Source organism: Leptosomus discolor, chromosome 12 (genome assembly GCF_034619465.1).
Source record: "Leptosomus discolor isolate bLepDis1 chromosome 12, bLepDis1.hap2, whole genome shotgun sequence".
Lineage (NCBI taxonomy): Eukaryota > Metazoa > Chordata > Aves > Leptosomiformes > Leptosomidae > Leptosomus > Leptosomus discolor.
Window position 1 is genome coordinate 16,662,671 of NC_141402.1, and position 144,179 is coordinate 16,806,849.

General features: G+C 39.8%; 3 protein-coding genes across 3 annotated transcripts; 1 reads left to right on the top strand and 2 right to left on the bottom strand.

Annotated features, from left to right (window-relative positions):
- Positions 1–1,612: 1,612 nt before the first annotated feature.
- On the bottom strand, positions 1,613–2,722 carry FANCF (FA complementation group F). Its single transcript, XM_086472011.1, has one exon. The coding sequence runs from the start codon at positions 2,720–2,722 to the stop codon at positions 1,613–1,615; it is 1,110 nt and encodes a 369-aa protein (XP_086328137.1).
- A 26,728-nt stretch (positions 2,723–29,450) lies between these two features.
- GAS2 (growth arrest specific 2) lies at positions 29,451–112,305 on the top strand. Its single transcript, XM_086472323.1, has 7 exons — positions 29,451–29,592; positions 37,760–37,884; positions 57,053–57,194; positions 67,168–67,231; positions 71,888–72,032; positions 74,915–75,022; positions 112,087–112,305. The coding sequence occupies exons 1-7, from the start codon at positions 29,451–29,453 to the stop codon at positions 112,303–112,305; spliced, it is 945 nt and encodes a 314-aa protein (XP_086328449.1).
- Positions 112,306–119,444: 7,139 nt separating this feature from the next.
- Positions 119,445–123,984, bottom strand: SVIP (small VCP interacting protein). The gene is made up of 4 exons (XM_009961462.2): positions 123,922–123,984; positions 122,809–122,859; positions 120,282–120,395; positions 119,445–119,465 (listed from the first exon to the last, which is right to left on the bottom strand). Exons 1-4 carry the CDS (start codon positions 123,982–123,984, stop codon positions 119,451–119,453), a joined length of 243 nt encoding a protein of 80 aa, XP_009959764.2. The 3' UTR covers positions 119,445–119,450.
- Positions 123,985–144,179: the final 20,195 nt, after the last annotated feature.

Consider the following 144,179-nt stretch of genomic DNA (forward strand, 5'->3'; position numbering starts at 1 on the left):
CACTGACATGCTGTTGCCTTTTAACAATGACCACTGCCACAAGCTCCAGAAGGGGGGACAACCCCGTCTAAGACAGAGCAAGACAACTGCCACAGCTGTAGCTTCTAGAGTATGTTCATCTGCAGATCTCCGTAACTTCATCGCCTCACTGACATGATATAGCAAGAAATCCAAACAAAACAATCCTATTTTTGATAGATCAGCAGCAGGTCCTTGTAACTATTTAAAGTGTGCTACCCCTGCATATCTCTTCTGTTTTGGCAGAGGGGGAAGAATAAGAACTTATGTATGTCTTTATTTCCATACAAGTTAGAACAGGCATTATTTCTTTTCCCAGGTAAACAATATTCATCCCTAGTACTAATTGTCTCCCTTTCAAAACCACGAGATCCTCCCCACTCTAGTTTTGTGGTACAGAAATATCTGCCGTACTTGAAAACACTTATTTTATGTTGTAGTGAAGACTATCACTCTAATTAGCTTCAAACCAATTTATACTTTTTAATATTTGTTTGCTTTTTTAAGCAGAAGCAAAGCACCTTTCTAAAGGGACTTCAGAAACAGAGGAAAGAAAGAGGTTTCTCAACTGATCCTGAGACTGCAAGAATATGGGCTACGGGAACTCTCTGACAGGTACTCCACACAAAAGATTAATGAAGACCTCTTTTTGTGGTATTCACAAAATGGGTATTTCCCCCATCTTCCTCCACCATTCTCTTACCACACTGCTCACTTTTTGTAATACTAGCTTACAGAGCTGAATATATGTGAACACATTACCTCTTCATTACAATACTCATTTAAATGACAGTGATAAGATAAAAACTTCCTGATCAAGTTTTGCTCACAAAGTGATTAAACATAAAAGAAGGAAAAAAAAATTGTCATTTAATAAAAAAGGTTGTTGTCCACTCACTTTTCTGTTTCAGAAAAGAAAAATAAAAGTCATGTAACAGGCTATGGAAAGGGGAAGAAAACCACACAGAACACCCCATTTTTACTGCAGCTTTCTTAGGAAATACTTGCATATTATCATATAATATAGCAACTAATAAAGCTTCTAATTTTAGAACTTTTCAATAAGCTTTCCAGTTGGCTTTCTCTCAGCTTCACTTAGACCCAGGGGCTAAGTCATGTGCATGAACTACAGAAGCATTAAAGGGGCCACCAGAGCAGACAGCCCAATGAAGACAACTACTAAATTAACCCTGAATTTGGGGTTTTCATGTTTGAAACTCCACCTTCCCTTTGAGATTTTGGTCAGCCTCCAACAGTTAGAGACACAGCTACCAATGATCACATCTGAACTGTAATATTTTCTGAACAGAAATCTATTGTATGTTTGAAACAAAAAGCATTTTCTTCATTTTATTAGGTGAGCAGCCAGTACTGAAAAGGAAGACATTTCCTGCGGTGACCAGAACTGACAGCACGATTACAAGAAAACACGCCTCCCTGAAAGGCTTTACATGCGTCAGCAAGAGCGATCAGCAGTCACAATGCTTGGTTTTCAACCCAAAGTGAGGTCCAGTTTTCTTGCCTTTCATATCAAATGGAGTTAAGCAGATTTGCTGGATTTCAGTCATTTTTGCATTGCTTTTGCGTTCACACATTAGCGCTCGGCTTCTTTCCTCAGATACACCTCTAATTCCAGCAGTAAGTCAGTCCACACACTTAGGCCGCAGACTTTAAAGTCTCCATCGCGCGCCTTTAGGAGTTTCAGAGCAGCTTGGGTCTGTCCCCTGAGTAGTGCAGATCGCTGACAGAGGCAGGTGAAGCGCTCCCTCAGCTCCTCCCAGGACAATTCAGCTTTGTCAAGACAACTTTCAACCCACCGTCCCTGCAAGGGGTCATAGAGCAAGCGGCTTCCCCAGCCGGTTAAGAGGTCCAAGTAAGGTCTGCTTAACTGGGAATAGTGACCAGCTAGGGAGGCAAGACGGGCGCCTGGGAGGAAAAGGCAGAAGGCAGAAAATCGCTCCAGGTTCTCCAGCAGCCAGGAAAGCAGGGGCCCAGCAACGTATTCGTCTCCTGTTGCACTCGCCTGGTTTCCGTCTAGGCCGTTCCCATCCCGACCTCTGCCTCCGGCCTGCTCAGCGCCACTCCCCTGCCTCAGCAGCAGCAGCGCCGCCGCCACCACCTCGAAGGCCCGGGGCTGGGGGAGCTGCTCCAGCACAGCGGAGAGCCAGCGCCGCCGCCCCGCCGCCTCCCCAGCCGCCTCGGCCTCCTGCCCCTCCTCCCGCAGCCGGCTCAGCAGCAGCTGCGCCTCCGCTTGCAGCTGCGGCTCCGTTCCCTCCGGGGGCCGCGGCGGGCCGCGGGGCAGCGCCAGCAGGCGGGAGGCGGCCTTCCGGCGGGCGAGGAGCGCCAGGCTGCGGGGCTCCGAGCCGGTCTCCGCACCGGCGGGCTGCAGCAGGCTGTGGAGCAGGCGGCGGCAGGCGGCGGGCGGCAGAGCGCGGTTCTCTAGCAGCGCCAGGCCCAGCAGCTGCGGGCAGCGTCCCAGGTGGGGGAAGCCGAGCAGAGGACTCGGCTGACCCCGCCGCAGCCGCCGCTCAAGGGCCTCCCGGAGCTGAGGCCGGGCGCGGAAGCGGTCGTGTAGATGCTGGAAATACCGGGCCCACTCTAGAGCCCTGTCCAGGGTCTGGGAGTCCCAGTCCCGCACCAGCGGGGAGCGAGAGACGGCCAAAAGCGCGGGCAGCTGCCCCACCTGCTCCAGCACGGCCTCCATGGCGGGCGGCCCCGGCCTTGGCGCCACCGGTTTGAGCAGAAGTCCCGCCTCCCGCCGGAAACCGAAGCCAATCCGAACCGGGGAGGGGGGGGATTTGTAACTCTATTGGCTGAATCTGACGTCAATCCGATGCGGATTGATCTCCCCCTTAAAGGAGACTTTAGCCGCACTCCTGGGTCGGTCATTGGTGACCAGTTCCCTCAGCGAAGGGCGGGAAATTGAGGCGAATTAAAGCGTTAAAAACCGAGCAGGATCAAGAAATAATAAATAAATAAATCGATACAAAACAACAAACGTTAAGAGGCTTTGACTAAGACTTAGAATAATATTCTTAAATGCACCTTAAAAGAATCACACTCCCCAGAAGCAGACATCCCCTGCCTTGCATTTAGGGGTATTTCTCAGGGTCTGCGGTATGCCCCGTCCCTCGGCCACCATGGCTGACCTCAGTGTGGAGCTGGGCTGGCTCCCCAGTGCTGCCCACAGCTCGGTGCCCTGCCAGGGCCGAACTCTGCCCAGGCTGGTCTTGCCCTTCTGACCGACCGACTAACGGCTTTGTAGCTCATTAGCAGCTCCCCACAGTACCCGGCCTTCCCTGGGCACCCGCGCTAGGCCTCTGGCTGGCTGCGGAGGTCATGGCTAACACCCACCCTGGCCTTCTGGGTGCCAGGGCAGCCAGGGGTTCCCGCACAGATGCCCCCCAGACAGCATGGCGGAGGCGCGTGCTGTAACCGCTCCTCCCTGTAGTGAGGAGAGGTGATGCCTTCCCGCTTCCCCGCCTCCGCCAGCTGAAGGACAGTTTTACATGGCAGGCTAGGGGTGCCAGGTGTAGCTTGCAGCCTACCTGTTGAAGCGACCGTTCCCGGATTCTTCCCTCACGTCTGCTGTCTCAAGGGCTTCCCCTCAGCTGTGGGAAGGGTCCTTTCCCTCCATCCTCACCCTTGCCGCGCCCAGCCTTCCCTCATAGCGTTGAGGGGAGGACGCTGCCCTGGCTTCTGGCAGCTTCCACAGGTGTCCCCTGTGCCCCTCCTCCTGAGGGGGTGAAGCAGTGGCGGGAAGGGGCGCTGGAGCTGGTCGTTTTGGGAGCTGCTGGGTGCTCCTCAGGGCGTTCACAAGCCCCCTAGCACAGTCCTGGTCCCCGAGCAGTTATGGAGGCAGCGGAGAGGCCTGCTGAACTCCCAGTGCTTTTAAGCTTTCTGTAGTAATAAACATAAAATTGGCTACAGATGGATAGAGATTTGTCGCATTAACAATGGAATTGCTTTTGTTATTAATAAATTCATACTTACCAACCATCTGCCTTGCCTATATATTCCCAAGCATATTATAAACTAATACACATTAAAAAGAAGATGGAACGTGCAAACTTTTTTTTTTTCAGTTACATGCAGTTCAGTGCAACACTTTCAGACATGTTACTTAATGCTTTACATAAATGGTAAAGTGGCAGAAACCTGAAGTGGCTTGAATATGATTACATATTATGTACTTTGGTCTCTCAGTTAGGTTTAATGCAGCATTTTGTGAATAAATGCTGTGGCATAGAGGAAGAAACCAGTTCCAGTGAATTCCAGACCCACATTCTAGTTTAGTCTGGTTTAGGGATATTTTTGGAGGTGCATGTACTCCATGTCATAAAGAAGAGATATTTCCCTTTACATTAGAAAACTTTTCACAAGAAATCTTTCACATTACTGTTCTTTTTCTTTATTGGATAAAGTATATGGGTTTATATCCTGTGAATGTCTCTGCATATTTCAGCTGAAAGAAATCAAATAATCACATTTGCAGTACCAGGAAACTAACAAAAACAGGTCGTGAAAAATCTAACCAGACTGGAAAAAACAGAGTAATATGGTATCTAGAATACTCTTGCCTGTGAAGCGAGATGGCCTGGGTGTTCTAATGGGTCTCTGTAGAGCTGACTGAAAAATGGAATTTCCATTTTATGAAAAACTCTGAATATTTCAGCACTTAGTTTTGTCTCAAGTTAGGTTGAAAAGTATAAATATCAGCATTTTTCATCAAGGGGGTACAGTTTGACATCTCTGTAATAAAATGGCTCATGCAAAAAGACATTTATGTATTTCTAGGTATTGCAGCTGCATTTGGAGGTCTCAGTCATGAAAGGGATGAATATAATGAAAAATAGAGCCTAATCTGAAGAATCAGCAGAGATCTGCGTAACAAAGCGTTAGAAGATGAATTCAAGGAAGAAACAAAAGAAACAAGGTAACACTGAGACAGTTACAATTCATGTAATAAATTGTTACACTGCAATAGCCCTTAAAAATGGTAATTCTTTTTCCACATTCACCACGGAAGGAACTCCCTTTCTACACAGAGTTTTGTGTGATTATTTGAGAGCCTAACCACTCCCAGAATGTATTTTAGGATCTTCTACTGTAAGACTGGGATCTATTTACCTGTCGATTGATCTGCTGGCGGTGGTGCCAGGTAGTAACCAAATTAAAATGAATAAATATGGTTTCTTTCTCACAGCTGAATTATTTTGAGTTAACTTGAAGTGCTAGTACTCTCTCATCTGTGATCAGTCTTAGTTCTAGCCAATGAACACTTTGAGTAGCCCTAGGGTTTTCCCTACCAACAGCAAGATTACTGGGCATCAAAGTTTGCATTTTGTAGTTACTGTCTATCAATTTATGCTAACTCTGTTGCTACCTGATAGCGTTGCAGAGTTGTGTAGGTGTTGTTTAAAAGCATCTGCACAGCAGCGAGTTGGTTTTCTACCTGAGGAACTTTATAGGACAGCAGGGAGATGTTTAGGAGGGAAGCCCTGCAAGACTGAAGAGGTGAGGTAGAGCATTAGTGCTGGGGAAGGCGATGGGAAAGGTTGGGTCAGGATGTCAGGAGATAGGGTAAGAGCGTAGACATGTGGGGGATAGAAAGGTGAGTGGATTTTCAGATAGCTGTATGTGTGTGGGGGGTGCTTTTCTGCTTAACTTGGTTACTTTTTAAGAAAGAAGGTAAAAGGCCTTTGGGCCTCACATAGGTCTTTTGTTGTTTAATATCAGTCTGCTTCCCCTATTAATGACCCTTGTAGTCTCTCATGCTGTTTCAGGCTGTATTTCGGTGTGTGTTTCATGTCATGAAAACTGTTTGCTCTCTTTATTTTTTCCTACCGAGAAACGGAACCCACAAAGGTATCTTAAAGAAAGGCATACAGACTACATGTATGAGTGCATGAGGCTTCCTTCTATGGAGGGTGAGGAAATATGTTAAAGTAGCATTTTTCAGCCATTTTGAGGAATTATCACTTCATGACACAGTCTGAAAACTAACTTCTCTGTTTTGTCTCATTTAAAAGCAAAGAAGAAAACAGACAGAAGACAGAACAGGGTGTACTTTGTAGGGTAGGTTAGAGTACAGATTTACAATTCTAACACATCGGTTTGTTTAAGGTCTCTGCTACGTGCTCCTTGCAAAGAAGCTATGATAGTGTGAATGGGGGTAGCCAGTGTTTCTCATATTGTGGGTTTTGTTCTGGGTTTTTTTTGTTGTGTGGGTTTTTTTTCCCCCCAATAAAGTCTGTCTTTTATTTTAATCTCTCAAATGAGCATTAAAATAAGGAAACAGTTTTTGAGAGTAAAGATTTCTCCATTACAGCTATTGATTGATAAGATACAGCGCAAAGAAAGTCATTGAGCAAGTAAGGAAAGTGTCTGTTAGCTACAGAATCTGGGAAGTCGTTTCCAGAGCTCCCTGAAAACGAGCCCACTTTTCAGTAAAGCGCTGCAAAATAGTTTCACAAGCCCTGCATTTTGTATGAATTACTGTACTGTTTTATCTAAGCTGAGAAGCCCAGTGAAAGATTCATATGAAGTTTTATGGAACTAGGGAGTTTCTTTGCTCTGGTTATGGAGCCAGTAAAATTCACCCTGGCAGGAAACATCAGTTTTGAAGTAAAACTGGCCAAAGTAGCCAGAAGTCTGGATTCCATTGTTGTATTTTCCTTCCTCTGAGAAGTCATATTGGCTGTAACGTGGTTATACTATTTCTCCAGAAAGAAATTTAGGACACTGTTTACTCCAAAATGTTCTTAGGTAGGAGGTGTTACTTCAAATTACAAAAAGGAGTACAGTGAGAGAGATGTGTGATCCTCTTCCATGTTTGTGAAACTAATATTCACTTTTTAACTGTAAGGAGGTTTGTTTAGCTGCCTCAAATAGCATGCTAGGCACAAGGTTGTCACAGTCATTATATAGTGACTTATGTATATTGAAGACTCTGAACTTATGGACCATTCTTGTAGCATTTCCTCCTATTTCTGCAACAAACTGTAGAAATCTGAGGTTATTAGGCAAGCCAGCACCTGGCAGACTACGGCACCCCTTCTGTAACTTCTGGTGAAGTCCTTAGAATTTTTTTGTCAATGTGATCACTCATATCTCAAAAACTAGGAAGGCTGTGGTAGGCTTTTGGAATAAGAACAGAACAAAATGCATGATCAAATTACATTATAAAGGTATTGAACCTGCTAATTTGTACATCAGTGTGAGCCTTAGACTGTACTAAAGGCATATCTGTCAGCGGGGGGATTTCCCCTGAAACCTGTTTGTCCTACACTCCAGTTAGGGTAGCGCAGCAAGACCTGTGTGTGCTGATTGTGGTTTATCAATGTGCTCTTAGAAACGCCCGTTTGTGAGGAGTTAGACCCGTGATTTGAGTAATTGATATCAATGACCAAGCAGCAGTTGTGTAATGCACTAGAGGGAGAATTGATTGAAAATCCATGTGTTGAGAGACTGCTCTATGTAGCATATGTCATTACTGAGATAACCTAAACCCCACTCTCATTAGGAATTTTGCTTATGTCTGGCTATACCAAAAGTGAATTTTTAGGAAGCTAAACACATAAATAGACTTTGCTGCCTAGCCTCATTTCTAATTTTGATACTATGAGTCAGGACTATAGCAGCAAAGCTACTCAGCTAGGGTATAGCTCGTCAGTATTGTACAAGTAAGTAAATTTGAGTGGCAAATCATGCCACCTTTTTCTGACTGGGAATAGTTGATTAGAAGTGGTGAAGTTACTACACACGTACAAAGCTCCCTCTCACCAGATGAGCCACATTACATGATCGTGTGTGTACTCCAAAACCAGTTGCAGTTGTTAAGTGTGTATCAGCTACAACATGTTTTGCTTTCAGGTTGTTTGAGCTAATGCATTTTAGCTTAGACTGGCTGTGGGATAAGAGCACGCGTGCAGCTGGGCAACGTTGCTCAGCTGATGCATGGTAAGGCATTAAGCTGTGTGCTTTGATCACTCGCCATGGTTAGTGACACCTTTTAGAGAGGTTTCCTTTGCTGCCTGTTGTGGCCCTAGGTTTGATAGATCACAGTATGTGCTGATTAGAGTATTTGTCTACAAGCCTTTTTCTGGGCTGCTTTTCCTTCAAGCCAGGCAAAATCTTGGTTACTTTTGTTACTTTTATTGTAGGATCAGGTGTACAAATTCAGCCTTCTGATGCAGTTTGAACTCATCTCCCCCTTTTTAGGATACCTGTTAAGCAGTATCTTAAAGAGCTGTCTGTTTCAGAGACCATCTTGTCAGAATCTTCTGAAAATAATATTCCATGAAGTTTGAGTCATAAAACACTGGCTATGGCTAAAGATTTGTAATTTTGATATATAATGCTGTGGTACTTGTATGAAGTCAAGCATACTCAGACTAAGCTTAGTCTAGCATCAAGGGTTTAGCATTTAACAATGAAGTGTCTTTAAGAGTATCAGGGGGAAAAAGATCCATACATTTAAGAACAGTATCTAAAAATTCTTTCCTACTTATAGGTTCTGCGTGTTTCCATGACGGTTAAATTACTGTCATTCACAAGAGTACAGGGAGATTTTACAAACACACTTTCTTGTTGGAATTGGTTATATTTTTCACTTGCATAAAAAGATATATAAAACTCCATGCAAGACAACTATGTATAGAGCTATTTATGTGCATGTCTGGGTTATAATAATGTAAGTCACTTGGATTTTTCACTTTCATTGCCCTAATATCCTGAGAACATCTTAAATTATCAGGTACCCTAATACCGCTTCTTCATAGCCCTGGACAAGTGTCTTTTGAATAATACATGTCCGTGTATACAGGGATGGCTACATTAAAACACACATGTGCACGTGCTGGATAGACGTTTATTTTTTTGACCAATAAGGCTTTTAAGTATCTGTTGTTTCCATTTTCATGTCTCTGAAGCTTTTATGTGAATTCTTCCAGCACATTTCTCATTATTCTCTCAACCTTTCCTCTGCTGGATGGCTGGGGCTTCCAGACATATAACCTGAAATGTCCTGGGAGAATTTACATAAAAACAATAAAGCCAAGGAAATGGAAACCACAGAATATATACATAAATTTTTTTCAGTCTTTGCTAAGAAGCTCATTGGTTAATATTTACAAAGGAATTCAATTTTCCATATTAAGATCCTTTTCACTGTGAAGCAAATGCGGGAGAGTGGGATGGTAAGAATCATTACTTAAGTGAATGGGGGGTTATACGTTAATCTCATTAACGATTAAAAGATTTTGCTTTTCTCCATCCTAGTATATCATGAAGAACATCCCGTGAAAAAATTCATATAAGTGGCTGAATGAAGCAAATGCAAAACTTTGAAGGTATTTTTATTCATATCTAAGAAAAGTTTAAGGCTTTTATTTTTTGTTTATTTAACTAAACACATACAAAGGAATACTGGTTTCTGTTATCTATATTCATAAGATCCTCTGAAAGCAAATCATTAAATCTGATACAGCTGCTCCTAGGATCACCAGTACAGTAAAATCATTTAGGTTTCTATTGAGGGCTGCTTGTTAATAATGAGTTGTGTGTTTGTGCCAGGGAAATGCCTCTAGCAGGTTTTGTCAGGACCTTCCTGATGGTAGGCTTCTCCTGTCACAGAAACCACTACCATAACTGTCACATTGTCCTGATATTGATATTTTCTGCAGAAGGGGCAGGCCAAATAAACATAAACGCCAGAGTTTTTAACTTAGTTGTGTTCTTTAAAAAGAAGTTTTCCTCACATTTTACAGAAAATAAAGGTATTTAATTAGTAAAAAGGCCCAGAAACCAAAATATTTTGATCTGGTGTTACAGTTGTCCACAGCAGGTAGGATTTGTGTATTTCTTATTAATTCCATATTATTTTGGTTCTCTGACTTGGTTCCTGGTACAGTGCTGAACCGCACTGAAGGATTCGTATAATGGCAAATGCTGGAGCTTTTGTGTATGTCCGAAGAGCATCACAGTACAGGTAAGGTGTGTATTAGAATATGCTGGTTCATAGCTGAACCTGAGGTGTTGCCATTAGCTTTCTCAATAAGACAGGAAATCAGCACTGCTGAAACAATGAATGGTACTTGCGGAAAAAAATAACAATGAGTTTAAAAAAAACCCCAAACAGCAGAGATGAGATTTCTAGCACATAGGATTTTTGCATAAACCTAAAAGCCAGCAGAAAAAAATGTGTAGTTCATACCTGTGGGTGGGATGAGGTGACAGGTGAAGATAAATTCCTAGAATTAAGGAAAAAGTCTAAAAGAGAGCTCTGCTTTATTTAAGGTCCCGTAACTTTGGTAAGAAAAAGGTAATAATTACCCAGTATTAAACCTGGAAATAATCAAATTCATATTAACTCCATTTGTTCTAAAGAAAACAGCAAAAACACTGTTCTTAGTTGAAACCACTGCTGCCAGCATCCTCATATTTCTTGATACTACAATAGCTTCCCTCAGTTTGAGAAAAATACATTCGTAACTGCTTCAAGGAATAATTACTCTCTAATGACCGTATTGGAGTTTTATGCTCTGCATGGAGAAAATAACACTCATGAAACAATGAAAAATTACTGTTTGTGTCTCTGTTTCTGTGAAATGCTGATGGTCATCAGCATTAGAAAGAGTGTGAAGTTCTGTTAAACTGATGATTTATGACCCTTGACAGCTGGAATTGGTTCCCTTGCTTTTTGTAGGAAGAGTTGGATTTAATAGTTCTCAGAAAAAGGACAATATGGATCAAGTTTTCCAGACAAAACTTGCCTACGACGGACTGTTCGAAAGCACCTAGGGGACTTAGGCGCCTTGCCGCAATAGCGACTCAATGGGAACCAGATGCCTAAGGGTCTTAAGAGCTCTTGAAAATTTGTGTATTAATAGAGATGCTTGTGTCCCAGTTAGGGATCCTCATTCCTCTGGTGAAAGCATCCTGTGCATCTGGCAATAGTTCTGATTGAAGCTTTACACGGGAAATTTAACAGCTTATAATCTGGGTGTAAGTCCCCTAAATACTGCGGTCCTAGTGGATAGATGCTACGAACTGTAGTGTAGAAATGATTTATCCAAGAAAACAGTCCTGAGCATTTCCATGGGAGTGATCTCAGTGATTTTTTTAATGCCAAAATTCAATTTGCTTCTATTTTCTTTGGTGGTCTTTGCTATCAAACAGTGATTTCACTATGAATGAGGGGTTAGAATTTTCTACTGAGTGAAGTTATCATATAAAATGACTTGGGATAAATCAAAAGGCTACTTTAGATAAAATCAGTATGTTTTGTTTAATATTTTTGACTTAACTTTTAAATTAATATTTTTTAAATTAAATTATTTTGAAGATATAAAAAATAAATATTTGTTCAAAAACATTTTCAAAAAGCATTCTAATTCCGTAGGAATTTTGAGGAAGGAGGGTTACTTTTACCTCAACAGATTTTTACTTTAGGCAGAGAATTTGTTTGGGAGGTTTGACCTCAAGTAAGGCACTTTCCAGGCTTCCATTGAAATATTTCGAATCTTCTCTTGTCAGTTTGAATGGACGTTCATCGGTTGAACGGCTCTTTCCTGACTTGATTTATTCGAAGGACTTGGAAAAGATGAAAGGGGCTTGACAGTCCCTGTCTTGTTGACAAGATGGAGATACATGGCCTGGTTTGAAACTACCCTTTCTCTTGCAGGCGAGGGAAGAACTGCAGAAGTCGAAGAACTGGACATATAGAGACTGCTTGGTAGGATGCAGTGCTTCCTCAGACAGTTGGCTTAGCATGGGTCAGTAGTCAAATGGAAAATGTTTGTTTCTCCTTTTGCTTACGTTATGTTGTTTGTTTCCCTGAATGTATAACTGTATCTACAGCATTTTGGTCTTCCTGGTTTCCAAGTCCTTTTCTTTTACAGTATTTGCAAAGTTTTCACATAAGAATGATTTCAACATGTATTTAGACTTCAGCCTAAACATGTAAGGTTCAAGTTACACACAGCACGTTGGTTCTAGGTAATTTGTCCTGCAAATAAACACCTTCTGCCGAATTTGCTACTATGGCTAGTGCATCACTGCCTCAGGTAATTTGAACTAACTAGTTTGGTGGGAAGTACTGATAAAGGTATTGGTCAAAAATAACAATACGGAAGTTATTTCCTTATTTTTTTTTAATTTTTACATCTTGTTTTAATTAGTAAATTGCAAACAGTGACTTCAGTGCTGTTCCTGCTATTCTTCCTGTTATAATGTTGATGGACATAAGCAGAAGTTTAATCCATCAGATTTGGTCATGAATTTCCCATTAAATTTGTCCCCAAAGTAATTCAGTGTCCCAGTTCTTAACAGCTCAGTGAACATACCCAGTCAGTTGTGACTGTTCTGTATACAAATTACTGCCATGTTCAGCAAAATCCGTGGAACTGTTCTGAGTCCCTGGGGAGAGTTTTGACGAACCTTGCAAAACTGGGAATCTGTTGGATTTTATTTTATTTCTCAGTGTCTTTTCAAGGAGAGATTCTCTGGGCTCTTCTTTTTTTTTTTTTCTTTTTTTTTTTTTTTAAATTAAAATTCACACATCGTGTGCCTGGCATTCTTTGTACTTGCTCCACTTTCACAGTAGTGTAAATCTCTTGGCTTTATCAGCATTCCTCCTGACTTCTGTCTTTTGTAGTCTTTCATGAAGAAGCAGCCAGTGAACTCAGTTTATTTGTAGGATATGAAATATGATTATCTCTTCTATATATTGTCAGGTTGATAATCTAGTTCTTATTATTAGAATAATAAAAGACAAAGTTACCCTAAGAAAGTTAAAATTTTTATCTGTGTCCGGTAAGACTTAGTGTATGTTACAGCAGAAGACGTGGATCACCAGTTACGCCTTGGTAGATCCCTGCATTTTTTTGTTTACCTTTTTTTTTTTATTTTCCCCCTGCAGATCACAGTTTCACAGGCATGACTCCTGGGATGGAAATAAAGAGGTCCCTATGATAGAGTTAGACCCTAGCACTTGCATGTGTTAAGACTGAAGTATCTCAAATAACTGTCTGTCCCATCTTGTTTTTTTGTTGAGTGAAGCCTGAGGACCACAGATACACAGTGCAGTATTTGGCAGCAAATTCCATATAGAAGTACTAGCATCCGAGTATCTCATGCTATCATATAATTCAGGTAACTGGTCTGAATATTCCATCTTAGTGTTTTGTCTACTTTATTCCTGATTCTTCTCACTTATCAGGCCTATGATATTTTGCGTAAGTGTTTTTTACATTTGTTGAATTATTTCTTGATCTAATTATTTTGTGGGCTCTTTGCATGGGCTTGTGACAGATTAAGAAAAAGGAACATACTAAATTTAAAGATCACGTGGAATGATTATGAATACTGGTCTTATTTGCAAGCACAGCCATAATAGTCACAAGGTAAAAAATGAAACTTTCTCTCTGTGGCTTTCTCTCCTCATTATTGGTTTTGGGCATCTGGTTTCAAGGTTGGTCTGAAATTTGATCTTACTCAAACTCTCTCAATGCATTTCAGCAACATATGTCATTAATGAAGGGAGCTGGGTAACCGGTCTCACCATTGTTTGTAATTCAGCCTGTGACAGGCAGCAGGAAAGCAGAACAGTTTCAGCCAGCTCCAATTAGGAAAACATGCCCAAGGCATAGGCCACAGCATACACAGAGGTATGTCAGGCTCCTCCCTCGGAGAAAACCAAAAGCGTACACTGGGCACTGGTGCTTTGCTTTTATTCTGAACAAGATATCTGTTGAACAAACCCAAATCCTTATCTTAATATTGGTAGAGTTAATGGCAAGGATAAAGAATCATTCCCAATGAGGAGAAAGATAAAGTGGAAAACAATGGTCTGTGGGTTGCAGGTGCTGAAGTAACATTTATGCAAAATAATAACCTCCTAAATTAAAAACGTACAGAATTGCAAAAGCATATTTTTGTCTGAAAGAAACATAATAAAAAGACACTAGTCTTTTGTCAGCAATTAGATATTCCCTTATTGTGTTTCAGATTGTAATGCTGTGAACTGGGAAGCTTCTTCTGAAGGAAACTGCCATTCCACAACATGCCCTTACGTGAAGGATAATGTCACAGAGATGATTATGGAATTGGGCAACTTCTTCACAGCAAGAAGAATGCTTGCAAAAGAAGGAATACATTAAAAAGGTAACATTTAAAATTTCTGTTGAATCCTCAGTCTGTGACATCAAAATGTTTAATAGGTGTCTCTTACCTCACAACCCTCATGAGATACACTTAATAATCATCTTACAGATTGGAAGTCTGAAGCATCTGGAAGATTAAGTAACTTCCAAGAGATCACACACAGATTTCTTGTTTTGTTATGACAGTAACTTGTAACCTGAGCCAAGATTATTCCCAAACCACCTTACTTCCCTTCTCTTATAACATATTACCACATACGTGGTTTGCAGGATAAGGAAGAAGGAAAGACAAAGAAGGGAAATACGTGCAGGACTCTTCTATAAATTGAATTAATAAATTGAGCCCATCTTTATATAATTCTCGCTATCCACTAACATCAGATTACTTTACAAGAGAAAGCATTTATAAATATGCCTATTTTACAGATGGGAAAGCTGAAATATAAAGTGATTTGACGAAACTTGTATAACAGATAAATTTGTGGGGCTGGGAAAAGGAACCAAGTCTCCCAACCCCCATGAGACAGGAATAACTTTACTCATTAAATGAGCTGGCATTCACCCTGTTTCATTTGGCAGTGTAGTACAGTGCAGAGGGAATGGTGTTCTTTCCATTAGGAATGCTTCGATGATGCCATTTTAATAGAAGAAAGAAAAGGAATGCTGGACTCGAAGCATTCCCTAAGGTATAAGATTGACTGTTTGAACCGAGCAGTTGGAGAAAAAAACCTGGAAAAGAATAGCAACAGAAGTAGTACCTCAACAATAGCTTCTGAGGAAAATTAATTTGAAATGTTGATGGAGAAAGTATAGGTTTGAGGGATAAATGCTGAAAAGCTGTGTCAGAAACACCAGGACAAAGGCTGGGAGAACTATGAAGGTAGCGTGAAAAGAAAATCAAACTCAGAGAAATGTGAGCGAGCACCTAATTTTCACCTATAAGGCCCAGCTTATCTCTTTTCCTTTACAGTGCTGGCCAGGCAATGAAGCTCTTGAATTTTATCATTATAAAGGCAGGTTTATTACAAATTACACGTTTTGTGAGCACGTGTCACTTCAAATGGGGTAGAATTAACTATCTGACACTTTTTACTTTACGGACAGAGCAATGTGAGAATAGTAGAACTGAACTTGTGAGTTAGCCAAAGAATCTGCTGCTTTATGGGGTTTTCATATGGAAACAGGATCCTAAACTGGACGGCAGAAGTTGTTCCAGTGGCTAGGCTAGAGTAGCTCTACGAAATTGCTGTGTGTTCACTGGGTAGCCAGCGGGGAAGGCAGGTGTATTTGGCTCACATAGGCCTGTAAGCAGATACCTCTGTATGCCATGTATTTGCTTCTGGGTTGAGCTTAGTGTTTTCATTTAGAGGTATGGGATCACGAGCTAGCCTATTGAACTACTTTTTTTCCCCATTCAGTAAAATATTACGATAATGTGTCTGAGAAGCATGGACTGGAATGGTGTGGGAAAGTACCAGTGCAGATACGATGAAGTTATGAACAGTTTGAGATGAATCCTTAGGACTGCAAGAAGAGATTTAAAGCTATATCTAGTTATCTACAGATCGGGAACAACTGCTGATAATTTAGTTCTTATAAACGAGGTACCAAAAAAGCCTCATCTGAGTTCATTAACATTAAAGGGAGTTTCACTGTGGGTGACATTAAGGTCAGAACTGGGCCCTGGTTTACTATAAATAGAAACTCAACAAAATATTTTCATACAGAGTCCAATAACAAAGGGAATAAATTAATGGGAAGGGAAATTGAAGCAAAGAATATTAGTGATTTTAAGAGGAACCTAGGTATTTGTCAGGAGAAGGAAGTCATTGAAAGAGAAAGAGGGGAGGCAGGATTTTGACCAACCGAGGTGGGAGTCAAAATATATATTTCAGTGAGTTCTGCAAGGATGTATTTATTGACCACAGGCCCACAAGGCTACTGGCTGTTCTGCTTGTTTTAAAAGTCAAGGAAGACAGGGAAATTTTTTTTGCAAGCTAAGTACTATAATTTTGGGACAATGCTAGGTCATTTATGAAACATGTTCTGCACTCGCTGGGGCTGCTCATATTCTAGCAGGGTGACTCAACTATCAATAGCTTTTATTCACCTCTGACTCGACATCTTTTGAACTTTAACTTCTGTGGCATATACTGAAAGAAAGAAGAGAACAGACTAAATGTATTTCTGCATTCCAAACTTGCTTAATTTTCAGTTAAACAGTTTAATCGTGTAGTCCCCTTAGTAGCAAAAAGCAAGAAAGTCAACAGGTGTGACATTCTCTACTCAATATACACTTTATTCCTCATTTCTGCTACTCACCGCAGTCGCGCTGCCCCACCTCTGATCTCTTTGCTGACCAAGGCATGTCCTGTTTAATGGCTGAATGTGTTTTCAGAGTTGATATAGAATTGGGATGCCAGTCATAAATTACATTCTATCCGTTATATCTGACTGATATTATACTGGTCGCTTGTGACACTACACACTGAGGGAGTATTTGGGAAATTTGGAAAACCACCAGGAAAGTGCGATCTAGAGCTATGTCAAACCAGATGCCTGTGTCTCTTCTCTGCTTACTGAGAACTGCAACAACCTCTCTCTGATCTCCCTCTCCTGCTCCCTTTTCTTCCTCCCATTTAGTGACTGCTGATTCAGCTCCCGGTGCGTTGGTAACCCTTTGATCTAGGTAATTTTCTCTCTGCATTTGTAAGTGACCTGCAAGGTACCTTCTTCAGATAACGCCACAGAATGATACAGCATCTGCAGGTCACCAGAGACGGTGATTAAGACAGTTTTAGCAAAGGGCTGAGGAATTTCACAGGTTAAAATGGGACATTGTGATCATCTTTGCTGACCTCCAGAGTCTCACCTCTAATTATCCATGCATCAAGATTTATAATGTGCAACCAAGTTGAGTAAATCTTTTGGAATCTTTAATCCTAAATTTTTATCCCAAATCACAGAAAGTTTATGACATCTTTAGACAGAATTTGCTGCATCTTAGTCCACTACAGATATCTTTTATCTCTTTTGAGAGTTAATATTCCCTTCCTACTGTTAAAATTGTTGAAATGATTATGTGTAGAACCATTTTGACCTAGTCGTGGTAATAATTTTGCCCAGGCTTCCCGCATGTGCATATGACTTCCAAAGAAGTTTTACCTTCCTCAGTCACTGTAAGTCCTCCCTCTCTCTCTTCTCTTTCCTATGTCTGTCTTCAAATCATCATTTATTCATATGCCCACTCATCCTCTTATCTGTTTGGAAGCAGACTGTGTCAAAAGTATTATCTGAACATGTGGACACTGGAAGTTGAAAGTGTGGGGAGCTAAGATTTTTTTATGTAGATGAATAGTGAAGAAAAGGATAACATTTCACAAGGAAACTTTTGTGTATTTCCTCTACAAAGGTTAGCAAGGATGTTATTTCAATAACCTTACGTAGAAAACGTATTTGTGCAGTGATTCTGAAGTTAACTGTGTCAAATTTGAAAGTCAAATTCTGATGCTTAAGTGTGAAACAGAAAAGTTGTAGTCCTGCTTGAAGTGTGAATCTCAGTACGTTCATAACTGGTGTCACGTACTGAAACTCCCATAGCATTTATATAATGCACATTTCAGATGCATACTTGGCACTGTGCTCCCCTCAGTCCTGCTTTTAGAAGATTTGATCTAACCTTCAGGGTTTTGTTTTTCTTAACTGTTGCACTGGGTGTTGCATATCACTTGTCTTCTACCAGTTCTTTATGAAGTGATGGTAAGAAACTAATGACTGAAATAATAAAAGCTAGAAAAATGTCCATCGATAGTGTGTCTATGACTGCATGCTGTTGTACTGTCACCTGATGTGAGATTATTCTTTGGTACAAACTGACCACATCAAGGAGCGCACAACCAACTTCGGCTTCAAAATCTTACAACTGCTTTTTCAGCCCTTCCCACTGGTACGTATGCAAACACACATGCAAGATTTATTGCACGACGTCTGGAAAAGTCTCAGCTTAACTCCCTGGGCAGAACTGCTCCTAAACTTAGTAGCAGTCTTGTAACTTCAAGAGTGCTTGTGAACCTTAAGAAGCTTTTACTGGAGATGTAACTGCTGCTTAGGAGAATGTTTTCCAACTTCTCTATAAAGTGGCAGGACTTACAGGTATAGAGGACACCTTACCAGAATTGATCTTCTCATCTCAAGCTGGTTTTTACATTGAGGTGACACATAAGCTGGATTTAAATTGCTGCTCATTATTAAAAAAAAAAAAAAAATCTTTCTCAGGGTCAGATAAAACCTCTGAAAGATAATTAAGTGCATACAGGAATCTGCTCATCTGCTCCACCCCCGTGCATTTTTAGGATACCTGAGCAGTTTATTTTCTCACTTATATTTCTGACCAAGAAACCGGACGAGCTGTAGAAAACCATCATGCCCAAATATTGCTAACCAGAACAAAACCAGGAGTTCATCTAATTCTCTACTGTACTCGCATAGTACAGGGCTAGAGCTCGCCAGCATGCTGATGAACTGCTCTCATGTCATAACACTCCTCACAGTAGTTAATAGTCCATCAGAACTATCAGCATAATATGAAGCCAGGAATATAATAAATAACGAAAGATGTGTGCGTTCCGATTGGCCAGCACGAACATCTGCTCAGAGAACAGGAATTTGCTTACAGTGCAATTATTGAGAAATAGCCCAGCATTAATTGTGCAAATCAAGTTTTCCCAGCAGATCAGAGTACAAAGAAGTGAATGTAAATAAAAAATAAGGGTCATCTTGACATGCTTTTCAGCAATCCGGTTAAAACAATTCCTCCGGTGTAATTATACATAATGTGCTTTGGCTAGAACAACTTAAGTGAGTGCATATACCCTGTGGAAGAAAAAAAAAAAAAGTGTGCTGTGTGACTGGAGCACTCTTGTGGAAAGTGATAACATGATACTGTTAGGAAACTCAACAAGACAATCTACATCCATGCACTGAGAGAAGCTGAAGGCTGAACATCTGTTTCCCGCTATTGAATTCACGAAAGGGGTTTCTCTGTGCAGGGACTAAATGAATAAACAACAGTGGGAGAAGGTTATCTCTGTACTTAAAATGTTGAAATGTCATGAAAATGAAAGAAGGTGAGAATGAAATGGCTGAAATAAAGGTGTGCTGGGAGTTAGCTTGGCCAACGAAGCACAGACGTACAAGAACAAGCAAAACCTCTACCCATCTCTTCTAAAAGTGTAATATAAGAACCATTAATTTATGAGCAGCATAGCTGGTGGTTTTTGTTCAGAACAGACTACAAGGTGGCATTAAATTGTTTTGGAGAAATACGCAATGAAGCAGAGTTCCCTAAGATGTTGCTTTAGCCAGGAAGAAAAAGGTGACAACTGAAAGAGCTGCTGTTAAATGTTAAAAAAAAAAAAAAATCCAGAGGCGATTAGTCAAATTAAAGAAAAAGAGAATTTTATCTTGGATGTGAAATCTTCCTTTCCCCCCCCCCCCCCCCCCCCCCCCTTCTTTTTCCACAATCAAGAGTCTTGGAAAGGGAGAGAATAATAATAAAAGAGAAATGGACCCAAGCACCAACTTGCTGCCAAGGGCTGTAATACAATATCTCAGCATTTCAAGGGTAAATCAGTGTGAACTGCGTTTGCCGTCCCTCTGAAAAAAAGTAAGCGTTTAACTTCCGTTCAGGCTGTGCGGACTGCTGAAATATAGGAAATCGGTTTCGGAGAAGGGAAAAAAAAAAAAAAAAAAAAGGGAAAAGAAAAAAAAAAAAAAAAAAAAAAAAAGGGTTTCCCAAAGCGAGCCCGGAGCGGAGCGGACAGAAGTATGAAGAGCGGCAGCGCGGCTGCTGCCCCTCTGCTCTGCTCAGCTCGGCGCGGCTCAGCGCAGCTCGGGGGGTCGGCGGCTGCTGCCGGGGGCGGGGGGCTCAGCGCCGCGGCGGGCGGCCAGGGAGAGGAGCCGAGCCGAGCCTGCCTGCCCCGGCGGCGGGGGGAGCCCTGCCTGCCCCAGCGGGGCTCGCTGCCGGCCCCACGGCGGAGCCGCAGCCCGGGCCGCTTTAGCCTGAGGGCGGTTCGTGTGTCTCGCCGGCTGCCTCCGAGTTTAAGGGGCCGGGGAGCGAAGCGGGAAGGGGAGCTTCGCCCGGCGGCTGCGGAGTAGGTGCTTTTGTTTCCTTCCCCCCGTGTCCCGGGGGGTGCCCGCCGGGGGAGCGGCGGTGCGGGACGGGGGCGGCTGCGGCTGCCTGCGCGCTGGGCAGCGGGGGGCTTCCTGCTGGGCGGGGGGTGTTTGTGTGTGTGTGTGTGTTTGGTTGTTTTCTTTCTCCCTCTTTCTGGCTGTTGGGAATTTGAAAGCATCGCGGAGGCGGAACGAGAGCGCCCGTGGGTGTGCGGTGGGATGCAGGAGCCGTTCAGCCGGGGCTCTCTGGCGGGCCGCCCCGGGCATCCCGCGGAGGGCCAGGGGCCGCGGCGGGTTTGCTTGGTCCTGCCCCCGAGGGGCAGAGCTGGGAGCCGCGCTTCCAGCTCTCATGGCAAAGCCATTAGCTCAGCCTGACTGTAGAGGGGCCCCGAGGAGGACAAACGCATCCCGGCGCAGCGCAGAGCCGCGCTCCGCGGCGGGTGAGAGCGGGGCGGGGGGCGGCCGCCGGGCGCTCGGAGCGGGGCAGGGGGGGACTGCCCTTGCGTTTCCAGCCCGTCTTTCTGGTAGTTCCTACTCGCTGTGTGCTCTGCCCCCCCCCCCCCCCCCCCCCCCGCCTCCGTCTAAACCTCTGGTTTATTTTGCGGGCTGCTCCGCTTAGCCCGGGGTTGCGGGTGGCGCAAGGCGAGGGGGAGGAGGACGGGTTGGTGCCGTTGCGGCGCGCTCGTGGGAAAAGTGAGCGGCGGCACCGGAGGCTGCGGCAAGTGTTGGGTGGGAGGCGGCCAAGCCCTGCCGCGGTGCGGGTGGCTGCGCTGGGGCGCTCCCGGCCTGCCCCCTGCGCTCCCCCAAACGGCAGGCGGGCTGAGACCCCTCTCATGCCAGAATCCGCTCTTCCAGGTTGTTGCTTTCCTTTTCAGGCTCTAGATTCAAATCTCAGGAAGGCAGTTTGACTTTGAGGGCTCTGTTTCTTCACGTGTGAGAAATGAAGGTTGCTGGCTTCCTTATCCAGGATTGCTGTCAGCATCCTGCTGCAGTGGTGTGTGTCAGCTGAGCCCGGGGGTCTGCTGGCTTTGGGTGCTCCAAGGGGAGAAGAGCTCTTGGGGCACCAGGAAGGATGTCTTGCAGGCTCCCCAGTGCAGTTCCAGCACACTTATGATGTTGTTCTGAAATTAAAAATGAACAAAAAAAGTATTCTTCAGTTTCCACATACATTAAATTATGAATGGTTTCTTCAATGTGGAGTAGATTCTGTGCCAAGCATAATGGTTTTATGATGATTTTGTGATGCGGGTTGTGATTTAATAGGAAATTAGCTGACATTCCTAAATTCGTATCATATGGTATCATAGGCCATCTGATCAGCATTATGCCATGGTACCCTGGTTGGAACCACAGCCAAACCTAAATGGAGGTGGTGAGGAGGGGAAGAGTCAGTGCTATCCTCAAGTTTCTAGCTCTTACTGACATTAGGCTACTAACTTACTTGGTCACTTTATTTTACCCACAGTCTTATTTAAATTCTTGTTCGAAGTACCTCTCAATTTCAGTTTACACCTCTCAGTTAAGCTTCATACTAATTTCAGGACAGAATTTAGAAATGGACCTTTATAATTAAATGCAAGGCTGATCACTGGGAGTCAGCTTGTAATGCTGTCTGCATAGTGTGCTTGCAGCAAGTGACACAGCAAGTGGGATATGTGGGTTTAAGTATGTGATTCTTTTTCTAGTTGGTGGAGATTAAAACCGCTATTGTACTAATTTTATTGGTTATTTTGCTTAGACAAGCAGAAAAAAGTACAGTAAGGGCCAGGCAAAGGGAAGTCAACTTGAAAGTTTTTGGACTGTGTTAGGAATCAGGCTCAGTTTCCAGAAGTTATGATTTTATGAGCAAGTAGATATTGAACATTCCTAAAGTTTTGTTTGGGTCTATGCGAGAAGGCCTTTTTGCTTTCCTTTTGGTAGAGGAGACATTATCAAGGCAACTAAATTGTTTCTACTAGGCATAATTCTGAAAATGTCAAGGCTTCCAATGATTAGCTCAGATTTTTAAGTGCTGTTAACTTTATTTTGGTCTGGCCTCAGACCAAGGGCCTTACAGGTCTAAAGTATCCATGAGCTGTTGTGCCAGGTTCTCTAACCTCTGCTCGAAATACTGCATACATTTGTAACTTGTGTATTCATAACGTCAAGGACAAAGGCTTCTTGTGATTAAAGTTTACTTTATCAGTGTAGATCACATTTTGATGTAAGCCCTTAAAAATTCTAATTGATTAATGAGTTTCAGATGGTGGTTCCCCTCCAGTGCCCCTCCCCCCACTTCTAACATGTACAGTATGCTCCAAGTTAATCTGGGAAAGCTCCAGAAACCTTGGGCTAAATTGGTTGTGGTATAGTTTATAAGGATAATAAAATAACTAGAAAAATTGAATTTCCTTACAAAAATATGCTTTCTGCATTTGTGAGCTTATGTTTTATCTGCTTGTTTATGGTAGTGAGAACTAAGATTACAGATATATGTATTTAGGATGATGCACACAAGAATGACCTGTTATTTCTTGCAGAAGAGAAAGCTCTGCAATAGCTCTTGAAGAGCATCTATGTGATGTAGTAGCAGAATCACTGTAAAAGTGATTGTGTTTGATTTTACATGTATAAAAGGGCAACATGAGAGTGATTACTGTTGTGTGGTAAACTGGAAATTGCAGGTAGTAAAGACTGACTAAGTAACATCTACCAGTGAGTGACAGGTCTCTGTGTTTTTTCCTACTGCCTCTTTTAGTTCATTTTAAGGATTTCAAGTAGGGGAGCTTTCATGGTTTCACTTGGTGAAATTATTCCACTGTCTAGGAGATCTCACCATAGGGAACAGTTTCCTGACATTAAAAATATCAATTACAGAAGTCGTTAGTTACCTCTGTGGCTCTCAAAGGAAGACATTCATATATCTTTTTTTTCCCCCTCCTTTCTGCATATATGCATGTGTATACACATATGTGTGTGTATGGGTGAGGAAGTGGAAAAACACTAGTTTGGTCTTTGGACTAATCGTATACTTTCCAAATCTGAAATATACGCCAACACCGAGGCAGGAAAACTGAAATCAGTTTTCAAATGTGAATGTATTTATGCTTGGATGTGCTATGTGTGTAAAACTGGCGCTTGCTCATGTGAAAGTGGTAATTGCAAGTATGTGTCCCAAATTGCACGAATGCGCGTTTTGTTGCTGCAACTTAATCTGTTTATGAACGTTGAACCTTTTATTTAAGCCTCCTTTGCACCCAACTTGCAGTTATAGTAAGTGAATGCTTCACACAGTCCACTTACACTCCAGTAGAGTTTCAAAAGTTCTGTTCTTTTCCATCTGCTTGAGGTGATTAGAACTAGCAGGGAGATCCAGCAGAGACCCTTGCCAGATACTCATGAGCTCTGTTCTGGCTTTTGATGCTCTGTCTCCTCTCTTTCCAGGATGGCTGCTTTCCAATAGCATTACCTTCTCTCTAAGACAGCAGGAGATTGTCTGCAGTTATAGCCGATACCCCTCTGTCAAAGCCAATGTGCAGTCTAGTGCTCAAGTTCCAGTTCCTTCAGAGAAAATCATTGCTGCTCTTGTCTAAGTTGCTGTCTGCTCCCTACCGCTGACAGTAAAGCTATTGCACAGTTGTGTGCATGATGTTTTGTTTCTTCTACAGCTGATAGCTAATGTCCTTCCTCAGTCATATTACAAGAGACCTCATTTCACAAGCCTAAAGCCTGCCTATGTAATTCTGTGAAGATTTGATGAAATAGTCTTTGAACCCAGTGTCCGAGGCAGAGTTGTGCCATCTTCTGTTCCAGTTGGTCCAGCTTTGTAGAGCAACTAGGCCACTGAACTGGCCTATGTGCAGATCTGCAGTCCTGGATCACTCTGGGTTAGCTGCCAGCTGAACAGAGCCAGTCAATTAGTTTGCCTGCTAGGCGGTAGTACCTGGGCGGGCTGAAATGGATGGGATGGTGCAAAGGGGACATCATGTAGGATCTTTGCATCAGAGATGGTTTGACTGGTCTCTGAACAGAGTTCTGCATTTGCTTTATGTTTTTTTTTTTTTCTCCCTCCAGAGACACTTTTAACATCTTTTTCTTCTTTTCTAACTGAGTACAAAGAAAAATGCTTGTTTCACTGGATACTTAATTTCTATGCTAGTTCTTAAACCAAGTCATAAAGAGCAAGTGACTCGGCAAGACCTCCTCACCCCTGACCTGGAAGGATTGCATCCAGGAGCAAGTTAAAAGGAGTGGTTCAAGCCTCTTTTTGTTTGAGAACTAATGCACATACTGTATTTAGGAATAAGGCTGAAGCAACAGTGAAACTCCTGTAACACAGAGAGCATTGCATAGCCAGCAGCTAGTCAGAATAGGCCATTGTGTATATATGCTGGAACTGGGTGGGTAATTTGGAGTAAAAACTTACTGGTTTGTATAATTAATTCAGAGTGGGGCACCTGTATTTTCTGTGTATGTACATCTATGCATACATGGACACTTTTATATATACATTTCTACTACGTAGAATATTTTTTTCCTCCTAATTGTACTTGATTTTGGTTGAAAAGTACTATTATCACAGTTTTATAGGTGGTTGGAATAGGAAATGGAATTGAATCCAGGGATCTACAACTGTGAATGCCTAATTGTGCAGCCAGTTTTACTTTCTGGATTAAACAGTTTTTCCCTCCTGTGTGTTTTGAGTACAGAATGTATCATTCTTAAATCCTTTTCTTCTACCAGTTAACCCCAACAAAAGCCAGTGGAATTACAGAAGATTACTTGTTTGATTCTCATTGCTTTCACCTGATGATCACTGACAACAATCAGCAGATAGTGTAAGTTACACTGCTGGCCAAATACAAGCAATGAGCTACAATACACAGAAAACTAAATGTGCTACTGTAAAGCAAAATAAGAACTTCACTGTTTGGTAGAACCAAGCAGAGAGAAATATAACCTTTTAGTGTGTTGAGTCTGTTACATGTCACTGGGTCTGCTGTAAACTATCCCACACTGAATTCTTCAGCTAGACAATAAGGCTAAGAATTTGAGATGTCATCCTCTTATTGAGAGGTGGAAAAAAATGCTATGCTGCGTAAATATGACCTGTAACAAAAGACAGTGAAAACCAGTTGAAGACCTTTCCTTGTCTGCATTCAGAATAGTAGGGGGAAGAAGTTGCTTTTTGAGGAACAAAGCATTTTAGAGGTAAGTTTTGAAAATGCTTCTGCATATCATGTCAGCCTCAACAGCTTATAGAGATGTGTAGCATTCTATAAAATATTTGACATGTTTGTGTTGGCTAGTTTTAAAGAGCTGTATATATGATGATTTGATGTTGCTGTTAGAAAGTAGTGAGATTAGGAAAACCAAGATTTTTGGCTACTTTTATTCATACCTTACGTCTGCCAAAAGAAAGGATGAAATAGTTGTTGGAGCCAGAGGCTTGCCTCAGCTGTGGGTGATGTATCCTTGAATGCTACTGTCTACCTTTGTGGCAAGTTAGTCCATTTCTCTGACCAAATTCCTCACTGCTAAATTGCCAAGAAACTTTTCTCCAGCTCACCAGAAAATAAATGTGTTAAGACATTTTAAGGAGGTGAGTTGGTGGGATCTGAGCAAAGAATCAAGAGCTTGGCCTTGACTACAGGTAGAATTTTCACAGGGGTCTTGGAGGACCTCAGGACCCATCGGCTGTCACTTTCACCTAACTAACTCAGTTCGGCTTCTTCACAGATCCCAGCTAGTGTATGATGAAGTTTTAATAGTTACTCTATGGGCTGTTACAACTGATGCAGTAGATGAACATTTTAATGAAGCTTAAGTACTTCTGCACTGAACTATTGTGGAGGCTTAAGTTGAACTTAGGAGTCCAGTAGTGGTCAGTATTTGCATAAAGAATAATTAAGAGTTTGATAGCTTCTGATGCTTGCGGTTTGATAACTGACGCACAGTATCACTTGTAGAACTTGTGACGGGAGCTACAGCTCAACAAATTGTGCTCTGCTCCTGGAAGGCTGATTCATTTATTTTTTTAATTTTAAAAATCCAAGGTAGGAATTTTGTTGTTTTGATTCTAACAAGGAAGTATTTTACTGAAGCTTAGGGCAGGTTTTCAGAGAAGTAGCAGGGAAGGGGAAAATCAGTTTCTTTCAGAAATGAAATTAAAGAAAACTTACACAGAGGTAAGGTTGGATTGTATGTGATTCATCTGTGATTCTTCAGGGTTCTTCTCAGTTCAGAGTCTTCATCCATGTTAAGTTTCTCATTCTACAGTCCTCACTGCATTTCTGCTTCACAAATTAACCCATACATTATTGTTAATTCAGGGCTACTATTTCAAGCAAACCTAGTCCCAGTATAGAGATGCCTGAACCATTTTCATCTTCTAGAGATTTGTCACCTGTCTATCTGCCCTCCTTCATCTTTCCTAGTTTCCTGTTCTGAGTTTTCCTCTTAACCCCACGCAGCGTGTGTGCCATGTGTTACACTCCTAGCAGAGCAGACCCTGCTTAGGGTCCCATGATGAATGTTGCTGTTTACATCCTTGAAATACAAAATTACAGAGTAATTTAAGTTGGAAGGAACCTCCAGGGGTCATGTAGCCTAAAACCCTCCTCAGAGCATGCGTGAATTGTGAAATTGTTTCCGATGAAGAGGTGCAGTGACTAACTGGTTCCTTTAGTAGAATGGTGCTTCTTTTTTCAGTTATGTTTTTCCAATATGTATGTCAAAAGAAACGAATTGCAGGATTTTGCTTCCTAAATATTTATATACATAGGTGTTAATAAACTGGAAAAGTGATGCCAAAAAGAATGTATTTTTACTTTGCTTTATTTGTGTATTGAATATGAAGTCAGCATTCAGGAATGAAAAACTCTTTTTGTTACTTTTTACCAGTGTCATTTCAGAGGTGATTCAAGAGAATAAACTAGCTTGAGTTCTGGTGCTGACTGTATCAATGGAGTTTATAGACTCCAGAAATCAGTCAAAAAGTTTTTAAGGCTTTTTTTTTGTGGAGAGAAAGTGTATGACAGAGGTATTTATACTTGATTTTTCCCATATAATTTTTGAAGATAAGGTGGTGTCAATTATCCATCTTGCCTCTGTTTCCATCCAAAATGAAGCAGTGATTTGAAGCACTGAATTGCAGGGTTCTGAGTGACTCAGACCAACTTTAAATACACTGCCACTGCAATTCCTTAGCTGTTAGTATCATCTAGTATGAAGGAATCTCTTTTGAGAGTGACATTCCAGATTGATTTTTGCAGAGCTAACAGCCTAATTCTCCTTCCACTCCCTTGTACCCTGCCCTAAATGAAGAGGTATGATTTGGATTTAATCAACCAGGAAACCATAAATCCAAGCTGACATTTTTACAAAGTCAGTTTTCGGAACAGAGCTGTGCTTAAATTACATACTTTAGTCTGCCTTAAACTCCTCTGCTTTCAAAGGAACTTCAGGGTTTTGGGGTTTTTTTTGTTAGAAAAATGTAAAATCTATAGATAATTCAGAAATGTGTATTTATAGAAGGGAATAAAGCCTTTTTTATGTCTATTTTCCCCCCTTAAAAAAATTGTCTAATTTCAGTAAGAAGTATATTCATAGTGAAAGCTGTGCTACCTCAAGGGCAAGACAAACTTCAGGATTTGGAGTGAGGTACTCTCAGAAAGAGATTAAGCAGATGTTTCTGTGAACAAGGAGTTTAGTTACCCAAAGTTTAAAAAATGCTGGAGTATTTTAATGTAAGCATTAAAATATCCCAAATAGCATTTCATAGATTTGGAAATACTGGTTACAGCACAGATCTATGGAAAGGCAATTGCTTTCTAAGTTCTGTAAACATTTTATTTTTTTTTGGCAAAGGAAGTATTCTTGTTATTCCAGGCCCCAATGGAATACTATAACAAATTGTTCTTTTTTCTTGTTGTTTTTAAAATCACAAATACCTCTTACCTGACTTGAAAGGTACACAAAGGACAGAAAGAAAGTGTTTGCAGAATATCATGAGCTGAAGCCAGCTGACACGTGTAACCACAGTTGGTGTGGCTCAGCCAGGTGACGACAGGCAAAGGACTATTCCTTACGGACCTCCCACCCTTGGTTAATGTCTGCCTGGTGCCACTTACATGAGCCCTTGTGACTGCTGGTTGTGACGGGGCTTTCAGCAGGCTACAGCCTACCAGGCAAGAGGGCATCTCAGCTCATTGCTGCAAGCATTAGGGTCCAGGTCTGAGCTTCTTTTCAGAGGGAAAAATATCCTTCTTTCCTTAGCACGCTTCTGCCACAGGTGGGGGAACTGGTCCTTCAGGAGCGGAGATACAGGTCCAGTGGGCCTAACGTCTCTGGCTGCTGCAAGACTCACAACACTTAATATTTAACACATGACGTCTTACCTGAAACTAAAGTTTCAGTAAGTCATCACTGAAGCAGAGGCATGTGTAGAAAAGGTAGAAGTGGGAAGTGTGGGTGACCAGCACTAGCTGTTGTGCTGCTTTTCTAAGAAATAATGCTATTCAGTAAATGTATTTGGTGTGATTTTTTTTTTTTTTTTTTCTTTTTCTTTAATTATTCTGAACTGGTAGAATGGACTGATTCCATTTGGTAATGGCATTTGTTAATTGTTAGTAAGTTTGCTGTAGTAGCTTAACTCAGTTGTTCCTGTGTTTTTCTTGGGCCTGATCCAAAAATCTCTGAAGCCTTCCATTTATTTTGAATGGATATTGGATCAGGCACCGTAGTGAGTTGTTAGCTTTGTGAAATGCTTATTTTGATTTGATTTTAATCATTCCTTGCAGAATATTTGGTTATGTGTTGGCAACATGTGTAGCTTGGTGAGTACAAATGAAGTTGACGTTTATCTGTATGATTTAATCGCTTGCAATGTGATCCATTAACAAAACAAAGCTTCAGTCATCGATGTTGTACTCGTGTGTTAGATCCACATCTGTTTGTCTGACATCTGATTTCTTAGAATCGTATTTACTGTTACTATCTTCTACAATTCTAAAAAGAGAATCTGTGAAACTTGTTTTGGTATAATGAAGTAATTATTTCTTTTTTTTTCTTTTTTTATATATATGTAATAAAACAGGTACAACAAGTGGATAAGCAATGTGCACTGCTCTGAGCCCGAAGGCACGTGGGCCTGGCCTCTCTGATATGCATCAATACAGTCAGTGGCTTGCAAGTAGACATGAGGCCAACTTGTTGCCGATGAAAGAGGATTTAGCCCTGTGGCTCACAAACCTACTGGGTAAGATACAATAAGATGGAATGCAGATACTGGACAGCAAGAGAACTCTATATACTGTTAGCATTTCAAAAATAAAGGTAGTTATGATTAGGTAGCCTCCTCCCCATAGTGCAACTGTTCACAAGGTCGGAAAAGCTACTAAGTAATTTGCCTCCGCAGTGTTTCTGTGAGTAGAGTAATTGAACTTTATTAATTTCGTGTTTATTTTTCCTCAGATTTCCTTTCAAATGTTCTTTTGCACGTGTTTTCTGTATTAATACCATTAAGCTGAATGGTGCTAATTACTGCCATCACTTGCATCTTCCATTTTTATTGGCCTCCGAAAGAGTATGGGTGTACTGCCTGTCTTGAATGGAAGGAGCCATTAAACAGTTCTTTGCTGACCAAGCAGTCTAGTTATTGATAATTGCCACCCAAGGCAATGCATGCGAAGACTTGTGGAAGCTTATGTGTAGAGGAGTCTGACCTGGTGGCTGCTGCTGGGACCTGGGGATTTACTGGTTGCAGCTGTACATTGTGGTGTGTGAAGCCAAAACTTGTTGTTGATGAAAGAGCATGCAAACCAAAAGCCAAGAAAAAAAATGAGGTGCACGTGAAGAGGAGCAAATGAGAGTATGTCCCCAGCAGAAAGGAGAGAGACAGTTCTTTGGGATATACAATTCTTTCAAGAAGGTGGAATTTAGAAACTGTGAGCCAGGAAATAGTATGTTGTTTGTTGAGAACATTCAGGGGAAAATGGCTTTTGTGTGATCTCTGTAAGTCCAAAGGATTCTACAAAAGAAATAGATGACTTACACAACACCTCATCCTAAGGGAAACATGCCAGCAGTTCCTCTCATTAAACAAAGAGGAGAAAATATTTTGGGGGAGGTGAGGTCTACGTGAAACTTTCATTGATGTTATTTTGGAGGAAAATTTGGATGAACATTTTTAAATCTGGTGTGTGTGGTTTTCAGGGTTTGGGATTTCTTTTCTGGAAGTCTGTTCTGGTGAGACATAGGCAATGTCTTTTCTTGGCCAATGCTGAAGCTGAAGCATCTTGGTGATGTTGTATGATAATAGAGTATGTCTAGTGCCTTTCATCTGCACGTTCTACATTGCTGTGTGGGAAGGGAAGTACCACTGTGTTGTGAGAGGTGTAGTCAGTAAGTACAGTGCCAGTAGAATGCAACACTATTTTGCAGGTAGCCGATACCCATTTTAGAGTAGGAATAGTTATGAATCCACACATGCAAAAGTGGCACTTGTTTTAAATTACACGTTTGTGTGGTACTTCCATTTAAATTAATGAGTTTTGAATATGGAATTGTCTAGGCAATGCCAGAACAAAATCCAGAAAACCTGACTTTTCATTCCAATTACCACAAGACAGCAATCCAAAGATGTTTTTTGAATCAGAAGCATATTCCATTAAGGATTTAATATATTGTTTAAATATTTTAAACAATGAAGTTTTAGTGAGCCACTCTAAAACAAATAGAAGCTTGTTTGCAGTTCATAACAGAGTTCTCACAGTGACATGTTTAGGAATGAGGTCACTTTTTTAGCAAGAAAGTAGCAACCAGCAGGAGGTTCTGAAATGCCAACTATAATTAAAAATCAGAGTTTTCATATGGACACCGAACTCTGTACTGTAGAACTAAATGGGCACAACCTTCTTTTAATTAAGCAGCATACACAGTTCATTTGCTTGATGTGTTCCCCCACACCTTCTCACACCAAGCTGTTCTTTTCTCAGAGTTTGTCCTGAAGAACTGAAATTGTAGTGATTTGTTAAACTGCTTTGAATTCCTGTGTAGACATTGTTATTCAAATTAATAATTCAATTAAGTTAAAATTCACATTCAAAATAAATTAAGTGTAACTGAATTAAAGTAATTAATATTCATATAAATATATTAACTCGGAATTCAAATTTGGTTTAATTACTGTATAATTTACATTAATGAGAGGAGGGACACATGAGCATGTTGCTGTAAGATAAAATAGGTATGAATTTATAGCTTGCCGTTACCTTGTTGTAAAAACCTGTTTGTACTCTCTCACTTTTCAGTGTCCCGAAAGATAAGGATGTGCAAGACTTTGTTTGTTTGGTTTGTGGCTGGGTTTTTTCTTTTCTTTCCTCCATGGGAGAAATAATGTACCTTGCATTAATGGTCAGTAGGTTTTCACGTGTGTGGATGTGCAATAATATGGAGCAGATAATATTCTATATATCCACACCGTAATTTGCTCGGTGCTGTAACTTGTGTGGTCTCATTATTAAGTGTCTTTGTGCCAGTTTTAATGCAATCTGATTTCTCATTTTATATAGAAAATTAATATGCATTTCAATTAATTTTTGCCATGTTGGTTCATGTTTTGTGTTATCTATATTTTGGTCATTCATTTGTACTATGACTCAACAAGGACACATAATCTTTTCAAAAAAATGTCATTTTTTTAAAAGAAATGATAGGAAGTATTTTAGGCAAGAATAGGGCTGAACCTCTCTGAGGTAGTTTAACTGATGGGATTTTTTTTGGAAATTTTTGTGGAGAGGCAAATATGTCCAACACTCTTACTGGAAATTAAAATGGTGGCAGTTTTGTGTCAGCAAAGCCTGGTGTGGGTTAGAAATTACGAACTGGAATACATTAGAAGGATATTGCACTTTATAATACGAATGAAGGATTTTGATATTAGATGGAAATTAGGCATAGCTAGAATTTAATCTTACTCAAGTGATAAATTGGAAGACTGAGATACATGATGCAGCTGGAAAATAACACTGTAAGAATTTTTAACCCTGAGAATTTGGACATTTTATTCTAGTTTAGCATGGACGACATTATGGGGTTTTTTTAGTAATCACTAGTACTTTTGTATACACTTTGCTAATTATTTTTGGAACCATGTCAGAGAAACTGAGCTTCTGATAGGACGGGTTGTCATTACAGCTCCATTGGTGAATAGATTTTAGCTGCCTGTATTCTGGGGGCTGGAAAAAGGACATGAAATCGATGTGTCAGATGGGATTAACTCATACAATATTGTACATTATGGCATTCTCAAAGTGGGACAGGTCAGCGTGGTGGGGGTTGGGGTTTGCATGCTGGAGAGGAAGATTTGAGCTATGGATGTTGTGTCTCTTACCCTCGTTTCCCTCTGCTGAGCTCTGGTGGCTCAGTAGAGAGATTCTTGCAATGGCAAAGTTAAGGACATGTGTTGACCAAACTGTCCTGCAAATAACGATCATATCTCAGACTTGTTTTTATCGTGTATTCTGCCAATGAAATGCTCAGCAATGCTTTCACTGCTGACACACTCCAAATTTGGTAGATTCTGTAGATACTTATTTTAGTAGAATGATCTTGTGGGTACTGAAAACTTCAGTTCCACCTTGAGCAAGCTTCACATGAGAATTAGCACAGTTGGGCCATAGTAACCTTCTAGCAGAGGCAAAATAGCAATTTGAAAGCAAATAGGGTTTGTTTGTCTGCTGTACTCTCCAGTACCGTCTTGTTTTCTTTTGTGTGCCTGCAGCAGTGAAAGGACTGACTTCAGGAGGAGTGGGTCTCATCGCCAGTCTGTAGTTTAGGACAGGTACAGAGGAATGGTTTCTCTGTTTCCCCTTTGGCTCTTGTGTAGAGCTCCAATCTTTTTCTTTCTTTTTTTTTTTTTTTTTTTTTTTTCCCATTCCTGGAGCCCATCCACCAGCTGCAGAGGGTTATATTGTTGTTTGTTCCATCCAGCTTTGTTTAGCGCATGGGACCACAGAACAGACCTGTAAGGTGTGCCCTGGGCACATGTCTGGGTTCCAAGGTTTCAGTGCTGAGGCCTCTTCTTAACAGAGCTTATGGACTTCAGAAACTTGTAGGTAAGGAGCTGGAGAATGCAAGATGCTGAGGAACAGGACATGTAAATGCTGAATGTCGTATGAGGCATGTAAAAAGTTACTTGGGTGCAAAAGTGAAGTAGGCTTGGAGAAAAGGAACAGAGAGGTGAGGATGATGAACAGAGGCATTGAGTTGAAGACTTGGAATTTAAAGGTGTGCTGAAGGAGGTTTGGGGGATGAAGAGTGGGAAGTCTTCTGCAATAAAACTGTCTTTCTTAGATTCTGAACATACGCAAAACCTGCTTCAGCTCGGTATTCTTGCTGATCTTGCTGTCCAAGAGGACTGTGTAGCAGTACCTTTATTTTCAACATCGGTGTGTTCAGCTCAAGCCAATGGGAAATGGAGGTCTTAAATATCTGAATATCAAAACATTAATGATACCGATAAGTTCTAGTGATTCTACTGGCACTGATGCAGTTTCTTATTTAGTTGAGTGGCTTTACAAATTTCTTTAGTATTAACACACCTTTGGGATTGGTTATATGTCCCATTTCAATGCTATCAAAACTATTTCTCTTGCTGTCAGCTATTTTAGGAAACAGAGTAGCCTTGTCAGAAAAGAACCATTTTTTTCATGTGCATAAAATCATTGGCCTCTGTTGTCTTTATTTTTATTGTGGTTTGTTATCTTGGGTTTAAATGCCACGCAATTTGAGAGCTGTTGTCCCATTGGTGCCTTAGTACTGTAGAAGCTCATCCTTCTACCAGTGCGTTTGAGATTCAGCTGAGTGAAATGTTTCTGTTTGTAAACTGGCCGTTTTGTGTTACCACTGAAGCGTACAATTAAAATAGTCAATGGGCTGGTTGTGAGGCTGGAGTCAGTGTCTTGCATTGTAGTTATTAAACTAAGTGTGGAAGAACTCAGTGCAATAATAGAGGAAGCAACCAGATTTTGGTACTTTCTTTGTCTTTGAGTCCCTCTGCTGTCTTCTGAAGGCTCTGGTTGTCTGAGATGGCCTGTAGGGAATGCTTTATCTTTGGCCTCTTGGGCAGACACCCTGGGCATGGGCTCTCTTCAGTTGTTCTTTCATAGACCTCCCAGTCTGGCTGCATTAGGACCCCCAGGGCTGGGTGGCCTTACAGATAGCTGCCCGCAGTTTCCAAGTGGTAGGTGTTCGGGTATAACAGTTTATCTTTTTTAAGGGGGGATCTGGTGATTGCGGTAAAAGAAAGGGTAAGCAAGGCTTGTGAGGTTTGAGAAAGCCTTCATATTCCTAGGTTGTTTTTTTTTTTTCCATAGTTTTAGTGTTGTTTTTTTTATTATACTTAATGTTATTACCATTCTATAAAAACATTGCAATTGCTTTCTTGTAATTATAGGGGGAGTTATACATTTTTAATGGAGTTTAATGTTTTTTCCATACAAATATACAGAGCTATTTTTTCCTCAGGCTATGAACATTACTCTCATTTGAATCAATACATTTCAACTGTTAAATATGTCAAGAGTGTCTGTTTTAGCAAAGAAATGCCACCTTTTGGAGCCATAAAATACAGTGAATTGAAAGCTGACACCTAATATATTTTTCATTGGATACAGATGTTCAATGCAAAACTCATTCTTTCAGCTTTCATAAAAGGGAGCAGAACTAAAATACTCCATTGTAGCGTTCAATATGCAGTGACCAAACTGCTAATGCAATTCAGCATTTAAAATAATATAAATGCATTGTTAAATAGCAGAAGAAGATAGAAGAATTTTTCCATGTCTGTGTAAAGAGAAAATACTTCTCTGTAGGTTTTAGGTTTTTTTAATGCTTGGCCAGTGAAATAATAAATCTAGAAATCATAGGACAGAGTAGATACTAGAATGTGATTTTTTTTTTCTTTTATACGTGTGAAAAAAATCATCTTTCCAAAATAAAATTAAAATCTTGGTTAAAAATATTTGAAATAGTTTTTTTTTTTTTTAGGAGGAAATGAGTCTATTATAAAATGCAATACTCTATTAAAAATAAAGCAGTTGCTATAACATATTAATTTTTCAAATTTAGCTTTCTAGTGGCTTTATACCTCTTGCCAAAAATGCTGATGAGGCAAATGGGGAAATAAGTAGGCTAGAATAGTGATGAAGGCTTTTCAGGTGCTGAGATGTTCAGTTTTTTCTATCTGTGGGCTATTATAGTTTCAGTCCTGGCTTAGCTGAGCTGGAGGCACTGCTAAAATATTGTCAGTTATGCACAAGCTACCAATGAACGTCTGCAGTGCTGCTACTGCTCTTTTGCCTGGAGAAATCATTTTGGTATACAGGAGCTAGAAAGTGGGCTATATGGCAGAGAGAATTAAGGGAGAATAAAAAGGGAAAAAAACCTTCACGTTAAACAGATATTTCTGAAGTAGAAACCCCAAGTTTAACTTCAGCCAAAAATACAAGTTTACTGTTGTATCTGAAGATGATTTTCTGGAAAGATCTTTATCTTAGTCTTTGATTTTTTTTTTTTTACTTTTTTTTTTTTTTTTTTTTTTAAACTGAGCAAACTGAAAAGACTCATGATTTTTTGCCCAAAGGATGCTGAAGTATCTGACAGGTTTCTGGCAAGGACCTAGAGAAATCAACTTTCCTTTAGCATTTTTGTGATCATATTGCTTTATAATACTGCTATCTTCAATGTTATAAGCAACATTGACTGTCAGGTAACAGTGTACCAAGGATACATTACAGAAGTTCAATATTAATTTTTGATTATCTACTTATTTTTGTTAGTTTTGAATGTTAATTTCCCCCTCTTTTCTGAGTGAAAATGTATAGAAGAGTTTACTTCTTTTTTCTAAGTCTACTTTTCCTAGGACTTTTTTTAACCAAAAAAATGATGTGAACCTCTTTTAAACAGATTAATGTTTTTAGCTTCGAGACATCTCATGAAAAATAAATTTCCCCAAACTGACTAGAAAAACAAAAAACCTTAGTTTAGTCAGGCAGCTGCAGGTTGGTCAAAAAAATGTGGCAACTAAATCCCCACCAGCAGTGGGCAGACTTCTACCGGTTGTCCTGCTTGCGAACAAGCTGGTTTTGAGTAGCTGGCGTGGATCTGGATGGGGTGAGGAACTACTCTCACTTCAGGTTATTTTTTTTTTTATTTTTTATTTTTTTTTGGCAGGGAAGACTATTGTTAGTGATGATTGCTGTGCAACAGCCTATGAAAAATGAATTGACGGTGTTATTCCTTTTCGCAAATGTCATACGTAAATACCACCAAAAATAAATCAATCCTGTCTTAATAGGAAGATGAAGAATGAATTCTTGATGCTCTCTTGATGTGTCTACTTGATATAGTAGAAAAGGGCTGAAAAGTACAGCTGCTGGTCAAAAAGGTGTCCAAAGATAAGGCAAATTTTCCAGTAGAAATGTGAAAAGGGAAAACCTTCAATAAGAAATAGGAATATTTTTACCTGGAAATCATGTTGAGATCCTGAAAGTTTAGTCTAGGGTGGTAAATGATTCCCTTCTAATCTGGCCTGTCCATCCTGGTCAGAATGCACATGTCATCGTGGGACTCTTGTGGTCTCCTCTGCCAGGAGGAGGTAATGACAGTGTAATGGAAGATTGTCTGGTCTGCTGTAGCCAGGGAGGATGATCTGTGGCAGCTGAAGTATAGTGTCATCTAGCATGATAACAATTGATAAGTTTTTGAAATCAGAGTATTTTGGCTTTGGTCTTTGGGTGAAAATTTTGATCTGTGTGACAAGTAGATTCGTAACGTGAAATGTCACTCTCTCCCTTTATTTTCTGCATGCCTAACTGTAGTTTTGAAAAACTCTTTCAAAGGGAGCGTTGCGGTCACTGTAACGTCTTGTTAACTTCTTGCAGGATCAAGTCTTAAAGTCTTTTTAAAAAAATACAGTCCTTTCCTTCTTGACATTATTTTCTACTTCTGTTACAAAATAAGCTGCAGAGTTGTTAGCAACTCTCAGACTATAGCTCCCGTGCACACTGGTGTAAACTGTGTGCCTGCTGTACTCTGTTGTTTAAAACACTATGTTAAAAGCACTGATATTTCGTAAGTAAAATGAGATATGTGGAGTCCAATTTGCTAGAATTCTTTTTCAAATAACACATGCCTTCCCAAAGAGAGCTTATTGGTTTTGAATAATTTGCTGTATGTCTACCAATAAAGTAGCAGTGAGGTTATTCACTAAATAGTCAAAGTTTTAAATATTCGAATGCAGGTTTTTCAGTTAAGGCATATTTCAAATGATCATCAAGATTTTATTGATTTCTTGTTTTACACAAATGCAGTCGACACTGTTGCACGCTTTCTGCCATGTTAACTTTCTGTTTGCTGTTCAGGTAGAGAAATAACAGCAGAAACCTTTATGGAGAAATTGGATAATGGTGCCTTGCTTTGTCGGTTAGCTGAGACCCTGCAGGAGAAATTTAAAGAAAACAGCTTTGATGCAAACAAGCCTGGCAAAGTAAGTGTCGGTAAATGTTCTAGCATTTGTTATTAGTATCTGAGGTATCTGACTGTTTTGGTACTGAACTTCTTTGCACAGTTAAGAGATTTCGTTTGTGGAGGCTCTGCAAATGGTCAGGGATGTAATTGCTCTGTGTAGAAAAATTACAATATAAAATTGGGGGAATTAATACTTGGGTAGTTATTAAGGTAACTATGAGAGGTAGTTACTGAAAAAATGACTTGTAACGTGTGGAGGATAAGACATAGAACAAGATATAGCAGTGTGATGCGGTAGCTAATAGAGAAAATGTGACCCTTGTATTTATTTGCAAGGGGAATATGAAGTAGCTGTGGGAGGTGCCTTTTCCTCCATAAACAGCTCTAGGCAGGCCAACAATAAAATTCTGTGGTTAGTTTTGGTGCCTTGAGTATAAAGGTACTGCTGGTGTAGTGGGAGGTGTTCAGTAAAGAGTTGCAGGGATGATGTGGATAATGTGAACCTTCAGAAGATACTGAAGAGCTTTGCAAAGATCAGGTTAAGATCTTTCTTGAACACAATCTCTCTTTAACTTAATTGGTTTTCATAGGACAATCTTACTGGGAGAAACTCAAGAGTGCAGCAAGCTTCTTTCTGGGAGAAGTTAAATTACATGGTTGACACATTAATGCATTTACTGTGAGAATTTTTGTTTTTCTTGTTGTATTCAGGAATATCTTCCTTGAAAGCTAAAACAGGCAAATAGACAGCAGGTAAAAAAAAGCCCAAGAGCAGAAATCACATAATGCATCTTCTTTTCTCGATGTTTTCATAACTAGCCTGTAGCAGAAATTAGGGCTCAGCATAAATTTCAGCAGCAGTTCTGAGAACTGACAGCCTTGTGTCAGCTGCAGCTGCAGAAGTTGTTTTTCTTGGTTCAAAGTTCGTAATTGTTGTTGCAGAAGAAATTTTCTGGACTGAGGTAGGCTTTATTTAGTTAGTTATTTTTAACCTTCTGTGGGTTGGGGGTGCAGGGGAGTGTTGTTTGCTTGCTTTGTGTTTTTTTCCTAAAGAAAAACGAAGAGATAGCTGGGAAGATAAGAAGTAACATAGAAGGAAGGAAGCCTTCCTCCATAAAGGAGGAAAAGACAGCTGGAACTCATGTTTTTGTATTTCATATTTCAAATTATAGTCACGGTTTGGTTAGTAAAAGCACTGGATGACTTCTGAGTTCTTCTCTATAATATGGTCCAGCTCGTCTTCACCTAAGTGGTGGCCTGTTAGTGTCATGGTAGCTCCCAAGTTGAGAAAACACTTACAGATGTCTTTATTTATTTATTTTTTTTTTAATTAAGCCTAGGAACTAGCTATGAAGAAAGAAGGGTTAGTTGTTGTTTTGTTTTTTTTCCCTCAAACAAACAAACAAATAAAAGGTACCGTTATTGACAAAAACTACTAAAACCTTAAGTGAATACCTGAAAGGTAAACGTGGCTACATAGTTCTAAAACATTCCCTTTTCGTATCTTGCCCAGCTGGTGTACTAGAAAATCAATCACAATGTGTAAAGCATTTTTTACAGACTGACATTTAGATAGCCATGTCTATTTAATATAAAATTCTCAGGAAAAATAATAGCAATAAATTCTACTACAAAGTTCTAGTGAATATTCAGAAATTCAAACAATGTGTCTTTGTTAGGTATTTACTGCTTTTTGTGGTTTTGGTTGTTTTGTTGGTCTGTTTTTTTGTATCATCAGACTTTTGCCTGATGGTGGCTGATTTGGAGAGAGTTACCATTTGGAAAGATAACCTAGAAATGTACCAATGTTTGGTACTTCTATGTTTTACCGCTGAAAAGAGGTAGACCTGCTTTCTTGTACTAACTTCCTCAGCTGAGAATACAGCCCTCCTTACTTCAGTTAGCTGATCCCATTTTTTTTTGCAGAGTGGTTGGACTAGCTGATCTCCAGAGGTCACTTCCACTCCTGCCATTCTGTGAACCAAAGTTATATTAGAAGCCAACTAGACGTTTGTAATCCCATATGCTGTAATTACTTAGATTTGTTGGTCTTTTATTTGTCAAACTGGTGTAACAGGCAATGTAATTAAAGGGAAAAAATTCTGCTCCGCTGCTATTTTCTCAATGTATATTATTTCATACTTAGTATAGTAAGAATTCAAAGAAATGGCAGAGTAATAGATTTGTGTCATTGTAGACTATTAAGGAGCTATTAATCCTTTCAGATTTTAATTCCCTGTGTAGCAGTCCTAGGCAATAGGACTAGTCTACACATTGGAAAATCTGACTTGTGGTGCCAAGGAAATTTATAAGACGATTATAATGTATGAAATTTAGCGTAGTAAGAATTCCACAATCCTCCCCTGAATCATTATTATGCATTCTGTTGATAATACATGTGGAATTCTGAAGCCATTTGGCCATTTCTTTGTGCACAGGAAAACGGAAGCCTTATGGTCTTTCATCCAGGTGCCCTGGTGGCTTCACTGGCAGCTGGAAGAAGCTGCGGACTTCTATAGAGTTCAGCCTCTCTCCAAACAGATAACATGGTTTTCTGTCCATATATGTAACTTCTAATTTTTTTAGATAGAAGCAGACTGATATAAAATGAGTGGCTGCCAGAAGGCTCAGCCTGCAGTCAAGCACCAGGTTGCAGCTGAGTGAGGGAGACAGGCTAAGGCTATAGATAATGGGGGGGTGTGTGTGTAATCTTATGAAGTCCCTCCACAAGCTTCAAGATTTGGTCTGTTTTCATAAGTGAAGTTTTTCCTTGTATGTGAACTACTTCCTAGATAGCAAAGCTCCATAAAATATTTTGGTTTTAGCTTCGTCTTAGAGGAAGATGATATGTCCTGTTCACTTGGTATGTACGACTGATCATGAATTCACTTGTGCAGCTCTTTCAGGCTGTCTGGCCAGTTTACCAGCTACAGCAACACATGTAAGAAGACGTCAAAAACTAATATTGCATGCGCTGACTCGTCAGTTGTTTGCCATAGTTCCTTAACTTCATATTGCAATACTCTACAGAATGGCAGAAATTAAATCCTGTTGCTTCTGGGTTAACTGCTTGTGCAGTATGTTGCTAGTCACTGTTAATTTTGCAGCCTGTTTCTTAACAGAACTGTATCATTTCCTTTCTTATTAGGGAGGACTGAATTTTTGTCAGTTTTCAGGAACCCCCTAGGTCAGCATCAGCCTTTTTGAGTGTGGAATAAATCAGGAAAACATAAGCCAAAAAAGTTGTGCCTCCTAAAATACCACATTTTCCAAATCTGGAAGAAAGACGGTGTAATTGATATAAACACTTCTTTTTTGTGTCACATGGAGACACTTGTGGATACTGGGGACATTTTCAAAAGAGTTAGGAAACTACTGGTAACATGACTTGGGAATATAGCTTCAAGAAACTGAAAAGGAGATTAAAAAGTGTGCAATGCCAAAATAAAATCTTCTTTCCTTAAAAGTCAGAGGAAGGCAATGGAGGAGTAACTTTTTGTAAGCAAAGGAGATGAATGGAGTAGCTTTTTATGAGTGACTGTGAGGTTAGGATACTTCAGTGTGGAAAAAAGTAGCATGGGATCATATGATGGAACCTGCAAAACCAGGAATGGCAAAATCAGGAATGAAGCTAGTAGGAGGCAAACAAACAAAAGGGGGTCCTTGTTTATGAGCCGGTTGGAAATGTTTTGCCAGCGAGTGTTAAAGATTACCTGGCTTCAAAAAAACACTGAATAAAGTTGGAAGGCTGAATGCACAAGAACCCCATCTATACAAGGAAGTCCCCATAGCTGAAAATGGTTGGAGCTTGAGTAACTACTGAGAGGTGCAACATGTTTGCTATGGTCTTAGTCTTCCCTACATGCTTATGGCCACTCTGCATCGGGGTTAGATGAACCTTTAGCTGACCCAGTAGGGTCACTCTTATGTTCCGTGCGTTATGGCTTCTTGAGGCTGAATACGTTGCTGGTTGTGCAGGTGGACATGGGTAAATGTATCCTTTCACAAGGGTCAAACTTCAATGAAGTTATTTTAAATTAAATTCATACTTTTTGTTTCTGTATAAAGATGCCTCTCTAGGACTGAATCTCTACAGCTAAAAATAGCACCTGAGTCACACTCTGCTTTGGTATCTGTTGTCCATGGGAGTAATGTGTGATTGAGAGCACTGGAGTTTGGCAGCCTCTGCTGGCATTTAAGCAGTCTCTGCTCATTGCCCTTCTGAGCTTAATGCCATAATAGGCACTTTTGGATATCATAACAGATACTCTGAATGTGTCCTCCACAAGTCTAGCTCCCTAACCTTGTCATGTTTGACTTGTTAATCATTCAGTAATAAGTTATCAAAAGCATTTCAGTTTCTAAAGATGAAATATTTAACAGTTGTTCATTTCAAAGGATGATGGGTGCAAATCCCAGAAGACAGTGTTAAGCAGCTAAACCATGCTTCAAAACCTGACGGTTCTGAAAACATTGAGATTGTGTCTGGTCCTTTGCTTCAGACAGACAAAACTTTGAGTTTCAAATGAAAATAGAAATTTTAAACAGGGAGGGTGGTATTAGACTGGTGTGACTGTATGATATATTTTTAAAGTAGTGATTTTTTCCCCTTTTTGAAGATTTTTAGTGATTAAATCTCATCATGTACATTTATAAAACGACAAGGAGATGACTGGTATCAATCTTAATAAATGCCCAAGAGTGTGTCATAGTAAGTTGTTGGAACTACCTCTGCTGCTGCTGCTAATGATCTACTGTCTAGAAACTACAGACTTATTATTATAACGGGAGTTATTCCGTAGAAGTGATTCATGTCACAGGATGCCATTTTGTAATTTTCTTCCATTGGATTTCATCTCTATGCTCTCCTGGCAGTATTTTACTTTTCCTGACAGATAGTTAATTTGAGAATTTCACAGCTGTACAAACAAATTCAGAGCATCAGGTCATGTGCAGTATGCACAGAGCCCACATTTGCTTAGGCTTAGTTTAGTAATCCCATTAATTGAGATTTTAAAATAAACATAAATAAATTGTATTAATAGTTATCAACATTTTAATAGGGAGGGCATAGTAGTCTGCCCACTATCCTTGAAGCTGCCCATGTGTTCATGTACATGTCACTGAAAAAAATGTTTTCACGGCGAATGAATGAAAACAGGTTGAAGCTGAATCATCCTTTTTCTCCAAGGTCTCGGAGGTTAATCAGATAAATCTCAACTCAAATCTCTCTTAGAAATACTTTTGAATAATGAACTGGAATCTAAAATTCAACCTCATTTTCAGGAAGCCAGGATCTAGATTTGATGTGGCGTATAAAAGAAATAGAAGTAAGTACAGATGCAAATATTTCTTGAGTCCTAGAATGTTTAATTCAACTATCCATTTAATTTTATTCTTCCAATGGGAGCTGATTTAATAAGATTAAACTGAATGTGCACTGAAATAAAGCTGTTATGTAGAAAACAGTGAGTAAATTTTGTCCTTGGATGTGCACGTGCACTTCCATTGAAACTGTCTATGAAACAGTAATTTCTGCACACGCACATTTATGCATTTCCTAACATTAAGAGATTCTGTCCACATCTTACCAATACTCCTAGTATCTGAAGTGTATTTTGCAGTCATTCCATAGCCAAAGCTTCCACTTGCTCCTGGGAAGCGTACTTAGTGAATCTGAAACTTGGTGAGTGTAGATCATGGCAACAGCATTGGCTTCTCAGAGTCATAGAGGTTTGCATAAGGCAAGATTTTTTCAGCCTAGTGACAGCAGTTTGAGAGTCGCATTATACATTTTGAGAGTTACAATTAAGAGATCTGAACTGCTATTTGGGCTGGAAATTTTTTGCCCTTAATTAAGTTCTAATATTGAAGTTGTATCTTGGAGGTGAAACAATTCAGCAATTTCACAACTGAAAACTCAGTTTGTTTTAAATTTCAAGATGTTTATGTTTCTAAAAAGAATTATGTATATCTGTGGAAGTAGAGGCAGAATCCTGTAAACTAAAGGACTTGAAAAGCCAGGGAATTGACTTGAATTCTGTCAATATTGAAAGAAGGGGCTGGTGGCAAAAGAATAAGATTAATAACTGGAGGCCAAGTTTACTTCCCATCTCGGATGTAAGCTTGCTGTTTACTTGTGGGAGAATACACCTCTGTGCTTTCATTTTCCACATCTGTAACCTGGGAATACTGTTCACTGTCCAATAGCGGCTTGATTTGTCAACATTGTGAAGTACTTGGAGCACTGTGAGGATTGCTGCCCCATTTGGTGAGCTGTGATTAGTCTTAGGTAGTTCCCATTATGAAAACCAAATGATACTTGGTTTTGCTCATCTACAAGAAACATGGAAACTCATGGTTCTGTAAATGTAGATCGGAGACAGACCTTTGCTTGTGAATCAACTGCTTCAAAGAGCTTTGTGTCTGCTCAGTGATGGGGCCACAAGCAAATGTAGGGAACCCAGTCCTCCTAAAGTAGAGAGTCTGGACCAATGGTTTAGGACTCATCTCCCAAACCAGAGTTGGGATTGAATAACAGCTCTGGGGTTGCTCTAACAATTTATAAGAACAAGATATGTTTATGCTTGTTCTATCTTTTCAATCATTCCTTTGCATGAAGGGAATTATGTGAGTGGAGAAATTATCAGAATCCTGGAGGTTCATGAGGAGTAACAAATGGGTCTGAATCTCCACGGCATGCATCATCAAAGAAAGCGAAGTGTCTGACAGCAGTTTAAAAGTGAGGAAATTTGGGTTTATAAAATCTTATGTCTTCATATTGATATGTTATCACATAGGTTAAATGACAAATGAATATGTTACTGTAACCCTCATTTATAGATAATCCAGGAAGATCCTTTCAAGTCTTGGACAAGGTGAGACACCTGTACAGATAATGTAATGTTGTTATTTTTGTTTACAGAAGACCATACACATCTGACAAATTGTAGAAGGTGTAATAGGTCATGTTAGTGTATTTTCACCGAAACTGATCAAATATCAAACCAGGAAGAGAACTAGGAAAATATTTGATAATTTCCCAAGGCAGCTAGCTTGGCTGGTGGACAGGAGGCGTACTATGCTTGGCGTAATTCAAAGGCTCAGTGGTTGGTTTAAGATCTAACTAAACCTGAATAAAGTAAAGATCACAGTATTTTTAAAGGATTCTTAAAAATGAGGAAGCTAGTGAAACATTCTTTGGGCTAGATATTATAGTTAATAAAATTAACACCACAGCTCTTTGAGCTTCCCATACTGGAGTTGTCAAAAAGGGGGTGTGTATTAAAATTATTTGGGATATTGAAATGCAAAAAAATAGGCCAAACCAGGTAACTCTGTTTTTCTTCTTTAAGTAGAAAAGGTCCTGCCCTAGGGAAATCTTCCTCTCAACAAATGATTGAGGTGCTGTGCAATTAACATTAGTAAATTTATAATTTCTTTTCATTTGAAATATAATAGCAATTTTTGAACTTACTGCATCAAAGTATTCTCAATTAAGAATAACATTAACAGATTCCTAAACGGAATCAGATATGTGTGATTGCTATCAGACCATCCATAGGTGCAATAGAGAGAATTGCTTCAATATTTTTTTAAATTTGGAAGGGGTATAAATTTTCATGTCTGAACGTGCAATTCAAGTTCAAATGGAAAGGGCTAAGAATAAATTTTCTCTTTGGACAGCCTCTTCTATTTTTTTGTCTGCTTTGAAGTATCTTCCTTTGAAGTATGTGGATCTTGCTTCTCTTAGACCCTGGATGGCCAAGCTGAAAGTCTGATCTAATCAACATGGTGGTTTTATTTTTACTGTAGGCTTCGGTTTCTCAAGGTTATCTGTGGCCTGTAAATGGGATGGATTCCCAGCAAATACAGGATTCTGTAAGCTTGGTGCCTTGAGCCTGTCTGCCCAGTGTAGAGTCCTCAGCTACAGCAGAACCATGTTCAGGTGCTCTCTGTAAGTTATAAATCTGACTCTCCAGTCGAGAATTGCATGAATGTCGTTTGGCTATGAACAGATTCTTTGTGGTCTGGGGCAGCAATTTACTTGTCTGCACACTTGTACTTTTTGGAGACTTTTGTTTTGCAGTAAAAGCTTGTGGAGCCAATTTCTAATCATATACAATATAGATAAGGCCCTCAGTTACTTGGGGAGGGGAAAGTATAGCATTGTCTTTTTGTGTATTAATCTTCATAGTGACAGACTGATGTGGATATGAGAGGAAAAGAATAATCTTGTGAAATGACTCACAAGTGCTAATCCATCTGGAAGGAATCATTTCCACAAGACTGTAAAGCTGTTCGGTAGAGAATTCCTTGTACCTTTCTCAGACATGTCAATAGCTTGCTGAGCTTATATTCAACTGGATTGCTACCAGGTTTCTTGCAGATACTGTAAGATTTGCCTGCAACAGATCATATGGACAAACTCTATATGCCTCAGCAAATAACTCTTACAACTAAAGCTTTTCTGCTTACAGGAGGATTGCATGGTAGGATAGAGTTCTATTTCCCACCAGACCATAAAAGGAGATTTCTGAACAAATTTAGAATATTACGTGGTTCCTTGGCACCTTCCAGGTGAATACATTGAAGAACTTAATAGGTTTTAGGTGCACTTTAAGCCGTACACTGTGGTGGGGGGCAGAGCTACACAATTCTGGCAGGAGCACCAAGACATCATGTCTGTCCAGATTGTTCTTCCTGCTGATACATCTTGTCCATGGGGAAGTATGGTTAAGTATGGTTTGTTCCCTTGTTTGGCTGAAGCACAATTAGTCTCTGTGAGAACTGGCCTTGCTGTTAGTGAACCTGAAGGTAGGGATTCTTCTGCACACCCCTCCCTCCACTGCTGTTTGACATTGCAGAAATAGTCAGAATTTGCATCTCAAGGTAACTGTAATGGAAAAAGCAGTGCAGATTTAAGCAGTTAACTGCCTCTTAGCTCCTGCTTTGCAAGATGTTATGATTCAGACTGCAAATCAGGTCGAGAACCAAACTTTGGTTTCTAGTATTATCATTAAACAGAAGACATCATAAAGTTTTTTTTTTTAAGCGATATTTAATTAACATTGTTTTTCTACGGACTACTAATACTCAGGCTCTTCATAAAATTTGTATTAAAACTGGAAGTTTTCATAACTTTTTTACCGTTACTTCAGGCCAGGTATTGCAAATAGTGACGGTATATTTTCTGAGAGGAATATATAAACAGCCATTTTTAGGTTTGCTGGATTTTACTTCTTATGTGAAATGCTTTGTAACATTCCTATTATTTATTTTAAGTCTGTAAAGCAAACTGTAAAAATCATTGTAACAGATATTTCTATGGGGCTTTTTATTTAGGCTATTAGGAATAATCTGGAACAGAAAGGTAAGATTAGGGACTTGAATGGAAATTAGCACATATTTTGAAAGCTTGAGAAAATATAATTTAGACTAACTATCTTCAGCTTAATCGTGGAATTCTTAGGTCAAACCTAGTGTTAGTAGTTTTTAGGGAATAATGAATAAGTAAGAGCTACAGAATTTGGTCCATTTACCAATAGTGAGTCTTGAACTTAAAATAATGAGCCAAAATTTCTGAAACAATGGGAATAGTGAATATACAGCCATAACTGCTGACTGCAATGCAGAAAGAGGAAACAGAAGTTACTCTGAGGCATAGACACCAATTTATAGATGTCATACTTATGTCTAATTTGTTTATTTAAATAAACATGTATTCCCATTTGGGCTTGTATATGTAAATTGGCCCCAAGTGCTTAAAGTATACAGTAAAGCTTTGTTCGCAACTTTAGAGGCTGATTTAAGGCTGGTTTGGAAATTTGGCTGTATAGATTAACATTCCAACATGTTTTTCAAATCACGGACATTTTTAAGTTCTACGCCAGCTTAGAATTCCCAGGGCTCTAGCGGTTTCCTTGTGGTTTCTAATTGGAAAACTCACAGAAAATCAGATTCTTTATCATAAAGGCAAAGATGCAATTTTTCTTAAGAATTAACATACAGGGCTTTGGAGAACCAGACTTACCTGCAGTGAGCTACATGTGAAATTCTTTCTGAATGTTTTCAGCATCTGCATAAAAATCGTATCTTTCTTAAACATCTGGTAGTCCAAAAAAGTGAACTGATAAAGAATGTGAAAATATTCTGTCTTCCTTTAGGCTGCGTAGATCTTTATCACAGTCTTCCTTGACACTTTGGCTCGTGTTAGGTAAAGCACCATTTGGAACCAATCTTACAGAAAGGGTTGGGAACTCCCCACCCTGCCTAGCACTTGAAAAGGTCACAAAGTGTGAGATTGATCATTGAGAGAAAAACAGACAGAAAAGGAAGAAGAGGCATGGCTGTAATACAGCAGTATACCCAGCATTGTAATTACTACATCAAGGAATTTGAATGGCTTCTTACATTTGTTATTCAGACTGCCAGTGAAAGGTTATCCACTATAATTCCATAGATCAAAGAATTACGTTGGTTATTTGAACTATATCACACCACACGGTAAGTGAAAGTATGGAAACATCTTTCACTACGAATTTTAGAACATATAATGTGTTTTAATGGACTTCAGCTATTCGGACTGAAATTAGTTCTAAGTGTTGTCCTTAGCTTGGGTTCTTCTGGAATGATTAAGGGGAAAAAGTGATTTTGATTTTTCTGAGACTAAAATGAGTTGTTTTTGCCAAAATTTAATATTTTTCATATTTGACTTTACTTTGAGAGAATCATATCCCCTTCAAGAATGTTATGTTTGATAAGACATGATTGTGGGCTAATAAGATGCTTTTTGAAGTATGTTCTATAAAAATCCAGTCAGATTTGACCAGTTTGTATCTCATGGAAAAATTGCTACTTATGCATGTAGTGGCCATGTTCATTCACATGTCATGCTGTGTGGCAATGAAGTAGCCACAAACAACTTACTCAAATGCAATCCTCCTGTTTTTCTCATTAAATTACAACATAAATGAGGGAAATTCAGAAACTAGGATTCTTCAACGTTGACTAACTCTACATTAATTCATCTCTGTCTTCTGTGGTTGTGATGGGGAAAGCTCACAATCACATATCAAAGATAAGGTATAATTCTCCTCTGAAACAGCGACTGTGAGAATTGCCCCATTCTGTTCTAATGAGATATTATCTAAGAAAGCTATTATGAAACGCCAATTTTAAAAATCCCCATCTAAACATTAATTTTTGAAATCCAGAGGTCTAAGGACAAAGTACAGAGCATTTATTGAATGGGAGTGAACTACTGAATCCCAGGCTTTGCCCCTTGCATTTTTTTTCAGGAACACTGCAAGATCTTTGCCATGTCTTACCTTAGGGTCTCTGTCTTGCATTCTCTGTTTATAAAATTTTAATACACTTTTTTTTTTTTTTACTGTGATTGCAGTCTCTCGCTTTAATGCTATTTAATAGTAGTCTCTCTCTTTAATGCTGTTACAGCATTAGGAAAAAACAAGCCACCTTTGATTTTTGCTTTTGGCCTGCTAGCGTTTTCAGATTGTAGATAAGTAGAAGTAGTGGCTTTTCATTTGTCATGCATACACGTCAGGAGTTTGTAAATAACTTCTACAAGATCTTTGAAAGACTTAATAAAAGTGAACTTGTCAGTAGGCATGGATATGTTAGATGCCTGGAAGGTTTGAAAGTCAATGTATAGGCTTCCCCAAGACTTTGGAATATAATGACTTAATTCCATCTTCAATTACACAAATGGACTGGGGAGGAACAGGGTCTGACACCTGTTTAAATGGGCTTTTTGTTGTCAGCTTCCATTAGCTCTGCCCCACCTGCTTTCCAATGGTTCCTGGTTGTTGGTCTCTGTGTGTTATCCAGCTGCCCAATAGCCAGCTGCTCGTAGGTGGCCTTCTCATTCTGGCAGACGTCGCGATTTTGCCTCCACATGTTGAAATGGACATGTCTCTTGGCTGCATTTAAGTCAGTTATTAGTCAAATAATCCAATGTGCTTAAGCTGGTGAATGAAGCTTCTGCCTTGCCAATTTTTGACATTATTTATTTCTGAGTATCCCAATTGTCTGCTGCATTGTACGTGTATTGGGTCATCTCTTGTATTCCTTGGCTTTCTAACACATCACTAGAAGCAGGAGCTGCAGTATTTCTGTTAAATTATTTTTTATAACTATTTATTATCCCCATCTTTTTTTTAAACGTTAACCAATGTTTTCATCTTTTGCTGTGTGACCAGTAAGCTGTGTCTTGGGCGGAGCACTTAGAAGAACAAAACTTTTAAAACTATATTGTTGTTAAATTAAGCTAATTCTCTGTCTATGCTTACTGTTAAGGTAAAAATAAGGCTCCATGGAAGAAGTGGGAGACTGTATTCTACTTTGACGCTAATAGCAAGGCTAAACTGTTCACTTAGTTCTGTATTTATTTTAACATGATAGTCTGTATGTTGACATAAAGCCTTGGTGATGTTAATTATTTGTATTGGCATATCATAAATCTGTTAGGTATTCCGAAGTGATCACAAATGCTTTCTTTCAGTCTAGAATATTGGTAATGGGTGATTTTTGGCTTTTGATGATCTCTGCAGTGATTGTGTAGGGTAACTATCTGGTCAACACATGGTCTTTAAACTTGAAATCCAACCTGCTATTCCAGTAAAATGATATCTTTCTACAGTACCTAATATGACAGTGCAAAGACTGTATTTCACTGAAAGACAATGTTTTGCCAATCGGTATGTGAATTGCTTAGGGATGCTTTCTTTGTTTTAAGTACAATGTCATTTTGCATTAATCTGGAAGCTGTTCCTGGTTCCACGTGTATTGAAAAGTTTGACATTTTTTATTGATGTCTCTTAAGCCATCAAAATTTCCATGCTGAGTTTTTGTTTTCTAAAATTTCCTGGATTTTAACTTTTATTGAGGCTTTGGGAAGGCTGGGGGGATTATATTTTTTTTCTTAGGCTTTATTTTTTGCAGTGGGAAATGCTTCGGTTTAAATTCTATGTATGTATTTCCATATTCAGAGTTCCTTCTATCCATTTTGTGTATGCATTTAGCACATTCTTTTGATTGCTAGTCCAGTTGTTATATTTGGAAAGTGTTCTCTCCCACAGTAAATGGGGTAGGGAGAAAACAAAACTGGGCCCACCTTGCCAAGGAGTAGTTATATTACATTGTAGGTATTACAGGTTCATTTATTTAATGTCTGGTTCATACTTGGCTGTACTTTATGGCTCTTCACTAAACCTGAATTTTGGCACTGCAAAGCAGTCTAAGGTAAACTTAACTTTCCTTTGCTGAAATGAGTGTCTGGGACACCACTTCTTCTGTGATTTATAAATGGGATCTGAAACATTTTAGGTTTGAGTTCCTGAAGAATTAAGAGTAGCAACTGAATAAATGATGGTTGGCCAGGGGTATGGCCACTCTGTGGTGAGGTGTGTGGTAAGAGCAAGTTCTTGCAGCAGTGAGCTTCAGTTCACTTATGTTTAACAAATTAATAAAAGACAAGGAGCAAAATCACATTTACTAAGAAGGCTGTGGCAGAACTACACTTTGTATTCCCTATCCTAATGAGCTAATTCAGTTTCAGATAAGGGGGAGCTTTTGTAGGAATACCTGAGCAAAATGAGGGAAGCATTTAGGAGGGAAAAGAATAGCTCTGTGCACAGTAGCAAAATTATAAAAAGTTCTGAAAGAGATAAGTGTTCTATCTAGCTGATGTGCTCACATTTCAGTATGAATTTATGCTTAAGTAACACTAAATAGCCACATGAGACACCACTGCAGTCAGATATTGCGGTCTCCGAAGTGTGATTTCCCCTCCCGCCGCCCTGTTTGGTTAATATAGGTCATCAGGCGATAAAACCAAGTTTTTCCTCTGAGTGCCTAGCTAACTGTAACCTTCTTCCATAACAGAGTTGCTAATCTTTCTCCTTTTATTCAAGTGTGAGTGACAGTTCAAAAAGTTGTGAAATAATTATTCAAAGATGCAAGTATGGTTAGGAATCTTCAAAATATGGTTCAAGCCTATTTAGAAAAATAGATGTTTTAACATGTATTTGTGGACCATCGTTTTGGAAAAGCAGTACCAAAAAATACATTTTTCCACGTGATTTCAGAGCACCGGTGTAAGAGAGTCCTTTTGGGTTTAGAAGTGAACCTGACAGCGTTTTTCCAGGATTGCATCATATGTTTCACTCACACTTTCACATCCTGCATTAAACCGCATGCATGCACATCAACAAGACAAGATTGTAAAAGGAGTGTAACTGGGGAATTGTTTTCATGATATTTGATAGGAGTAATTGCGGCCAATGCTGTTTCAAAGCAACTGCGGTTATACTATACTATGTCAACAAAAGTCACTTTTGCCATATGGAAACCTAATTACTTCAGAATGATCTGTTAGAAAGCACTTTTGAGATAGTCAGGCCATTTATACAAATCAGTAAAAAAATATTTGTGCATGAAACCTTTCTTAAATGAGAGCTTTCATGTGTTATAGGTTGAACATTACAGTGATAGTTTTGGAAATATTAAAAAGTAGACTTCTATTTAAAAGGTGGTAGGGAAATTTATTAGGTGATAAGAAAATATGAGTATTTCCCTGTGATTTCTGTGATAAACCTGATCGTGCCATTGTTGAATGGAAAGGAGGTTTTTTGCAGTTCTCTTCAGCAGGACCCTAATATTGTGGAAAATGGGATGAAATACAGAATGCTACAGTTCAGTGAGATCATGTGATGCCAGGGATATTTATCTGTATGGTATTTGTTCCATAAAATGACTTAAAGCTGCCTTCCCCCCCCGCCCACCGCCAATAATGTAGGTTTTTTCCCTTCTGTAGTCTGGGACGTGCCTTGCTTTTACATTTGGGGGTTTGTCGCTTCTGAGTTGTTTAGGACACCCATTAATCAGACATTTTTTCTGTCACTATGAAACTAGAGAATATCACAAGTTTGATTAGTTAAGTTTGATGGTTCTGTACCTAGACTCTTACTGTTTGCTATCAGTAGCTTTGCTACCAAAATGTACTTCTAAAAGACACTGTAATTTTTATCATTGTAAAAGAAATGTTGCAAGCTTCAGGAATGTCTAAGCTTCACAGTGAAGCTAGGTTGATTGATGCATTTCAAGGTCTGTCTTAGTTGTCAGGGTGTAGCAGTGTAATTTATGGATAGTCTGTTACATATGTAAGTTTTAGATGGTTTATTTGCTGACTCTAACTGCATGGCTTTTTGACACATAAACCATCTGTTCTGAATTGCTTTTCTTGAAAGCACTTCTATATTCGGTCATTACGATCTACTTAAATCAGAAGACATAAAATACTTAGAACCAGATTTATTCATGTCTTGTTAGTACTGGGAAGCAGCAGTGACCCAGGGGAAAACTAGACTTTTCGGCATTCCTGCCAGGCATCACAGTGACTTCCCAATAGCCCCTTAAAAGAAAGGCCGGGCAGGTTCTGCTGGCTATCTCCTCGCCTTAGCTGCTTTGGTACTGCTGAGGGCATCTGTGCCAAAAAGCCGCTCCTGATCTCCAGGATCAGTGCTGCAGACTTGCTCGTGCCCTGCGGGTGCGGGGCTGAGTAGAGCAGATTGGTTGTGCCCACACTGGGCCCGTCTCCTCTGATGGCCGGATGGCAGCCGCCAACCATGTAGGACAATATTTATGGGGTTTTTTTGTGCTTTTCCTAGTTCAAATTTCCTGAAATAATATGGGAGTTTTATCACAGACTTCCAGGACAGTGTTTAATACCCTTAGCACGACATGAAAGAATATAGGCTGCTTATCAGGGGATATGGCTGGACAAAGTATTTGAAGGCACAGAATTGTCTGGGCTGGAGTTGGAGATCTGAGTGGAAGGAAACAACCTTGGTATGATGTCACCCGTAATGCCCTTCCAAGCTGCTCCTGAGGTTATAAACAGATTTTGTCTTGGTGAAGACTCACTAGTTTTGTGCAAAGAGGAGAGCCCGAGAGACTAGTAACATATAGGCACTGTGGAAAATCCAGAGATGAGAACTGAAGAGTGAACTGGGAGGTGACATGATTTGATGCTGCAGGTCTGCTTTCAGACAAAAGGTAACTAGTTATATTCCTTTCCGTGCTCTCTAAAGTGGTTTATGCACAAGTCTGCAAGTGCCAGGAATACTGGAGCTGGCTTCTTGTCGTCTTGTTCCTGTCACAGTGCTGCTAATGCATTGTGAGTTTTTCCAGGATTTATGCTCTAAATTGGATGTAATAATTCAAAAATTCCAAAGACTATAGTTTTCTTGGATATAATTTGTTTGGTCTCCTGATGTTGACCTGTTAACTCAGTGGGTTCAGCATCCATTAGATTAAGATACAGTGCTGTGACATGGCACCTCTTTGAATCTACTGACAGGACAGAGCTGAATGTAAGCTAGCTACGCATTTCTGAAGGGATTGATTCCACTGAAACACTAAAAACCACAGAATAGTTACTGTCAGGATCTGCAGGAACAAAAATACCTTAATAGTCGTGACCAGCCTAACCTGGGACTCCAACCTGCACTCTCTGCCCATGGCCCAGGAGCTCCCTTTGACCTCAGCCCCACTTCTTGCCTGAGCCTTTTTGTGACAAACCATCTCCAGCTTTGCTTCCTGCTGGCTGGGCTTCATGGCTGGAGCCTCAGCTTCTGCTGCAGCCTTGCGTCCAGCCTTGTCTTCTGCTGTTTCTGATTTGTCTTCCTGGACAGGCACTAGACCTGACTTGTCACCCCATCTTGTCACAGGACAGTTGGCTAAAGCTGTTATGTCCCCAGCACTGCCTCACTCGGGTGCTGTGGGACTGCACCGTTGCCAGTCAGGGCTGGAGCTGCCTGTGCAGGGGTCACCCTTGGCTCCTGGCTTATCTTCCCTCATGGACCAGCCCAACTCTTGCTCCCTGCCTGTTTCCCATCTTGCTTCATGCTGCTGTAAGGCAGTCGAACACACTGCTTGTTCTTCTTCTGCCCTGGAGGAAGTAAGGTCAGATTAGACATTCGCTGCAGAAATTATTTTGAAAAAGGAACTTCTTAAAGTTTTTTGCGACATTTTGTGTAAGATTTTAATAGACAGTCATGAAACAAAGGGCTTGTTTTGACAGCTTTTCTCCAAATGAAGACTAGACTTTTTGACCTTCCTCCAGCAGGCTGCCAGAGAATTTGGTGTGACTCCTCTTAACAGAAGCGGGTGCTCTTTTAGGACTATCAGACTTGTCCAATTAAAATCTCCTGAGAAAGGATGTTGAGGGGGGCAGTGATGGGCACATGCTGCATTACTTCTTCCTAAAGGCTGTAAGTCACAAGGGGAAATGCAATGTGTGAGGCAGTCTGTAGAGTATAATTAGAATTTGCCTCAGGTTACAGATACTCATTGTTTCTTTGAAGAAATTACTGTGATCTGAAAAGGGTGCTAGTCTAGAAATGTGTCTAGTGCTAATAGCTTTTTAGCTTTTTTTTTTTTTAAAAAAAAAGCCCTACTCTATGAGGAACAGGGCTTTTTCTTTTCCCTCTTTCCATCCCCTTTCCTGAATAGTCGTGTATCCTTCCCTAATTTCTTCCTCCTTCCCCTCCCAAATTCCAGGATGGTCCAGAAGGTAATGTGGTGTCTATGACACAAGGTTTACTTGGATTTTTCTTTAAAACGTCATGTAAAACTGATCAGTGTTTTCTAGAAATACAATATAGAAAAGTATTAATATCTCCTTTTGAATATTTTGAAACATAAGCATCAATTTTTCAAAACAAGGAAGTACATGTAAAAACCCGTGCAATTAGAATAAGAAACAAGGGGCAATGAGAGCTAGATGGTGATCTAAGGAGTAGGTCTAAACATTTATAAGGTATGTGTATACATGTAAAGCAATTTATAAGCTCCCATTGACATACTGATAGAGTAAGCAGAATGGTGCTTATCCCTGTAGCCATTCTATTTGCCGTTTAATTGGTTTATCAGGTATACAGAAGTGAGTAGTTCTGTGCATGCAGATGTATTCTGCAATTATATTGCTACTATCATATGTCCAATATAAAATCATACATAAACTTCCTAAACTGTCTTTAAACACTGACACTAGCGTGCTACCAGCAGCTGTTGTAAGGGGAAGCCTGCTCCTGTGTTTCTTTTTTTTTTTTTTTTTTTTTTTCCCCTCTCCACATTTCCAAGAATTATTTTGGACTGTTAAAAATGGAATTTTGGACATAGATCTAGGAACTAGTAGAGACACCATTTTCAGTTTTCTACCTCTTAGCTCGCTTGCCATTAACACTGACTCCAGAACAGAAGCAAGTATTTCATAAATCAGCATAATAGAAAATCAGCACATTCAAATCAGCACGGGGTGTGAATTCCTCCATGGTTTAGACATTTCTAAAGTTACGTAGTAACAATGTTTTATTCTTCATTTTGCAATGGATAATGGCTATTGTTCATTTGAGGAAAACAAACCTTAAATGAGAACTAAAGTGTTCTTTGTAGGTGTCTCAGTAAATGTACCAATACAAGCAAAAACCTTGCTGTGGCAATTACTGTTTGGATCAGATGTTGATATGCCCTATCAGTAGCATCTCCTCTGATGTTGACATCGTGTAAATGGCACTACTCGGGTACAACGAGAGCCTGGCTCTGTGTTAGACCTTGTTCTTACAGCTACTAGGTCACATTCTGTGTTGTGGATAGGGGGCTTATGAGTGTTGTTGAATGGGAGACAGTGGCATTTCTGAAGTGTTTACAGCCTTTAGTCCTCAAGATCTATCACTTTACACTATGATTCCCTCTTAATGTAGATCTGAAACTAATTCGCCCTTAATTTTGGGGAAGCTCAGCTCCTAGTTTAAACTCTGTCTTTATAAAATTTTATTTATTTATTTATTTTTAATTCAGTGAACTGGACCAAACACTAAATCCCAAAACTGCAGTTGCTAACATTCCTTAGAACTTGCTGATATTGATTCTGCTCTGAACTTCACATCATGTAGCCTGTTGTGGTGGTTTTGAAAAGTCTTTGTGGTTGACAACTTCATGCTGTTAAATTCACTTCGTTCTTCTTTGCTTGGACTTCTCTAATGGACAAGGAAATATGTTGGTGGCAGTCAGCCACCTGTGCAAACCTGCATATTGGTTTCATAGTACTGAAGTATTATGCTAGCATGTATCATTTATCTAAATAGACACCTTCTGTTTTTCAGACCTTACCAGTACGGAAGATTCCATGCAAAGCCAATGCTCCTTCAGGGTCTTTTTTTGCACGGGACAACACAGCAAATTTCTTATCCTGGTGCAGAGATGTAGGGGTGGATGATACCTGCCTGTTTGAGTCAGAAGGTTTGGGTATGTATTTGTTTATATAGTAGCTGGTAAATTTAAATAACTTTTCTTTTATGTTTTGCCTTGAAAGACAGAATGGCTCTCTTAACAGATCCTGACTCCAAATCTGGCCTGTGTGAATTCTGCCCTTTATTTGAAGCATGAACAAATAAAGTATGCATCACTTAATTCATAAATGAGACAAAAATATTGCTATGATTTCTTGCATGCAGATGATTTTTCACCCTACACACACTTTTTTGATCATGGAATGCTGTTAGTTCAATCTTTAAGATGGTGCTTTTCTGTTTCAGGAGGGTAGGATACAAGTCCATGCTCAGTTTGGCTGCAGACATTTAGCTATTTGTGCAGATTCAATGGGTAGGAGGCAAGAAAATGTGAAATTTTTCTGTGTCCTATACTGGCCTTTTTTCCAGGCTGATTCCCTTGTGTAGCTCTGGACAAAAAAGTCTCCAACAGTAGTGCTTCAGGGTGTTCCACCAAAAGAACTGTACTGCTTAAGAAATCGTTGTTCTAATAGTACATATTCATTATTTTAACACATCCTTTTTCAAAGCAAAAATTCTTTATCTTACCTCGAGAGTTTGTGTCAGCCAAATACGAAATGAAGAGAATCAAATGGGTTTTTGTTATCTGAGCTCAGATAAAAGTGTAAAGCAGTTGTGATGATAGACAGTTCAGCTTCTGTGGAAGACAGATGAACACACTGTACTGAATCAAGAGGCTTCTTTGTTCTGTTGTTCAAAAGGTCTTTGGCTGCCCAGTTGAAGTTCTTATCTGTGTTGCAACTGATCTATTCCTCTGCTTTTAGAGTCTTGCTCTTCTAGCACAACTATTTCTGAAGCAATTTTTTAAAAATTGTCTATTCTTTTATCCTGTGAGGTTTTTTTAAACTAAATTATTTTACATCTTTGGGAGAAAATGCTCAACACAGGAATTCGTATCACAAAGGTGAGAGACGGTAAGGAGGATATATGTATTGTCTCTGTTTTGTTAATTAAATCCTCAAAATGAAACTTTTAGTGCACATGGTAAATCATGTGCAAGATAAACAATAATTGTATTTCTGAAGGTTTGAAATGATGGAGAATTTGGACATTGCCTAGGACAAAGAAACTGGCAAACACAAGAAGGAGGAGGCACAGACCTCCAGTATCTGTGGTTAAATCCAACACTTAAATGAATTTAGTCTTTGTACTGCCACGGTAAACCCAGCAGTTTACCATTGTTCCAACAATAGGTTACCTATGTAATTGAGAGCATGCATTCTTTCTCGTGCATTGTTAAGAAGCCAGATCTTGTTTAGAGACGGAATTGGCATAGCTGAGATACTGACATTCCATGGAGAAGTTAATTTTTACACATACAGTGGTTTGCCTGCCGCAGTTGTAACACTGAGTGCAAATGCACCTGGAAAAATGATGTTCAAGATGACTTCCTCTCTCAGAAGTGAAGTGAAATATGCCCGAATACCCAGTGCACAAACCAGATACGGCTGTGTTAGAGTTGTTTGATTAGTGACTGATTTTCTTCACTGATTGAAAACTAGGTCCTGTTGTTGTCCTTCTTTGAGTGTTACTGTTCATACAATGCACATGTTGAAAAGACTTAATGGTGCTTGAAACAGGGTTAGGACTTCATAATATTTTGCCCTGTTTTTCTGAACTTGGGAGTGGGATAGTGACTGTGCCATTTCTAAAAGAGACAAAAATAGAAGCTACTATTCTCTCTCCCTCAGCTTGAGCTAGAACTCTTAAAAGTTTGATTTCATTTGAAGTTTTTCTAATGCATTAGAAATAACAATGAATCATAGCAGCTGCCAATCTAAAGCTTTTATGTTCCCTTGTCTCCCCCAAATCACTTCTCCACTGCATAGGAAATAAAAATTCAGCAAAGGTAAGTAATATCAAAGGTTCTGTTCAAAGTGGTGAGAAACATGTGAGAGTGACATCTAAGTGTTCCCACTGCCTCATGGAAGTCTGTTGTATTTTTATGATAAATAATTGTGTTGAAATGATGGTTACAGAGGTAAATGGGGTTTGTGTTTACTGGTGGTTTTTTTCCTCATGGCTAATAAACTGTATTGTTGTGTAAATTGCTAGTGATAAAGCAACTATCTTCTCTCTGTACTGAGGAACCTTACTGTGTTAATGTTCTTAACTGATTTGATTTTTATCCTTCTTTTTTACTGTATTCTGACTGCCTTATTGTATGTAAATACTGTATTATTATAGATACACATGGTAATATTTTCTTCATGCCGTTGTATCACACAAAACATTCCTGAGACTTTTTTTCTGCTAAATTTATATTCTAACATTATAAGAGTAATTTTTAAGATTGATTGCTCTGAAACATTTGAATGATGGATTTGACAGTACTGATTGGGAAAAAAAAGAAAGTCCCAAGTCTATTCAGAGATCAGCAAACAAGTACGTACTAGCTAAGAAATTATTGATTGCTGTAATTTCTCATTTCTTAAAAATATGTTCTCATCCTGATGGGTTCTTTGAAATCGTGCAAGTGTAACTGCACACAAATGCATCCAACACTCCCACTTTTTTAGCACTCAGATTGAAGCCATGTGAAGGTGCTCCTCACTGGCACGGAACTGTGGCAAACAGGCACTGCAGCAGATGGATGCAGCCCATGCCTGAGGAGATTCCAGGCAAGGTGTTAATGGGAATCTTGAGTGTTCCTAGAGGCTTAGTTCTGCAAAGTGTTAACATTCTAGGGCTGATCCGGACTGGCAGGTGAGTGCACCTGCTTATGTCACTTTGTGTCCTTGCCCGTGACTTGGACTGATTGAGTAATTTATTTATTTACTTAAAGTTAGGCACGGGTTCAAATGCTTTATTGGATTTGGGCTATTCAACTGGGCTAAACAAGGAAACAGGATCAAAGTCTTTCAAATAAATAGAACGGAAAAGAAGTGGTGTTTGTTATGCTGGTAGATATGCCTTCTAATCAGTAGAGTTACTTTAAAGATCCTTGAAAGAGATCAGTACAGAGCTCCGAAGTTTGAAAGCCATGCACTTGTATATGATATGTAACATGATATATTTCATCTTGCTGAATGTTATGATACTCTAACATAGTTTAAAATACACACAACCTGGAAATACAGTTTCCTGTAAAGATTTATTATACAGCCAGAGCTGACTGGTAGCTATTTTTATATATTTTTCACTTTTAAATTATCTTAATGCAGAGACATGGCAGGAAAGTCTCAGAGAAAATGCCTTTGCAAAGAAAAGGTGGATGATGTACCTCTTGTATGAGCTGCAGAAAAGACATTAGCATCTGTAACAAATAAAGCAACACGGAATGTAGGGGTAATCCCGAACACAGCAAAATAGAAGGGAAACTCAGCATGCTCCCTGCACTCATTGAACAATTTAGGCTGGTTTTTGTAATTGTTATTTTATAGTTAGTGTATTTAAAGAATAAGGAATTATCTTTGTTGATATAAAAACCTGTGATCTGAAGTCTGAGCTTCCATCATGTGGGCAAATTTTGAGTTACACTGTCTCTAGATGTGTCAGAGGTCAAAATCTGTCCCATATCTAGGACTCAGAACATGATGCACTAACTCTTTGCAGTCTAAGTAATACTGTCTGTAACTCCTTTGTTGCCATGATATGTATATTTTGTAAGTTCCCCTTCATAGGTTTTAGGGCAACAGATCCACACAGATGTGGTAACTCAATTTATGGAAGCATTCTAGATGGAGATATTTGTAATTATGGTGCTCAAGGCCAAAAACCCTTGAAGAAAGCTCTTCTTGGCCAAATAGTAAGAATGGTAAGATTTTCTATGATTGCTTTAGTTAAGTGAACATAAAGCATAAGTTATGAACTCTTTGTCGGTAACGTAGTGTTGTTGAATGATTATAGGATTTGGAACCAATGAATATTCTGCATCTCTCCTATGATAAAGAGTCTACCCAGCAAGAAAAGGGTTTGCCACCAAGTGTGCCAGCATGCTAATGTCTCATTTGTTTTGGGAGTTGTTGGATGATATTGTTGTATTAGTGTTTTGTGCTTGTATATTCTGTAAATGTGCGTGTGTACATGCATTAGGTGACACGGACTTCTTTTGATGCAACTTATTGATTTGAATTTAATGGACAGGTTCCCTGAACAAAAGCATTGACTGTTTTAGTTGAAATAATAGGCTTAAGCACAAACACCTCTGATCTCTATTCTAATGTTGTTAAGTTTAAAAAAAAAAACACTCAAATGTTGATTGTGTAAGAATATTTTATGCACAGAGACAAATGATTTTTTTAATTAATACTCCAGTTTATCTAATTTCATATTACAAGACCAAAGTATTTTGACCATTTTTTTCAAAGGCACACATTTACAGCTTGTAACAACATGTTAAATTTTATATGTAGTTGCATCAGAATAAGGCTTTGACCTGTCTTTCACAATGTTTTACTAAACAACTCATAATATTGTTGAATATGTCTCATTTTGAGGACTATAGAAGCATCCTGGACACTGTGTTATTACCATTGGATTAGCATCTTAAATTAATGAATTAGAGTAAACTATTGGTTCTTTAATGATCTCTATATTCATTCTACATTAACTCTTTGCTATCCATAGATCTACTGTGCTTGAGACCTTAATTGTTTGAGACTTCCATAAGTGATAGTGCTGAAATGGGGCAGGGGGAACACAACTCCTCGATTTAAGTATGTCATAGTATGACTCTGTGATGCAGAAGCAAGGATATGTTCGGGATAAGTTGAACAAAGTGTTGTTGAAGTAATATGTTATAAAAAAAAAAGACTACTGTAGGATTAGAAGGAGTATGAAAGGAGAAAGTAAAAGACAATAGGAAGAAGGATCAAACGATCAACCTTTTTAAAAATTTTCCCCTAAACACGTGTGAATTCTGATGGCAACTGGAAACCTATGATAATAAATACTAAGCCCCTTCAGAAAACCTCTTCCCTTCTAGTGAGCTAAAAGGTGATTTAGAAGCAGAAATCATCTTCGCTTTTTTGATTCAGTCATGCCTGAGATCTTTGGGGGGAAAAAAAAAAGTTTAGAAGAAAAACTGACTCCACTAAAAATGGTTTATAGAAATGTTAGGAGCCAAGGCTTGAAACTTGGCAGGGAGCTGCAAGAAGTTTGTTCCTGTATTGTGGTTGGGCATTCTGCTAACTTAAAAAACAAACAAACCAAAAATCCTCATGTGTGTTATGGTGAGCACTGTTGGTTTAAACGTGCGCAGCAAACACATGGTCTCCACATGCAGGTTCTGTCTCCTCACAGTCCCAGGGTGTGATCAGCACCGAAAGCGGAGGCTGTTCCTCCTTTGCTCTCTCTGCTTCTCCTGGTAGCATCCAGGCACTGGGGAAGGGAGCAGTGGAGGATGCAGAAACGTGGTGAATAGTAGGTAGGAAAGAAAGCACAAGGAAGGAGAACAAGGGGTGAGTGGTCAGGAGAGGAGGACCTGTAAAAGAAGAAAGGAGCAGCAACAAGATGGAATCAGTGTGGAGAAAGAAGTTCTAGCCAGAGAGTAGAGTGATAAAAGCTTGCTAGGACCTGAAAAGGAATTACTGTTAAAAAAGTGTGGCTGGAAGTAGCTTGAAAAGATGCAGGCAATGAGGACAGGATATAAGAAGGATTTGAAATGAATGAGATAGGGAAAGCGAAAGGGTCTGTAAATGTCAGGACGCCTAAAATAAGCTGGACTTCTGTGCACTATTTCTGAATCTTCACATTGCTTTCTTGTCAAGCAAGTATCAGTGAGATTCTCTGGCAAGGCAGATATTTCAGTTCATCTTATGCAGTAGATCTATGTAACACGTGTGTCTTCTGCATTTATGAATTGCTACTTGCTTATAGTCACCTACTTGGTCAATTAACCTTGCTAATGTTTTATTGGGAAGGACTGGACAGTAATTCTCCAGGAATATTGTTTTCTTCTCTATATGAAAGCTCGAAAAATTATAGGAAATGGCATACAAATGGTGTATTAATGTGAAGTATATTAAAGTGAAGTACTTGAGCTATAATTAAGGCTGGCTGTACCACACTAATTAAACTATTTAACTGTTATGATATGACTATCAAATTTTCATGTGCTGTTTTTTCCCTAAAAGAGCTGTGTTCTCTTTAGCATGGACCTTACTCTGACAACATCTTGGTATGGTGTGGTTCATGAAGTGAGAGAAACTCTTATTGGTACGTTATTTTCTCCTTACATGCCTCATTTGTTGCAAAAATCTGAAGATGTTTGGAGAATGATGCAAGATGCTGAAGGATAGTATTTTGATGTTGCTACTGAATGGCATCGGAAGAAGCGACTATGGCTCTATCACATAGTTCCCACGTGCAGCTGGAGGACCCGTATCAGACTTTTTAATGGAATCACTAGTTGTGTTGGCTTTAATTTCATACAAAATGTAGGGTTAGAAAACTCAACAGTACCCTGGAGATCAGGCAGTAAGTATTTTAGAATAGTACTTAGATAAATGTGCTTTTTTTGTATCTAATACCTATACCTTAATTCCATGTGTAAGATGGGGATAATAGTACTACTTCATAGAAGTGTTAGAGGGATCTTCACTTTTGCTTTTTCTTTGAATTCTTCACAGCATACAAGAGCACTGTTGTGGAAATGAATTGTTGACTGCAGACTTTACAGGATGTGCAGCGAATTGTGTATGTGGCTGTAGATAGAATGAAGATGGTTTCTCAAAATATTTTTTCAGCTTCCAGTGCTTACCGTGTCTAACCACATATAAATTGTTACAGCTACAGAAAATGTGTTGCTCTGCAAAGGTCTGTTTGCCGTATAGGATATCTGGGATTAAGTAACTGGTCAGGTTAAAAAGTTGAAGTGGGACCTATTACTGAAATGCAACTAATAATGTAGATTATAGTAAGTAATTCAGAAAATGGTAGATGTAGTTCCCACAGGTACAACGGCGTACCCATGGGTACAGGTGCTACATGGCAACCTGAGCTTGTAACTGGTCACTTTGGAACCAATTGCCTGTTCTCCATATTATATTACCATATATATATATATATATATATATGTACAATTACATGTTTAAAAAACTGTGTACATGCATGTAGTGTAGCTAGCTGTGAAGTGCAGTACAGTCAGGATTCAGATGTGAATTTTCAGTACAGTATAGTAAGAATTTAAATGTGAATTATGAAGATTTCTACAGATTTTCTTTTTTAGTGGTGTACTTATTTTAAATAATGAAATAAGTAATTTTGGTGCTGTGTAATGCCTCTGAAGTAATTTTTGACATCTCTTCGATCAGATGTCTTGAAGTGCTTTGAAAGTATCTATTAACTCAACTTCTTACACTTCCTTTCTTAGTTTTACTTATAGAAGTGGTTCTGTGTTGTTGAGATGGAAAAAAGGGTAAAGGTAGCTTTTTTTCAGAAAGCTTGGGAGGCAGCCTTTTGAAAACGATGGCAAATATTGAGTTCTTTCAGTTATTGTGGAATAGTACCAGACAAAAAGTATCTCAAAATAAGTACTCAGAAATCAAGGCACTCGAAAGTGCTATTTGTTCCAAAAGGCAACGGTCCTATTTGCTCATTCAAGGTTTCACTGAACATTTGGGACCAAGATAGGTGTGGAAATGCAGTTTTGTGTCTCTCTGCCTTTTTCTTTAACTCCTGACCAGCCTCTTGCAAGGTGGTAGCCCATTAAACAGCTATGCTTTTGGAAGAAAAATGAAAATTTTGGTTTGAGAATCTAAATTATTTCCAGTGTGTATTGCAGTACACAAAATAACTTTTGTTTGTCTCTGAAGATCCCAAATACATATGCTGGTATAGTCCTCAGGAATGCTAACATTTTCTTGTTAGAAGTGCTGTGTCACCATCATCAGATGACCAGATGTTTGTTTTTGTGGTTGGTTATTGCCTGCACAGCTCTTCATCCTCTAACCATGATTTCACTGTGTCACGTTGTTCGATGTGAAATGCATGAAATGCGTCCAGGTTATGTTGAGCCGGATTTGCTAAAGGACTTTCAATTTTGTTTGGGTAGAAGAGCTTTAAGCATTGACAGACAAATAGTTTGCCTTTCTTAATCAAATTTTCTTCCAGTTCTATTTATGAATCTTTTTGCAAATAATATTACTTGAGCCTCTCTTTTTCTCCTACCTTCCAAAGTAATTCAGTTGTGTGTATGTGTGAATCACAATTCAGAAATACTGGACTCCCTTTGACTATTCCAAAACTGGTTTATTCCATTTATATTTTAAGGGATGCCTTATTTCTTAAAATCAAGTTTTATTTTGGGACAATCCCAACTGGTTTTAAACCAAAGCAGCAGATTACATTTCTAGGGTTATGAATGTAACACTGTAAAAATATTGATTACTAGCAGAGGTAAATGTTTCATAAAATTACTGTGGTGTGGGAAGGAAGACTATTGAGAATAGCTGAATGTCCAAGTCTGCATCTTTTGTATTTTTAATAAGAGATGGCTGAAGAATAGTAATACTTTTCCTACTGCAGGGTCATTGTAGTTTTCATGCTCTGCAGTTTCACTTCTGGAAATATATTTGGATGAGACTAGAGAGGAAGAATGTGTACGTCTCAAAGTGCTACATATGCACTAGTAAAAGATACTGGGATGAGCATTCAACTTGTACCGCTTACCACACATTTATTCAAGTCGGCAGAGCTGGAAGTTGAAGTTGCGGAAGCTGAAGATCTGCCCCAGGGCATTTAGGTATTTAGAGATTCCCATTCTGGGTCTCATACATAACAGTGTAGGAGAAAGTAATGACTTTCAGAGCTTTAAATAGACATTGAAATATCTTTTTTCAGGTATGGTACTTTTTTCTTCATGCATTTGAGTTAGGTGAGTCTTTAGATAACCAAAATGTTTATACAGCAGATGTCCTGACCCTAACTCATTAAAAAAAAAATCAATTTTGTTGCTGTTTCTTTTTTTCTGATTTATACAAATATTCACACAATTATTTTTTTATGTCAATTCAATTTGAAGGTACAAATCTTTTAATTGTTGTGGAAATTTCTAAAGCCTGAATTTTATCCACAACATGAGGGGTTTACTGCCATAGGTGTTTCTGGAGAGAAGATGACAATGTACTCATGATTGCTTTTTTCTTCTTTTTGGACTTTTGGGGAGTTCATTATGCAAACAGCCACAGGCCTTTCCTCATTTATTGATTTTGGATTTTTCTTATATATTTTGCTGTACTTCTGTACAGAATATTACCTATCTCTGTGTGTGTGTGTAAATATATTTGATTATGGTGGTATTTTTTAATGAGAAGTTCATGCTGTGTTACAGCTGCTTCTGAAGCTTAAAAATGACAGGTCTTGTGTGGAATCCAGGTGTGAAAACTTGCATCTATGTGTACATATATACAGAAAAAAAGCTTTTTGTTTGATTGTTTTTTTTCCCTATGATAAGCTGAATTCTTAAAGTATTCTAGTTTCATATTTCCTTTAAGAGTAGATGTATAACAAATTCAGGCCCAAATTTATAATGAGATATATCTTTGCTAATGCAATTTTGTTAATTTTGTGATTTAAATAGGCTAAGAAAAATAGTGATCTGAAAGATAGGAATTCTCTTAGTTTGTAGAAAGAAAAGTATCACTGTAATGTTATTAATTTATTTTTGACATTCTACTAATTTAAGTGTTCTGCCAGAGCTCTTGATTATTTTTAAATAGTTATGAACCGCTTGCAGGTTACCAAATAGCCCAAGTAATTACTCCGTGATTTAGATTTAGATTGTTATTTCCAAAGGAACTAAAGGATAACTAAATGGGAACTTCCTAAATCGTCTGCACTTTGAGAACCACTCTTCAAGCCAAAGAAAACCAAGTTTTATTTGAGTCAAGAGTTACACATGTTGATGATTAGGTTCAATTCATCACTAAGATCTTTAAAATAGCTTTTCTTTATAAATGCTTTCCATCTTCATTTTGCTTTCCTAGTTCTCCACAAGCAGCCAAGAGAAGTGTGCCTTTGTTTGCTGGAACTTGGAAGGATTGCAGCAAGGTAGGTGAAAATATTTTAAGAATGAAGAAATATTTACATTCTTGACAGCAGTGGCTATTGAGAGACTTACTAAATCAGCACAGCTCTCAAGCTAACTTTTATGCTCATTAGGTTCAAGGAGAATGCTTGTCTTGATGTCACTCAAGAATATCTTGTGGGCAGTTGTTAACAAATACAACGAAATCTCTGTACCATCACCTCAATGAAGGTATTTGTGGGCTATTCTCATATTAGGAGCGGAAAGAGTTGAGAATTTATTTCCAAATAAAGCTTTGAGCTGTTACTTCTTCTAACAGTCAGATCTCTCTATAAACAACTGAGATATCATTAATTTTACTCATAATAAATTGACCTTCATGTGACCTAAATCTGACCGAAGCAACACTGACTCTTATATTATTTATTTAAATCAACTTAGCTCTGATTTTCAGCAACAGAAGTAATACGGGAATTAACAGTCTGTGTTCTGTCTCTGCCAGATGATAATAGCCAGGCTGGACGTTCATTGCGTTGTGGCATTATCTCTGATGTCAAGATAACAGTGACTTTTGCGAGACAGTCAAAATGACAGTAATCAGGATGTGATATTTCCCTTTTTGCAGATGCAGATTTAACCAGCATAGCACATGATATGCTACAAAACACAGGAACAGCAGTGCTGCCACCCAGTCTTGCATGTAAATTGCAGTGGCATTCATCCATGTGTATCAAATTGGAGTGCCTTGCTGTTTGACCAGATTCATGAATTTCAGAATTCCTTGTTGTTCCAGTCATTGTGAAGGAGACCCCTGTTTATTCCTAGTTTAAGAACTAGTATTTTCATGTTGTAATTGCTTTATCGGTATTCGTATTTTGTGAATGCAACTCACTTGGGAAGCTTCTTAACTGGAAATTTGTTTCTGGCTCAAGTTTCAGAAAAGCCCTTGCTGTCAGTGGAAGCTTGCATAGGAATAGCGTTGGCCAGAAAAAGAACTGATTTCCAGTTTACAGGAATTTTCTTGCCTCCAAAACTTGGATTCAGTCCAGCGTTGTCAAAAAAAAAAAAATCTAATTTAATTTTTCATTAGTAAGACAGTATTCTGATCTGTAGATGCTCAATGAAATTGATTTGGATGGATCTTAATTTACCTGAGAAAACAAACTGTGCTTTCAAGTTCCCCAACTTGGGGATAGACCTTCCGTCGTCCAAAGACCCTATAGCCAGGGCGTAGCTGTCAGGAATGATTACTTGATAGTATCCAGCTTCCTCAGGGAATGCAGGTCAGTAGATAGGCAGTGCTGGATTCTGCTAAAGTTGTTTGAGTTAGATTAATCTCATTTTGCAATGTGATTTGATTTCTCAACAAATCTGCAAGAGAATTAAGATAGAATCTTACCCTTCGTATATGTCTCTTCTCTTAAGCTTCCATGTTTCAGATGTTCTCTGTTCCAGGCATGAAAATAAGTACTGAACCAATGAATGAACTGTCTTTTCATTTATTATGAACCATGTTTTCATTCATTATTATCTATCCCTTTGCTTTTAAAATACTTCTTTATTTTTTATTTATCATACATGTATATTAACATAAATCGTGAATGTATTCTATTTATTATATTTATGTTACTGTATTTTAGTTTTGTTTATAGCTTAGGGGTCAAATAATATATGTCTGCCTACTTGTTGCTGCTCTAATATCTCTTCAAAACCAAACAAAAACCCTTTTATAATCTTTTATGTTTCCAAGGTGCACAAAAACTGTTGAAGGGGAGCATCAGGTTAATATGTGATGCCAGTTTTACCTGAGTTGTAGCAACCTAGAACTATGTGGAAAAGGAGGATAGATAGTTGCCTCCACTAAGCATAGGAAAGAGCATATTAAACTGACTTTGTTGTTGTGCTGCTTTAAACAGCAGTCAGATGTATGCTTGCTTTGTAAAGCAAACTGGGTCTGTTGACAGTCTTAGGGATCTGCTTTCCAGAACATGAGCTGCAGAGATCTTTGAAAAGGTGCCTCAGCATGTTTTTAAAGAACGAAAAGAGTAAGAGACACAGAATAATGTCTTACTTTTCTCTTCCTTTTCTGTTTTAGAAGCAGAGAGATATGTTCGAAATAGCATATTCATCACAAGGAGCCAACTCTTAGCACACTTGCCCAGCTAGAGTACTGTTAGTCTTCAGGGTCTATTACTCCCATAAATCAACCCAGGCCTTTCTTCGTCGTGAAATTAGGGTTGGGATTGTTTGATGAGATACAGTTGAGCTCTGTTCTGCGAAACTTGAACCCATTCAACAGATACTCTGTGGATGAGGGCAGCCAGGTGATAATTTCCCTGTGCTTTAGCAATGCTTTTAGCATATTCTCTCATAGTGTCCTTTTAGCCATAATAGAGAGAGATGCACTGGATGGATGGACTACAGAGTGAGTGGAAAGCTGGTGTGACTTGGCTCAAAGAGTGGCAGTTCCAAGCCCAGGTACTACTAAAAATAGAATCACCTGATAAACTATCCTGGATTTCAGTTGTTTGTGAAAACAAAATTCTGAGGTCATCTGTGAAATTCCAATAGCTAAAATGGGCCATTTTGTGCACCAGCACATATCACGTGGGTAGACTGAGAATATTTATGAGAGAGTCCTACAGGATAAAATTGAGCATTGACAATACAGGGGACCACTGCAGTGGGTTGTACAGGTCCAATATTCTCCCAAAGTATTTTGAAGTCAGAGATTATACAATGGAAACAGGTAAATTATCTGAAAGAATGAAGCTCTTGGGTAACGATTAAGCTCTGGAGGGGTTAAGTAACCCCTACAGGTCTTTTGAAATTGCTGTTGAGCAATTTCAAGATCTTTCTGCTATTGTATTCAATTTTCCCTGGGTAAAAATGGGAAGTGGTGCTCTAAGAAGTCTACTGGAGATCATGTTACAGTCCAATCCTGCTTCGTCTGTAGTAATGAGAAGGCAGGCTAGAAAAGAGCAGAAAAGGAAATTCTCAGCATATTTTCCAGAACAGAATTTACACCTCTACCCCTCCCAGAAAAGCTGTGTTTTTTACCATTTCAGCTTTCCAACAACTTTGCTTCAGGTCGATAGAATATGTGGGGAAAAAACACATGTATGTTTGTTCATTAGTATTAATTTTTAGCTTATCACTGGAGTGATTCAGGATACTGGAAGTACAGGGAACTTTAAAAGTCTGTCACAACAACAAAAATTGGATACTATGAAAAGCAGCAGAAACGAAGAAGCAGCATTGCTTAGATGGAAGAGTTTTATTTGATGAGTAAGGCTGCATGCAGGTGTAGGCTTAGAGCCTAGGGGGAATTTAATGATTTACAGCCTGTCGGCATCTGCAGACAGACAGGAAGCAAATGGATTGTATGTAAGTGCTTGCTTCAATGTTGGCTGACTTTTCATTAGGCAGACTGCACCAGTTAGAAGCCAATACAAGCAGATTTGGTTCTTGGTTTTCTTTGTGTTAGTTTACTAGGCAGTAGTGTCACTAAATTAAAAGTTATCAGAAAACCACAAAAGATAGTATATGTGCATATGCCCTTTGTACCCATTTAACATTATTATGGTATTTAGCTTAGATTTTCATAACGTATTTGTTAGTGCTCAATATTTTAGTGTCGAGGTCTCTACCTAGATAAGTCAGCATAGTTCTGCATCTGGGCTATGGACTTTTCTGCCACAGAAGAAAATATGGTTTCATTTATTCAAGTAGTTTGCTGTGAGAAGCCTACCTGGCATGATAACTTTTCCAAGTTGAAGCCCTTCTCTGGAAAAGGAAATCTTTGTAGGTTTCTGGGTTTTGTTCAGTGTTGGTAAAGGAAAAAAAAAAAAAAAAAGAGGGGAGTTATCAGTGATTAGGAAAATGCGATGGGCTTTTAGGCTTCTGTCATCTGTCCAAGCTCTGCTGCTTGCTGTGAGATACTGACTTAATCACTTGCCATAAAGCTATCAAAAGCAGGCATTGTTTTAAAGAGCCTTGCTCTCCAAGTGCTGTGTTTGAGATGCTCCATGCCAAAGTTGTGTGTATTTTGTTTTAGTTGGAGTTACAAGTGTTTTGCCACTGTAAACAGAGATCTGAAGATTGGCTGTTCAAAAATCAGTTAGAAAAAGCATTAGCCACTTCTGAAAAATATTGGCCATGTCTTAATTTATTTATCTATAAATTCGGTGCAGTAGTTGGGACCAGGATAATCTTTACTCCCTTTTTATCTGGATTTCTTTCAAAAATACTAACACAAAGTATAAGTTGTCAAGTAATTAGAAAGGATGTTGTCTGGAAAAAAAAAGAGGGGGAAAAAAGCTAACGTACTGAACTTGAATCTGTCCTACACAGTATAGCAATTTTTGAGGCCTAGTGTTGTTCATAAATTAGTCATTCACCAACATACACATTGTCAGACGGAGAAGTTGGAAAAACCCTGTATTTCCTGTAAATTTGATCAACTGAGAGATTCCTTCCAAACTCTTTTCTTTTTTTTTGTATTAATTTGGAGCGATTGCATTTATGATTGATATATTTTATGCATGTTTACTAATGCATGTGGCATTTTATTATTGCACAGTAGTGCAGTACGGGAAGTATAAGTTCTTTCCACTGCTTTGTTTTAAAATATGTAATACTTTGTAAGAACTAGTAATTTGTTTGCATGTTTCCAAAAGGTTTGGGGTGGAGCCTCCTGGATTAATAAAGTTGGAAAAAGAGATTGAACAAGAGGAAACACTTTCAGCTCCCCTTCCGTCTCCTTCACCATCACCAACAAAATCTCCTGGGAAAAAGAGCACGGGGAAACTGTTGGATGATGCTGTAAGTTGTGGGAGGAAGCTTCTTCCTATCTGACCCATTCTGGTATGCACTTACTTGCAAAGCACACATAAGCCTGAGTTTAAACATCTCACTGTGTTTTACAGATTTGCAGACTGATAGAGTTAATTTATTTTTGACCACAGTTATTTATGCCTGAAGTTTGGAAAAAGCGTCACACTGTGTAGGAGATCTACAGTTTAGCCTGGCTTTGTGATTAGGGCCAAGTTCCCTTCTTATTACTCCATTTTCTTTTTCTGTTCGCTTCTTATACATGAACTCCCACTTGGTGTTTTGTCTGAGAAACGACTGAGTCAGGACTAGGAGATTTGGCCTATACTGACTTGTACAGAATGTTAACAAACGCTTCTAAGTTGTCTCAGCCTAATTTTTATGCTGCTGTTCTGCATGCTTCTCACATGGTAAAAACCTAAGCATTTTTTTCCTCATTGTTAGAAAGAAAATATCTTGCTTTGAATTTCATTAAACTCTTTGCACTGTACTGTAGTGTTCATTTCTCTGTTGCATACCCTAGAGGAGTTCATTTGAAACAGCTGGAATCAGATGAAAAGGACACATTTTGAGACCATGAAGAGGTTAAACCTGAAAAGTACAAATATATTCTATAAAAAGAAGCCGTTACTATAGTAACTGCTATATTACAAGGTGGATGTGCCACCTGGGAGTTACAAAGCACTTCTTGAAAAATCCACGTGCCACTTTTCTGTTACAAAGAGCAGATGGAATATAATGTTCATTCATTTTATTGAAAGACTTTGAACTATTTGGTGCAAATAATTACATTTAACATTTAAGTTCTGTATTTCTTCCTTAACTTTGCAAAGCACTCACTTTTGTTTCAACAGAATTGAGAAAGGACAGTTAAGCGTAGAAGGAGGGTGGTGACTGCATGTCTTGTAGGAACAGAAAGAGAGTATGAAGGTTGTCTCCAACCACCTCCTTTAATTTAGAAAGCAGTAGGGATAGAAACAGAATGGAATTCATCCAGCTAGATTCCTGACCTACGCTGCCCCAGACACACCATAAAATAGCAGCAGTGCTCATATAGTCCAGACACAAAATAAAATAGGATATAAGTCTTCCCTCTGCTTCCTTATTTGATTTCCAAATTCCACTCAATAATACTTCTGTGTCCTTGGGGATGGTAAGGTAATGGAAGCCTCTATAGCAGAATCAGCAGTGAAGGTTTCATTATCCTCTGATCTACACCAGTATAAATCTGTTGGCTTTCATTCTCCACAGGCCAAAGGTGGCTCTATTTTGCTTACACAGTTCAAAAGAACCTTGAACCTGTTAGGTCCGGCTACTCTGGGTTTTTGCTTGCCTGGGTGAACCCTGGTAGACGCAGCTATTAAGGCATAGCTCGCGCTATCTGTTTTCAGCTTCAAATTTGAAGAGTGTCTGCAGAGGTCATAAATGCCATAGCATTTTACGTCAGAAGTCACTGATTATTGGGCAGCTTTCAGAGGGCCGTTGCCAGATAGTCCTCTAAGCACAATCCCAGTCTTGGTGCCACATTCCAAGAGATAGAGGAATGCACCTTTTGCATTCTCAGCAACCTGCACTTGGATTTAAGTCATCAACCACTGACTTCATGTAAGTTATTCCGATTGTACACTGACTATCCAGTTTGATTCTCCAGAAATGGAGGCTACCACTCACCCATGCTGATAAAAATCACTGGAATAATTAATCTTAAAATAATACTGTGAGTGTACGTTCACACAGAGGACAACTCGTCTAATACTTGAGAAACACTTTTTCTGTGTAAAATACGTGTAAAGTTCCTCTAAGTGTTCTTTTAAAATAACATTTTTCACAAAAATATCATGTCTTGATTAAAAAAAAAAATTAAAAAAGTACACAAAGTAATAAAATTATTCGTATAACAACATTTAATAATTTGAGAAATAACTTGAAAGCCTTTAAATTGGTCAACAGGGCTAGTTGCAAAAGCATTTTTCCTCCCCATTCTGGTATAGAAACAATAATTGGTTAACTTTTCATTTCTTTCTGGTTTATTTAACATACCATAACTTTGTTTTTCAGATCTGCTTGTAGAATATTGGTTGTACTTCAGAAGCCTTTCATTTATTAAAGATTACCAAAACACCTATGAGAGTGCTGTAGCTTCGCCCTGATACTCTTTTTGTTTCTGAAAGAGTTTAAGACTTTTAATTTGTTAGCTATTCTGAAAATATTCTTTCCCAGACCTCAGACCATTTTTACAGGCCTTGGTTTACAAACTGGGTTTGAAAAGGCCTTTGGAATATTATATGAAGTGGACAAAAAGCCTAGGAAGTTCCTCGGGCATTTTGCATTGTTTGACACTGACATACTGGGTCAGCTTTCATCAAAGAAGAATGCAGTATATGAAAATGCCACACTTGTTATTGCTGTTCCTACACAGCAGTGTGATTTGAATGTCAATACCTGTTTCTCAAGCAGATCTACTCTTTTGGCATTGATGGCTGTTTACCCTCAGATCACTGAAGAGTGTAAAATACTCTTTTACTAAGCATTGATGCCTTTGGTAACACATGCAAGGCCAAGTTTTCACAAGCTGATGCAGCTGATAAAAAGCAAAAAACTAGTTTCCATCTGTATTTTCTCAGCAAATTTTATGTTGAACTGTGTGACACTTGTCTCTACCTTTACCGCATCACAGCTGTAAAATAGTTCTTAATACTGTAAGCACCATAGCCTGGGATTACAGAAATACTAAGAAAATTAAGAAAAACTGGGAAAATGTAATAGATGAAGACCTAGATTAGTGGTATCATGTTACGGCAAATGTCATCTTGAATGTTTTTCTATGCATGCTAATTTAAACAGTTTCTATTAATAATTTCTGTATTTTTCAGGTTAAACACATTTCTGAAGATCCACCTTGTAAATGCCCTAATAAATTCTGTGTGGAGCGTCTTTCACAAGGAAGATACAGAGTTGGAGAGAAGATCCTCTTTATTAGGGTAAAGGTTTTATTTTTTATTTTGTAGTGAATTGCTAGTATCTGATACCTGCTGTATTGCAAATTATATTGCTGATTAGCGGGAGAAAATATTTTCTTGTTAATCAGCACTGACTCATTTTTATAACGCTGTTGGGGAATAAATAAACTGCAGTGGGTTAACTGACCCATGGAATTATTAGCATGTGGCAGATCCTTCAAAGTTTAGGTCATTGAATTTGCTCTGTCTTTGATCAATGGCAACCAAAAGTCTTCACAAATGGATATGGTGACTTTCAGTTTGCTTTGAAGGAACATCCACTGCATTAAAACAGCCTTTCTCCCGCTTTGACTAATACTATTTGATGGGTCAGGAAACAGATCAAAGACTTCATGATCGTTGAATGGCCAAGTCATGACTAAGACATACTGCTAAAGTAGGGTGAGCAAAACGTTAATGTCCATAATACTTCATTTGATTAACAGAAACTTCTAAACCCAGTGTTATATTTCAGGCTTTTTCTGTAGTATATTAACTTTCACCACATAAAGTTAGTTGATGATATAAATATTTGCTAGCGTTAGTATCTGGCTGAATTTAGGACAAATATACTATCCAAACTTAATTTTGGTCTCTTAATCGTCTATATATGTGATTATGGTAATACTAATGAAAATACGCTAATCATATTATTCTGTAGTAGTAGGTTAAGAATCTGATTCATACGATGCGTCTTTTCATTTTCCTCTTTACATGTACTGTCCTTGAATAATGACTTGACAAAACGATAGCTCTTGCTCTCAAATAACTGTTATCCCTGTTTTGCTCAATGCACACAACCGTGACCTGATAGAACTGAGGATTTAGCACTTGTGAGAACAAAAGAAGTCAGAGGGACTCCTTCCCATCTGTAGAAGTCAAGTTCCTAGTTCAACAAACCACCAGAGAGCTTGTTCTGTCATAAACTTATGCTTAACTTACAATAAAGTCAAATTTAGATAAGGATTTAGCTTTTCTCATGTGTATAAAGTTGAGCACATATTTAAGTACTGTGCTGAATAGGGATTGAGAACTCCCAGTTAATTAGTAATAGCTTAGAAAGAAGAAATACAGGATTTGTCACAGATAGTTTGAGGTTTAACATGCTAGTATAAAGGATTAATAGCTTTTCTGTCTCCTAGCCAGTGAGCCTTCTTTTAATTCTGCAGTATTATTAGATACTAGCTTTGTTACTAGCTTCAAGTGACTTTGAAGAAGGTAATGGTCGTTAACCAAAGATCCCAGTAATCTGGCACAGTTTAACACTTACCTTTTCTTCCTTTTGATTTTAATTTCGAATAACAATACCAAAGTATTTTTAATCTTCTAGTTTTGAGAAACTTAAGTTTTTCTGCCAGAATGGTGAGTGTCAAATTCCCTTTTGCTGGCTTCTTTATTGTGCAATCTAGTCCAAGTTAGATTTCATTCCAAGTTTGCAAACAAAACACTCTTTTCATATCACGCTACCGCATTCCAGGTTGAATTGTGCCAAAAAATAACAATAATATAGATCAGACATTAAACTGCAGTATTAGAGATCATTCCTACAAAACTGATACCAATGGAAACTTGCCATGAACTTCAGTGGGAGCAATTCCCTATTTCTGGGTTTTAAGTCAGTTGTCTTCTGGTTTTTGTTGGTTTGAACCTCATTTTGGAATGCTTCACTGGATCACAGTAAGTTTTTACTCTTTATTCTACATGTTCTTCTTGTGTACGTAAGTAAATTTATTACCCTTTCTTTGATGTCCTTTGGACACTTGAGGGAAAACACACTTGTGCCGTGTAGCTGACTTTTAATTTTGTTGATATTTGGCAGCCTATTTGATGCCGCTGAAGTAGTTCCTCCTATGTTGTATGTTCTTTCCACAGCAGGACACAGCCAGATACATGCCATTTGTTTATAACTCGACATGTTCCAGTTGAATGGAGATTGAAAGCTTCATTGTTTTAAGTTGGATTAGTATACATGTTACTGTCTCTATTAGCTTTCCCAGTAACATATATAGGACTTAAAACCCATGTAGTTTCAGTGGTGCTACAAGCATGCCATGTGATGTAACTCAGAAGAGCTAAGTTTAAAGTGGAGTTAACACCTATTCATTTATGGTTAAGATGGGTTTTTTTTTCAGAAATTATTTAATGATATTATCTCCTTAACAAATTTGTTTTATTCCTGTTCTACAAGTTCTGTTAAAAAAAAAAAAAAGGAAGAAAAAGTGTCCAAGTCCCTCTTGTTAATTTGTATCTGTATATGAAACAGGTGAAAAAGGAACAGTAAAGAAAAATAAAGCTTGACAGAACATAGAATTCATTCAAAAAATCACACCAAATTGATAAAGTGTTAATCAAAAGTAATTTTAAGGAAAAAAAAACAAAAAACAAAAAACACAACAACAACTTTGGAATATGTAGCAAAACACGGGGCAGTCCTTCAAAATTTCTCTTGTAACTTAGTGACTTCTTAAGGTAATGGTCCCATTAAAATTACTTGAATAAAGATTTGTGTTTTGTAATGTGGAAAAATGTTTAAATTCGTGATGAAAATAAACCATGGAAATCCATGAAATAATTGAAATGATAAAAATTCATGAAAACATTAAGATACTTAAGTCTGCTGATAAAAATGGGTGTCACAAAAGCAGTTATACACACATGAAGTAGTTCTGTAGAGCATAAACTGAACATGATTACCATAATGCTGTGGTGGCTTAGATGCAAAACTTTATTTTCAATAAAAATTTATCTGCTCATTAATCCTTTTTCCTTCCTGCCATATAGGAATGAAAGATTGAATTCCACTTACGCATATTTTGCAATAATGGATTATGTTAATAACTTGAAGTAAATGAAACTGCTAGCTTATTTAAAACTGAAACACTGGTTTAGATTTAGTGTGATCTCTGTGTTTGTGCCATACACAATCGATTATTTGCCTATTCGCTCTTACGTCCTGCTGTTATGCCATGGAGTGCTTTAGGGAACAAGTCTTAATCTTTTAAAGTAGAACTGAATTAATGAGCTTATTTTTAAAAATAAAGAATAAGTCATGAAAGCTTACATTGCACAAATGCATGAAGAGAGCCACAGAGTTTCAAGTGCTTTTTTCTCACAAAAGGCAGTAAAGGAGTTAATGAGAATGATAGACTTTTATAGTAATAAATGTCAGTCAGACCTTTAAAAAAAGGTAATTTTTTTTACCATTTCAGTGGCAAATATTCTTATTTCAAGTTATCTTGCGTTTATTATACTGTATATGCATAAGGATGTACACTTTCCACAAACTAGGGAGCTTCTCTCAGAAGGATCTGCCCTGTTGGTCTGTACCCATAATAACATCCAAATTGTTGAGTTCTGCACAGTGGAAAAATTATTTCATTGTGCCACTGGAGTCAGATTAGCTGATACGGGTCCTGGCTTTAAATCTTACCATTTTTCCTATAACTTAGGGCTTTTCTCTGCCTTGCAGACCTGGTGATAAGCATGTGATTGCTTTTATACATTTGACCTTGGAGTTTTAATCATTAATATCACTTAGCATTATTTTGCTGTAGTAATAATAAAATGTTTGTTTAATACTACCCTCCTCTAAATCCGAGAAAATAAAAGGAGTTCCTTGCCTGCTATGGCACCTATGTAGAAACTTTATTTTGGGATTCACTATCAAAATATATGTATGTGTAATATGTATGTGTATATTTATAAAATAACTCTGCAGACAGTCTGGTGTATGCTATTGCTTCTTCCTGGTGAGAAAAGTATCCTTGTATACAAATATGGAAGCACGCTTCACTCCAAACTGTCCAGGTAGGGATGATATACCACCTAAGAACTGGAAATAAGGAAAAATGGAAAGCAGATTGATTTATGTAGTTCTCAAGACTCAAAAGTCTTGTTCTCCTTTTCGAATCCAAACACATAAGTCACATTCATATTTTTTGCTTGGTGTGCTTCTGTGTTTTGTTTTTTCTTCAGGGCCATTTACTTAGCTTTTATTGTCTTCGTTATTCCTAGGATTTTAACAGTTTTCCCAAGCCTGTTCTCTTCTAGTCTACAAAATAGTTTACCTTTTTGGCACTGAAATTCCTTCCCTAGAGCTTTATCCATATAAAATACCTTTCAGGGATATTTAAAATGTCAAAAACATAGGCAGATCAGGAGTTTTAATTGAACTAACTCCAAAGGACACGTAGCAGAATGCCTGGGAATCATCTTGCCAGTGAATTCTGAAAACACACCTTGGACCTCAGGAAAGTGACAGTCATTGCCCTCTTCTTTGGGCTCCTAATCTCAGTCTCCTCATGCTCATAGACATACTAATTCTCAACTCTAGACTGCAAAAGACACAGGGAAAGGCATGTCCAGCCTAATTTAAGTCCCAGATGTAAGGTGGTTTTGGAGACCTTCCAGCAGTGGGTGGCTGGACACTGCCAATTCCTTTCCAACTGCTTTACGCTCATAGAATAGTTGGCACGCTCCAGTCTTACTTGTGCTAGTGAAGGTGGCATTCTTCTCTGCCTTCTCAGGTTTTGTATTATTTTATTATTTTTTTTTTAAATAAAAAAGGTCCTTAAAGGGCCAGTAAATTTTGGTCCACAAGACTCAGAAGCTCTTGGTCAAACAGTGACAGGGAATGTGTCAGTGGGGTGACTGGAGTCCAGTGCTGCCTATAGGACAGTCAGGAAATCTGTTTTCTTCTTTATTCTGCCATTAATCTGTTGAGCGACATTAGGCAGACCTCTGCCCTCCCCCAACTCACGTTACAGCGTGCTTGTTCTCGTTGTTACATTTCCTCTCCTGCTTCTCAATTTTTAAAATTTTTTTCTTTTCCCCATCCTGTCTTGAGCCGTTCTTACACAGGCTTAGCAGCCTTCATGGAGCCAGAAGTCCATGGACATCTCTCTGTTTGCTTTGTACTTGATGATGCTGTGTTTGTGCTGAACACAAGAGCAGCTACAGTTCCACTGTCTGGTTCTGTGAAGACTTGGCATTTCTAGTTAAGTGATTGACAGACTTTCACTGAGGGTTAGCCAAACCCATAAAGTACTATAAATTAATTAAATCTCTCCCCTGCCTTGATTTAGTTTCCTATATTTTTTCCTCAACATGCTTCTTTTGTGTGGCCATTCATGTTAATTTAGTGTCTAGAACTTGTGTGTGTTTGGGTTAGTTTGGAATGCATATTGTGAGCAAAAATGCTTTGAAAGGATTCATTATAAACTTCTTTACAAAAAACCTGTGCAAGTCAAATTCTTAGCTGCTAATTTCATTGAAAAGTGATGGAGTGACTTCTTTTTACTTTCACCCAAATGGTGTTCTCTTTAGTCTTGGTTGAAGATGTTTCGACAGAACGTATCTCCGATGTGAAATTCTGCCTCAGTGGAACTGACAGACTGTGCAATAGCTCGGCAGTTTTTCTCACTAGCTTAGACCTGTTTACCCTAGTGACTTCCTTCCATGGACAATTAAATATTGTGTCGTCTTTAATTCCCAGTGTCTCCCTCTGTGCAATACTGTACAATGAGAACTCTGCTTGGATGTATGAAAAATCTTTAGTAAATCATATGGTGCTTTTCTAAGATGTACTGCATCTTTGAGAAGTGTCACATTCTAGTTCTTGAAATTACCAATACACCTGCAGTAATTTCCTGCCAAGGTATTTATAATTTAGGCTCCTAGAGTTGAAGTTATAAAAATATTCGGTTCCCTGTAGTCAGTGGAAAGAGAAACCTCCCTCGGGAGGTGGCTCAGAACAGGAGGCCAGGGTAGAGTATCCTGAAGCTATATGTGTAGTATCTTTAAAAGCACCACCCAAGAATTCAGCTGGCTTCCTTAGCGATGCAGTTCAGGCTTAGGAAGCCTTTGGTGTGTTCTTAATGCAGCCAGTGCCTGCAAGAGCTGAAGACAGCAAAGACCCCCCTGGGTGCCCGAGTTTCCTCTCTGGAAGGAATGTGCCAGGGTCAAATTGCCCTGCAGACCAGTAGCAGCAGTGTTTTATGTGTGGTAACTAATTATACAAAAAAATTCTCAATACTTCAAAGGTAAATAAAGATGAGTAACAAAGCTAGATAAATATGTTATGTATTATAGATCTCATTATTTCAGGCTTTTTTTTTTCCCTACAGTGCTGAGAACAGAAAAGTAGATCAAATTAACTCCCCTCCTGTTGTCCCGCCCCCCCGCCCCCTTTTTTTTACTGCTCCTCAGGTTCCTTTTATATGAAAGGTACTGGATGAGCATCTGCATATCTAAGAGCACAGATAAACTGCTAATCCACTCCACCGTTAGCCTAGAGACAAGAATTTGCAAAATGAAAAAGCCTTTATTGTTGAGAGCCACAGATTGGGTACCACAAGTTCATACTGAAAATGTTAATAGTGGAAAATATTTCCCTTTTTGTTGTTAATTTCTTGTTGTGGTTCTGTTGAATAGATTAATAATTTTGTAAGAACTTATCTAACACTTAGTAGACATTGATACACTTTACATTAATGAAGAGACAGCAGCTAATGCCCGCAGTTTGGAACTAGTAAGCCTGGTGCATTAGAGCTGGAGATGCAGCTGTTTGGTGTTGCTCATTAAGAAGGATAGCACTGAGCTTTACATTTTCTTATTTATCGTCTTCCTTGATGAGGTGAAATGGTCTTGTACAACAGTAATGTGAATAATAACACAGTCAAGGAAAACATGTCTATCTTTTATAGGACAATGCTGCAATATTTTATAAGGTGGATTAAAGTTAATATTCTTCACTGTTGTTTTAGATAATTAGCATACAATAATAATTTAAAAGGAAAAAAACCCTGATTCTTTGTTGTGATATACTTTGTATGCAGTATACTTTCACACTATAAACATAACTCATACTACCGTCTAGAGAAATGACAGTAAATGTGGCTTATGTGGTGGCACCAGTAACCGAAGTTTCTGCACTGTTCATCAGAGATTCTCATTGAACGTTTGAGATCCAGGCACAGAAGTACATTGGTACCTGTTGCAGTATTCTTTAGCTTCAGCGTCGCGTTCTTAAAGAACTTGTAGCTTACATGGGGTTTTCCAGCTGGGCTTTATATCTTGACTCAAGAATGATGGTTCTACATGGAACTGAATTGGCCATGATTTAACAAAAATGGTATGTAGGCTTTTTAAATATTTATATAATGTGGTTTGGCCTTTCCATTCCTGAAGTAATAGGAAAAAGTTAAAGTGCATTTAAAAAAGTGTTTTATTTCTTTGTCATTCTCTTATCAGTGTGAAAGCACTGGTTTTTTTTCTTCCTGTTGCATCCAGTTACACTTTGTATGCATTCATGTTGTTCACTAAAAACTATTTATATCTTCTGTGTTTTATTTTGAAGTTCCATCCTACCTCTGTGGCAACATGCAAGATGTGTGTAAAGTACTTTTTTTACCATAAATAAAGGCAGCAGGATTGTATCCCACGTGTTTATTGATGAGTTTGTCCTCTGTGCTGCCTTCTAATTCTGACCAGAAGAAAAGTAGTAAACACTCTGTTTCCAAATCCTCTTTGTCACATTGAAACATAGAACATTGTATTTTAATGAGAGTATTCATGATTTGCTTACCAATGCATTCATCAAGCCGTCTGTTCCACTAGGGTGGCTTTTTTCTAGCAGAAGTTGTGAGATGCCCACTCTTTCTAAAGAGACGGGAGGAAGCTGAGTTTTTTAACTTTGGGTTTTGTTCTCCTAAAAAAAATCAGTATTGTTTTTTAGAATCCGAGGGCTGCATTCATCTCGCCTAGGTTTGATGCCTACAGGGTTCTTTCGGTGGAGGGGAACAAGCAGTTCCTCTCTTTCTATTATTTTGATTAACTGGATTGTTAATCAACTTACAGAATTGTTAATCAACTTACAGAATTACATGGCATTTTATATTCTTTATCTCTCATTAAAAATTTAAAAAGTAAACTATCAGTTTGAGATATTCTTTGGCCTAAATTATGGGGATTTTTTTTTTACATTGTTAAGATTCTATCTTGAGATGTCGTCGTATTCCAACTTCAAAAGGAAAAAAAAAAAATAATAAAACTTCATCTGCATCTATGTGAGTCAATACGAATTGATTTTTCTTTCAAAAACCAAAAAAAAAGTATTCATCAAGAAAGTCTCACAGTAGAGAATGGAGAAAAGAATGAGACTTTTATCTGTAACAGTTATGTCATTGAATTGTTTATTAATCTGTCCAGGAGCCAAAGACTATGAAGTTGTCATGATAAATTCATTGTATCTGTCTTACCTATCTTACATACGCAATAGCATAGAAACAATCCTTTTAAGATATATTGTACAATTCTTTTAAGTGCAGATTTTTACATTTTATGTAACTACAATGTAATAAGATTTTCCTTTGTAATGTCATTTGCTGTTAATAATTTAGCACAATATTAATAGTTATTTTTACCTCATATTTTAAATTTCATTTGCTAATTTAAATTAATTATTCAAAAACTGTTTGGCAAATGTTCTCGCTTACAGTAAGAGAAAATTAAGGAAAAGATTTTAAGGTTATGTGCACTCAAATTTGACCGTGTATTTTGTTCTCATGTGACAACTTGCCCATTCAAGCTGTTTGAGCTGAATGTATATAAAATTTAGTTTATGATAAAAATCTTGAACAGGTTAAAATATAGGTTCTACTAGTTCTCCACGGGTAACTGACAGACCCTAGAATAGACTGTATCAGTTATTGTCTCTGCTTCTTGAACGTGTGACCTCTTTGCCTGTCACAAATGGATATAGTTGCAGCAGATGACTACCCCAGTTCACATGGGACCAAAATTACATTTCCATGGCTCCTCCATCAACAGAAATTGCAAATGCTCAACCAAGGTCAATGTTTGAGACTGGCTCTAGCTCACTTAGTTTCAAACAGTGTAGCTGATTTATAATATTTGAATATTTTTTTGAAAAGTAAATGGAATTCTTTTAACTCTATCATAGAGTTTGAAAATTTCTAACCTAAAAAGTTTCCCAGTCAAATATTTCCTAGGTTTATCATGCTGTCGCTTCTTTTTATTTTTGTTATCTGGTCATCAGGACAATGATCTGCATTTTTTCATTTCTTCAGCTGTCTTCACTGTATTGGACAAGATTTTTTTTTTTTTTTTTTTTTTTTAAACACCGAACAAAAGCAGCCAATACTTCTGTGGAACCTGACTGACTTGCTGAGGGCCTAATTCATGATGCTTCCAACTGTATTACCCTTTTAGACAGTCTTACAAAACTACTGATGTTTTTATACTCTGTCTTCTGGCTTTGGTTTGGGTCCTGTCCTCCATGTATTTAAATCTTGTTTTAAATCCCAGGAAGGAGTATCTTAGTGAAACAGTCATGAAGAGCAGCGCTTGGATGAAGCTGACCCTTCATAAGGTTACACAGACAACTGAAAGGAATCACTTGGTTCCCTGGGTACTCAAAAGTCAGGTGGAGAATAAGCTGGCCAGAGTCCACAACAAAGACTTTCACAATTCCTTTTATTGCTATTTCCTTGTCATTTGCGGTTAGTAAGCACTTTCCAACACATTAAGATGGATGCTGCTGAGATCCCACAGTGTCATGATGTAAGGACCAGCAGGCAGGTAAACTGAAATTAGAAGAAGAGAATAACACTTTTAACTTTTACAACTTCAACATAGATCAGTAAAAATTCAATGTCGAAAACATGAGTCTGCAAAAGATTCTTATGTGGGAGAAAAAGTAAAATCCCACGTAAATCCATCAGCATTATCAGTATTCCTGGTCTGATGCTCTGCTAACTGGCTGAGATTTATCAAGGCAGTAGGGGAGGTAACACACAACTGGAATGTTTTAGTTAGGCAAATGTAAACATAAAGTGAACAAAAGCAACTCCCATTTTCCCTTTTTATTACTAGAAAATTTTCAAACTGTTTTGTTTAGCTTTTTAACATGGTTCTTTTTCTGTTCTGGGAAAAAATTTCCAATGTGGAAATCACAAAACTTGTTGCAAAGCTCATATTATGCCAGTGGATATTGATTAGACCATCTCTAATTGCCTGATCTAATTTTGCTGTACATGGGAAAACACAGCAAAAATTAAAAAGGGCAACACGTTGACTTTGGGCTCCATAAGTCTTAGTGGCTGGTACAACAGCCTGTTAGATGCCAACAGGTTGTGATTTCCACTTGCAAATAAGGTCAGTTCCTCTCTTTTGGAATGATTAGAACAGTGTCCATTTTCTGTGTTCCACCAAATACATTTCCAGCCTGTTCCCTGTTCAAAAGCACAAAAAATTTAGTGAAAGCCAATGAGATCTGTGAGTGGGAGGTAAAATTAATGCCTGAAGTTAAACTCCAAGCCAGTTTGCAGCTTGAGCTAAAAAACCAAACACACCCCCCACACCTCTTGATGTTCAGGCCATAGTTACTATTATGTTTTCTTCTCTGTATACGTGTGAAACTCAGACATCTATTACAAATAACGTAAGGATAATCCTGACTGGCCTAAAAATCCTTCTTTGCAAAAAGTATGTGTTTTAGATATCAATATTCTGTTGTGTCTAAGGTGTAGAACCACAGTGGCATTCAGAATTCTGCCTAAAACCCTCTAAGCAGAATCACATAAATCAGGTAAAATGACAGGCTGGCATTTTAGTTAAACCAGGTTTCCAGCAATGACTATGCTGTTTGTGCTGACTGCTTGGTTCATGTTACTTAACTACTTCCTCGTGATTTACTGAGGGGCAAGAGGGAGAGGGAGTCATTTGGTGTTTCATAAGGGTACAAAGAACCCTGTTTCTGTTTCTTTCCCTCCTCCCCACCCCAGTCTCTCAAAGTATATACATTGGCAAGCCAAAGAATGATATCATGGCGCTTTCATGCTGAAAGTGTACATTGTTCTCAAATCTCCCTCGTTCTCTTTAATCTGCTTTGGTAGAGCGGTGGGTAATTTTTTTTGTTTAAATTAAATATAGCATTTGCAAAAGATGCTACAGAAAGTCCTACATAAGAGAACTCTGAGCTTAAGCCCTGATTTTGAAGGAGCCAGTGAAAGCCTGGTCTGCATGTGTTGGTGATTGTGTTTCATTATCTTACAGATTCGGGTATAATGTAGATAATTTGCTGAGGGTTACTGCCTTCCTGGCCTAATTTTAAAAGACATTTTCCCACTAAGGAGAAGTAATAGCAAAGGGGGGGGACACACACACACACACGACACGGCACTTGTTTGGTTGGTTGGTTTGGATTTTTTTAATCAGATATTATAATTTAAGTATTGAGTCTTGACCTAGCCCTGCTTCTTGGAAGCAGTGCAAAAAAGAAAACATATCTCTGTGGAGTTAAGTTGGTTCTCAGTGCTTCAGCAAATCCTGTCAGTACCAAAAAGCTAGTGAGGATAAGTGAGCTGCCAGTGGATTAGGAGTACCTGAGTACGTATAGAACAGTAGGGGAAAGACCTTTTGTTAAATGTGCTAAGCATCCAAATCCCTTCTTTCAGCTAGTGAAAAGCATTGCAAGATGTCTTTAACGTACTGGCTAGGCTTGTGATACTGCTTTTTTAACTCCTCTTTTTTTCTACTGTGGTTTTAATTTTTTTTCTACTGTGGTTTTAATTTTTTTTCCAAAAAGGTGTACTGAGGGTTAAGCCAGATGAGATGCTTTCAAGCTCAGAGCTCCATACTGTGTAATACTGTGTCTGTGGTGTGAAATCTTTGCTGTAGGAAATGTGGAGATCAAGTGGTTGATCCAGGTCTGGCAATGTGTCGCTTTCTGTATAAGAGGTTGGTCAATGAGTTCTGCGAAGCCAAGAGTCTGGCTGTATTTGGCTTAGAGCCATCAAATAATTTTTTGCAGATTCTAGTGAAAATTAATGTATTCACTTTTTTAATACTTCAAGAATTGTTACATAATGTCCCCATTTTGCTAATACTAAAGAGTCCAATACAAAAATAAGACTATACTGATGATGAAAGATGATGTTGATGTGAAAAATAGAAATGATTACCTTTTTACACTGTCATGTCCGGAAGAGGAATTTGTTCATGTTTCTTAGCTGTTAAAAATTCATCTCTGCTAGGGAGATGTTTTGAGCAGGAAATAATATGGGAAGAATTTCTCAGAACTGGTGCTTAGCATTAGTAGTGCCAGTCTAAGGGGAAGTTCTCTATAGCTTTGTCTCTGTCTAGAGTTACTGCTTGAGGTTATCCATGACCAGTAAGAAGTTAAAACTAACAGTCTTATCCTAACAATCAGTTTCCACTTTCAAGATTAACATAATAACAAAAGCTGTTTTAAAAGCAAAGCCTTTTTAGACTGACAGCTAAAACTAGCTTAACAGATTCTCCAGTCTAAAGAAGCTTTGTTTTACAACACATGATTTTCGGCTTTAGTTGTAATACAGAAGTGGAAAAAAAATGTTATGAAAATATTTTATGAACCAGTTGATGTACCATCTAAATACGTGTGTTTGCATGTAGGAATTCTCGTCTGCTTTATACACCGTGTTACCTGGCCACAGCGTGTGCTTTATCTGAGGGGGGCTGTGTACACACCTACACGTAGACGTGTACAGACACACACATGCCACTCTCTTATCCGTGACACCATAGTCCTCTGACTGAAATTTATGTGATATCAGCTCAAAATACATCAAAGAGCGGTGTCCAGCTGATAGCGCGATTTGCTGAACGACGACTGCAGTTCAGACCAAAGCGTAGGCAGACGCTGATCTGGAATTGCGTATCAGGCTGCAGCTTCGCTTGCCACGTGTGCACTTACACGTGCTCCCAGGGATACCTCCTCTGTCAGACGGGTGGTTCTGCGTTTCCATTCTGTGCTCTACTTCGGTGGTAGCAAAGTCTGTAGGGCCAGTTGTGAACTTTGTAAGATAGAGGATGAGAAAATTTAGAAATACTGTCCTGCCTTTTCTTGGTGCTTGAAATTTACCACTCCTTCTCCAATGTTTACCACAGATTTTCAGTTGTTCCCCCAATCTCCCAAGTGTAGATATTTTCCTTCTGAGAAATAGCTCTTGACCTATCCTAGAGGCGTGCTTCCTGCCCTAGCTGCTCCACAAAGTGCCTATGGGTTCAAGCAAATTCAGGCTAGCTGAGCTTCTACACATAAGCTGGTCACCCAAATGCACTGACTGACCTGAGTGTAGCCCCCTCCTCTTGGTGTCGCCTGACCCTGCCAAATCCCCACCCTAAAGCAATCTGTGAAATTGCGTGTTTTGATTTTTAGTTTTTTCTTCTCTGTTTTGGTCCTGAATTGGAAATATTTATGTCTATGTGCTACTTTCTAATCTAGTCAAACTGTTTTGCAGAATATATAAACTGTAGTGAAAAGACTCGAAAGAGCATGAGGTGAGAGACGTGGTGAAGACAAAGATTAGTGCACAAGGATTCCGTGGAAATTAATCTCCCCAGTGCCAGCTGAAAAAACGATTTCTCAAGCGGTACACTTTAAGTAAGACCTGATTTTTTTTTTTTTTTTCATAAGATACATGCTGCCAGGACCTGCTTTCAAGCAGTTATGGCTGAGTAACTGTATCTAACTTGTCATGCAGTTGCAGTCTTTGCAGGACTCTGGACATGAAGACTTTGGCCTTTAGCATCCCTTTTGAAAGGAAGCACTCATTCACTTTTGCTGGTGAAGTTTAATATGTTACATTTGTAGAATTTCAGTATGTGATTTCAAGAAGTCAAGAATTTTCATGCTTAGATTATATATATATATTTAAAGAATAATTTATTCACCGTGAATGAACTAAGGGATCATAATAAGGCTTTAGGCATTTCACAGACCTGTAAATTCAATTAAGATTTTTAGGGATTGCAACAGTAGTTCCTTTTACTCAGCTCTGACTATGTTTAGATTATGAAGTAGGTATAATTTTGGACTCATGGGGTTTCTTGAATGTCCATATTGCGTATGCAGCTAGAGCTGTTGTGGCTTCTCTTCTGTGGAAACCTGAATGTAAGGGGAGAGATAAGATTAAAAAAAAAAAGTCTTGCTTTCTCCTGGATTAAGATGTGGCCAGGGCACACCACACAGATGTGGGACATAGGAAGTGCTTTCTGCCCCACATCTTAGATGTAGCAGCAGTGAATGAGAGAGAATATTTGAGCCGGCGTTTCAGCCAAGAATGTTTCCATAGCTTTTCCAGGATTTACTGGAGCATCACCTGATCACCTTAATGGGAAAAAAAAAAAAAAATAAAAAATTATAACCCCCCCCAAACTCTCCCTCTCTAGTCATACAAATAAATTTCATCATTGTGCAAGGTCATCTTGAAAACATTCATTAAATTCTCTATTGGAGCATTATCAAAGGAAAATGTAGGATGCTAGCAGAAAGCAAAAAGCATTTCTCTGAAGGAAGTGAAAACTAAGGATGAAGTATGGAAGTATGCAAGTGCCCTTGCATGGTGGGTTTCTCTAAAGGTAGTTCAGCTTTTTTTTTTTTTTTTTTTTTTTTAAGGAGTTTTCCATAGTTCCTGCTCTTGAAATCATGTTTAAAAATTGTACATGCAATAGAAGTACTGTTTCTGTCCCTATCTTGTGTGTACCTGCTCTATCTCCTGCAATGTAGGAATAAATGGTATAAAACTTATTTGTGCTTCTGACTAAGTGAAAGCTGGTTTGTGTACTCTAAGACAACAGAGTCACATATAGTCTGGCTATACACAAACTAGCACTGAGAAAAACACCTTTGCCAGGAGAGTCAGTTCTAAATCAGAAACAAGTTTACATATTAAAAGGGAAAGAATAGAAACTCCAGGCTACTCTGTTACAGTAATCAGTGCCTTTTTGGCAACTAGCAGGTTTTCCCATTCCAAGATCTTTGCCAGAACCTAAAAAGATCTTTCTTCTGGTATTTGCGGAAAGATATAAAACTGATGAGTGCAAAGAGATCCAACATACTAGAATATATACAACAGGGGATTTCCATGTGACTGAATCTAAGTGCCGTCAGGTTACAGCTGGCAGCTATCAAAACTAAACGAAATTACTAATACTAACTTTAAATAATTCATTCCTGTGTCAAGAGAGTTATCAGGGTCCTAAAATTATAAATATCCCAAAGAAAAAAAGTGCTACATGAAAAATCTGTGCACTGTTTAAGTCTGATGTCTTCTCCCTTTGACCCCGTTGGTTCTCTATCTTAACTTCCACACCAAGGAAGTGGCTTTGTTTAGTAGCACTCACAGCACTCCAAGGGATTTCAGGGCTTGGCACCTGGTCAGCCACTCACGAGTGTCATGAAAATACAGTACAGTAAACTGTCCTAGAACGCATTCCAAAGATAAACTTGGAATTCTGCAGAACAGGAGTGATAGTATTACCATGATTTTTTCCTGGATCCGTCCCGTGGAAAAGCGAGGATTAGGCACAAAGTTAATATCAGATGTGCTGTCAAAGCAGGGCTGAGGAGAACAAAAACATCAGTATTTTCTCTTTTATCACCCAGATTTACCAAACTGTTAAATCTCAGCAGTTTCATGTCCATGTAAAAGGTATTGTCTTGTGTCAAAACAATTAAAAAAAAATTAACATTACACATCAAACTAGATGAGTTTATGATTCCAGCTGGATTTCACTTTGGCTAAACTGTCTTAAAAGAAATGCCTCATTAAAAAAAAACCCACCAAACTCAGATGATTCATATGTGTACAGTTTAGAACATTTAGAAAGATTTCTTAATGTTCCTGAGAACTGAAATCACTGTAATTTGGATGTTCAGTTATGTTCAGTAATGGTGTAAGACTATATATGGAGTGCTGTAAGGAGGTCCAAAAATGGGTGTAATGACTGTGACAAAGTAGTCATGTGGGTAAAATGACACAGTCAACTTCAATATGTAAAATTCATTCAGCCCTGGCTGAAATACAGATCCTTCATTTCTCTATTGCATTATAATTTCAGAGTAAACCCATTTTAGGTTCAAATGCATTGGAAATTTGATTCAAGGTGACTGTGAGTGCTAATCTGATCACAGAAAGAAAGGAAAAAAGTGGTCAAGAAACATTCAATAGTGAAATATCGTGCAGCCATGTTGTCATATGGTAAGTTGTGCTCATGCATTTGTCAGTGCAATTAAATCAGCTCTGATTTGCATTTGGATGACTTTTTAGGGTCACTGGGAGAGTGACCAGATGTGGATTTCCTGCTTTCACGTTGTATCAGGAGGAAATTTTGTCCGCATGACGTGCTAGTTTCAATTCTCCAACCATTTGCATTCTTCTCCAGTTGTTGTACCTGGTATGTAATTTCCAATATTATTTATACTCTGACCAAATTCGGCCCAAAGAGTTCCATGCAAGCTGCAGTCACTTGAACCACGGTGGATTTGAATTTAGGTAATATGCTACAGTTTGCACTTGACTGGATTTGGCTCTGTAGCCAAATTATATGTATATTTGGATCTGTAGTGAAGACTGATGATTGCAGTCTTCAATAAATAATTTCTGGTCTGCAGTATCTTCATTTGAGTCAAAGTTGTTTATTCCATTCAGACTGTTTTCACAATTTTTTAACACATTAGTATAGCTTTGGTTCGTTACTTACAATGTTGCTTTCATAGATTTGCAGTGACATAATTTCATTCCAACGTTGTAACATCATACCCCATAGACTCACACTGACATAATTTTGAAAACTTTGAGAGGATGCTTTGTACTATTTAAAGGAAATTAAGCCTAAGTATAAACATTATTGAAGTTATGCTACCCTCGTTCTCCCCCCAGTACCCCAGTGTAAAGTAGAAGACATTTTAATGAAACTCATGGAGTTACATAAGCTTATTTCAGGACTGTTCATTTAAATGAATAATCTCTAGTCTCAATTTAAGCAAGATCTGATAAAATAATCTGTCTCTAGATACTTTCCAAATGTAATTTTCTTGGTTATGCATGTAGCTCTGATTTAAAAAACAGGGGATGGAGTTAGGAGGCAGTTTCCAAATCTCTGCATCTTACTTCGGGACATCTCTGACTGTTTTCATAATTCTGGTCGTGCCCTGAACTGTTGATATATGACTGTGGAAAACAAATCTTGAGGCTTTTGTATTCTTTGACTATTAGATCTTATGTAAAAGCACATGGACTAAGGTTTTTAACATAACTAACGGTCACAAAACAGAAGGAATCTGAAGCGCTTTATAGGCAGGTGACCAGTATCTTGGGCTACTTGTGCTTTGCACAGGTTTTCTGAAGTATCTTAGAGAATCCTGACAGTTCTTGTGAATAAAATCAGTCAGTGGTGGTTGCAGGAATGTTATCTGAATATTGCCAGCTCACCGATATTTTTATTGTAAACTCTTTACCTGTTAGAGGTGCTGGTAACCAAAAGGTTCTTCTCTGAGATAATTTTCCCATAAAAGCTGTAGCTGTGCTGCTTCCAGTGACAGGTCAACGTAAGCAGTTGTATGGCAGGATAGCATTGGCAGTGTGCTGACTGCTTGGGACCTTAGTTTCTTAGATAATGTTTATTCCTTTATTTTGTTATTTAATTCCAATTTACATGCAACTAAAAATTGTATTTAGACTGCACCACGTACGTAAAGACATATCGTATTCTGAAAAGAAACTGAGCTGGAATTTGCCAACAGTGAGAACATAGTGTTGCTAGAAGAGATAAGGGTCAGATTTTGGGGGGAACTGATGTTAGAGTGAGGCCATAGGACAATTACAGTGCAGAGACTTGCTGACACTCGGGACTAAGATGGAGAGATAGTGTGAAGTAAAGTGAAATAAAATATACAAATGATGCATTTTTTGAAGAGACTGCTCTCAAGTAAAAAAGCCCCTATAAACCTGGACTGAAATGGATCAAAAATAGCTGTTAGAATGAGTGTAGAATATACTGATATTCGGTATAATTAAGTAGTGTTAAATATCAATTGTTAACTACTATCTGTTCACCAGATACACGACAACGTTTGTCCACGGACCCTTCTTTACACACATGACATAACCCAGGTGAGGCAGGAGTGGCATTGGTCTGGAGCCCACAGTTCCTTACTGCTGGTGATAAGTGGTGAGGGTGTAAGGTGCTTAAGGCAATGTGGCGCCCTCCTGCCACTCATCAAGGGAAGGAGGTGGAGCCTGGAGTGGTGGCAACATTCCTACCGGAGAGAGTGTGAGTGGGAGGAGATGTGATTACAGCTCTTCCTTCACTGCACCACGGGGGGAAGCAATGGGAGACCAAGCCTTCATTCCATGGTCCAGAACTTTTTGGAAGAGAGTTAGACTAGAAGATCTGTTTCAGTAAATTGGGAATGAATTTACATCTCTATAGAGCGAGGTTATGCTACTTAGATTTTTGGGCAAAATAACCAAGTTACTTTTAGGGTGTGAGTTTGCTGCATGTCAACTGCTCCACAACAAGTATCCACAATGCAGTCTTTCACCTTAAGGTGAATGTTAAGCAATAGTCCCTGCTGGACTGGTACCAAAATTATGTTGCACCTATTGGAGGAATATTCTGGCCTCAGAATACCAAAGAGCTGGGAGACTGGGGTGAGAGCAGTTTCCTGTTTTCTCCTCTGCCATTTTGGAGTACTGGATTGCCATGGGGCAATTGTAAAAAGAAGGCTTGCACCCATCTCCACGTCTCCATTTTCATACTTGTTGCTTTGTGCTTCCATTCTTTGGCAGGTTTTAATTTTCTCTCACCTATAACGCAGAGGGCAGATTTCCCTAAAGCTTGTGGGTTGTGGAAAGTGAAGGAGAAAAACATCCTGTAGAGGAAAGATGGAGGAAAAATAAGTGGATTAAATGATTGAAATGTAATCATCCTTAACAACACAATAAATGTACCTCAGTGACTTCACTAATTCCTGTTGCTATTAGAAGATTTTGTAAGCAGTATCCTCAATGCAGCCACATTTTAACGAGTGCTTTTCATAGATGATAGTATAAAGGAATAGTTTTCTTCTAACAGACCACATTGTTGAATATATTTAATGATAAGACTAGACAATAGCATGTGACCTTTTGAATTAGTCAGAATATAGGCCCGACGAATTTCTTTACATCTGTATTCTAGGATCACTAAGCAACCAAGGACAAATGGCTTTATGTCTGGCTGGTATATTGTATTGCTTTTAAAAGCTGTTTAAAAGAACATTAGTTCTTTGGCACAGGAATAAGTGGATTGTAAGCTTACTACAGCTCCTCTTGAATAATTTCTGGGCTTTGGCACATATCTCCCCAGGCCAGTGTAGTCACATGGCTGGGGCTTCCCCAGTTTTAAACTTCTCACTTTAATGTAACTTCATAACTATCATCATTGCAACGCATCGTGTTGGGTTTGTGTCTATTTGGGTTTTATTTATTTATTTTTAAATAAGCTGCAGTCACAGTGAGATAGGGGTCTGCTGCACGTTGAAATTGTGCATTATAGTTGCTGCACTTTCAGGCACATGCAGGTGGCTCAATAATTGTACGCACAGACCAGTTTCATCTGCAAGCGTTCAGTGAGGAGTCATGACAATGCATGTGTTAGTCTTAAAAGCTGCTTTTAATTTCAACCGTAGATACCCGCCGACTGGTTTACATCAGGTCTTGGAAACTGTACTTTCTAATGTTGATGTTTTATCCACATATATTCAAAGATCCTATCTGTGAATAGCCAGCAAGCCAGTACACAGAAGAAATGGAAAAAATGAGTCTTGTTATGCCCAGCCTAGAGACCTGAAGTACAGAATTACAGTATATTTACTTGCTAAAGGTCATGCAAAAAGCATGTTTTAGAGCTTATAATTAAACCTACATCTCATAAATTTGAGGAAGTGAAATGGTATTATAGTCACTGTATGTTATTTACTCCTGTGGGTAGGATCAGACATGCCAGCACTCTGCCTGTCCTGAAAGTAATGCCATGAAGAGGTAAGAGGTCTGAGTAATAAAGGCATTATTGAACTTTTCATCCAAAAAATTCTAGGCACTTCTGCACCTGAAAATGTGCAGATTATTCTGAGAATGTCCAGAAAAATACAAATCTTACTGACATTCTTTTGTTGGGACCCTCAGTGCGCAATGCTTTGCAGGGTTTTGGTTTGAGTCTCCTCATTGCTTTCCTGGAAAAAGATGTAATGAAATAACTTCCTACGTAAATTCCAAAGGCAATGTCATCTCAACGTAGCACAGGTTAAAGGTGATACAGAGATTCTGCTAGATGCAATAGAGACCCTGCTAGATCCAGCAGTGGACATTATGGGTGTGAGAACCACCCTTGGTACAGCAGCAAGCTTTTCGTGGTGGATGTCTAAGCCCAAACACACAGCAGGAGCTGTTGCTTTAAGTTCAGTGTAACTGTTCTGCTGGGGTGATTGTTACTTGTGACATAATTCAGCTTGTGGAAATCAAATATGTGGATACAGGAGGAGAGAAATAATCTTTTTCAAAAACCGCTTCAACCTAAAGGTAAGCCTGAATGGAAATTGAAAATAGGGACGTGCCTACCCTTTCAGGTGTCTGTGCTTGAAACAATGGGTCTCTGCTCTGGCTTAAACCCAGAGAGATTTTCCTCTGTTTCCCATGATCCAATAGAAGTGCTAGCTGTTGCTCCATCCTAGGAGCATACAGTCTTTGTGGTCTCTATCTCACAGCTAGGATATGTGCCATTGTGCAGGCCTCCTTTCCCCAGACTATAAAACACCTCTGACTATCATCTTCCCTTGCATTTACTTGGTAGTGTCAAACCAAGAGAGGGAGGTACTAATACCAAATGAGTTGACAAACTACAGAAAATTGTCTAAAGTCAAGGTACAGGTTATGGTGATCAGTGCAGAAGACCTCTACAGTGTCAAATGTTCTTTAGTTCTCCACAAAGATAAATCTGCAACTGTCAAATACATGCCATTCAGTTCCTTGAACCTGTTAAGGTGTCTAGAGATTTTAGTTTCTGTTATTCTGTTTTATTACACAAGCAAGTGAAAAAGTTCTAACTATCCTTTGTGAGATCTTCGCTTGTCCTGAACATCCTTTTTTGTTCCTTTTTCTCATGCGTTTAATTGATTGTGGTGTTTGTCTGCCTCCTTGTGATTTTCTTTGTAATTGCAATCCTGATGTGTTTGGTGGGTTTGTTTTTATGGTTTGGGTTTTGGTTGGTTTGTTGGTTTTTGTTTTTTTTTGTTGCATAGACTGTGCTAAGTAATTGAATTGTATTGTGATGACTCTAGGCATGGCATTTTTTATTTATTTCTCAGAAACACATAAGAGTGATGCCCTTGAGGGACTCATTAATGAACAGATGAGCGTGATCCCATACTTTGCCGTAATTTTTTTCTTCATGTAAGTGATAGCTGATGCTATCATACCTTCCCGTTGCTGACTAGGTTTTTAATCTTGTGACTCAGGAAGACATTATACTATCCTAAAAGCGACTTCATCTTGTACATGGCTTTTTGCTACTCCAGGCAACAACGTTTTCTATTTTAAGTAATGTTATATTGTAGCATGGGATGCACAGCTATGAAAAGTAGCTGTTTCACTAAAAAAAGGATGAAACTAAAATGGCTAGAACAAGATCCAACTGTAAAAAAAAAAAAAAATCCTGAAATTTGGGAATTCTGAATAAATTATTCTGTTATATCTCTGTTTGCATAAAGGTTAGGACAGAGTGGTGATATTTTTGCAAATCTTTGGTTTGCAGTGTAAGACAATGGGGTAGTTCTGTTTTATAACCTTATTCACATTATATGTTCTGGTTTTAGTCTGTTGTGAAGTTTTCAGGACCTAAACAAGATCAAGTCTCTCATGTTGGACATTGTAAAAACTCATAGTAAAAGTAGATTCTGTGTAGGTTTTCAGATGATCAGATTGTCAAAAAAGTAAGTGGAAGTGTAGTGAAAGAAAAAAAGAGTGTGTTCATGGAATTCATTTCCCAAGGTCATGGAGAAGCTCAGTCATATAAACTGGAATAATGGCCAATGACACATCCAGTCCTTGATCCATCCTTTCTCTGACCTGCTTGGGCCTGAGGTCTGCAGAAGCTCAGAAAGTCAGCTAGGAAAAATGTTTAAAAGCACCAGTTGTTGGGGTTATGCTTTAATGTTGGGGTTTGCAGTTTGGGTCTTTTCTTCCAAAGTATTATGACTTTGGACTTGACATGTTGAACTGAAGTACTAACAGCAGACTTGAGAACGTTACTGTACCTATCTCAACTGAAATCAGTTTTGAGTGTTGGGTAAATCAAAATACCTTGAACTTAATTTTCAAACTTATGGGTCATGATTTTTACCACTAAGGGAGCTGGCAGCATATTTATTTCAATAGCAGGCAAAAGACGGGCATATTATTTTTCAACACAACATGGTTTCAACTGGAACAAAGTCCAGACATGCAAGCAGAAAAGGAATGAGGGGACGAGAATTATGGGGAGCAGTGTGAACTGCCTTTAGCTGCTGGTGGTTTAAAACAGCTGCTAGTGAATCCAAGTCTATGTGGAATGCAGTTTGAAGTCCCATTGTTTGAGGTAAGGTAGGAGATTTCACCTTCTGGCTCTGAACGCTTTATATCATTATCTCTCTGTGACAGGAAAAAATATTACAGATACTGAAAGCTTTCTTTTGGCAGAAATATTTTCAGCTACTTTATTCAAATGTTTTTCTGCTGGAGGACTTTCCGATTGCCACAACATGCCTGATTGTCATATGATTTAAATGGAATGAATGACTTCTAATAATGAAATTTCCCTTCTTTTTCCTCTTCACTTGTGAGAAACTGCATTGGACTTGGTTGCTTTTCTGTGCTTAGGGTAAGCTGCTGCTGCAACACTGCTTCTGGAAGCATCCTTTTAGATTTACTGTCTATAGAGGTCAGAGCCTGTCTTGTCCACTGAGGAAAACAGTGGTTTGAGGAAAATGGCCTACAGTCACTTTCGTGACAAATATTACAAAGATCACAACAGCAGGAAAGTTATTGCAGGGTCTGCTGTGCTGGTATCCCTGAGGTTATGGGTGCACAATGAAGGAAGCACATTAAACATTTTAACTCCAGCTTCTGCATTAATCTTGCATACACTTGAAAGTAGCTGTTTGAAGCCATTTGGAATGTTAAAAAGGAAAATTCCAGGCAGAGTTAAGGAAACATACACGTTGCTGCAGTTGGATGCATGTGATGAGACTTGCAACATGTCTGTGTCACTGATCACAAGCACATCACTTCCACAGGCAGGCAGTGAGAAGAGTTCTGCAGATGAAGGTGGGGTTTTTTTATTTGGTTGTGGGAAATATTTTCTTTTATTTGACTGTTTGAGGCCGTTATTCAGGAAATTAGGAGAGAGAGAATGAGTCTTAAGAAAATAGCTAGAAAACAGATGGCACTTTAGGGTTTGAAAGAACACTGTCATGTACTTCTGCAGGGCTATAACATGAGCGTGTTCACATGCAACCCACGCACATTTGCATGGTGAAATCCTAGATTCACTGAATTCAGTGGTAAAATCTAAATGGTTGATCATTCTGTGCACAAATACACTCTGTAAATGACTTCATATCCTTAAAGGAATGTAAATTAGGAGAATCTTGATAGTCTGGGTAAAATTAATTCCTTTTGTACTCAGAGAGGTTTCTGGTTTAGATTTGTGCACTGTTTATAAGCTGAACTCATATTTTTACTTCTTGTTAGATTTTGCCTCTCTTAACTCATTCTCCATAATATCTCACTGCTCCAATATATGATTTCAGTGGTATTCCTTGAGGGGTAAAAACTTACTTAACTTTAGAAAGTGAGATAGAATTATCCCCTTAGCTATTTGTTTTTGAGAGATTTTCCGAGGCTCAAAATGCTAATAAAACCAGTAACTATCTACAATTAAGAAAAGTAGTTATTTTTTTTTATTATTCAAAGGTAAGAGTAAAGCCTTTTTCTTCTTTTTAAGCAATCACTCATAGATTTATTTTGGCAGCCTCATGCTTATGTTTTTGAAATAGTTTTTCTGAAAGACAGTCTTCCCTCCCCCCATTATTTGATCTCAGTACATCTGGTTTTCCATGTCTCCATCCAGAGACAGCATTTGCCAGTTTACGCTTTCTCCTTCACTTAACCTCGTAAACTCTGCCTGATTTCTTTTTCTGTATTTAATCTGTTTGCCGTATCATCTCTTCTGCTGAGCGCTGCATAAAATATTTCTTATGAGTCAGTGATGTAGATAGAAGCAACTAGATTTCTGTCAAATATCTCACATTTCAGCTGATAAGGAACAGCTCTGCTTTGTGGCTGGCCCCCACATAAATGTCTGGAGAGGAACTAACAAGACAGTGTCACCCTCATGGCCCTCATAGTCAACCAGGTACAGGATCTCACCCAAAGCGCTTGGAAATGCAGTGTCTTTACCTACAAATGCAATTCTGAACGTGACTACCACATCTAATTAATTTTCCTTGACAATATTCCTCCTTGTCCAAGAAATAAAAGCCTCCACTTGTCAGAAATTCACTTGTCTTTCAATGAATAAACAAGTGTGCTTACTTCTGTCTGCATCTGAGTCATTTCTCGCACAAAAAGTGCTCGCCTACGCAGGATGCTTTTTTCAAACAGCAACCAAAGTCTAGTGTTAATTAGACACCAAACGTGTACTATTCCCAAATTCTGCAAAATTGTGTCAGACACAAACTAAAAGTAAGGTTTGAGGGAAAGTTTAATCAAGAGTGAGAATCCCAAATGTCCAAACTGTCGTGTTATTTATACCTGTACACATCCGAAGATGTGTCTTGATTTCAGTTAGTTAAGCAGGAATACTTTGACCAATTACTTCAGTGAGTCTGCTATATTCTGAAAACAGAAATAAACACTTTAGTTTCATTAAGTGCAACATTACGGGCAATACTTTTAATTTGACCTTCCCCAGTGCTTTCCCTTTGTAAAAATGTTTTATGCATCTTTGCCTTTTCCTTAACCTCCAAAGATCAAAAGGCTGTTGACCTTCGGGTGTCTATGCCATGCAGGATTTACATGGCTGTGGTTTCACCCTCTAAGCCAACTCCTGGTTTCTTCAGGTATTTGAAAAGTGGCTAAACTCCTGCTCTGCTACCATCTAGAGCTTTGCAGACAAGGCTGGATCCTTGCATATGCATTCAATCCAGAGCTGAACCAGTGGAGCAGGCAATTTTCTTCATTAGTTTCCATCCACCTGCATTAGTGTTTTATGCCACTATACCAAGCTTATTCAATTAATCTCTTGCTAAGAACAAGCACGGGGAGGAGGTTGCATTTTTGCAATGTGAAAGGGGGAAAATTCCAGTTTCCTTGCTTGATTACTTCTTTTGGAGAAGGCGAGATGTTATTTCATGGGTTCTAAATATCTTTAATGGTAGAATGACTGTGGAAATGCTGCCTCTCAAGCTGGGATCTCTACACTGATCAACTGATTCCTCCTCAACACCTCAGGCTTAATGAGCTCTTTCCATTCACTTCACTGTGCAAGTGGACCTTTCTTCTCTCCTACTCCATTGTTCCCCTGGCACCACCTTCCACATGTACCTTTGTATGTGCTTCAGGTCCCGATATCAGGTACCACGTGCAATTCTCTTGGTCATTGCTTCATAGTTTCAGTTTCTACTGTCTCTTCAGATGACTGGGTGTCAGCTAAAAATCATCTCGATGCTAGATCACATAATTTAGGGGACGGTGTTGTCAGTCACACTTCCAGTTTATCCTTTGAGTCTTTAAATTGTCCTTCAGTAGTTTCAGCAATTACTGATGGTTCCCCTGAGATCTCCCTCTCCATCCTTTCATATTCCATGTCTAACATCAATTCAGGGTTTCAGTGTGCTGTTTGATTCTTGCATACCCTTAAATGCCTGTCAAAAAGAAACTGTATTTCCCCTGGCTCTTAGGCACTGCTGTCTCTAATGTTTCAGTGGATGTTTCTGGGTCACCCATTCATTATCATCTTGCTCATCCTCACGTCCTGGGAAACCCTGTTTTCTACTCTTCCATTTTGTCACCACCCTGCTGTTACTGTACTTCTGATAAATCCGTAATTGCTGATCTTCATTGTTACTCATGTATGCTGGTAGATTAGATTTACAGGAGCTCTGTTTTCAGCAATTGCTGTTGCCCCTCTTGGAAGGCAGTGTGCTCTTCTAGTGTGATCTTCTGCTGAAATACCAGATGGAAAAATCATCTGGCACACCATGCCTGGTACCAGTGTAAACATGCCGTTTGCCTGTCCTCTGACTGCTTGAAGTGGAGGTCATGGTCCTAGTTATCCTCTGTTATTTCCCTCGGGTTGTATGAGGCATTACTCATCTAGCATCCTACTCATTCTGTTTTCTTAGACACCCTGTGTCTTCATGCTCCAATATACATGCTTCCTGGCTTCCTTATGACCTTTATGTACTGCCCGCTTTGGGTGGCTGTTTGTTATAACCAGGATGTAACAGACGCCATCTCAACTGTTCCACATATGTACCTCCACTAGGGAAAAGCTCTAGGAACAATTTATAAACTCTTTCCCCTTGGTATTTGGTTTCTTAACCCAGTTACATGCTAGTTTGCTGAGCTGTGACTGAATCTAAATGAATTTTTGTTTCCATTTCATATTGCTGTGATACTTGGTGAAAACGATTTGCCTCCTGCATAAAAATAACAGAGAAGCAGGATTTAGCTCTGCATAAGGTGAAAGGCAGAGACTTAATATAGTTGTTTGCACTGTCCCCAGGTTTTCAAAGGTTTGTACAAGTTCCACTTGCCTTCCTGTTAGGGGGAATTTACAATCATGTATGAATCATGTGTCACTTAAGCAATGTTAGAGCATTTTAACTTTCTTCAGCAGGTGACCAGGTAATATAGGTCATACCAACAAGTTATGTTAATATATGAAGCCTTTGTTTTCAAGCTACAGCAGTCTGATTTCAGTCAAATCACTAGACACTTATTTTCTGTGCCTCTCTCTTCAGCAGGATACAGATGTCTTCAGTTCCCAGTTGCACCATCAGCCCTGTGCTGAAAATATGACATTTTATAACAGTGTTTCATAAGCACTATAAAGAAAGAGCTTTCACTGATAAGGTAGTTTAACAACTTGGGTAAGTATTGGAAAAATAAATTGAAATGTTGGGAGGTGGAAATCTCAAATGAGGCCCAAAGATCCTCTAGCAGGAACTTGCAAATGGAATAAAGAAGGTTTGAAAAGAAACAGTCCCAAGAGGCAAGGGTGTCCTCATTTCAGGTCAGCTTTACTTGCCCTCCTTTTGCTTAAGTTTTTCATGGAAAGAAGCGTGTTTGCAAGTGGAAGCAGTAGCTGAATGGACAGTATTGTCAGTCTAGAAAAGGGGAAATCGATGTACAAGCAAAATGACTGACTGATCAATTAGGGATTCAATTAAGTAAGCAATTCACTTGGTATTCTAAAGGAAGAGAGCTCTCCACAGTGTGATTTGGTGAAGTAAAAAAGTTGATGCCGTTAGGTATCTTTTCATAGAAATATCTGTGATACGTAAAGGAGAGTAAGAGGGCTGCTTTGTAAGGAGTGGATTTCATTAACGAAGGACATCGTGGGTACGGATTTAAAGCCCTTATACTTGGGGCTTGTTCAGAAAAGAAAAACTTACTTTAGCAAAAGGTTCAGGCTCAGACTGCAGAAAAACATGGCCCAAAATACATTTTGAAGAAGTGGATAAATTCCCATTGACTTCAGTAGGAACTGGATCAGTCACTTAATGAAAATGTTGTGTAACTGGTCTCATTCAGTTTTATTAGATTTCATTATGTTTCCTCTGAGACATTTTGGTGCATTTGTCGGTTAATCTGCTAGGAGAGCAGGAGTCAACTTGCATACTTCACGTGGATCATTTTAATATCAATGTTTAAGTATTTTGAAGCTTGCAGGCATTTTGTTGTAAGTACTGTTAGTGAGCCTTCTGGTTTTGTGGCAAAGTAATAATGCTTCTGCGTGTTTTCAACACCTCACCCTTTGCTGCTTAAAGATTGGCATTTTCGCATCAATGCAAAACAATCTTAAGAAGTCAGCTTCTATTATCACAGACAACTCTGGGAGCAAGGGAGGGTACATGAATAATATAGTCAAATAATTCAATACCTGTAATGGCCACCTCTACTACACAGTACTGAAGGACAGAAATCAGACTGGCTTCCAAATCTTCCTCAGTCAGACTGGCAAAGGCCTAAACTGGCAGCATCGTTTTGAGGAATAACAGTGTAATTCATCGCTCAGGCTAGCCAAGTCTCTGATCTTTTCACTCAGATCATCAGCAATTAAACATGATTTATAATTGGGCAAAAGCTCTCAGCTTTGAGACCACCAGCCATTTTACAAAACCCACAAAGAATTACACGTTTCAGGTCAGATTTGAATAAAATCCTTAATCAGAATAAAATTCCCTTAATCAGAAAGAAGCATCAATCTCATTGATGTTAAACTTCTTTTTCGTATTGGAACTCATTTTGGTTTGGCTTTTTTTTTTCAATGACAAATGGAAACGGATACAAAACCCTACTCATTTTGGAGAAGGAATAGGAGACAAAAATGTGTCTGTTATTGAGTAGGCTTCCAGAATTTGGAGGATGGATGTTCAGTTTATTTATATATTTAAACTTTTCCATTTCTTCTTTATTGCAAAATCTGTTAATAGATTTAAGTGTGAAACAATATGTAATACCTATTTAATTTAATACTATACTACAATAATATTATAATAATAAATTATAGCACGTAAGATTATGCTGTATAATAGTACTATAAGCTGCTATCACTTTACAAATCCTGAAGAATTTTTGAAGCTCAACCATGTAATAGAAAACTGATGTAGGTCTGGGTAGGAAAGACAATTTAATGAAAGCACAGATATAATTTGAAATCAAACATTTTTCCCTTCATAGAATAGTGACTGTTAAAGGTGCCTGTTGATTGCCCACTAAATCTTATGAGTTTCTCATTATGTCTTAACTCATTTGAATATAGATGGCTTTTTTCTTTTAAAGAGTAAGTCTTCTTTGAAGGTATAACAGTCTCTGTGATCGAGGACATTATTAGTTAATACTAATATCTCATGGTTGAAAAAACCCTCTGTTACTATTAACATGAGCCTGATGTGTGTAACTGAAGCGGTTTGGAGTTGAATGTGGAAAATGGTACCAAAATATGTCATTTGACCCTAAACCCTTATTTGTTGTGTGATGATGCCTTTGGTCATCAGACACAGATCGGGGATCGTGCCATACATACAGTGAAAGGTAGTGTTTGTCTTGAAGAAGTCACTATATATAATACACTGCACCACTATCATTCCTTCTTGTATGTTTAGTTCTCTAATTGTAATGACAGGTCTTGCCTAGGAGGATGTATGAAAATTAGTACTCAGCTCAGTTTTGCGAAAAGCCTCACTTACTAGATTTTAACTTCAAAAGAGATAAGGATAAGCTTAAAACCTCTGTCTGGACTGTGGCTGTCCTCCTAAATGAAAGCCCTGTCTGTAGAGAGATAAGTCTATAGTCCTCTTTGGTGACTGAGTGAAGCAATAGCCAAATTTTGAAAAGGAGAAAAGCAGGTACATACACCTGCCATTTTCTGCTTCGTACTTCTCATGTTTAAGTTGCCTTTGGGGTATTTACATGTGCAAATGATTATTTGGATGCCTTTTGGATTTGCATACACAAAGTCAGCTTGTTCTTTCGATCTGAAACAAACTTTGAAAAAATGACTCGATGAATTACAGCGAGCTTCTGGTCTGTATTTAGTGTAAGGCCTGGTCTGTACATGAAGGCTCTATGGCTGCCTCACCTGGGAAATCTATCAGGCCTCAGTTGTATCAGCAGCCACTGAAAATCATTTCAGCTGGAACTACACTGATACCATTGTTTGTATCACCTATTTAAGTCGATACTTTTTTTGGTTCCCTCCACCCCATATATCAGTCAATAGATAGAGAGAATATAAGTGTGGTGGCATTGCTGAAGCACTTGGGAACTTTATTAGGTTCTACGTGAAAACTGAGCTCCTTATTCAGTGAGAAATATCACTTGACACAAAGCAATAAAGGTTATTTTGCCCAAAAATTGAGATTTAGGGATTCTGAGGAATGCCTCCATTCTGGTTTATTTTCCTCCATTAATATTTACTATAAAATCAGGAATGTTTGCATTTGTTTCAGGAATATAGACTCAAACCACTGAAGCTTATAAATAATTTATAAAGTATCTTTCCACCCCATTCTTTTGTTTATACAGCATAGTGTAAGAGATTGTTTCAATAAACTGAGTGGATACCTGTTCATGTGTTTGATACAGCCCAAGCAATAACCAAGCAATAAAGTTAATTATAAAACCCAACCCTAGCACAGCTAGAAATACTGTGACAAGCAGTTAGTGCGCTCTTGACATCTTTTTTTCAAGCTGAGCTTTTTTATAATGCTTTTTCCAGCTAAGTGAAATTCATTTAGTGTGATTTACTACATATAAATCCCTGAAAACGAGAGGGGGATGTTATTCCAGCAAGCTGTCTGCTTTCCATGTCATTATCATGATGTCTGCAGAGAGGGGAAGTGCAGGCTCCTCTATTGGGGTTTTAAAATGACAACACAGAAACTCAGCGGAGGTCCCTAAACAAATCCATATGTAATGACTGGAGGGATACAAGTTGCATCATTTGGAACTTTTAAAACTAGCAGATATAATCCAAAACAGTTTTGTATAATCCGATGTCAAGAGCGGGGTTAGGCAAAATGTGACTTAATGAAGGATGACAAGGAAAAATGAGAGAGTGTTTGTCCTGTTTTTCAGGTGGGGAAGATTTTTTTTTTTCTTAAATACAATCAGATCATAGGATAATTCAGGTTGGAAGGTACTGATATATCATTGCCTGCCAAAATACATGTTAATATACTGTAAGTAGATTGCTTCAGTGTGGATGAATAATTAATATCTGGAATTTGCCACATAATTTGCACTTTTTCAGATTTGCAGAATTGAGGTTTAATTTGAATTCCTTAGATGTGGACTTAGGCACGGGAGTGAGTTCTTAGAAGTCTGAAATAAGCTTTATGTTTTATCAGACTCAAACTTTTCTCTAAGAAGACAACACACAAATTCAATGACAAAAGGAGAATGAAAGCCAAGAAAAAGACTAGTTGGAGGGAAGCCTTCTAGCTTTCCAGCTGGAAGCCTTTTTCTTCCATATCCTCTTGGGAATTGCTTCCACAGTCCCTTGTGTCCATAAGGGTAAACTCTATGCATGTTGCAGCAGTAATGCATCTTACAGAATTTATGCTACAGTGGCTGTAAACTTTTAAAAATAGTTATGTATCTAAATCTAGCCTGAGTAGTCTTTAAATCTGATGGTACTCCAGGATTCTGCTGTAAATTTTACAATGAACTCCAGAGATAAAGTTGCATAATCTCAGCTAATAACATATTTTTAACATCTTAATTATGTGGCTTGCAGCAATTAATCAGGAGACAGTTACACATTCTTGATGGTGTTTTCAGCTCACTGAATTCTGAGGGAAGTAGAAAAACTCCATATAGCAACAGTTACCTACAAGTTTCTGAAAATTCACTTCCCCATTTGAATGTATTTAGAAGACTTGGTGTAAATACCTGCTACCGCCTACTACTGCATTTACTGCATGGGCACGTACTGGAAATGAGTCAACTGTCAACATGATAACATTAATGATTATGGAAATACGAGGTTGCTAAACATCACTATTAAGTACCAATAATCCGTGATCCACAGGGCAGCACTGCAGCTCTCTTTCTCTTCTCCAAGGCCCTTGCCCTTGCTCATGTCGAGGTCTCCTCAAAACCTCCATGGAACTAGCAGAAATCCTAATGCCAGCCTGCCGCTGGCTTGTCCCATCAGAGGCCAGCCGCTGTCAGCACGTGTTGCACATCTGTGTAGTTTCCCTCAATTTCTTTTTCTATCAAACCCATTTTCAGACCAACTGCCAGACCTTTTTCAGACCAATGGTCAGGGCCCATTCAGCTCTCCTCAGTGTCCTCTTCTTGGCCAGCTCCCAGTCATCACCTGTTTGAATGGACTATTAGCGTTACCTGTTAACGTGGAGATCTGTATGTTTTGGTGACTGTCAGGGATGTGGAACCAGTGTCATCGGAGCTTCTGTGGAGGCATACAGCTAGACAGGCTTCTCTGCACAGTGCCCGTCTTTCAGAGTCTTTCTCGGGGTCTCACCAGGCTAGACCTGGCTCCACATTAAATGATAGATGTGGGAATTTTCAGTGGCCGCCTTCAAGAGGACCTAGGTAACTGCTAAGCATTAGAATTGCTGGGGATTTTTAGGACTAATTTTACTGGCTTTAGAGCTTTACAATTGAAAGTTTTTGCCATGAGAAGGAATAAAATTTTGACACTTGGTGACATAAGCCTTGTTCTCTGACGCAATAGTGTCTCAAGTCCCCAGATAATACTTTTCCCTCTTCCATATAGACATGCACACCAAATTCCAAGGGGACTTCACCTTTTGTTAGCCACACGCACAGCCACAGGCTGTGAGTTCTCTCCCAACATCAGTTCTTCAGGTCACAACTAGGAAGATGCTGAGAGAGACCATGGTCTCTTGTATGGAAGAGATGTCCTGCTCCATGAAAATGTCCACATGAGCTGTGCCCTGTGGAATAATTTGTCACTACTTGACAATACCATATTCTAGATAGAGGCCCAGAGACTCGCTGGGGAAGGCTGACAGCCCAGATCTGTGTCCCATTCCTGCTCTGAGTTTTGTACCCTGCTCTCACCTTTTATTTTATTCACTAAGAATGATTAGTGAATACTGCTGAGACTTGAGAAAGCCTTTTTTTATTTTTATCTGTTTGTTGGGGTTTTTTTCTGTTTGCATGGCCAGGAGGGTAGATCACCACTATAAATGGTACAGACAACCTGGAGCAAAATGATTCCTAAATAGCACCAGCTGGGCTTGCAGCAAAACCATAGGGGTGCCATGTCTGCGTGTATCACGTGTGTGTATCTGCTCACCTCGGGCCTCGAAGCCTGCAGTGACGGCGGCGAGGCCTTCCAGCTTGCGATGGGTAGTGGTCTGACACAGCAATGTGGGTAACTCTTAACCACGCTGGGGTTTCCATAATGTCGGCCTGTGAAGTCTCTGGGGTCACTGTGAAAATATGTTGATATAGAAGCCCATTTCGTGATGTAGTTCTGAACACCCTTCAAAGAACGTCCCCGAAATGCTAGGATATGAGAGACAAGGGTTATACCTAATGATGACAATGAGTCTAAGTGGCTCATATTCAGTAAAAAATAATTGAAACCTATTCAGTTCTTCTCTTTCCCAATCTCATTAACTTTTAGAGTGCAAAATTTCCTTTGCATAGCCACTGGTATGATGCACTGTATTATTTTGCCAAACACCTTTGGATTTTATGGTCAATATTCTCTCAGTGTGTAGTCTACATTGTTTCTGAAGTTGGTCTAAAATCACGCCAGCTAACTCCAGGCTATGATTTGCTTTAGCCTGCTGTGTTTGGCTTCCAGAGCCCAGCCCAAGTTCCTTTCAAGTCAGTAGGATTCTTTCCGTTGGCTTTTGCAGTACTTGGATCAGATCCATAGTGCGTAATTCCTCCTCACGCTTCCCCTCTCCTCCCTGAAATATTCTTTAAGAAAGTATAATATAATCTGAAGAATAACAATATTGGGCCAGATTTTCTGTTCCTATAAAACAGATTAGACATTTTTTTCAGGTCAGTAGAACTATGCTTATTTACATGAGTTTAATATCTTTACATGAGCTTAATACCTTATTTTAATATCTCTTTAATAGGCCATAAAGCTCTCTAACCTTATTTATGTGAAAACCAGAACAGTTTAGACTATATTTCACTTTGATGCCAAAGTCCCAGGCAATGACAGCTTAGTTCACCGAACTTTTATTGACTATTTTTCATGTTATCCGTTGATAGAGCCTTAATGCATATCAAAACAATCTTTGATTTCTCCCTCTGCGATGCTGTTGTCTGGTCATCTGGGTTCTCATATGTTTGCTTCATCATAGATATCGACTTAAACACAGATTCTAGAGAGAACAGCTTTAGTGACAGCCCTGCTTCAGACACAACTGAAATAATGAAGATTTATGGCAATCGTAAACATATGTTGGATTTTATTTTACAGAAAGGGTTTTCTCAGTTTCAATTGGATGGATAGCAGTGTGAAAATAAATACATGTATGTCATGAATTCATTTACATTGATAACTGACTAATAAAATTTATTATTGTAGAATCCAACTTTTTCTCAGAGATCTCATGCAGTGGAAAAGCTGAATTGGGTGGATCGTAAAATTTGAAATGTTTCATCTTCAGCTGAAGTATGTTGGGGAGGAAACTGCTTTTTCGGTTAGAAAGTAGAGCAAGTTTGGTTTTTTGGGGTTTTGTTTTGGTTTGGTTTGTTTTTTCTTGGTGAGAAATTCTTTATCCTTCCATGAACCTGGAGCAATTCGGAAGCTGGCAGAATTATTTTGGATTTATGCTGTTGTTACTAAGATCAAAATATGGCCATAGAGTAAAATGGTGCTTTTGTGGCACGGCACAGCATGAACAATGGTATATTTAGGATGTAGGAAAACCCAGTCTCTGTAGAAAGCAAGCATTCAATGAATTTTATAATAGTATAATAATACAAAGAGAAAGGAGAAAGAGGAGAAAGACAGAAGATGTACATTTAACCTGAGCGTCAGGAAATAACATACCAGCAGTGGGTTTTATTTGTCTGCACAGTAGTCCCTAAGGGCGATTGAACTAAATATACTTCTTGCTAACTTTCCATTCCTAACTCTTAATCAAAAGTCCAGATCCTAACTCTTCTTGGAACGTGAACCCCCTGTGACAATATGTGGAAGCTGAAATTCAGCAACAGTTAACTCCTTCCCACAGCAGCATCACATGTTGTAGCGGATTGAAGTTGGGCTTAAAACATTTTAACATGAAAAGTTTTGGGGTCATTTCTGAATTTTTTCTTACACATTAAAAAAGGAGAAAGTTGCTAAATAAAATTCTGTAAACTCAGTTGTCTCAAGGCTGTGTCAGCATTTGAACTGCAATTTTCAAACGTGATGTAAAACCCATTTGCTTCTTTCACGATATATTGTCCAGACTAGAGCCATGATTCAAATCTCGTACTGCTGAAGGCTGATCGTAGCATCATCAGTTCAACATGAAACATCAGTTTCAACCTGTTGAAACTAAAATACAAAGCTTGAGATGAAAAAGCGTGACTGGCAAAGGTGTGAGCCTGATCCTGCTTTGACACCCATGTAAATCGAGATAAAACCCTTAGTTGTGTACAGCGATTGCAGGGGCTAACGCTCCTGCAGCCCAGAGCAACAGCACGGACAGCCTCAGCAGCTGAGAGATGTTAATTAAACTGAGAGTCCTTGAGCACGCTCTCACTGGGGCGGATCAGAAGTAACTTCATTTTCAGTATCTGTGAAGCTGAATTGACTTCCTGCTGGGTTTCACATCGCCACCAAAATGCAGAAACAAGAATTTCCTTGCGTTAAAATGTTTTAAATTAAAGCTTTCAAACAAGATTTCATCTGCAGGTGCTTGTTTATATGAAGAGTTCGATTCCTTACAAACTTACCCTGATGTTCAAACTTTTAAAGGTCGTGCAGCTTTCCGTGCTTTCTTCGCTCCAGGTGAATGTCTCTTCTCATGTAACTGAAGTCAAACATATTTTTAGGCTGAGGTGGGATGTTGGTTGGTTGTTTTGTTTTTTTTTTTTTTAAGAGTTCCCTTTTTCCCTTGTATTATCTGTGATTTTGTTTGATGGAGAGCTTTTCTTGTTTGGTTGTCTGTGCTACGTGCACTGATCTGCGTTGTGCTGGATTGCAAAAGGCTTATGTGTCACCTAAGTCTCAACTGCAAATACTGCCAGCCCTCGAGGGCGTTTTGGACGTGCAGAAGAGCCCATATACACGTCACAGCCATAAATCCAAATGTCATGACCCAGAATGCGTTAAACATCATCTAGCAGGCCTTTTACAGGGCCCGGTTTTAATTTCTGGCGCTACGGCTAGCTGATGTTTGGCATTTCATGAGATGCACTAAACGAAGATTTTTCAATGAGTGATTTATGATGTGGCGTCTGGAGAATACGCTGCTTTATGCCATCTCACTGGTATCTGTTTGACTGTTCTGCATGGAGAACCGGAGGAGAGAAATTAGTGAAATTGCCAACTGACCTCAAGGGTGCAGACATGGGAAGCTGGTACTTGGTGAAAAATTTTATTTGAGATTAGGCAGAATATGAGTGTGGCTCTGGAGGATATACATTAGGGACAGGTCCCTAATTTGGCAGTTAGATACCTCTCAACTTGAAATTCCTTTATAGATTAAGCCCCAGTGTTTCTGGAATAAAGGCAGGAAGTGTAAGGAGTACCGAGCTGTCCCGCTAGTAGAAGCCTGGGGACTTTTCTTGTATTATCTTTCACAATTCAGCATAAATTCAGCTATCTCCAAACAGTTCCAGATAAGTTATTTGTGGTGTCCCTCATTAAACTAATTTAATTACAACATCACACTATTTTAGTTAGAATGTGTCAGCAATACTAACTTGTTAAACTAAATGGTACTTCATTTTCTTAAATAACTTTTTTGATATTTTAGGAGATAGAGGAGATTGTTTTGGTTGCTTGCCCTTTGCTACTCCTTGCATATAAATCCCTATCCTATAAAGAAAAGTCAGTTTCAAGACAGATAAAGTGGTGTCTTTACTTAGTAATCTGAAAAACATTCACGTTCCCTGACATGGTTATGCTAAACACATGACGAACAGGATCACTCGCTGCTACAGGACTGGAAGAACGTGTAGCATTGTAAAATATGAAAATATTTAGTTTTTATTTAAACGACCTCATTTTCTTACAGGTTTTTTAATTTACTTATTAAATTAAACCATTCTACTATTTCTTTTCCTTTCCTTTTATTATAAAGGAGACTACTAACATAAGTCTGTGACTTTTAATTAAAGCAAGCAGAGCTTTTCAGTAGAAAAATGTGATTTCCCAGTGAATGGTTCCCTCTCAAGAGTTTTGGGTTTTTTTCCCTGTGTATGTAATTTCAGATGCTGCACAACAAACATGTGATGGTTCGTGTTGGAGGAGGATGGGAGACTTTTGCAGGTTACTTACTGAAGCATGACCCATGCCGAATGCTGCAGATCTCCCGCGTGGATGGGAAAACTTCTCCAGTCCAGAGCAAGTCTCCAACCCTCAGGGACATGAATCCAGACAATTATCTGGTTGTTTCTGCCCATTACAAAACCAAGAAGGAGATTAAGTGAAATGAGCTTCTCATGTGATTGGGACTCTATGTACGTAGGCCCAAATTATTTTCTCAACTGTAGTAAATTTAGTTTCTGCTTTAAAAGGACTTTGGAAAATTTGAGACAGACTGGAAATGGCAACCCATTTGAAGATCTTTGATTTGTAGAACTATTTATTTCTAGTATTGTATCTTTTCTAGCAAATTACCCTTGATAGGCTAATTACTACAATCAGATAAGAAACAGACATATATTTTTAGCCAAATTATTACTCTTTAATATGTGAATGTATACTTAGAGTTACATAAAGGAGTGGATCCTGTTAATGGAAGAAAATACACAATACAATATATTTGTATGAAAATCTTATTACATTGAGTCCTTGACTGTTAGGCTAGTTGAAAAATATGTATGCAGGTGGAAAATGAATATTTGTGGAAATTATTTGGTGATGCCTCTTGAAATGAAATAAAAATTGACTATTTTTATGGGTTGCAATTTTTTTCTTAACTATTAGAATAGGAAGACTTACTGCATGCCAAGCGACTTCCCAAAGCTTAAAGTTTAAAATAACAAAAGCCCAAGAAAAAGAACCCCACACCTTCTACTCTTTAAAGCAAAGACAATGCTCAGTGCTCGGTCTGTGTGCAGATCCTTCCTGTTTTTTACAAAATTGCCCAATATAGAAGCCTGGGGAAGTTGAGCGGTCACCCCTCCCTCTGTCAGACAATGGGGACCTACTGGCGGGTGATGGACTGCAGCCCACGAAGGGAAGCAGTAAAAGATGCGCAGCTCTTTGACCCCAGGAGAAGCTGCAGAAGGTGCTAGTCCCTCCCCAGTCACAAACCACGGCGCTCTTCTGGAATCCGACCTTGTCCTTCCCCTTACTTTCAGTTTTGTTGGTCACGTCAGAAGTGAGGTATTCATTACCTGTCAGCAGAGTGATTCAGGTTCTTGTAAACCATTCACACCCCTCTCAAATAGCTAAAGGTGTGGGGGGGCTTAGTTTGTTATTTTGGCTACTTTTCTATGTTTATATTTGGTAATTTATGTGCCTTGTAACGTCCTAGAAAAATCATTTTATAGGATTATTTCACGGACTGTATAAATTTGAGCAGAACTCAGTTGTTTCATTAAAAACGAAATAAATTTTTTAAATACCCATAAATTTCAAAAGTCTTAGTTATTATTATTTATTATTATTAATCCATGTTCCCACACTTTGCTGCTGCTGACTGGATGCCTACAGTATACAATACTGCTTCATAACCTAATAGTCATAGAATCCTAGAATCATTCAGGTTGGGTACACAGTGAATGGGACAGGCACGCCCTCACCACAGATAGCACAGAAATACAGGGGTTTTATGGAAAATTAATTTTCCTTTGAAGGGAAAAAAAATTGAAAACATTCCTGAAATCACTTTTTAAGCACTAACTGGTATTTGTCTGTTTGGGGTTTTTTAAGTGGAATTTTAAAGCATATCCTTGTGGTCTGTTCCCGTGGTTTATAAAATCGATAGCAAAATACCTACTGGCTAGGCAGGATCTAGACCTTTTTCTTGCATCTTCCACGCCTTATTAAAACCAGCATTATGTATCTCACTTATGTGGAACCATTCTACAGCCTAAAAATATCTGCTGAACACTAACAGTTCACAATATCTTCGTGCACTAAGTAGCAGTACGTAATTCCAAACATGCTTTTAGAAAGAAGACTTGTAGCCTTTTGTTCTTATTTTGAGACATTTTCTAGGAAGATTAAACCTGCACTCAAGCAGTAAATCCTTTGAAAAGCCATAGGAAGACCCAGAAGCAACGTATGTAGCCCTCGTGGGAGCCAAGAACATACCATAAGCAACATTATTTTAAAAAAATGCAGCACAGCTGAAAAAAAAAAAAAAAATCATGATCTTAATACACATACCAAGAGATCTGTGTTTGAACAGACAGAGAAGAAAAAAAATCACTCGTGAAAGTGTCCAATGTTTATTTTGAAATAATGGTTACTTTTTTCAAACATAAACAGCTGTATTTCCATCATTCAAGATTAAGTTTGCATTACTATTATCTTTTTTCTTTTAAAGAAGAAGGTGTTTACATGTTAATGAATCAAGAGCAGATAATTATAAAAAAAGTATTCTTAGATTTATTTTAATAGTAAACTTCAATACATAATCCTGGTAAATCCAAACCAAGGTTTTAAATTAAACATGAACTGCTTCATGTGCTTCGACTGTAGCTGCCAAAATAAGCTTTTTTGACTCAGAATACTCAGGCATCTTAAAAAAAGAAAAGAAAAGAAAAGAAAACAAAAAAACCCCAAATCCCATTAAAACTTCAACTAAACCAGTTCCACAATGGAAGACCTATAAAGGGCTAAAGGGCTTCTTAAAGTATTGCCATGGCCACCTAATCTGTGTAAAAAGCTTGCAGGTGGGGCTTCCTGCACGTGATGCACCTGGTGTGGGTGTGGATCGCAGAGGAAGTTAAAGCAGGAGCATCAATAAAGCAACCCAACCCAACCCAACCCAACCCAACCCAACCCAACCCAACCCAACCCAACCCAACCCAACCCTACCCTACCCTACCCTACCCTACCCTACCCTACCCTACCCTACCCTACCCTACCCTGGCAGGCTAGTTAGCGCTGGAGGAAGGGGCTGGGAGTACGTTATTCACAAGGTAAGTGTCGCTGGTCTGATAAATGGTGTTTTCTTAGCATAGTAGGCCCTAGAGCAATGTAGGAGTTGGGGAGTTTGTTAGGAGTCTGAGGCTTGATTTTTTGAAGCTAAAGCTGAGCAGCAAAATCTTGCTGAGAGTGGTGTGGCCCTTGGTGCAGCGATGGAGGCAGAATGGCCTGTGCGTGAAGTATTTGGGGAGGAAAAAACCCATTGTTTGACCAGCTAGCTAGAGTGGCTGATACTTGAAGTTTCTATGCCAAAATCTATGCTATTAAGATATCTAGCGTAGATTTCTAGAAGGCTGAACTGAATTGTAGAGTACCTACAGGGAAGACCTACAACTCTTCTCTTGTCTCCCCAAGTGAGGGAGGATCTGCTGAGACTGTGGAATAGTTTCTTGTTAAAGGGGCAGGTGAGATGCTGAGATGCTGAACCAGCCTGGGAAGATGGTTGTAAGGAAGAGTGCCGTGTCATGGTTTTAGCTTACTCCATTGCTGTATAGATCTGCTGAATGTCAGTGGTGAGGAGGCTGGAGGTCTGAAAAAGTTGAAGTGTTAGAGCTGCACTGGAGCCTCTTCTGAAAAGTCCTTGTTGGGTCATAGAACAAGCCCCACGGGAGCTCCTGCCGACTGTGAATAAGAAACTGTGTTAAAACTCAAGATGGCTAAATTATGTAAGATTACTTTAAAAAATATTATTATTGTGTAATGTTAAAGAAGCATCACCATGCTGGAAGCGATTTGGAATTAGTTTGGAAACATAGCATCTGTTATTGCTCGTTACAGCAGGTACCTTCTGTCACCTTGTGTTCATATATTACCTGGAGTTTTTCTTCCAAGCAGGATTATTTACATAACTGATTGAGGATAGGGGTTTTTCTTTCCCCTCATCTTTATTATAGTGATAATTGCTCCTTCCTTTGCATTACCACCTTTTTTTCCAACAGCACTACAGAGACGATATGTAAAATCTATGGGAACTAGTTCAAGGGCTGTGGTGGGGATGAGTGAAATAGGGAGGTGTCAATAGATGTGCGTGGGAAGGTATAGCAAGTTTCTTATAACTTAAGACTCAACACTGAATTAATTATGTGTGTTCATTTTAGATGAGGGAGAAGAGCTGTTTGCCACAGCAGGGTGTTACAGAAGCATCTGCTAGAGACACTTTCCCAGGGTCTGGTTCTTTTTGGGCTTACGTGTTGTACTGCCTCGCTGGCTGCCGATGCGCAGTACCTGACAGGGATGGAGGCAGCGTGCTTTTTCTTGGCTCGGTGTCTCCTGCTGCCTTAGCCTGTGGTATGTCAGGAATCTGAAGTAAGGTGGAACAGACACGTGGGATTACGCGAACGTTTATGGGGCTGGGGAGGTTTTTCCATCCCAGTCCAACTGCTGGCACCGCTTCTGCCTAATGAGCTGTCCCCCAAGGATTTAGTCCGTCCCCGTGCCCAAGCCACATGCTGAAGTCGTCTGTTTTCCTAAGGGCCCACAGTGGTGCTGCCCACCCTTGTGGAGATGCAGCTTCTGTGTCCTCCCAGACCTCAGGGATCTGCCCCAAACACTTTCTCTCTGGCATAACGTGTGCATTTCAGCAAGACGCAGCAGCAGACGGCTTCATTTTCTGGTCCTGCAACAAAGATTCTGCTACCCCGGTCACCACAAGTCGGCCCTTTCATTTCAGCTTGTGAGCACTGGTCTTGGACTGCCAGGAGTTTTTCAAGGGATCTGCAAGAAAATGTTTTCAGAAGGTGGAGGAGAAAAAGTATAGTCGTACCACAGTAAAGCAAACAAAATGTAACTACCCAGATAATCTACATGAACGGGTGTATTTTAACAGCCTCTAAGGTGAAGTAAACATCTAGGATTGGGGGGAATACGGACAAAATTCCTCTTGTGTTTCGTATTTACTTAGTGCAGCACTGAGTGTAAGGAAAAGGGGAGGCATCTATTTCTGCAAGGACAGAGCAGCTCTAACCTACGCAGCTCTCAGCCTTACCATGTAGTGGTACACGGTACGCTTCAGGCAGCTCTCAGTTGTACACTGCTGAACTGCAGTATCTTCTTTCATTCTCAACCGGAATTAATGTTACCAAAAAAACTCCAACCAGAGGTGGCTTCATTTACCTAAATTATTTCCCGGATTCAGTTTGGACTGGCCCTCTGAACAGTTAGATGGGTATGGTACAGAAACCTCTAAAAGCAGCTTTATCCATCGGTGATTTGTAACATCGAACTCTGCACTCCCACATCCTCTGATAGGTTTCTTAGCTGCAAGGATAAATTCGATGTTCAAACCAAGGACTCTTAAATACAGACATACCAGCTTTTTACTCCAAGGATGGAGAGAGAAGAGCAGTGTTTTCTTCTATGGAAATTCTGAATTGTACCAATGGCCCCTCCAACACAGGGTCCGCTCGGCCTGAGGAGATTCAGGCCTTTCCTCCCACCTTCCAGAAAGGCTGCCGGGCAGCCAGCCGCAAGGCAGGTGTCCTCGCAGGCCTGAGAGCTGGATGACGAGTGGGGTGGGTGTTCGGGCAGGCTGCTACGCTGCGGAGATGCAGAGCACCTTTACTGGTGACAGCCCCTGCAGAGGAGCAGAACAGGCTTGCCTGGGGCTGCCTGGCAAGGCGGGGCGGCACGCTGTGTGCTGCTGCGCGTTGGAAACTCCTCCGACTTTGACAGCATCGCAACATCAGCGGGTGACCCAGAACCGTGACTTGTTTCACTGGGTTATTTCAATGGTTTTAAATAAAAGCCTTCAAGATACTAATCCAAGCACAGACTCCTGTTTTGTCACTGTGCTGGCTCTTTCATACAGTATGGGCCTGGATGAAAAGAGACTGGTGCTTATTTCCTCACCTTATGGTTTCTGGGGAGCAGTATGACTGAGAATGGGGGAAAGAACGTATCGAGCTGGGAATATCCCAAGTGACCAACTAAGTGTTAAGTGCTGCTTAAGTAGGACACCCACTGTGACAGATGTTAGACTGAAATTCACATTTTGAATTAATGTTTAGTGTATTTTATTATAATTCAATGCATTTTCCTTAGACTTAAAAAAAATCACTATGACCAGTTAATACTGTGAAGAGAGCAATTGCCAGCAATGAAAGGAAATGGAAGGTATTCATCTGCCGAACACCACAACGTGAATATGGAAGTCTCCTTTCTCCACTCCATTCTGAAGGCTAAGCCAGGAAACTCATTGTGTCAGGACTGCGCTCCGAAGACAGCATGAGACGCTGCTGAGGGAGGTAAAAGAGTATTTAGTTCAAGGGAAAAAAAAAGCCTCTATAGCCTAAACTAGGTCAGAAATGGGGCCACTAAGATACTGAGGCTAAGCATGATGCTCTCTGGGGAAAATAAGAGCCAGATTCTTCAGGTTGATCATGCTGTGACAAACTTCCCTCCTCTGTCAAAGTGGTGGCTCAAGGCCACTTGTTCGGAAGTCTGGTTGTGGCACCAGTAACCAAAGGCAGCTTCACATTTGGGAAAGGGATTACATTTGGGAAAGGGATTACAGACCTTGCTGAACACAGCACAAAAGTGACAGAGCTTTGGGCATTTAGCAAATGCTACTGTGCTGTAACAAACCCACCTAGATAGTACAGAAACTTTAGGAAATGAGCTGCCCAAGAGATGACGTAGTTAAGTCCTTCGCCCTCTGTTTTTCAAAGTCCTGAGCAGTGCAGCACTGCCCTCTTGTGGTAATAAAGGAGAACAATTAACAACAGTATTTTTAATTTAATGTTTAACCTCCAGTATTCGTTACAAATACTTACAGACTCAGAAATCCACATCAGAAAATGAGAACAATTATTAGACTCATAACAAAATGGCTTTCTTGCTATAAGTATAAGGGTTTATAAAGGTTTCTATTTTTTTAACTAGTGTCACAAAACGCTTCCATTTGTGAGGACCCACCACAAATCTGCTTTCTCCAAAAAGGCACTAAATCCCTCAGCAGTTCACAACTCATTAGGAAACTGAAGAGAAACTGTCACCCACTGATTCAAATACATACATTTATGAACAACTTTCTACATGAGGACTTAGAGAAAAGTTTAATGGTAGAGCTTGAAATAAGCATCAAAACCAACACAGGGCACCTGAGCTGTGCCTAAGCCAGTCACACGCAGACAGACACACACCAACGGACCAGACGGCACACGCACACCGACGGACTACAGGGAAGGAGGCCACGTCTCTGTGAGAAAACCCATCTCACTCCCTTGACAGGGAAGCAGTAAAACATGCATGTAGAACAAACAAACAGAATTGGCCAAAACTTAGTGTTCAGAGTTAGTTCTTATGTTTCTTGGTGTAAGTCTCCACGGCTGATCTCCCCCAATGGCAAAGTACTGCTGAGTCTTCGTATACAAACAGCAAAAGCCACATGATGAGTAAGTGCCACTCAGCGGCAGAAACTGGCAAGTTATTGGCAGTAAACATCAACGATCTCCTCTTCGGAAGCCGTACTTCTTTATCCAACTTGCCACTAAAGACAAAAACAACAAAACACACCACAGGTTTGTGTGAAGGTAGGGGAAAGGAAGGAAAAAACCAACCAAACAAAAAAAACACCAACCCAACCACCACAAGACTGTCTAAAGACAATAAATTCCCCATTCTAACACCTTTCATATCCAGCAAGTGAGGGACATGCAGCCCACTGGCAGCAGCTTATACAAACCCCTGCCCCCTGTGTCATACACAGCACTGAGGGTGGGAGATGAAGGCTGTGCTGTGATAACCAAATGCATCTATTGCCTTTGAGAGATTCTAGTCCTTCGTTAAATCTCTGCCTGGCCTTCTCAGACAACGTTTACGTTAGAAAAGTAGCAGTAGCAGCAGTGAAGTTCATGAGTGCCTACACCAACACTGTATGTTTCTTTTGTAGAGAGAGAGATGTGAAAGCTAAAGCTGTTACCCTACTTAGTTCAACCACTTTCTATAACCTCTGAGGGAAGAGAGATGATCTCAACTGGTACTGAAAAGGGACATTGAGCATGGGTCACCTCAGTGAGGAGGTCCCCAGTGCTGAGAGTACTGTGAAACTGCTGCGTCGTAGGGGCAGAAACTGGGGAAGAAGGTTGAGGGGGGGGAAATTTCTCTGCCATCCTTGCTGTCTTTGTGTCCCAGAAATGAAGGCTCGTTGAGAACGCTGCGTGACAATGACGCATGCTTCCATTTCTGTTCCACCTCCCTTCCTCTTGTTTTTTTCATCAAGCTATTCAATCTTGTAGATGACAAGAAAACAGGATTTTCTCAGTGAATATACGGACATCTGCATCATGTTGTTTTTCAAACTTACTCTCAGTCCTCCTTCTCCTCCAGAACCTGAAGCTGCAATTCTTTTTTCTATTTCTTCCTGTTTCTTTTTCTTTTGCTCTACAGAGTAAGCGTTCTTAATACCGCGAGAGGAAGCCTGGGAGGAAACACATTTGGGTAAGACCAGTTAGCTGTTTTGCTGGATAGAAACCAAACTGCAAGTCTTGGCACTACCATTTTGTGGACTCTGGTTTGCATGAGAGGACTGAAACATTAAATAATGCTACTATTACCCAAACACAGACCTGTCAGGATGCTACCTCATACTGTGACCACTTGGTCCCACGGGTATGTTTGTTCCATATTGTTACTACATCCAGGTGAAGACATTTAATGCCATGTCCCACCTGCTTTGCATCCTAAGATGCAGAACCAGAACCTCCCTTCCCCAAAGTCCCACAGATTTTTAGTCTGCGGTTTTTCCAGTGTCAGGGCCTATTCTTGCCCTCACGAATAGGGAAGAGATGATTCGGGCAGAGAGAACGTCCAAGAGCTTTAGTTGTTTCATCCTCTGTTTACTTCTTCCATCTTTTTACCAGAAGGCTACCTAGAGATAGGATACAGATGATGGAAATCATAATGACAGCTCCTGTTCTAACACTCAATAAGCTGACAGAAGGTCACAAGCTCCACGCAGCTACCAAAGAAATCGATGGGAACGTTACATGCAGGGGAGAAAAAAGGCTGTTTTAGTAGTGCCAGCTCGGGCTGCAAGGAATCCAACTTCTACATCATGATCTGTGAGAAGCAACCTGTGTGACTGTCTGCCCTTCAAACTTCATAGGACTTGGGGACAGCAGCAGTACACAGGTGAGAAACCAGCCGCCCGCTTCACATCCTCATGGTGATGGTCGAATGAGGACCTAGACTAGATGGCAGGAGTATCAGAACTGCAGACAGTGAATACTGTACACCTGGAAACCAAATGGTTTGAAAAGTGACGCTTCGCTAAGTTTAGGGTTACGACACCACAACACAAGCTACACAAAAGGTGTTAAAAATCTACCATGGGAAAACAGCAATGCTTGCACCTGAAGTTCAAGGCCCTGACAACAAGCACAAGCCTCAATGGGCTACTAAGGCAAATCTTACCAACAAACACTACCTTACTTAGACCCCCTGATGTCCAGCTTTCAGGCAACTGGCCTTCCAAGTGAGCTGGGTACTCAGGCTGTCTCTATGGCAGCTTCGGGCTGAATAACGAGCAGTTAAGCAGCACGTAGAAGCCACACTAAGTAGAGAAGGACATTGGATCTGCTACCGTGTCCCTCACGAGGGGGAAACTGGATTAGGCTGCTTGCAAGACATCTCCATTATCCAGCACTCGGAGGCTAAAACGTTCCCAGAGAGAGTCCTGAAAAGGCCTGGGAGTTGTTTTATCTCTTTGTCTTTTAAGAAAACAAAAAGTAAGAGTGAGACTTCCATTTTTCTTTAGCAGCTTAACTGCTACCACAGAACTTCAGAGCAATCCACAACCCAAGTTGCTTCATTTCTCCTTCCTCCCAGGAAAGCAATGTAAGAGCTAGATGGGGGCATTCCCCTTTGACATGCTTCTCAAAAGTATACTTCCTACAGTCATGCTTAAAAAACCCTTCGTGATTTAAGATTACACGTGGATTGCTTTCAGTGTGGAGTCTGACACAAAATCAAGGGTTTTTAAAGAAGGACTCTGAAGCATCGCTCAGCTGTGGTTCCAATTATTCACCAAACTCCCTTAAAACCAGGTCAACATGTTCCTCATCAATAACGGTCGATTTTTCATTCAGTATGTAATGTCTCTAGCACTCATACAAATAACACGTTCCTTTCTCTTCACAGTCCAGCTCTGGTCTCTGCGATACACTTCTTTCTTACTGTAGATTTTGTACAGTGCCTGATATAAGGCTTTTTGAGGTACGGAAAGGAAGAAACAGGCCAGCTAGTTTTACGTTCTGCTAGAACATTTGCATCCTACCCCTTCTAACCTTAAGGATATGAAGTAGTTAAAGCACAGCAACTTCAAAAAGAAAGAAGTTAATACTTCTTTGCTGGAATTTGAGCCGAGAAACGTGCTCAATTATTGCCACATTGATGAACTGAACTTGCCAGTGCCCTGCACTTGTCAGAGAAGTACAAGTGCAGCGCCACTTGAAATTGCCACCACCACTGTTCAACAACTCCGGTTTGAAATATTTCTCAATCTCTTGTTTTCAAGTCTTATAACGAGGAAAAAAATAATGTTGAACTTGCTCTTCCAATTCTTTGGTCGTTTTTGTAACTACTGCAAAACTTCTCCCATGCTAACAAGCTCAGTCATCGTGCAATGGTCTTTGAGTGCCTACCTCGCTGCGAAACTCTACTGGGCATATACATAAATAAAGGTCAAACATTGATAACCTATGAAAATATTTAATGACAATTCCCACAATCCAGGCATGATACCCAGTGTTCCCACAGAAGATCTTGCTATTTTTCCCATAAACCAGTTACCTAAATATATTTTGGATAAATGGTATTTCATCAGACATTACCTCCATCTGCCTCTTTTCAGCAGCTTCTGCTAGCTGTCTTCTTTTTATTTCCTAAATAAAACGTGAAAGACAGTGGAATTATATTCCAATACAGTCTGTACATTCTTTTCAAAGTCTTAATTTTTAAGTATGACTCAAATCTGTACTGCAAGCTGCCACAAAATGCCAGCCTTCAATTAGCATCATCTTTCCCTGCCAGTCTGCAAGAACAAAGTGGTTTTGGTGACTAATATTCTAGAAGAGCAGCTGCTGACATATCTACAGCTGAACCCCACCAGAAATCTGTATTCAGCTGTCTGTATTACGCCTTCACTCCAAAAAATTCAGACCGGAATGAGAAGGCACGCAGCGTGTGAAATGTCTTTGAAGTTTAAAAAGGGGAAAGCTCACTCTTCCAGGCTGAATGAGTCTCTTTTCCCCCACAAAATCCTCAGATGAGGGGTACAAAAAGGACGGAGATGGGTTCCTACAGCGCAGGGGAAATGTCACCCTATAAAGGTTAGTTAGAAGCGAGCATCACTGCGCACTCAAGAGTGCCGTTTTTCCCCATTTCTGGTTAAAATGAGGGTCATCTTGGCCTCGATTACGGCACAAACCCCCTTCACGTGAAACCCCCGACCTCCACACAAGCACCCGCGAGTGTGGGACAGAACAGAGGGAGGCTGCGGGGGGCCAGGCCCCGGCCTGGGGGAGGGGGCAGGCCGCAGGCTGCGAGGGCCGGCTGCGGGCTGCCCCGGGCGGCCTCGGCCCCGGCAGTTCCCCCCTCCCGAGGCCAGGCAGCCGGGGACCGAAGGACGAGTTTCCCCCGCGCAGCCGCTGCCTCGGGCATCCCTCCCGGGGCACTGCGGCAGCCATGAGGCCTTCCCCCGCGGGCTGCCGCGGAGCCCCGGTGGCGGCGCGGGCAGGCTCCGGCGCTCCTGCCCGGCCTCCATATTAAGGAAGGCGGCCCGTTCCCCCCCACCCCGTACCGGCGCGGAGGCCCGGTGACCCCCCCCCATTTGTCTCCCGCCCCAATGCTGCTGGGCGTCACTGCCCGCTTACAAACAACCGGGGGGGGGGGGGGGGGGGGGACACTGCCCCCGGTACGGGGGCCGCCGTGGGCCCCCCACTCACCGGGTCGGGCGTCTCCACTACGTCCTTGACGGCGCCCCCCAGGCAGGGCAGGCACAGCCCCATGGCGGGCCCCACCGCCGGCAGGGCCGGCGACCGCTGGGGAGGAGGCGGCGGCAGCAGCCCCGCCCGCGGCCCCTGCGAGGCGCCGCGCTCCGGTAGGGCCCGCCCCGTCATGGGGCCGCGAGCGGCGGCCCGGCGTGCGGCCGGGGGCGGGGGCGAGGGCGGGCATGGCCGGGCCGGCGGCCCGCGGGGGAGGGGGCTCCGGCGGGTCCGCGCTGGTCCCCCCCTGGCAGCTGAGCTAAATGAAGTTCATTCTGCGAGGGCAAAGGGGACGGTAGTTAATTAATTTCCAGCTCGCTCCCGTAAACCTGATACGGGACTCAGAGCCTGCTGGAAGTACGCTCCAACGGCAGAGAGCGCTTCGTTCCCCAGTCCGGTGCTGCCATCCGCTGGCGCTGGGTACGGTACCGGCGGCTGGTGCGGCTGGTGCGGCTGGTGCGGCTGGTGCGGCTGGTGCGGCTGGTGCGGCTGGTGCGGCTGGTGCTGTGTGCCGGGAGCCGCGCTCGCATGCCCGGTTTCACGCTCCGTGCTCGAAGCCCTCCCAGGGTTCTGGTGGCGGCGGCGGTGTCGCCAAGGTTCTTTTGAACGCGGGTGCTGCTGTGCCTGTTGCCAAACCCGTAAGTGCTCTCGCAGGGCCTCGGCTTGCAGCCGCCTCATGCCGGGGAGCTGGCAGCATCGGCCTGTTCCTGGAGACCAGCAGCTCAGAGGTGCGAAGGTGTGTTGTGAGAACCGCAGGGCTGGAGGGGATAGCATGGGCCTGTGCAGCCCGTTCCTTGTACTTGTCTCATCCGATGGCTTTCGGCCTTTTTGACGTGCCTGAGTAGCCAAGGAGAATGTTATTTGCGTTTCTTTGCCAATAATTTGGGTTCATCCTGAGACGTATTTGATTTCTTCTTTCCTTTTTAAAATATTTTTCGATGTCTATGTCCCTTAGAAAGCTCCTGGGTTTAGATGGGTTAATGCTTTATGTTTCATTCAGTCTTTTGTCCTCATTGAAATGGTTTGCTGTGGCTTACTGCCAGGAGCTGCCATGTGAAAATTTTTGTCCTTGCTGGCCTTCGTTGGAAATCTCAGTATCAGTCAACAGAGGAAACCAAAAGTCTTTTCCTCTTTCCTGGCTATTCTGCTGGTTTTCTTTCTGTTTCTTAAAATGTTGCCACCTTCTTTTCTAGTTATTTATAGTAAACTCCAGTATTACCCTATTCAACAACATTTCCTGAAATTGAGTGTTGGTGTGTACATCCCAAGGGTTGTGTGAGTAGTGTAACACATACTCTTCATAAACAATGCAACATCTGCCCAGCTTCTTTCCTGCTACCAAGGTGTATTTTTTTGCACCAATGTTCTTGTCCTGCAATTTATTTCACGAGTCCGTGACATCACACATTATTGTAAAGTACTAATTTAAGTTCTTGTATTTGTTCCCTGCAGCTATAATTAGCCATCAGAGAGGGTTATCGTGTTGCTGAACCAAGTACTTTACACGAGTTGCATCGTGGTCCTGGGCTTTTGGAACTGGACATCGAAAGTCTCACTGTCATTGTGGGAGATAGATGAGGCCTGTGGAAGGGGGAGCAGAAGGAGGCTCACCTACCGCCCGTCCCTGGCTAGCAAGGCTGAGGTTGTCTGCAGGAGTGCACAAAAGCTCTCGCAGAGCAGCTGGGCTGGGTTGTGTTGTCTCAGGAGCTGCACTGCTTCTGCTGCAGCTTTCCTGCTGCGTGGTGTCGCGTGTTGTGATTTAACTTTCTGCTTTGTAATGAAAGCATTTGTTATTTTTTTTTAACTTTTAAAGTATCAAGATGCTATTATGTAATGGTTACATGGATTGAGTGCTTAGTGCTTGTCAAGCTTCAGGTTAGAACTGAGGGGCTCTCGGCTGGTTGTGGCCCCCCATTTGATCCATCAGATGGTAGTCCTTGAGTGTGGCTAAAATACACTTTGCTGCATCTGAAAGATTTAGAGGAAAATTGAAGCACACTTCGATAGAACTCTGCATAGAGAAAGAGAGCACAGCTTTCTGCTGGTATGAGCTCATAGGACACCTAACTGGAAAGGTGAGTCATTCAAGCAAAACTTCAGTTCTTTCGAAGTGCCTGCATAAGGTAGTCAGAAAGTTGTTTGTTGAGAAGTAGCAGGAAATATGGTAAAAACTTCTTGTTCTATAACAAAGGGCTTATAGGTTATCACTGAGGGTTTTCAAAGGCTGATGTTTTTGCTGCTGAAGTTTTAGGGATAACCTTTCAGTAAGGTCACTTAGGTTGAGGTCCTTTAATAACTAGTTCTTAAGACTTCCTGGAATGAGCTTAAAGAAATTCTGAGGATGTGTAGTGTGAAATGAATTCAACAGGATCTTTGTGTGTTCAGGTACACTGATAACCAGTCATAGCTTGAAAATTAGATACAAATTCAGGGTTTTGGGTTAATTCGGGCTCTATATGAGTGAGGAGTTAGCCTCAATGTATTCAAAGAGCCAGGTGAGCATTGATAGAGAGCGCTCTGGCCTGGAGCACTGGGGCAGCTGATTCCCTGGGGTTGTAGTGTGCTGTGTGATAGCACTAATGAACCACAGACTTGTCCTGTGTTTTTTGGCCTAATTCATCTGTGTTGCCTTGGGAAGCATACCTGAAAACATGCAGAAGCAGTTACCAGTCTTTTTTCTCTTAAAAGAGAGTCTCCAAACCCTTACCACTCAATCTCTGCTTTTCTTTCTCCTGGAAACTTACTCCCTGTGTTGGGTGTGAACAGTGCAGAGCATGCCTCTGTTTTTTGGGGTGAAGCTCATCTTCATAAACGCGGCAGTGATCACTTGACAGAGCAAAGCGTGCTCTTCGCCGTGATGGGTTGCAATGCTCTTTGGTTAATTGCATGCTGAGTATTTCTTGATGCTGTGAGGTCAGAAATATTGATGTCTCGTAGCTCAATAATAACAGATGGTGGGGGGGAGTTTGTTCATTTGAGTGCTTTAGGGGCATTTCTGTCCACTTCCCCCACCTTGCCAAATAATATTGGAGTAACACATTAGTTATGTAATCAACTTAAAGAGAAAAAAAAAAAGAAACCATACTTAACACTGACATTAATAGTAGTAGCACATTGCTTTTAAATGGGGCTGCTAGGCTGACTGATTTGAATTTTTTCTATTTGTGTGACGAATTGTATGTAGTGAGTTTTGAATCTCTGATTTAACAAGAATTACGTATTTGCAATGTCAGTGACCTTTCTGCAGGTTTTTGGCAGCGTATTACAAGATCTGGCAATTTGTTAGCGATTCATTTGTAATGGATTAGGTATGGTGGCATTTGTGCAAGAATGGTATTGAATTGTGTCTTAATCTGGCTTTTATCCATGTCGATTAGTATCTGTCTTATTTTCTTGAAATCCAGCAGGTGGTACTATTGACACAGAAATTTCCTGTCTTTCCCAATTCTGTAACCATACCTTCGATTTATTGTTTTGTTTTGATATTACAGGCAGTGTGGCTTTGAATAGGAGTGCAGACGCTACTATCTGCTAGATTTCTTTTCACAATAAATGACAAGGACTGCAGGAAGGGGGGAAAGGCAGTTTTTACCCTCCGCTATCATGTCTGCAGGGTGATGGAGGTATAAGGGAAATTGCTTCAAGAACTCTGGCTGAAGTGGCTCACAGGTTGATGACTTTCACTTCCAGGGTGAAAATTAGTGTTTACATGTACTGAGTCTGCCCCATAAATGTCTTTTTCAGTACCTCAGTCTTCTGAAACGCTTCATGTTGTTAAGCCGCTACAAAAGAGGATCTATTGAGTATGAGGTCTGAAGGGGCACAGCAATCGTAGTGTTGACCTTTAAACGTGGGAACTTGGTGATAATGGAGAATTCATATTATTGCTATTGCAGGTAAACCTAGAGAGAGAATCCATTTGACTGATAGTTTAGAAAGGTGTCACGCTCATTTAATTATTTAAAAAGTAAAACTCATTTGTTAAGTTGTAGTTGGGATTTATCTTGGCAATGTTCAGTTACTTACCATACCTCTCTTCCAGCTAATAAAAATATTCATTTAGGAATCTTTCATCAAGAAGACACAAGTGTCTGTAGGAGTGGCTGTGACTCAATGGTAACTGTGGTTGGGAATCAGCAGTACTTGCTTCCGCCATGGGCAGCTTTTGAAGCAATGAAGACATGGAACTCTTCTCAGGAAAGACGTGAAGCAGCTTAGTGCCAGGCTCTCTACTGGAAAAGCAAGTGTCTTGCAGCGTCTGTGGATGTTATATACATCTTTGTGGTCCTGATATGTTACTCTGTAGTCATTAGCCATCAGTTAAAATATCCATCGGAGAGGACTGAAGCTAATCAATACAAAGGCTGTCATTGATTTCCGTGAGAGCAGGCGCAGGCAGCCCTGACGGGCGGTGATGTGCAGTGGTGTCTGTCGGGATTGGTTAGCCAGCATCCAGCTCTGATGCTCTCCACAGCAGTTCTACTAAGTCAGTCCCACTTAAGTTATTTCTTCTCTGGCTATATTGTTGCATGCCACCATCCTCTCAGTGAATTAAAGGGGAAAATCGATTTCTGATTGTAGAAAAGTTCTTGTCTCTGTGTAAATGCTGCCTGCAATAGAGGGGTATGTGCTTGTGGAGTCCTGTCAGTTAAAAACGAGCAGGTCAGGGCTGGAAGGGAGCATTCCAGCCTCTGTCCTGTCATCTTCAGGCCATTCAAGTGCTCTATAAAATGTGTATAATCCAGCCAAGAAGTGGTTAGCTGCAAGAAACAGGTGGGCTCTGCTACGCCTTAGGCATGCTGAATGTATTGAGGTTGGCAACGGTGCTGGTCTTAGGTCCCTGGCTCCTTCCTTTGTCCTGGTTCAAGAACAGCCGTGTGTGTAAAGCCTTCCATCCGAAGCACAGTTACTGGAGAGGCAGGCTCTGAGTACTGGCATAAGGAATTAATAAACAATGCAACTCTGATGGGTTTTATTCATAACATTTTATTTATATACGGGGAGGTTGATTCCCACCACAGAGATCATAAAATATTAAGACATAAGTTCGTTCTCACCGCAGTACCTTTTTTTTCTAGTTTCATCAGAGTTCATGGTAGAAAAAATAAGGATCTTTTCTTACTGTTGCCAAATCAGGGTTTTAATTATTACAATTCATTGTGGACCGAGAGAAAAGAGAAAGTTGCACAGGATGAGCACAGTTTAATGACTCAGCATTTTGTGTCTTTTTATAGGTCTGTGTCTCAAGAGTTACATCTGATGAGCACCTTAGATTTGTACTGGTCTGGAAAAATATGACAAGAAAATGTCTAGACAGTGTCTTGTTTTGGACAATTTAGAAAACTACCTCTTAAATCACTAACTTCAGACAAAAGATCTTTTATACATGTGCATAGTGGAATATTAGCAGTGAAATAATAATGAACTTTAATTTTTCCCTCTACTTAGATGTATATAATTCTGCACAAAATGTGGGGAAGGACATGGGATCTGTAAGGAGCAGTTAGCAGACAATAAATACTTCATGACAGATTAAATGTACTGGTTCTCAACAGCATTGAAAATTTGAGAATTTTTTTAACAATGTGGCAAGGCTGGTTTAAAAAATTTATTTATTATTCTAACCAGAGGTGAGTGAATACAGTGTAGTGCTTAATTATAGATTACACATGCAGATATTCAGAAACTCATATTCATGAGTTTCCTCAAATTTCTTTTTATATTTCAGCTTAGGGATTACTGTGAATGTCAGACTGCAAGCTCTGTATGATCTCTGAGAGTTCAGCTTTTGTTGAGGTCCATGAAGGCTGAGGGGTTTTTTTAAGCTATGGCTTAACTTACTTCATAAGCTTTCAGCTAATCTTGGTAGTTTTCCTTCATTAGCAAGGAATCCCTTTCCATTAGTTTCACATCTTTCCTCATGGCTGGTCATGATCTGCTCTGCAGAAGCGAGGCAGCTTTTCAGGTTGAAGGATGTTGCTAGGTGGTGACTGAAGACTTGCATACTGCGTACAAGCCTTCTGTCTATACGCTTTCCTTCTGTGCAAACCATACAGGGAAGATTCAGTGTACAACTCGGTAGCATCATATTCTTGAAAGCATGTAGAAGTCCTGCTGGACTGACTGCCCAGCACATACGATAAACTGAATCGTGGTGAAGCTCCTTTCACTTTCTTTTCTAGCTAAAGCAAAGAATGCTTTTAGATGCTGTGCTGAGCGTGTTCATATGATGCATTTATCAGTCCAGAAAACCTCGGTTAGACAGTAATTAGGGACTGCCAAAAGAACATCTGTTTACAGTCACCACTTCTAAGGATAAATTTGCATCATGAAGTAGCTTGTGCTTGAGTACAAGGGCAGCTAAAACCGAGAAGGAAGATTTCACTGTGTTTTAAGGTCAGTTTGCACTCTGCTTGCCTTCGTGCCGCTACACAGTTTGAAAAATAACTGTGCAATAGATTCCTGTGCCAGATATACAGCAATGCATATGCTTTCTCCCTCTAGCATGTTCGCAGAGATAGACTTGGAGTTATTTGGCGTAAAATAACTCCGAAAACAAGTACAATGCAGACCGTTTTCCCGTGATTGGATGAAGACGGGAACAGATGATTCCTGGCCTTTGTACGTTCTGGTTGGTTTCCGCAGGCACCTGATAACTCTCTAGCCCTGCCTGGGGTACCAGTTTCCTGTCTTGGATGCAAAATTAAGCTGCTGCACACCTGGCTTCTGTGTGTCGAATAACCCTCACCAGTTTGACAGAGCGGTTCTCAATCTGCTCCCTGCCATAGCTTCTGTCTTCCTGGAGACTGGTACAGCTTTAATGTACCCTATTAATAGATTATGTTCTTGCTGGAATTTTGTCCTGCTCAAAATTGGCTTGATATAGCTGCGCTAATGCTTTCCTGTTTGGATCTTTTACTGGTTGACCCTTGTTGGCATGGGTCGTGTTGAAGAGTTGCCTCTTCAGACTTGAGAAATCATTGGGACCTTGCACAGACTGTGTCATTTAATCCTTATAAAAGTATATAAACTTCTGCTTTCCAGTGTAACTGACTAGCTTTCACGAAGGCTCTAGGAATAATTGACCATAAATCATCATGCAGGCCATCCTAATAACCATAGTGAAATTTAGAAAACTGTAAAGGTGTGGTAAACTCCCAGGACTTTGCCTGTGTATCACGTTGCCGGCAGATCTTGTTGCAGTAAGTTGTCTTTATTCACTGATGTTTCCAGAAACGGTTGTCATAGTTTTCAGGACACATCAGTCTCTGAGAGTGTTAATGTTTTAATCCCCTACTAGAAAGGAATGGCAATGAGAAGAGGATTTCATCTTCCCAGCCCTTTACTGTCCTCTGATATACATTGACGGTGAGTCAAGCGTATTCTTATCAATTACCAGCTAAAGAGCAAACACGCACTCCACAAGCCTTTCCAGGGAAACACTTTTTTAAACTACAGCAGAAGCTCGTGTTGCTGTGCACGTGTGTATTTGTAAACACACATAAATGCTTAATGGGCCCAGAAGTGAGCGGTTTGCTTGAAGGACACCAAACGGGGTTTTTTTGTTTTTGTAGAAACACTCTGAGAGTTTGCTTTGTCTTCTAGGGAGAAAGTCTGGTCTTCAAGACAGGCTGGTTGGAGCACTGTTGATGTGCTTGGGAAAGGACACCTTGTAGCTGTTCATGAACTGAACTAGCAGGCCCTGCTTTCAAGTGCTGACCACAGAAGAGGCGTGGGTACGCCTTGGCAGAGGCAGGTCATGCAATAGCGTTTAACAACCCCGTTCCTTCGTCCTGTGACATTTTATTGCTTCTGCGCCCACATCATTCATGTCTCGCCAGTGGTTCAGCTTCCACGTTCTTTTCTCTCAGCTGCTGCTTATCTTATAATTTTCTAACTACTTTTGTCAGTGGTGATCTTGCAAAACCCTCTGTCCATGTACTTACCCAGCAGAAGAATACTGCCTCAATTTGCGTTTCTGCCTGTGCTTGCTATAGACAGAAGCATTTGTGTCGCTCCATTAAAGGTTTCTGCCACTTCTGCATGACACAATTTGGGGTTCAGCTTTTTCTAAACGCTGCCAGACTTGAGCTGCTTGGACTGAAATTCTTCACATGGGCGTTTGCCCTAGGCTGCCTTTCTCTGAGGAGCTTCAGCAAACAGTGTAGCTACTATAGGTAGTGTTTGGGAAGCACCAAGTTGGATGCTTAATGCAAACAACTGCCCTGACGCTCTTGTGTGCCAGAACCCTTTAGTAAAGGTCTTACCCCAGTGTCAGCGGTGTGGCTTGTGCTGCTGCAGGGATAAGATGCTAGCCCTTGGCAGCTCTATTAGTCAACACTGGGAATGCATGGGAGTTTTGATGACTGGTCGTGGAGAAAAAGCTCTGCAGGTGGAAGTGGGAAACATAGCTGCCTCATGCTGGCTGTCCCTTAAATATTCTTGACTGGATCTTCAGAACCAGTGCTCGCTAAGGGGCTGCAGCAATTAAAAAGAAATGCTGTCTTTTCTGTGAACTGCAGATCAAGTCTAAATCTTGTTAGTATAATGTTTCCATGGCAACACTTTGCCTGTTTATTCTATATAGTTGAACGCAGACTTTGGATTCAAACAACCTTTACATTCCATGCAAGTAACAAGTTTTCATTTTAAAAACTGAATTAAAATGATTATGCAGAGCTACTGTTGATTGATACGTACTTTCTGGTGAGATATCGGTTGTAACAGTGAATGAGTCGCTTCCAATTGGTAGTTGACAATAAATATATGGGAATTACGAATTTCTTTTTAAGCTTGTCCAGTTATTGGTAAGACTTTATGAGCAGCTCTTCAGACTGCAAAAGAAAAGTTCCTCCAAGCACTACGGATTATGCTACAAGTCATGGTAACAGTGTCTGTAGAAAAACATGCCTTGTAGAACTAGCAGGCTTCTCCTCCGTATCCTGAAGGACTGTCAGTGAAATCCAGGCTGCAAGTTAATCGTGAATATACATTTTGCAAGATAGCAGGTTTGAAGTTTACCCCAATATAGTTTCAAACTATGTATAAAATACAGTTGCACAAAGTGCGACTGAGGTGCAACTGAAGTAGTTGGCTGCGTTATCAATGTCTCGTGTCGTGTTCCAGGAGCCATTGAAGTGCAGCAGAATTGGATACAGACGGGCATTACCAGAACAATCAAGCACTAATATGTGGAAATTGTTAACACTACAGGCCTTTCTGTTACTGTAGCGGCTTGCTGAGAACAGACAAAATAACAAAGCAAGGACAGTGATAAACATGTCATTGTAGATGAATTCTATACATCTTTTTAACTGACTGTTGCAAAACATTTGTACTACTGGCTCACTGAGATACATTTTCAATACTGGTATTATGCTTTGTTATTTATCACCGGTTTTGGTTATTAATGTGTCAATGACTAATTTCAGCTGGTATTTAATATCTGTATTTTAGCAGAAAAAAATGCAACTCCATTGCCAGGATGAGAGGTGTAACTTATAGCTGTATTTAAGGAATTTATAAAACCAGAGACTGATCTCACGGGTATGAACTATACTTACAAGGTGGTAGTTGTGCATTAGATTAATGAGCAGTATGTCCCAGTGTCTTCCAAGGCGGTGTTATTAATATCCTATATAAATTGAAAATGATCTTCCACGACATTTTCAACCTGGTGCCTTTTAAAATAGTATCCTAAATTAGGTTTGGAATATATTTATATTCAGTACTTGAAATGGAAATGTGTAAGTCTTGTAAGGGAATCTATGCATCCTGCCATCTCTCTCTTTCTCTGTGTGTGTGTATATGTATCTGTATGTGCCCACGCGCGTGCACACACGTGATTGTCAAGTGTGATGTTATGACAAGTGCTGTCATAGCAGCACGTCTTCTGTTGGGTGCTGGTAAGAGCACAGATTAAAGTGAACCGAGAGGGATGCTGGTGAGCACGCTCCAGAAAGCCAAGACATGGCTTGGAAAAATACCAGTGGAGATTATGTTTCAACCGTGCAAATATAAACTTGCACATGAGAAACAGAAGAGGAACAATACAGTACCATTAGATATCTGATTATCTGTGACAGAATTTAATGGCAAGCAAATAATCAGTGTATCATTTGAGCACAGATGTTTCGGAGTGTCTCAGGAATTACGTCTAGATAGTTGAAGAACAGCTTGTATCTCTGTTCTTAACATGTAATTCTAAAAGCCAGCAGCTGATTGTTTGAGCGAAATAAAAGTTTGTAATGAACAAGATCCCAGAACTCATTGCTCCATGGAATAAGCTGTCCTGGGGACTGCATGATGTAAGACCTACTATTAAGTATGAGCAGTACCACAGATCACATACCATTAAAGCAACCATTAAGGTAAATTTATGTGTTTTCTTATTTATTAAGAATATCTGCCTGGTGGCTTTTTTTTTTTTTTCCATATCAAGCTTCCTCTGGTCTATTTACGCACTATAGTTGCCAGAAACATGTTTAGAACCTGAAAAATGTGCTTTTTGGCTTAAAACTGAGCAGATTAAAAAGCTGGATGAATTTAAATGGGGAAGATCATCTCATGTGGTCCCAGTGATTGAAATGAGAAAATTCATGAAGCCCCAATGAACTTTGGGGACTGTCAAATCCGATATTTCATGGGGCAGGTGGGGAAGACTTTGCAATAGCCTCTATGTTTAAGTTGCTGTTGCCCATGAGTTACAGCACAATCTTTTTCCAGTTAGTCATGCCACTTGCTCTTTCTTGGTGCATTAAATTTAATTGCTTTTGGTGAAGAAATTCTATTTAATCAAGGTTCAAGTGTGTTCACATACTCCCTAGTTCCACCAGAGCTTTCTTTTCTAATGAAAGAAAAGTGGGTCACAAGTTAAAGAAGCTTTGACTGCTGTTCTCCAGTGAAATACTGCAGCATATGCTCTTGAGCACAATCTTTCATATCTTAACTGAAGTCCTGTAAGTAAAAATGTTCATGTAGCAAGGTTCAAAAGCCCATACCTGCCTGATAAATTCTGTGTTTTCTTCTGTTAGCCATCTAAAATCTTCAAATGCAAAGGTACATGTTTTTAGAGGCATTGATTTAGCAGTATTGAAGAAAATTCTGGTTGGTAATAATTGATTTTTACAACGTTAAAGCTTCTGAGGTCAGTGCTTTGCTTTATGCTGGTTAAAAAGTTTCACTATACCTTTACGTACACATGCATTCACAGGGGAGAAGTCGCTGATAAATTACCCTGAAATTTAGTATTTGCAGAATACTGTCTTCTTTGGTTACCTCCTGCTTAATGTAAAGTAGCTTGTGTTTATAAATCTTGGATCTTTAACTTAGGACTAATACTCTCTTCATTCACTCCTGAAATACAATAGGCAGGAAGCTACGCAAGAATACTCCCATATCAAGACCATAAGAATAGGAGCTATTACTCTAAACTAAGAATTAGAAGTGATGAAAGGAAGAATTAACTTTCCCTATCTTAATAAGTCCAGCGCACAGCCACAAAGATGATGAAGGGGGTGGAACATCTCCCTTCTGATGAAAGGCTGAGGGAGCTGGGTCTCTTGAGCTTGGAGAAGAGGAGACTGAGGGGTGACCTCATCGATGTTTATAAATACGTAAAGGGTGAGTGACAGGTGGATGGAGCCGGGCTCTTCTCGGTGGTGGCCAGTGACAGGACAAGGGGCAACGGGTGCAAGCTGGAGCGCAGGAGGTTCCACGTTAACATAAAGAAAAGCTTTTTCCCTGTGAGGGTGGCAGAGCCCTGGAACAGGCTGCCCAGAGAGGTTGTGGAGTCTCCTTCTCTGGAGACATTCAAAACCCACCTGGACACGTTCCTGTGTGACCTACTGTAGGTGGTCCTGCTTTGGCAGGGGGGTTGGACTGGGTGATCTTTCGAGGTCCCTTCCAACCCCTAACATTCTGTAATTCTGTGATTATATTTCTTATTCCTAGTATTCCTACAGGCATAACATTTTATATCCACTGATGTCATGATAATATTTACAATGAGATCCATTCCTGGAGAAACCAGTAAGAGGTGAATACTTATACTCATCCATGCAAAATATTTTTACGGGGAAATTCCTAATCATGACAAGGCCACTTACTCTAATAATACATCAGTTTCAAGTGTCCATCATTAACTGCATATTTTACAGAAGCGATACAACATTATATCCAAATAGAGCCAAGGTCTTTCCCTGGGAACCACATCTGCAAAGAGAAGCTTGCCCTTCTGTACTGTAGAAAATTGCACGTTTCTAGCTTCTAGGGAGCTTGGAGGCTTGATGTGACAGTGATGTGTTCTTATTTTCTAAGCCTGTGCTTCTGTGAGCTCTGGTGCTCTCCTTTTATCTCCCCGTAAAGAAACACGGACATCGAAGACACAAGACTGCTTCTTAGTGATCCTAAATAGTTTGAGGTTCTGTTATACGATGTCATCTAGGTGCATAGTTGTCACTGAGACAATATTCTGCCGTTGAGGTTGAGAACAAGGTCAAGGAAGCGTGCATACAGCTTTATGGATGGAGAAATTGAGGCACAATGTGTGTCACCAGGCTCTGCAGAAGGTTCCTGGTGAAGCAGGGGGAAGCGTGTGGAGCTCCTGAGGACCACCAACCTAGCATCTGCACCTCGGGACTGGCTTCTTAAAGCAACTACAAATTTCTGCACGGACTAGCTTCTCCCACAGCCTTGTTCAGGCCTCAGTAGATGTGTTGATACAGTGTGTATCCCATCCGTATGACGTACATATTAATGGCTTGCAAATGAGAGGGGGTGGAAAAGGCTTGCATATGTATCTATGCATTGTAATAAATATGCATATATATATATAACATTTTTAAGAGAAGGTAATTAAGAGTTTGGTAATTTTAGCTGGAATAGAAATGTGTGATACTGTTCTTCAGAAATAATACTTATTGTCTTGAGATTTTTCCAGAAGGATGTATACCTGCTTTATTATGGCTGTGCATCCTGCAGTTCTACATGATAATCCATCTGAGATATTTGGGGATTTAACTTTTCTTTTTAGAGCTCCTGTTATTTTTCTTCTCACTTAAGATGCAAATACAAAGCAAACCTCATTTATTGAATCTGTTAATCTCTGGATTAGCAGGAGTTGTTAAACTCATTTGCAGAGCTTGTTTTGAGAGCTATTAAGTTTCACCTCTTTCCCCATACTTGATTGAATAGTGATTTTTGGGATTACTGCATAGTTTAAATTCCCTTCAATGTAGAAATCATCATTTGGAGACTTGCTGTGAATTGTAGTAGCAGTAGTACTGCATTTCTAATTACTTGTAAATGTACACAGTTTATGAAATTGTTTTATATTCACTATTCCAGAAGAAAAAATTGAACTTGGAGCGATTTCAAGATACTGGACACTTTAGTGTTTGTGTAAATGAAAAGATGTGGGTCTGAGTTGAACTTCATGTCTAATGTTGAAGGTCTAATTAAACTAGCTGTATAATTTATGAACGAATGAAAAAAATCTCAGAGGAGTTACGTTTTCATTGTAGGCTAGCCCCATCCTTCTTCATGTAGGTCAGAAAATGCTTTTATTAATTCATGGGATTAAATACATTTGAATGGTATTTTTTCTTCTGAAATTAATTCCATTATGGAGAGTCCTATGACATTTAACAGGAGTGAAACCAATAAGGTTTTCTACATAAATTACATTGGAAATGTGCATATTTTAAAGGAATTATCTTTTTTTTTTTTTTTTAAGAGGGTTTTTGAACCCTTCTCCAGAATTGTATTGCAGGGATAGTATTCTTTCTTCAATGCCAGGAGGTACTTTACAGCGACTATTCCTTTTGTGATAGTTTAATAAAACCTTCCATAAGGGTTTGCATCGTAAGATCTTTAAGGTTCCTTCCAGCCCAAACCATTCTATGATTCTGTGTTCTGCTCTAATGCAGTTTGTGACATTTTTCTTTCAGGTGAGTCATATGTTCTGCAGATTTTAATTAAAACACGAGGTGAAGAATGTTTGTTTTATTTTAGTAGAACCATAGCAGAGCAGGGAAGGGAAGGAATGACTTTTACCTTTTGGATGTTTAAGTTGTGTATGAGTCATATCTTGGCTGACCATGGCCTGCTTTGAACCACACTGGGCTATGTGGAAAGTTGCTGGCTGCAGGCATAGACATTCAAGCACTTAAACATAATAGATGAGTGAAATGTAGCCTGGCACCCTCTCACTCACTAATAGGCAACCAAACACATAACAAAAATGTCTTTTGGAGTTTCTATTAGATTACAAGAGATGCATTCATATATGGAAATAAAAATAAATTAATATATTTATTCATTAGAGAGGAACTATTATTATTTTTCTGTTCATGGCTATATTCCCCTTTATCGTGCCCAGTGAACTTGTGAAAATAGCTTTCCCATCTTGTCCATTGGTATCGCAGCTGTTGTGGTTTAGCTGAGACAGCAGCCTTAAAATATTTTTGATCAATACATGTGTACTTACAGGTTTAAGGTTAGCTAACAGCTGGGACTATTCAGGAGAAAAGAGCATAAGGTAAAGTTGGAACCCCCGTGAGTAAATGAGCTACTCGTGTCCTGGGCTTGGCTCCGCCAGGCTGTCACTTGTGGGGGTTCATGATGCCTGGTGTGTGCAATAGGAAAGGGTAGAGCCTTGGTTCTGCTTTTACAGTAACTCAGCTGAATTGTGGACAGAAATTAATTATTTCGTACAGTGGCTCAGGGTCACGGAGAAGCATTGCTTCTGAGAGCAGATCCTGAACATCAGTGCTTACTCTTTTACTTTCCCATCAGAGACCTGGTGGCAGAAAATAATCTTGGGAGGTTGGAAGTGGTGTTTGAAATCTTAGGAAGAGGAAATTGAATTATGTCTCAATCCTGCACCACCTGAGCCATGCCTCAGTCCTTGGTGAAGGGGTGTATGATACTTACTGTTTAAAAATCCGTCTTGTCTTTACCCTTTTCTCCCTGATACCATTTACAAGCAAAGACATCACTCAGAACTTCTGGGAAAGGGTTCCAGATCTTTGGTCCAAGGAAAAGCCAAGGGCAAAGTGCTGAAGCTCCAGAGAGCAGGCTTCAACATACTCTTAATCCTTGTTTAGCTAGTTAAGCCCCTTGCCAGATAAATGACTGGCTTTCTCCTTGCCAAAGCCTACTTTGATGCCTAAGTGCGCATCTGCTTAACACAAGGCTCAGCACCCTGCTTTCGGGGTGGGTATTTTTAAGTGAGGTACCACAATGTCATTTCTGATGTTGAAATCACTTTATAGCTATAGACCTTATGCTATATAAAGACTGATTAGTCTAGTACAGTGTTCACAGATGTCATTACGAGTATATAATGACTTCAGCACGCATGACAGCCCGCTGCTGTGGGCCTCCATTGAATAATTTTTATTGTAGCGAGTCTTTTCAAAACAACTTCCTCCCAGTTCTTTCTTGTCACCAAGTTTGAGATGAGAAACTGGAGATAACAATGATTTTCTGAAACATGTCTATTATTAAAAAGCCAGCAGCAGCAGTAAGGGTTGAATATTCAGCTTGGGAATTGCAGTGTCTGCAACATAATTGTGTCAGAACAGCACAATGTGCATAGCTGCCCTGGATGCTGTCGTGCTGCTCTTTCCTTGTGTCCTGGTTTCAACTGGGACAGAGTTAATTTTCTTCCTAGTAGCTGGTACAGTGCTGTATTTTGGATTTAGTATGAGAATGACGTTGATAACACACTGATGTTTTAGTTGTTGCTAAGGAGTGCTTATCCTAAGTCAAGGACTTTTCAGTTTCCCATGTTCTGCCAGCGAGGAGGTGCACAAGGAGCTAGGAGGGAGCATGGCCAGGACAGCTGACCTGAACTAGCCGAAGGGATATTCCACACCATAGGACGTCGTGCTCAGTATATAAACTGGGGGGAGTTGGTTGTGGGGTGGATCGCTGCTCGGGGACTGGCTGGGCATCGGTCAGCAGCTGGTGAGCAACTGCACTCTGCATCTCTTGTCTGTCTTGGGTTTTATTTCCCTCTCTTTCTGTTATCTTCTTCACTGTTGTTACTATATTTTATTTTATTTCAATTATTAAACTGTTCTTATCTCAACCTACAAGTTTTACTTTTTTTTTCCCTGATTCTCCTCTCCATCCCATCAGGGGAGGAGGAGTGAGTGAGTGGCTGTGTGGTGCTTAATTGCCAGCTGGGGTTAAACCATGACACCTTCTTAGCGAGCGAAGGTCCAACAGATAAGAATAGTCCTGAGTAATAGCTCTCCTAAAGGTCCCTGGAAGGGTTCCAGGGTAAAGGAACTAGCAAGTTTTGAGCCCTGGGTGGTAACAGCCTTGCAATGAGGAAGGAAAGTTTTGTGGTGTTCAGATTGCCAAAATGGCCTCGTAAAGGAGGCTTGTGCCTGCAGCACACCTTACAGAGCAAAGCTCAAGCTGTGGCTTGTGTCAGACGCCAGTTGATACCCATAGCCCTTGATCAATATCTAATGTTACTCCCTCTCATTGGTTCATTGCCTAATAAAGCTGCAGGACTCAAGCAGCACCCTGGCCTGTATTAAGAAGCTGAAGTTCATATTCATGAAAATGGGAAGACTAGGAGACAAATTGAGCACTTGGTGTTAAGGTGAAGTTGGGTTGTCGGGTTACTACTGGGGATTTTGCTGTTGAAAGAGGGATCTTCCTACAAGTATGTTACTGCATTTTATTCCACGGACCCAAGCAATCAATGTTATTAGAGAACAGTTTGTTACGGAGTAGATCTTTGTCCAGTATGGTGGGGAAAATGACACAATATTATATTACACCGAGACAAACTTGTGCTTTGTTGTTAGCCGGTGTGATGTATGGTGTTAGAATGAGGGGGCTGACTTGAATTTTCTTGTGGGCTCTCGCGCCTGTGAACCTGGGCAAGGTGCTGCACTGGGTTTCTGTGTGCCCCTGTCAATGTCCTACCGTAGGACCCTACTGCTTTCTACATAGACCAGAACACTACTTGTCTCCATCTTCTTCCCTGTGCCTTCAATAGGGAGGCACCTGGGGAAATTCTTCTGCATCTTAAACACTTGTAATCTTTCTTCATAAATGCAACATCCTCTAGTTGCGTTGCCACCACTACGAGTGGCCTCTGGGACTCAGCTTTTAGCTCCTCGTACAAAGCTCAATCAATTTGAGAGATTTTTTCTGGCTGGATTTACTCCTTTGTTAGATTATTTGTAAGCATCTTTTGTACCCGAGGTGCCCTGACTTAATGCACAAAATGCTGAGCAAATGTTTTTGAAGATCAAGGTATAAAAAAGTGCATCCTCTTTTCCTTGAATATCACAGTATTCTTTGCCAGGAGACCTGAGAAGTGTTCAGCATATTATTTAGTTTTGACTGGTAAATTAAAAAGACATAGCAATTCCATCAAAAGATTACCATTTAAAAAAAAAAATTAAGTTCTCAACTTTCAGATTAGTTTCACTACTACTTTTCTTCTCGGCTAAATTTCTGTTAGATGTTTTGAGTATTCTCAATGCAAAATATTTTGTCTGTACTCATGCGTGAACAATATTTCTGGAGTTCATTTTTCAAAGCAGATGTGTATTAGCCTTTAATAAAACAGAAGGTTTCATTTTCTGGTTTGAACAATGTGTCCTTAATATGGAACCCTGACCTTGTACACTTCTCTTCTGTAACCTGCTCTGTGGGGTTATTTTTGGTGTGTGTGTGTTTATGTCCTTCACTAACCTTGGAGGTAATCGAATATTGATTTCTTTCCCAGAAGTTTATTGTTTGCAATGGGAAGTATTTTTCAGATTGGATGCTATACTAATTTTTCCCTGCAAAGGCCTTGCAGTGTGTGGGTTGCTAGATGAGGTGGTGAGGACAAGAGATACACAAGTGCCCCGGGCTCAAGGTCCTCATCTCAGCCAGGGTTCGTAAGGCTCTAAAACATAACAGTTGTTGTAAGATTCCTAGCCAGCATCAGTGTACTCATTGCAGTGAGGCAAATCCTGAATTCTGTTATGCTTTTATCATGAAAAGAGTTGCCTCTGCACCAGTTTGAGCTAAAACAGAACTGATTCTGTTCAGTGATTTTACTTTTCAGTTAGGTCTCTTCTAAGTAACTGCACTTTCTGACAGCACGGGACGTTTTTCCAGACAGTGACCGCTTCTAGCAGTGATGGTGCTTGATATTTATTGTTAATGCTAAGGAATGGTATGCAGAAAGGCTCTTGCTGATGCTTGCTTTTATAGTAACCAAGGTTGCTGCGAACTTTGTGCTCCGTGCTGGGGTCCTGGAAGTGAAAAGGGTCGCAAACACGTAAAAAGGTCACAGCTACGGGGAGGAGCGAACTGGCCGGGTGACCCAAACCTGACCAACTCAGTATCCCGTCCCATATACCCATACTCAGTGTAAAGCTGAGGGATCAGGAGGGTCAATCTCTCTTCTTCGATGGCCGACATATGAGGAGGACTCCGGCTGTTCTTCTGTCTTCCATCCCGATTTGTGCGTTCCTGAATCCAGCTCCTGTATCCCGTCCCTGTCTGCTGCTGAGTCCAGCCTGGGACTGCCCCAGTGCCACCCCTGCAGCGTCACTGGTGATGGACGGTCACCAGCAGGGGAGTTGGGTTTATTATTGGTTTTGTGTTGGTTTTGTCGATATTTGTATATATTTCATTGTTTTTCTCATTTTTATTATTATCTTTTCCTTTATTGTTTCATTAAAGCTGTTTTAGTTTTCTTTTCCAAACCGTAAGTCTCTCTCCTTTTTTCTCTCTCCCTTCCGCTTCTGGGAGGAGAGAGGGGTTAATAGAGAGTGTCTGTCACTAATTAGTGGCCAGCCCAGCCTCAACCCTTAACAGTGTCTTTTGCCCAGGAAAGCTTATGGGGCTTGGTGGTAAGCTAGAGGCCGGAGAAAGCTACGTGGTGTCTTTCCATCCATAACCATGCTTGCTTTTCAGTCCTAGTGCTTCTTGAGTATGTGACGTAGCCTTTCTGACTCAAAACTAGGTATTTTATTTCCCATTTCAGTTACTTTTTAAAATGCATCATCCATCATAGTGTTTTAGCATGTGAATAGCCCCAGTGATTGCAGATTGAATCAGATCAGGTTTACAATAAGACATCTGTCGAGGAAATAAACTTACCGACAATGTAAATATTGTATTCAGATACAAATGTGAATCCTCTTGAAATTATGCATTGATTTAGAACAAATGATATTTATCTCTTTTCTCTCTTTTAGCACTGTATCCTACAATATAGGAATGCTTAATACCTCCATTCTATGTCTCTCTCTCTCTAGTGCCTGCATTCTATCAAACCCCTGGGCTGCAGACAGGAAAGCTATGGTTTTCCGCTCCTGAGCTGCCCTTTACTCATTTGTCCTGAAATTATTTTGGTAACTCCACCACTATGAGGAAGGGAGGACTTAGTCCTTTGTGCAAGTCTCCAGTGTTTTGAAAGAAGGCTTAAGAGCTGTATACTAAAGGTTACAGCCATAACACCGGGAGGAGGATGCCTACAAACATGCAATCTGGCCAGTAATTTGAATAATTCAAAGCATTCCAGACCTCCTTGAGCAAAGGATTCATCCTCTTCAGAGTGTCTAGCATTTCATGCCCAAATCTCCGTGGGGGCAGTGAACCAAGTGGGATACTCCGCTTCATAACAGAATTACTCCTCTTTGTTTTAATGGAAATCACCTATTGCTACAGGAGGCGAGATGTTTGTTTAGCCACCTCACATTTAGCATTTCAGATAGAATATTTTGGGTTTCTGCTGTTTTTCTTTCCCCCAGGAAAAGGCAAGTATAGATGAAAAGACTCCTTTCTCCTGGGGGTCTATGGGAATTCACTGGATGGTGTTAGCCCTTTCTCCTCACCCAGTGCTGTGTGATTGCATTAGGTGTATAGGTACGCAAGTGAAACTCCACTGTAGTGGATTTTGCCTCATGCAGATTGTCTGAGTGTACAGCCCCAGCAGCAGACCTGTTTCCTGATTCACCAGTTTCTTTTCCAGCTGTTTCTGCTGCCATTCAACCCTCTGCCATTATAACCTTTATGTGAAGAGGAAAAAACGTTTCCTCTTCCTGTGTCCAGCAGTAACCCTTGGAGCAGTCTCTTCCCTGTGAAATCCTGTGCCTGGCAACTGCTTGGCTCCTGCCCTTCTGGGCTGGTGCATAGTTAGTTGGTTTACAAGGTCGGTGCTGATGCAGTTTTATTAGAGTGGAGGA

Bases quoted from the DNA above. Each gene is read 5' to 3' on its own strand.
- SVIP (XM_009961462.2), bottom strand. From the start codon at position 123,984: ATGGGGCTGTGCCTGCCCTGCCTGGGGGGCGCCGTCAAGGACGTAGTG. The intron at 122,860-123,921 runs GTGAGTGGGGGG...CGTTTTATTTAG, and splicing joins TAGTGGAGACGCCCGACCCG to GAAATAAAAAGAAGACAGCT. The intron at 120,396-122,808 runs GTAATGTCTGAT...GTTTCCTCCCAG, and splicing joins CTGAAAAGAGGCAGATGGAG to GCTTCCTCTCGCGGTATTAA.
- FANCF (XM_086472011.1), bottom strand. From the start codon at position 2,722: ATGGAGGCCGTGCTGGAGCAGGTGGGGCAGCTGCCCGCGCTTTTGGCC.
- GAS2 (XM_086472323.1), top strand. From the start codon at position 29,451: ATGTGCACTGCTCTGAGCCCGAAGGCACGTGGGCCTGGCCTCTCTGAT. The intron at 57,195-67,167 runs GTATGTATTTGT...TTGCTTTCCTAG, and splicing joins GTTTGAGTCAGAAGGTTTGG to TTCTCCACAAGCAGCCAAGA. The intron at 72,033-74,914 runs GTAAGTTGTGGG...TGTATTTTTCAG, and splicing joins GGAAACTGTTGGATGATGCT to GTTAAACACATTTCTGAAGA.